This window comes from Gossypium hirsutum, chromosome A12 (assembly GCF_007990345.1).
Source record: "Gossypium hirsutum isolate 1008001.06 chromosome A12, Gossypium_hirsutum_v2.1, whole genome shotgun sequence".
NCBI lineage: Eukaryota > Viridiplantae > Streptophyta > Magnoliopsida > Malvales > Malvaceae > Gossypium > Gossypium hirsutum.
Window position 1 is genome coordinate 10,538,284 of NC_053435.1, and position 144,179 is coordinate 10,682,462.

The window sequence follows — 144,179 nt, forward strand, 5'->3', positions numbered from 1 at the left end:
CAAACATGACATGAGGACAATATACAAAGAGTATAATTAATGAATGATTTTATTAGCCAATCTGTTTGAAAAAATTACAAGTGTACATAGACGAAAATACTACACTTAGGGCAGTAGATCCAACACTTTACTCCTTGAGGGACTATAAGTTTGCTAACCTGGCCAAATGTCTTTCCTCTCTCCTACAAAGCTTAACAAGGACCTCCAATATTTCTAAGATGATTTCACCCTTACTAAGGTAGCCTATTAGGCTCATAAGACAATGATACAACCCTGCTTGCTTACAAAAAGCCCACTAGGCTTATCAAGGTCACTAGAGATCTATCAGGTCTTCCAAGGCATCCATTCGTCCAAAAAGTATGGTCCAAGAAGGTTTTCCCTTGCTAACCTCCTTATCAAGCTCATCTAAATTGTTGTCCTCACCCTTGCCACTCTGAAGACACTTGTTGAGCCACTTTAGGCGTACATAGTTTGAAGTGTTCTTATTGTTGTAGTCCAAAACACCCTCCTTTAGCCAAATTAAGGAAAAAGGGAGAAGACAATTTTTTTTCCCATTGATATTTGTTTATCACAATAGAATTTGATATTTTCTTCTAATGCACCACTTCCCCCGACACTTGTACATTGCAATTGTAGGCTTTTCTTGAACTTGGGTAGATGATTTCTGTATGTTATCTAAATAACCAAAACCCTTACCCTAGTTAAGTAAAATGAGGGGAAGGAATCATCTTTCCCTTGTTTTGATAATACTTTTTAATTAAGGGAGGGAAAGTAAAGGAAGTTAAAAATCCTTCATTTCGAGATAAAGTGAGAAAAAAGAAAATGCTATAAATATTTATAATGTATAAAATTTCATTTTTATCCTTTTATAATATATAATGTACGGTTTCAAGATTCATTTATGTTAGAAAATAATATGGATTGGTAACATGTTACGTTTGCTATATCATCTTTGGAAGTTAATTTTTATATGTTGAAATAAAATATTTTGGTTAATAAATTGATAAATTAAACTTATTTTAAACAAGAATATATTAATATATTATTGATTATTACTTTAATTGATTCTATGAAAAATATATTATATAAAATTAAATTTTTGTTTGAAATAAATCATTTCCTTTTCTTATCCAAATAAGAAACATTAAAATTCATTTCGTTTCCTTTCGTTTATTCTAAATAAAAATTAAGTATATTTTTCTTTCTTTAATCTTTTCAATAATATTTATCTGAACATGAGTTAATGCTAATGTTGTTTGAATGAACTACATTAATTGGTCGAATTAATTAGATTAGATATGGTTGGTTTGGAGAATAAATTTAAATCTGTAAATAAAAAATTGATATAGATAACTAGAACTGATTCTATAACCAATCCAATCTAGAAAAACATTGGTTAATGCGCGACCCCAAATAGGCAATCACCCCTAACCTTGTAAGATTACTATCATGCTCGATTTTAATAACTTAATCACTAAAATTGATTTTAATGAAGCCGGTTAAAAACGTAGGCAATGCATCTCATGGCAGACCCAATTAGCTACAGCAAACGAAATGCGATTTCTCTGCAACTTGTTTTATTTTTACTAAACACACACCCAATTTCAAAGAAATTGTGACACCCCAAAACTTTCTTCCACTTTGCCATTAAATTTCATTCCTCCTTATAACAAAAGCAAAAGTCATCTATTCAACTTTAAATTCCACCAAAGACCCGCTTCAAGAATTAGTAAAAGTAAAAGTTCCCGTCTCGCTCTTTACTTACCCCTTCAAACAAGCTAAAACCCAGAAAATTTTCGTACGTATAGAGGGTTTCAGGCAGATGCTATATATACAGATCTTTGATGAGTGTATGCCTTGGATGTTTTTAAGTTGTTTGTAAGATTCTTTTAAGGTTTTTGAAGATGGGTAGTGATGGAGGTGGCCAATCGTCTCATCCTCTAAAAATAACCGTCCGAGAACTTATCTGCCATGCGTGTGCTGGTGCCACTGCAGGTAAAGCCTTTTACTTTGCTGCTGTCTTTGATTTATTCTTTTAGGGTTTTCTTTTATCAGTTTTGCGAAAGAATTAGAAACTTCGTGGAGCTTTATTATTATTATTGGTGAAATGAGGGTTTGTATGTTGATTTTTTGATTATGAATGTCAGCAGGCTCAGTTGAAACTATGAGTGCCACTTTTAATTTGATTGAATTTTCAATTTATTGATGATCTTTGTTGGAAATTTTAAGGTGCAATTGCGGCCACCTTTGTGTGCCCTTTAGATGTAATCAAAACAAGGCTACAAGTACATGGACTCCCTACAGCTTCTAAAACTGGTGTTAGAGGTATTGCAGATCCTGAGCTTTTGAAACTGAGTTTTACTTTTGGGTGCATGGTTTAGCAGAAGGACTAGGATTGAAATTGTTTTAATTTTTTTGGTCAAGCATTTTCATAGGAGATCTTTGGAATGCAAAAATCTTGCTTTGTTAGGATACTCCACACCTATTATTTTGCATACATTTTGCTTTCTAGGCCATGGATCTTTTTCTATTAATGTCTGTCTACTCTGATAGATTCTGGTAATCTGAAGTGATGACCAGATTGAAAGAAAATTGTTGATAAATATAGTTTTAATAGATTTGTAACATTCTGAAGTTTGATTTTACATATTATGTGAAATTGTTTGTGCTTGTGTTAATGATGGACGGTGTTTATTGCTATCATTGATGATGGGCAACTCTTCTTCCTGCCTTTTTTCTTGTCTATACTCAGACAGTGTTATTATTACAAGTCTACAACATATAATAAAAACTGAAGGTTTGAAGGGGTTGTATCGTGGACTTTCACCAACAATAATTGCTCTTCTTCCAAACTGGGCGGTAAGTAACCTTTTCATCCCTAAAGCAATTAATTGGAAGCTACTTATCGGATTGTTGGTTTTTTTTTTTTTCGTTATGGGTTTATGACTAAAATTTCTAGTTTCCCTTTGACCTTTTGATGTGCTAATGATCTATGTCAGATGCACTGAAGATAGAGTGTTGGTGCTTTATGGTTTTGGAAATTTTTTAAATTAATTTTTAGAACAAAGTGTCATACCTGTATGAATGGTGAAGTGTCCAAGAGGTGCCAGACATGGGTATGTTGGGATAAAAAATAAACTGAGGACTCCATGTCACAAACACACACACACCCACACACACACGATTGACTGATAAATGCTACTGCCTGGCCATCTTTTTGTGTGATTCCTTAACGTGCCGGCCTGGAAGGCAAGCTTTATCCTTTTCCTCTTTGATCTCCCATGTCTATTTGAAGCTAATGTTTGAGCCAATCTTTGTAACTAAATTTCTTAATATCCCATGAAAACATGATTGTGTGAGATTTGTAGCCAGTGTCTGTAACCTATCATTATATTTGAATAAGGAAAGTGGGTAATCTGCTACCATGTTCATAAACCATTAGCTTCTTGGAAAAATATTGATTCCAACTAGAAAGAAAAATACTTATTTGATGTAATTAGTCTTCTAAGAAGTAACTCTCATTTCATATGCAGGTGTATTTTACAGTTTATGAGCAACTCAAAGGCCTACTCACTCCACATGGTTGGTTCTTGTAATTTCCTTAATAGTTCACGCTTGACGTGTGCTCTGCCAAATCCAGCTTCAGTTGTTTTAGTTTCTAGTAAAGTTATACATCGTGATTTTGCAGATAATAACAGTGCACAGCTCACAATTGGGGAAAATATGGTAGCTGCTGCCGGTGCTGGGGCTGCCACAGCCATCACAACAAATCCATTATGGGTTGTAAAGACAAGACTCCAAGTATGTACATTATTATGTATGGTGCATGATGTTTCTTCTAAATTATATCAGTGGTTTGCATCACATTTTATTTCTCTTTGCTTAAATCATGATAATTCACTTCTAAGTTCGTAATTACAATTAGTTATATGACCTTGATGTTGACGCATTCATACTCTTATAATTCAGATTTAAGTGGCTCTAGTTAGTACATAGCTTTGGTTATTGGTCTACATTCTTTTGTTACAACCAAATATGCTTCGATATGTTGTAGTCTTCTGGAGATACCCCAAACCAATGTAGTGACTAGGGTTTGGAGGATCAAACTCCTTACCAATGCTTTGACATAAGCATGGTCAAGCAGGCATTTTTTTGAACCATAAAAGTAATCCTTTTCCGGCAAGTGGATGAGAGTGATCAGTTGTTCTGATTTCATATCGGAGAATTTAACTTTCTTTCAAGTTTCAATGTTGAATAAAGCCTACTCTGATTTATTTTGCAAGTATATAGATTGTATCTGCAATAAAACCAAACTAGTAATTTATTTTCTATGATTTATGAAAAAGTGAAGACCGATCTGTTTTTGTGGTTTCTTTGTGAGTTAGGGCAATGTTATTTCACCTTTGCTTATTATACTCAGACATGTAATGCATGTTGCTTTTGCTAGCCATCTTTACATAGTTGTAATTGAAGGATATAATGAGACGAACTGTGAGAATGTTGGCTGCATTCAATCATATAGAGGTTTTTAATCCTCGTAAGGATTTTTGGGAAGTTCTGGTATAATTGTGATGTTGCCCTTTAATAGTGCATGTTGGAATAATACATAACATGCAGTAGGCCAATTTCAGCTGGCCTGGTAGTACCTTGGCCATTGGAATATACTGTAGTCATCGAGAGTTTGGAGATCCAATTGATTTTGACTGCTAATTAGTTTAATATCATATAATGTACTGACACGACATGGAAACCAAGTTTGCAAAAGGGTTTATTGTTTTATATTTTTTCGGTCTTAGGGCTTCATAATTAAACTTGGTTTCTTGTTTTTGCGTCAATCCTCTAATTATTACTTTCTAGGATATGACAACAATGTTACATTTGCTTGTTGAGCTTATGTGATATTCGTTGAAGTTTCCTCGGATGGTTTAAAAGTTACAAATTTCTGTGCAAACCTTCCTTCTTACCCAATCAAAGGTCATAAAGTGTTAAATGAGAAAGATACCACAAAAATTAGAAATGCTTGGTTTCAGAGTAATGTATATAAGTGCTGTTGGCAGATAATTAATCTGAATATCATATTTATTAGATATCATTGTGAATTTATAATTCTGGTTGTTTTGTATGCATTCATTGTTATTCTTTTTCATTTTGGTCTTTGTTTAGACGCAGGGAATGAGGACTGGTGTGGTTCCCTATACTGGTGTACTTTCTGCTTTAAGAAGAATTGTACATGAAGAAGGCTTGCGAGGGCTGTACAGGTCGGTGATTGGGTTCCACTCTGTTTGGAATAATTTTCGAGCTTTCCATCAATTGCAATCTTAAAACAAATTTACATTTTCCATTTACCATTGGTGTCATAAAATTATTTTCATTTGATTTGAAACAGTGGAGTTTTGCCTTCCTTGGCTGGGATTAGTCATGTTGCAATTCAGTTTCCAGCATATGAAAAGATCAAATCATATATGGCAAAAAAGGGTAAATGAGTTCATTTTTTTATTTCTTTTTTATATAAATTATTTCGTTGGTGGTCCTGATCATATTAATTTTTTCAAATTTCTTTATTGTCAGGAAATACAACTGTTGATCGTCTAACTCCAAGTGATGTTGCAATTGCCTCATCCATATCAAAAGTGCTTGCCTCTATTATGACTTACCCACATGAGGTGTGTTTTGGTTGGTTTTTGATATATGTTGTTTCATGGATCATGTTGTGCTTAGTTTGTGTTTTTATTATGATCAGGTAATTCGATCAAGGCTTCAAGAGCAAGGGCAGGCGAGGCACACTGAAGTCCAATATGCAGGGGTGGTTGATTGCATTAGAAAGGTTTTCCGGAAGGAAGGTGTTTCTGGCTTTTACCGTGGGTGTGCAACCAATCTCCTGAGAACAACACCATCAGCTGTCATTACATTTACCAGTTACGAGATGATACACCGATTTCTGCACCAGGTATTACCTCCTGAAAGGAAGAAATCTGAGGCTGGGCCTAGGTCTGATGGCCATGTGAACAATTCATGGCCAAATAAGAGAGCCAGTGCGGAAGAAAGTAAGATATCGCAAACTCACCCAAATAAGATTACACCTTAAAATCCCTGTTTGGTAGGGGAAGTCTTTACTGCTTTCTCCCCTGGTAGAAAATTTTTCATAAAAGAAATTGAAAGCTTGTTACTCAAATGTTAAAATTGAATAAAAGTGTTTTTTTTTAAAAAGAGTAAAATAAAAAATTGCTTTATTTGTTAGTGTAAATGCTTAATTTAAATGAGGTCAAGTTGTAATATACGTTAATGTATACAAATACCTAAATAAGCTATAAAATATTAAATTTACTTGAATACCAAGTGTTAGCTTATTGATTGGATGTTTATTTTTTTTAGAAATAATTTGAGTTCAAATCATCGTTGTACCAAAAATATATATTAAATTGACTTCTTTAGTTATATAGACTTATCTTTATTATGTAAGATAACGGTTTCAATAATTAAATTAAAATAAGTTGATTTGTTTCCATGCCATTTTTACATGCGGATAGAAATTTCTATATTACCTAATTTAGTTATTTTTGTGGTCGATAATAATAAGAAAAACTCAGGACATATATTTTGATTAGCAAAAAGGAGACATGAAAAATTTTGATTTATACAAAAACAATATAATAAAGAAGGATATAGAAGTTGATGGCTTCGAAAAAGACATAGATGAATTAAAAGTTCTATATCTTATATATGTGGGGGAAAATTGAAAAAAAGAAAGAAAGAGGATATGGTATGTGTATATAAGTGGATTGATTGAAGTAAGAATATAAATGGGATTAGAATTACCTTGGTAGGAAAATAATTGTAGCATTGATGCCTGTTAAAGGTATGCATGGGTTGGGTTTGGGCCAGGCTCAATTAAAAATTTAGACTCGTTTGTTAGGCTTGGACCCGTCCCGGCCTGAAAAATAGGCCTAAAATTTTACTCAAGCCCGATTTGGATAAAAATGTTAAAACTCGGGCCTGACCCGACCCGCCCATATTAATTTTTATATAATTTTTAAAAATATATAATACATCAAAATAAATATTTCTCAACAAATTGAAAATAAATTTTAAAAAATATGTGTACTTAAATAATACTAAGATAGATTCAACTTAACAATCAAATGCCTCTACAATAATAATAAAATTAACAAATGTCTTTAAAATAATAACAAAATTAACAATAAAATAAATTTTATACAATATCCAAACAATAATAACAAAATAGTAGCAATATAATAGTAAAATGGTAGCAAAATTGAGATAAAACAATAAGAAAATAATATTAAAAATATTTTTTTGTCCTTTATTAAATTCGGGTCAGACCGGACCGGGCTCAGGCTAAAAATGCCTTACTTGAGGCTCGGCCTATTTTTTAAATGGGCCTTATTTTTTTCTAAATCTATTTTTCTGGCCTATATTTTTACCTAAACCCTTCTACATTTAAGACAGACCTTCGAGTCGGACTGAACGACCGACCCATGAACAGGTCTAATGCCAGTAACATGAGAAAGGTCATGCCATGATCTACCACCTGAATTGAAAAGCCCTCACCATAATTATTTCCTCTCATTTCCTTCATCTAAGATGAAATTGGATATGAGATTAATAGTAATGAGATTTATCAATATTATTATACGTTTTGCTTGACCTATACTCACGAGCATAAGGATAATAACTATTTAAGTAAACTAATATCTTGAAAGAGAAAAAGGCAGTAAAAAGGCGTAAGGAAGAAAACATGTCCACTCCCTGAGCTGAGAAAGATGAATAAATAATAAAAGGAACAATTTGATATATTTACATAACCTTCAATGTTTAGTGTAACTTCAACATTTTGCTAGCTTTTTCTTTTTCCCACCATACAATAAAACCTCCCCACTAATAAGGGAGCCTTAATTTTTGGCTTTTTTATTTCAACTCTTTTGTCGTTGCCTTTTGCGTATGCGGATTTTTTTAGTAATAATTTATTTGTCTTTTTAATTAAAAATTTTATTTTAACTCTTCATTTAAATTTTTTTTAAAATAGAAAAATTAATTTTTTTAAACTTTACTGATTTTGCATACATGTACATTGCAATATGAATTACATGTCAACATTTAATTAATTTTTTAAAATTTAAAAATTTTAAAAAATATAAAAATATTTTAAAAAATTAAAAAAATTATTAAAATTATTATAAAATTATAAATTTTTTTTAATATTTTTCAAAATTTTAAAAATTAATTAAATGATGATGTGTCATTTACGCGGCAATCCATGTGTATGCCTTGTTAACAAAGTTAATAAAAATTAACTTTTTCATCTATTTTGAAGTGATTTAACAAAAAAAATTATAAATTTAAAAACGAAAAGAAACGAAAAATTATTACACCTTTTTTTTTTTTTCGTTTGTAAAGCTTGCTTCCATCTATTTTGCTGTTTAAACCCAATTCTTTTATTAACCAAGTTGATAAAATTGCAGAGGTAGCTACTACTAAATGGGAACATAGTAACACTCTACTCCAAGTTATTCATTAATAAAATTCTAAACTTTGTTGGGTTAAAACGGGTTAAATTTACTTTGCTTTTTCAGTAGCGTATTTAAAAAGTTGACAAGGACTTCAGTCCCCTTAAAATGAAAAATTATTTATTTAAACCTTTTAAAAAATTTAAAATTTAAAATCATTAAAGGTAATTTTAGTATTGGCATATAATTAATTTGAACATCATATTTATTAGATATCATTGTGAATTTATAATTCCGGTTGTTTTGCATGCATTCATTGTTATTCTTTTTCATTTTGGTCTTTGTTTAGACGCAGGGAATGAGGACCGATGCGGTTCGCTATACTGGTGTACTTTATGCTTTAAGAAGAATTGCACGTGAAGAAGGATTGCGAGGGCTATACAGGTTAGTGATTGGGTTCCACTCTGTTTGGAATAATTTTCAAGCTTCTTTCCATCAATTGCAATCTTAAAACAAGTTTACATTTTCCATTTACCATTGGTGTCATAAAATTATTTTCATTTGATTTGAAATAGTGGAGTTTTGCCTTCCTTAATTGGGATTAGTCATGTTACGGTTCAGTTTCCGATATATGAAAATATAAAAATCATATAAGTCAAAAAAAAAAAAAAGGGTAAATGAGTTCATTTTTTTATTTCTCTTTTATGTAAATTATTTTATTGGTGGTCCTGATCATATTATGTTTTCCAAATTTCTTTATTGTCAGGAAATACAACTGTTGATCGTCTAGGTCCAAGCAATGTTGCAATCGCCTCATCAATATCAAAAGTGCTTGCCTCTCTATTATGACTTACTCACATTAGGTGTGTTTTGGTTGCCCTCAGCACAATTCCTTCTTTTCATTTCCTCCATCTCAGATCAAATTGGGTATGAAATTGATAGTTAAGAGATAAAAAAAGAAAGAATTTATGATATATTATTAGACCCAGAAAAATTTAACTCCAAACTATTATCAAATACCTTAAACGAATCAGATTGTCACCTTAAGTACTTAAGTAGAAATTTCCATGTCATATTTACACATGGATAGAAATTTTTATATTACCTAATTTAGTTTTTGTTGTAGTCGATAATAACAAGAAAAACTTAGGATAGATATTTTGATAAGCAGAAAAAGAGACACAAAATATTTTGATATATACAAAAACGACATGATAAAGAAGGATATAAAAATTCATGGCTTCTGAAAGGACACTGATGAATCAAAAGTTTTATATCTTATGGGGGAAAATTGAAAAAAAAAAGATAAAAGAGAGAGGAGGATATGATATATGTATATCAGTGGATTAATTGGAATAAGAATATAAATGGGATTAGAATTACCTTTATGGGGAAATAGTTGTAACATTGATGCTAGGAACATGATAGAGGTTGTGTCATGATCTACCACCAGAACTGAAAAACTCTCACCACAATTGGTTCTTCTTGTTTCCTCCATCTCAGATGAAATTGGGTATGGGATTGATAGTTATGAGATAAAAAGAGAGAGGGGGTTTATGATACATTATTAGAACCAGAAAGATTTAACCCCAAACTATTAACAAATGCCTTAAACTAACCACATCACCACCTTAACACCATGTTTGGTTCATCTGAATAACTAAGTCATTCTGGCTGTATAGATCTAAATTAATATTAGTAGATTTGTTTCCATGCCATGGATAGAAATTTCCATATTACCTAATTTAGTTATCATCGTGGTCGATAATAACAAGAAAAACTTAGGACAAATATTTTGATAAGTAGAAAGGAGACACGAAAAATTTTGATGTATCTAGAAACAATGTAATAAAGAAGAATATAAAAGTTAATGGCTTCTAAAAAAACATTGATGAATCAAAAGTTTTAATTGTTATATATGTGGAGGAAAATTGAAAAAAAGAGGAGAGGATATGATATATGTATATGCACATGCATATAAGTGGATTGATCGAAGTAAGAATATAAATGGAATTGGAATTACCTTAGTAGGAAAATAGTTGTAGCATTGATGCTAGTAACATGAGAGAGGTTGTGTCATGATCTACCACCAGAACTGGAAAAATCTCACCACAATTACTTATTCTCAGATGAAATTGGGTATATGATTGATAGTTATAAGATAAAAAGAAAGAGGAGGTTTATGATATATTATTAGACTTAAAAAGATTTAACCCCAAACTACTAATAAATACCTTAAACTAACCACATTGTCACCTTAACACCATATTTGGTTCATTTAAATAGCTAAGCCATTTCAAGTGTATTCAACCCGTCACAGGGTCCAGATTTGTTTAAACTTTTTTAATTATTTCCCAAACTATGGTGTCTAGATTTGTTTTATTTTATATATAATATAAAAAATTTATTATAAGCTCTTTTATGGTATTCTTTTGAACAGAATTTTTTTTAAAGAAATTGAGAAAATTATTGGGAGCTTACCTTAATTAAAGAAGAACCTAGAAGCTGAAAAATAACTAAAATTCTATGTGATGTCCTACCCAAAAAAACTAGAGGGAAAATAGATATTAGTTATATGTATATATAAGTACAGAGTTTGATTCATTAATATTTATTATTTTGGTTTACTAAGTAAAATGGATTAAAATCATAAGAAAAGGGTAATGGAAGTACCCAAGCAATATAAAATCACCAAGAATGTAACTCTGGATCAAACAATAGTTTAGGTAGGAAATTAGGAAAAGTCGGCGCTCCTGGCTTTATGAAAACTAAGGATTATTATCATTTCCTTGTATGGCTTCCTTTAGCCATTCGCAGAATTGATCAACCGCATCTGGATTTGGTTGGTTGGCACAATCTCCACAAGCATCTCCCTCCTCCTCAAGATGTTTCAACAACTGAGCCAACTCCGGTGACTGTTGGTTCCACGTAACCCCACCTGCTGCATTCCTAACACCTATCTCTGCCTCTGCCACCCCTCGTGCCGCTTCAGTCCATGGCTCCCAATTATGATTCTCATACACCAAATTCCCACTAGGACTTGGATCTGGAATAATGTTCTGCTTCTCATGCATAGATTCCAAGATGTTTGGAAATTGTAGAGTCTCTTCATTGTGATATTCTGAACTAAAACGACCAGCAGTTGAATGTTGAGCCAGATATGAAAATTGACTAGTGCCTATTGGAAAACAAGAGCCAAATATTGATAAAGTCTTCATCACTAAACAGAAAATATACATATATATATATCCTGCTTGCATAATTACCTGCAACTGAGTCGTTCAAATATTTGTGAGTGTGACCTCCTAGTTGACTCAAGACTGAGTAGTACCCCTGCGGCATGTACAAGAATCCTGGTTTCCCATAAATGCTTGTAGATGCATTGGCATTCGACGCTAACTCACTGGGGCTAGCTTTGGACATTAAACGCTTCATGTGTTCCTTATGTTTCTGATTTTAGAAAAAGGAAAAACAAATGGGCATGTATATATAGTACTCGACCATCTTTAATATATATATATGTATATAGCATGCATGCATGCATGCTGCAGTATATAATAAGTGATAGTAAGGAACCTGCAGATGGCTAGCAACCTGGCGTTGTGTCAAATTAGGCTCGTCCATCATAGTTAATATTGACTTGGGGCGAGCATCTGGATCCACAGAAAGAAACAATTTAGATACAAATGAAAGAAAAATTTAGAAATAGAGTAAGCAATGAACGTTGGTTGTTAATTACTGGCATAGCCTAATGCAGTAATGGCGGCTATAAACTTTTGGTGGAGCTCCTCATTCCAAAGAAGACGAGGCTTCCTCTCCGTCGGCGGCATGATGTTCAACATCTTCTTCTGTTCATCTCTCTCACCCACATTCTTGTTGGGGTCATATGTCCTCAACTCATTGTCATGCAAATGTTTTGCTCTTTTAGCAGGCCTTCCGTACGCATATTGCCAAAGGTATTTAAGATCATGCTTGGAAATCGGCTTCTCCAGATGTAAACTTGCCCCATAAGCAACAGCTTTCTCAGCAGCTTTATGACCTTTTTCGTTGGACATCACTGCATGGATGCACATCATGTAAATTAAGATAGTGGCCAAACCAAAAATCAGAAAATTTGAAGCTAAAGCTCACAAATGAAGGGGATATTCATCTTAAGCAATTTCCGCAGAAATGAAAGACTGTTGACGTCGTCCATATTAACATCAGCCATAACAAGTTTGAATCTGTCTTTTGCTTCCTCAATCAGGGATAGTGCAACTGATTCTACTTCAGTTGTTGTCACTGCAAAATCATATATTTCAGTTAAGCTGAATATGCTAATTACAAGCTTGGAAATGAAACATTAAAACATTGGAAAAATTAAGCAAATGATTAGGAACAAAATCAAATCATCCATCATCGTTAATTGATAAATAAATCAGCTTTTATCTTCATACACCTCGATAAGCACACTCCTTGTATTAAGTAGAAAAAGAACACAAGAATAATTATGAGATATGTAAAGATTGGGTGGAGTGATGGGTTAATCACTCCAACTTTATAAAAAAATTTATTTTAATTTTCATTTAATTTAATTTATATTTTTTAACCTTTAAATTTATTTTATTTATCAAATCATTCAAAAATAAATATAAAAAAAATTATATATGTGAATATCATATCGACAAAATTAAAAAATATTATAAAATTTATCTTAAAAAATTAAAAATTGGTAAAAGTATTTAATATATATAACCTAAACGAAACTTTTGATGATATATATGTTACAATTTAATATAAGTGCTCAAATTCAACTTCAGACAATTTAGGTCAAATTTGTTAGAATTTAAAAACTTTTTGATTGTAAAAAAAAAATGAAATTGCCTAAACCCAAATAATTTAAATTTAAAACTCACATTTTTACTTCAAATCATTTTGCGAACTTGGTTTCTCAATTTTTTCTCATCTTAGAAAAAGGGAAAACAAAACTTGTTTGGATAAAATTAGGGTAAACTATTTAATCGGTGATTCTTAGGGGGATTTCATTTTGGGTTTAGTCACTCAAAATGAAATATTTACAATTTGACCACTCAATTTTTAGAGCAATTTCATTTTAGTCACTTAAGTGTTAAATATCTAACCGCGGATAACTATATATGCCACATCATGTTTACACTTTTATTTTGGTCACCAAATTTTTTTTAAGTATTGATTGGGGTAAAATAAAAAATAAAAGCGCAAAAAAAACTAAAATAATACACAAAATAAATTAAATAAATTGTTGAAAATTTTTATCCATTGATAATATTAACTGACTTGTTACTACAATATTAAAATAATTAATTTAATCTCCTTTTAAATTTTAAATATTTATTTTATATTTCCATACTATCCTTAATAAAATCAACTCAAATAACTCATATTTAATAATTGTCTACAAAACTTAAATTTATTTTTATTATATAATCTTAAACCTTTCATTCAAAGCTAAAAGTAAAGGTTAAAAAACACTTGCAATTAATTAAATTAATTGCTTATTCTTCGTTTGGGTAAAGAAATGATGAAAAGTTTATGAGTTTTGTTTGGAATGGAACATAAAATTTATTTATTTAATTAATTGTAAGGATTTTTCTTTTCTTTTAACTTAGTATAAAAGAGTCAAGGTCATATAATCAAAAAAAAATTGAGTTTGGTAAACAACTAATAAATACAATAATTTTCATTGATAGTTTTTTAAAAATAATTCCAAAACATCAAAATAAACTAACTAAATTGTTGAAATTTTTTTATCTACCGATAATGTTAATTGATTTATTACTATAACTTTAAATCTTAATATTTAAATGATTTATATTTCAAAACCCAAATAAGAATTTTCGGCAATGGGATAAACAAGCACAAATTGATAATTTTTTTTATATTGTTTTAGTTTATCTTGCTTTTTCACTTCAATCATTGCTTTATTTTTTACCCCAATCAATCTTAAAAAATTTATGTTTTAGTGACCAATATGAAAATGTAAACATTATGTGGCATGTATAATTAATCACCAATAGAGATTTAACTGTTGGTGAATAAAAAGAGAGACTAATAATCTAAACATAACATAAAACATTAATGAGTTTACTATTTTGACAGATTCCCAAAGAAATTTTGAGAAAATAAAAAAAATGATTCAAAATAAAATTTTGCATAATATAAAAATATACAAATTTTCTCTCCTTTCACTTTACCCCAAATTGGGGTATTAAAAAATAGAGGAAAGGAAAGGAAAGCGATGGATTCTCAACTCCTTTGGCTTCCCATCTCTTACTAAAAACAATTTATCCAAACAAGAGAAAGACCTTTCCTTCATTTTACTTAGCTTTCTTTACTTTTTTCCTAATCCACTCTGGCATTTTTTTAGGGATAAAATATTAAATTTACTTGAATCCCAAGTTGTAGCTTATTAATTGAAAATTTATTTTTCCTAAAAATAATTTGGGTTCAAATCATCTTTGTACCACAAATATATATTACATTAATTTCTCTAGTTATATAGACTCATCTTTACCACATAAGACAACGGTTTCAATAATTAAATTAATACCAGCTGATTTGTTTCCATGTAATACTTACACGTGGATAGAAATTTCCATATTGCCGAATTTATTTATTGTGGTGGTTGGTAATAACAAGAAAAATTTAAGACAAATATTTTGATAAGCAGAAAGGAGACGCAAAATTTTTTAATGTATACAGGAACAACATAATAAAGAAGACTATAAAAGTTGATGGCTTCTGAAAGGGCATTGATGAATCAAAAGTTTTATTTCTTATATATGTGGGAGAAATTAAAAAAAAAAAAGAAAAAAAGAAGAGAAGTTGATGGCTTCTTAAAGGACATTGATGAATCAAAAATTTTATTTTTTATATATGTGGGGGAAAATTGAAAAAAAAAAAGAAAAAAGAAGAGAAGTTGATGGCTTCTTAAAGGATATTGATGAATCAAAAATTTTATTTCTTATATATGTGGGGAAAAATTGAAAAAAGAGAAAGGAGGATATGATATATGTGTATGTATATAAGTGGATTGATTGAAGTAAGAATATAAATGAGATTGGAATTACCTTGGTAGGAAAATAGTTGTAGCATTGATGCTAGTAACATGAGAGAGGTTGTGTCATGATCTACCACCAGAACTGAAAAGCCCTCACCACAATTGCTTCTTCTCTTTTCCTCCATCTTGGATGAAATTGGGTACGAGATTGATAATTATGAAATACAAAGAGAGAGGGGTTTTATGATATATTATTAGACCCAAAAAGATTTAAACCTAAATTATTAAGAAATGCCTTAAACCAACTCCTTGGTTCCATTTTGTGGAGGCGCACCTAGTAGCCAATTTTTGAGCGCCACGTAGCCAAAGGGAATGACTGTGACAAAGCCCGGGTGTGATTTTAGCATTGCTGGTTTGTCTCCGGGGAATTAAGTCAGTAGTCTGACTCTAGATGTTGACCACTATAAATGGAAAGAAAAACTTCTTACCATTTGTAGAGGGTTATTGTTAGACCTCGAGTTTAAAAGTTGGACATTCGTATGTAAAAAAACAAGGTTTATTCTTTGCATTTGATTTTTTTTTTAAATTTGATTATCACATTAGTCTCAAAATTTGATAACTTTAATTTAGTTCCTCAGACCGTTCTACATCATCACAAAAAATTTTAATTATATTAATTTAAAAATAAAAATATTAAAAACTTATAAATAAATTTGATATATTTTTAAAAATCAAGTGATGATGTGATACAATCTCATAGTGTCACGTCATCATACATTAACAAATCTAAGTTCAAGAATTAGTGTGGACAAAAAAAAAGTTACAAAGTTCAAGTATTGTTTGCAAAAGATGAGATCCTGAGTTTTTCTTTTCTTTTTTTGATAATTGAGAAAAAAGAATGGGGTTACTTGGGATTGAATCCAGTCTCTCATGCTTACAATATAATGCTCTCATGCTTGAGATCCTAAGTTTTTTAATTATCATGTTCGAGTTCTACCATATTTGGTTATCATGTGTTGTAAGGTTATACTTGTAAACTCTTAAAAAGGGTACACTTAATATCACTATCCCACCACGAGTTTCTTCGTAGGGTCATAACTTTACACAATCAAAATCTCTAAAAATTCTCTTTTGTTTACTCACTCTACTTCTTCACTAAATAACGATGTCTTAACATTCATAAAAATCATGTAAATAATTATTCTTTTTTTTGAACAATCTTATTATAAATTCTAATTATATCTGTTTTTTTATAATCTGCCTAGGACTATCATAGCCCTCGCCAATCCTTAAATAGGAGAATAATGCGTTTCAGCATACTCAAACTATTAAATCAATGATTAAGCTTTTATCTTCTTACAACTCAGTAAGCCCACTCCTTGTACTAAGTAGAAAAAGAACGCAAGAATAATTATGAGATATGTGAAAATAGGGTGGAGTCATAGGATAATCACTTATTTGACCCTCCAATTTTATAAAAAAAATTATTTTAATCTTCTATTTAGTTTTTCATATTTTTTAACATTTGTTAACTTTACTTACATAGCATATATGTGAATGCCACGTCGAAAATTAATTAATTTTAAAATTTGAAAAATGCAAAAATATTACAAAAATTATCTTAAAAATTGTTTAAAATATTTTATATATATCCTAAACAAACATTTTGATGATATAAAATAATGATTGGATATATTTTACAATCTCATAAAATTGATATTTTTTAAAATAAAATTTCCCAAACCCAACTTCAGACCACTTAGGTCGAATCTGTTAGAATTTGTCTAAACCCAAATAACTTAAATTTAAAAGTCGCATTTTTACTTAAAATGATTTAACTCAAATCTAAATAGATCTATTATTTGCGAACTTGGTTCCTCATTTTTTTCTCATCTTACAAAAAAGGAAAACAAAAACTTGTTTGGATAAAAATTAGGGTAAACTATTTAACTGGTCATCCTACTTTTAGGGCGATTTCATTTTAAGTTTGGTTACTCAAAATGAAATACTTGTAATTTGGTCACTCAACTTTTAGAGTAATTTTATTTTAGTCACATAAGCATTAAATCTCTAACAACGGTTAACTGTATATGTCACATCATGTTTACACTTTCATTTTAGTCACCCAAATTTTTTTAAAGTATTGATTAGAGTAAAAATAATTAAATATTAAAGTGAAAAGGCAACAGAAACTAAAATAATACACAAAAATTGTAAAATTGTACTTGTTTATCCCATTGCGAAATTCTAATTTTTTTTAATATTGAAATTTTAAATTTCAAAAAATAAAATAAATTGAATAAATTGTTGAAAAATTTTATCCATTGATAATGTTACTGATTTGTTACTACAATATTAAAATTAATTAATTTAATCTCCTTTTAAATTTTAAAAATTTAGTTTATGTTTCCATATTGTCCTTAATGAAATCAACTCAAAGAACTCATATTTAATAATTGTTTACAAAACTTAAAATTTTTTTTGATTATATAATCTTAAACCTTACATGCTAAAAGTAAAGAGAAAAACATTTGCAATTAATTAAATTAATTGCTTTTTCTTCGTTTGGGTAAAGAAGAGATAAACTTTTGTTTGGAATGGAAAATAAAATTAATTAATTAAATTAATTACAATAATTTTTCTTTTCTTTTAACTTAGCATAGAAGATTCAATGTCATATAATCAAGAGAAATTTGGGTTTTGTAGGCAACTAATAAACACAACAATTTTCATTGATAATTTTTTAAAATAACTCCAAAACATCAAAATAAACTAACTAAATTGTTGAATTTTTTTATCCATTGATAATGGTGATTGTTGGGGATCAACCCGATTAAGTAACGAACAATTAAAAATAGCGAAATAAATTGAGAAATTGAACACACAAATTTAACGTGGAAAACCCCCTCCAAAGAGGATAAAAAACCACGGGCAAAGATAATTTTACTATAATGGAAAAAAAACGAATAGTACAAAAGATGGAGATAAAAACTAAACCCCAAAAACCTGAAACAAAGAACTCTGAAAATATAAACACAAAATTCTCTAAATGTGTTATGAGTTCTAATCTTTAATGGGTGTTTTTTCTAAGGTTGTAAAAGAGCCTATTTATAGGCTAAATTCATAGGTCAAATAATAATAAAATAATCTAGACTAATTAGAGTTTGACCGAAACAAATAAACAAAGAAAATTATTTCTTAAATTTGACTGAAATAGGAGTCATACTTAACAAATCTCCACCTTGACTCATATTTTCACAACGCCATATTTGCCAAAGCCCGCCACGGGCCCATCTTGAACTATGCAGGGAATTAACTGAGTCGAATTTGTGCTTAGAAACAAGAAGACTTCTAGCCTTCGACTTGTACATTGCCAAATCAAAACTAACAAGGGTTTGATTTTCACGAACGCAATGCCTTAACTTTTCAAAACCTGCATCCAAAAGAGAACCTTTCTTCAACGAAACGGTCATACCTTTTTCCCTCTTATGACCAAGTTGCCTTCGCTCCAAACGAGATGACTTTGACTCCGTAATGGACGAGGGACATCCGATTTCACCGATCACTGTAGAACCTTCTAAAATATAAAGACTATCAATTCTCTACTTAACAAATGACCCTTCACATCTTCGAACGAGAGTTTGTCTCTACCAAAAATCAGGATCTCCTTGAAAGACTTATATGAACGGGGTAAAGAACACAATAATAGCATGGCTTGATCTTCATCGTCAATCTGAACCTCAATGTTCTTTAAATCATTTAAAAGAGTAATGAATTGACTGATGTGATCTCTAAGAAACTCACATTCGTTCATGTGAAACGTAAATAGACGTTGTTTCAACACTAAACGGTTAACCAGAGACTTAGTCGCATAAAGAGTTTCTAACCTTTTCTACAAAGCGAATGAGGTCTTCTCCATCAATACCTCCTACAATAACATATTCGTGAAGCACAACTGGATTGTAGACAAGGACTTTTCATCAAGCTCTTCCCATTCTTTTTGATTTAGATTCTCAGGCTTTTTTCTGGTAATAACCATTTTCAAGCCCGTTTGAACTAGAATTGCCATCATCCAAACTTGCCACAGATTGAAATTTGTCTCACCATCCAACTTCTCAATTTCAAACCTTCTTGCTGCCATCTCTAAACGGGTTGATCTATGAAATTTGAACTAGCTCTGATATCACTTGTTGGGGATGACCCGATTAAGCAACGAACAAGTAAAAATAGCGAAAGAAATTGAGAAATTGAACACACAAATTTAACGTGGAAAGACCCCTCCAAAAAGGATAAAAAACCACAGGTAAAGATAATTTTACTATAATGATAAAAGAACGAATAGTACAAAAGATGGAGATAAAAACTAAACCCCCAAAACCTAAAAACAAAGAACCCTCAAAACATAAACACAAAATTATCTAAATGTGTTATGAGTTCTAATCTCTAATGGGTGTTTTTTCTAACGTTGTAAAAGAGCTTATTTGTAGGCTAAATTCATAGGTCAAATAATAATAAAAAATATAGACTAATCAGAGTTTGATTGAAACAAATAAATAGAGTTTAACTAGAAAATTATTTCTCAAATTTGACTGAAATAGGAGTCATACATAACAGTGATTAATCTGCTACTATAACTTTAAATCTCAATATTTAAAAGATTTATATTTCAAAACCCAAATTTAAAATTTTCAGTAATGGGATAAAGAAGTCCAAATTGATTTTTTTTGTATTATTTTTGTTTATACTGCTTTTTCAATTTAATCATTGATTTATTTTTACCCAATCAATCTTAAAAAACTTATGTTTTGGTGACCAAAATGAAAGAGTAAACATAATGTGGTGTGTATAGTTAACCACCAAAAGAGATTAACGCTTGGGTGACTAAATTGAAAGCACCCTAAAAGTTGAGTAACCAAATTATAAGGATTTCATTTTGGATGACCAAAATGAAAATGCCCTAAAAATTGGGTGACCAACTAGGTAGTTTACCCTTGTAAACTCTAAATTATATAGATTTTATATAGTTGTTTATGACACATTTTTACTTAAAAAGTTATGTTAATCCCGAATATTTGACAGTTAATTGGGTGAATTTTGTTCATATTGAGATAATGGGCATGATTTAGTAAATTATGCAATTTTATGTTTTTATGTATCAAATTTGTGCATAATTTAATTATTTCATGTTACATAATAATTTCCTTTATTTAATTGTTGTAGTGGGACAATGGAATTAATAAGTTGAGAAGCTTATTTCAATTTTAAATGGACATGAGCTCTATTCCACCTTAATTGGATGGCAAAGGCAAGCAAATTAGATCAAGAGAAAGTCATTTTTATCTAGCTAAAGTTGATTTAATTGAAGAGCAAGTCTAACAAGTAATAGGGTCACAAAACCGTCTAAGTGAAGGGAAAGAAGCCCAATTCAGCAAGGGCATATGAGTAACCAAAAATCAACTTTTGAAAGTTTTATTCAGAGGTCCTTACACTTATAAAACTATTAAAAATCAGCTCTTAACTTTTACCCAGGAAACCGTCCACCTCCTTGCATGAAATCAAACATGAATCAAGCAACCATCAACTCCTTCCTCCACAATTTATGGTCGGCTAAGGAAAGGAGAAGCCTAGGGGATATTCAAGCTATTTTTAGTAAACTCTTTAGCCATCCCTCTACTATAAATACCACTCCTTACTTCCCACTCAAGAATCATCCGATAAACCCTCAATCATCTTTTACTTTATATTCTATCCTCTTTCTTTCCTTTCCCTCTCACACATAAACCAACCAATTTCCCTTAGCTAGCAATTCTTTGAGAAAATTCTCTCTTGGCTGGCCACCTTGAGGAGCATCTTGTGAAGGAGCAATTACAAGGACTGGAAGAAGCCATCACAATCAATTTTCGAAGGATTGCTGAAATCATTTCAAAGCTTCTTCTTCCTTAATCTTTATTGTTGTTCAATATGTTTGCAATTTGCTTTGTTATTTTTTTTCCATTAACAATAATAGCTTAATTTTGTTTATCTAGAATGATTATATTAATTTGATAAAGTTTATTTGATTTATTGTAACATCCCAAATTTTGGGGTTAAAAGTTTTGAGATTTGTAGGTAGAGTTGTGGCTAGATCAGACAATTAGGTTTGTTATTGTGTTTAGTGTCAAAATGGGCCTGCTGGCTTAGTGGTTAGTTGTGTGATAATGTACCTCTGGGTTTGAATCCTCATGTGTGTTTTCAGGAATGATTTTGTATTTTAAAATTTGTTTTAAGTTTAAAACTATTTATTTATTTTTATTTTTATGTCAACATCCAATAGTTTTTACGTTTTTTTTCCTACACGTTCTTCCCCTCTTTTCCACTTTGTTCTTTGTGACTTTTTCAATTTCCTTTGATTTTCATTTTTCTTCTTTTGCCTTTTGTCTGTCAATGGAGCTTTGTTCTCGAGTGTTTTGCTTGATTGGTTCCTAATCTTTTGTTTAAATGGAGGAATTACTTCAATTTTGTTATGTTGCTTAAATTAAATTTTTATAATTAGTTGTGCTTGTAATTGAGGTCTCTGAATCGGCTTGGTTGGGTGAGTCAAACAATTTTGGGTGCTTAAATTGTAAATTCAGGTGTGGGTTCAGAAAATCTTCCTTTTCATTGTCGAAAGTGTGATTTGATTATGAGAAATTTGACATATTTGGTGTGTTTCTGAAAATTACCAATCGTAGTGTCAATTCTTACGGTTTAGCTTGAAATACTATGTGTTTTTGGTATATTATTGAGTTAACAAGGGTCAGAGGTCGTTTCGACTTCAAAGGCACGTCATGCAACCTATTTTGGTATGGATTCATGACCACAGGGGTGGCCACGCAGGTGTGTGCCGTACACAGGCAGTCCACATGCCCGTGTGGAATTGGGGATTAGGGTTTTTGGGACAAATTTGGTGCCACATTGCTTGGATACATGGCTGTGTGGTTGATTTGGGGATTTTAGTCGATTTTCACACAGGCTGTGTTCTGGACACATTGGCGTGTTAGACTTTTACACGGCCGTGTCTGCCTAGTACCTTATTTAAGCATAAATGGATAGAGAGTTACACGAGCTGTCCACACGGGCATTGTCATAGTCATACGGGCTGTCCACATGGGCATGTGCCTTCTTCATATAAGTGTGTTGACCCCACACGGCTTACCCACTTGAACACGGGCGGGGCACATGGCCGTGTGGCCCTGTTTCACAAATTTTTGTACTATGTAGGTTTATGACTTGTTGGTGTTCCTATGTGTTCTGACCCTCAGTTAGGCTTTGGTAAGGTAGGTAAAGACTTTGATTAGCTCAATTTGGGCGTCTATATGTAACTAGAGCCTCAATTTAATAGTTTAACTAAGTGTTATATGGTGTTCTAGTAAATAGTTACAAACATGATAGTTTCTGAATGTGACCGATTGAGCTTATAAGTTTCGGCTTCTGTATGAATATCTGTATGTGGTGTGCATTCTGCAATCGCATGGGAATTCTGAAATTGATTGACTGAATATGAGCTTTCATGTCTGTGTGACTAGTAGTGCTTGACGTGTATTCATTCATGAGCATAAAATTGGGGTTTTGGTTCTGAAAAGAAGGAAGTCTAATATGATTTGGCTGTTTCAACTGTAATACGTCTGTACAGCGGCTTACTGCACAGTAAGATTCATAGGTCAGCTCAGCTGCATATTGTCATTTGCATTGGCTTAGTTCCATATTTGTGGTGTGTAAGGTTGGATAGGCCTTTCGAGGTCCTATGTGATGTGCATGGTTGGTTAGGCTTCCTATAGCTCATACGTGTGTGTACGGGGATCGGGGTGGTGTTTAGCTTGATGGATGGGTTTATTCTTTATTTGATGTACACATTTTGTAATATCCCGAATTTAGGGCCTAATCGGAATAGTGGTTTCGTGACCACAAATCTGAGGTAGAAATAATTATTTTATAATTATTTTGAGATTTATGATATGATTGCATGATTGTGTGAAAATTTCGTTTTGAAATTTTATGCCTAAAGTGCTTAAATTGAAAGTAGGGACTAAATCGAATAAGTTGCAAAAATTGCATTCTAGAAGTTTTTAGTATGAAATTGTTTTGGAATATTAATGAGGAGGTCTTAGATAGCAATTTGACCAATTTTAAGTTCATGGACAAATTTAGGACATGGAAGGAATTTTTGGAAAGTTTAGTAGTAAGGGTATTTTGGTCATTTAGTTATTAAAATGAATTAAAAACAAAATTAAAAGCCAATTTTTGTCCATCTTCTTTATTAGGCCGAAATTTCAAGGGTTCTCCGTAGCTAGGGTTTGTTTCAAGCTTCCAAGCTCCATAGTAAGTGATTCCAAGCCCCGTTTTTAATGTTCTTTACGTTTTTGAGATCCCGATAACTCGATAAAACTTATGTTAGCAATAATTTAACCTAGGGTTTATATTTGGAAAAATACCCATAGGTGAAATTTGTGTATTTTGATGTTTTGTGATAGAATATGAAGTTTTAAATTATGTTAGACAACTTGTACTACTCGATTTTAAGCAAAAATGAGTAAAAGGGCTTAATCGGTAAAAATACCTAATAGTCACAAGTACATGTTAGAGTGAGAATTTGATGTTGCCATAGAAGAGAAAAGTGATCAGCATGTTGTAAAACATAAGAATAAGGAATAAAGTTTAATCCCGAGCCTAGGGGCAAAAATGTAAATATGCAAAAGTTTAGGGGTAAAATTGTAATTTTGCCAAAATTTGAGTTAAGGATTAATTTGATAATGTGAGTATTAAATAAGCTAAATGTGTTATTCTAGATGAAGAAAGACATGGAATCGACCTCAATCGAGGAAAAGAAAAGATTGTGGACTAAATTGCAAAATCTTTGTATTTTGGTACCAAGGTAAGTTCATGTGTAAATAATGTAGCATAATGGTTATTTTTAAGTTATTGATGTTAATTATATGTTATGCTGAATTTTATTATGAAATGTATGCTTTGTGGTTAATTTCAAATAATATGTAAATTATGTGAACTACTTGTTAAATATAATTGTTACCGAGTGTTGATTATCGGCAGTTAAACAAGGTGACAATCAAAAACAAGTATCCGTTGCCAAGAATTGATGATTTGTTTGATCAGCTAAAAGGAGCGACATGGTTTTCAAAGATTGATTTGAGATCTGGGTATTACCAACTGCAGGTAAAAGAGTCGAATGTGCCTAAAACTGCTTTTAGAACAAGGTATGGTCATTATGAATTTTTAGTTATGCCATTTGGGTTGACAAATGCTCCTGCTGTGTTTATGGATTTAATGAATCACATATTTCGGCCATACTTGGACAAATTTGTTGTGGTGTTTAAAAAATGTAACGCCCCCACGCCCGAGACTGTCGCCGGAGTCGAGTATGAGGTGTTACTAAGCTTAATTTAACATATTTAGAACTTTGGATTATTTATCTCTACATTCACAGCTTTTAAGCTACTTGCATCACAGTCACAAGAAAAATCATATCTCGAGTTACGAAACTCGAAATCAAGATCCGTAAATTTTCTCTGAATCTAGACTCATATACCTATCTACTAATTTTTTTCTAGAATTTTTGGTTGGGCCAATTAGTACAGTTTATTAGTTAAAGTTACCCCTGTTTCAGGACTTGACTGGTCTGACCTCTGTTTACTTCGAACCACATTTCTCTCTGTAAAAAATTAATATTACTATGAGGTTTATTTATCATAAAACTAGACTCAATAAGGATTCTGAGAATATAAAATACACCACATAATTATATCTTTACAATTTATGGTGAATTTCTAAATTTGGAACAGGGGATTCAGAAACTGCTATGACCCTGTTTCACTAAAATTCAAATATCTTCTAACATATAATTCCTTTACCTATTTCATTTGTTTCATGTGAAACTAGACATAATAAGCTTCAATTTGATATATATTCCATCCCCAATTTCAATTTCTATAATTTTTAGTAAATTTTTAAATTCGCGTCAGTGTTGCTGCAGTATTCTGTTTATGGCAAATTTCATCCCTTTTATGAGTTTTTATGCATTAAGTATCTTAACAATTTTCCTTAACATCAAACATAATCTAAACTAACCATTTTCATAATTTATCATTATCAAGCATTTCCTCAACCATTCCATCACCATACCATAAGATCATTTACACAAAAAAGGTATATTGCTATACATGCCATACTTAAATTTACAAGCCATTACCAAAAATCTTCCGGATAGTGTGACTGAGCCTTCGACCTATCCTGAGTCCTGAGCTGGCTTGTCCAAAACTACAATGAGTAAGAAGGAGGGAGTAAGCATAAATGCTTAGTAAGTTCATATGCAAACAATAAGTAACATAACGAACAGTCATACCAATCAACATTAGCATGCATCACTAAAACACATATCACATTTTTAATCATTTTTCATCATCTTATTACCTTATCGTGGTTGTATCAATACTCAACCCGAGGGTTAAATACATACTTGTCCAAAATATCCGTTTCACATCACTTACCAATATGTCTCTTTACATCTCGAATATTCCTCCATTTGAGTAGAACTTTACCCGTTGAACACATCGGAATATAATTCGGATACATGGATAACTTGCCCATAAGTGCCATATATGAAATCAAGCAATCATGTAACTCGCCCATAAGCGAACTCGGACTCAACTCAACGAGCTCGGGCATTCGCATCCATAAGTGAACTCGGACTCAACTCAACGAGTTCGGATGCCTAGTTACATCTCACGAACTCGGACTCAACTCAATGAGTTCGGACATTCGCATCCATAAGTGAACTCGGACTCAACTCAACGAGTTCGGATGCTCAACCATCCTAGTGACATGTCACTTGTATCATAATCTATTCCTAAGGTTCGAACGGGATTTTCCTCGAACACTTATCCTTGCCGTCTTCCGTAGAATGCCGAAATCAATACTCGGTAACAATTATATTTAACAAGTAGTTCACATAATTTACATATTATTTGAAATTAACCACAAAGCATACATTTCATAATAAAATTCAGCATAACATATAATTAACATCAATAACTTAAAAATAACCATTATGCTACATTATTTACACATGAACTTACCTTGGTACCAAAATACAAAGATTTTGCAATTTAGTCCACAATCTTTTCTTTTCCTCGATTGAGGTCGATTCCACGTCTTTCTTGATCTAGAATAACACATTTAGCTTATTTAATACTCACATTATCAAATTAATCCTTAAATCAAATTTTGGCAAAATTACAATTTTACCCCTAAACTTTTGCATATTTACATTTTGCCCCTAGGCTCGGGATTAAACTTTATTCCTTATTCTTATGTTTTACAACATGCTGATCACTTTTCTCTTCTATGGCAACATCAAATTCTCACTCTAACATGTACTTGTGACTATTAGGTATTTTTACCGATTAAGCCCTTTTACTCGTTTTTGCTTAAAATCGAGTAGTACAAGTTGTCTAGCATAATTTAAAACTTCATATTCTATCACAAAACATCAAAATACACAAATTTCACCTATGGGTATTTTTCCAAATATAAACCCTAGGTTAAATTATTGCTAACATAAGTTTTATCGAGTTATCGGGATCTCAAAAACGTAAAGAACATTAAAAACGGGGCTTGGAATCACTTACTATGGAGCTTGGAAGCTTGAAACAAACCCTAGCTATGGAGAACCCTTGAAATTTCGGCCTAATAAAGAAGATGGACAAAAATTGGCTTTTAATTTTGTTTTTAATTCATTTTAATAACTAAATGACCAAAATACCCTTACTACTAAACTTTCCAAAAATTCCTTCCATGTCCTAAATTTGTCCATGAACTTAAAATTGGTCAAATTGCTATCTAAGACCTCCTCATTAGTATTCCGAAACAATTTCATACTAAAAACTTCTAGAATGCAAGTTTTGCAACTTATTCGATTTAGTCCCTACTTTCAATTTAAGCACTTTAGGCATAAAATTTCATCACGAAATTTTCACACAATCATGCAATCATATCATAAATTTCAAAATAATTATAAAATAATTATTTCTATCTCGGATTTGTGGTCACGAAACCACTATTCCGATTAGGCCCTAATTCGGGATATTACACATTCTGCATTAGATTACATATTTGTTTGTCTGAACGTGGGGGTACTTACTAATTCGTTTTCGTTACACCACTTAATCTTATGTGATTAAGTAACATATGTGTTTGAGATTTTGTATTCCCATTTTGCATTATTGATGAAAAGTTTTCATGTATGATCGGTGGTTCGAGTAATGTAGTTGTGGCATTTTGGATTGTTTCTTTGTCTTTTGCTTTTTACGCTTAGTTTCGGACTCACACTAAGCTCGTGTAGCTCACCCCCTTAGTTTTCCCCTTTTTAGGTACTCACGTTTTCTGTGGCTGGATTTGGCATGCCGAAGGTCTCGGAGTAATGCGTTTAAGTCAGGCTAATAAAATGATTTTGCAAATGCTTAAATTTTTAAATTGTTTTGGACTGTAAAATTTTTTTTTAGAGGAATTGTGGTACAAACTTGGTTTTGGGTTTTTGTAACTTGCTATTAGACTAAATTTTAAAAATTTAGGGATTTTATTTCTGACTATTTTTACGTATCTTCAATACTGTTTTGTAATTTAATTAGCTAAGCTAAAACTGCTTTGGATCACTTCGGTGATCAATTTAACCTTCGGGATTCGGTCTAAACTTCTAGGCCTGGTTTTGGGGCGTTACATTTATGTTCATGATGTTCTATGCCTTAGTCGTTCATGCCTTCAATTAAAATCATGCATGTATTTCATTCATTAAAATGTGATCGAATGCAATAGAATTAGAATGTAACACTTTAAACCTGACCTAGACGTTAAGGTCAGATTATGGAGGTTACAGCGCTCGTAAAAACATTGTCAATTAAATTACACACAAAAAAAAACTTAGTTTTAATTCCAAAGTAATAAAGTTATTTAATTTATCGAAAATAAAATTTTTCAGAAGAACGCGTGCAAGTACTTGGACAGAAATCTTGTTTTATTAATTTTATAAAAACAATCCCAAATGTTTAACCAATTGAATTGTAAAAAGTCGTAATTAATTTCAAAATCTTGCAGTGGAAAAATACTTTTAAAATTCTTATATCTTAAAATCATAAGGTCCATTAGTTATGTCATCTTGGGTGTGTTTACGAGTTTTAAATAAAACGTCCATGAAAACAAATACCAAAACCAAGAATTTAATGTTCCAAAACAAATCAAAATCCAAAAGATTGTAAAGCTGGAAATTAAACAACCAAATCAACTTATACCAAATTGTGTTAATCGAGCTCTGAAGTCGCCACCATGTCCTATGTCGGAAGTACACCTGAAACGAATGAAACAAACAAGTGAGCTAGAAGCCCAGTGTGTGACTCGGCCCACAAATTAATGTACATAAATAATAGACACGTTATCAGTTACAAATTTGACATATACTCACATACAAAATCAGATATATATTTATAATCATATACAAGTACGGACACCAGTATCGAAACAGATTCTAACTCATAACGTACACATATGCAAATAACATATCAAAATGTCATAATAGATCCAGAAGCATATATCCTTTTGGATTCATAATTTTTAGAAATTTATATATATTTCGGATCATATTGTCATATAAGAATAGAACAAATCTTGCCCCCACCAGCTACACACCAACTTCGTCCAACCAATCACACCAGATAGGACTATAAGAATCCATCCATCCAGTCACAAAGGTCGTATGCCACTCATGATTAAGCAGCTGAGCTATCAGACCAAAATTGCGGTTTAACTGCCAAAATTATAGTAATACCACTAGAAAACACTTCCTCCATCATATCAAAATTCACCTCAATGTAAATGCAAAATCATAATAACTTACCTACATAACACATAGGTGATATGCCATGCATACCAAAACACATGTTTTACAGAGCACAACACAATACATAACTTATAAAGATCGTATCATATCTCAATTCTTATACTAACAATTATTCCACATAAAGATGTCATGCACAATCAAACACATAATTACGTTTTCAGAGTTACTAGAACATAAATCGTACTTATAATGCCCTGATTTGTTTAACTTTATTTTTTTAATTATGTTATAAAAATGAGTATCTACTTCAGTGGTTAAGTTTTATGGATGTGTGTTTGAGGTCTTGGGTTTAAGTTCCATATTTGGAAATTTTTGTTATTTTTTATCCTAGCTTATTCCTTGGTGGTTTGGCTTATATTTTATTGCTAGGCAAATCATATCAGAATGAGCTTGCTGGTTCGAGTGGTAAAGTGTTAGTTTGCCTAAAGTCTCGTGTTTAAGTCTCCATATAATCACGGGTGATAATTTTTGCTTCGGTTGTGTGATAAAGGTTCGGTGGAATTGAAATTTTAAGGTTGTTAGATGAGGATCAACGTGTGTGTTAGTGGGATTTAGTTGTCAGTAGGGAGTTCGGGTATTCTTCTATTTTTTTAGATTTTTATTTTAATTTTCTCTCTCTTCTTATTTTTTTGACGTCAGTTTCTTCTTTCCCCCCTCTTTTCCTCTCTGTCTTTCCTTTTGCTTTTTCATTTCTCTCTATTCTAATCGATATATCGATTGTTCTAATTGTTAGGTTCATTAATTCGATTGTTTCTCATTCATTTAGGTAAGTGTAAGTCCGTTAGTTTATTTCTTTTTCTTTTCTTTCTGCTTGAATTAGCGTAACGGTGCAAAGTTAGGGAAGTTAATGTTCTATGAATCTATTACGTAGGAGTGAAGTAGTGGTTTCTGCTCGACGGTCTAATTTGTGCGTGTGAATGGGTTTGTTAGTGGTAAGTGAATGTGCGCTGCTCAGTTTAGTATTGATGAATTCGTAAACTGATTGCTAAATTTATCATTAGAATGTTATTTCTTAGGTTTCAGAGGTCTCGAGATTACTGTAGCATCAAAATTGAACCAGGTGTGTAACAAAACGAGAAAATGTCGTTCGGTGAATGCCAAAAAATTAGCCTGTTGACGTCACATAGGCATCTGTCTGGCCCTGTGGTAGGTCGTGTGCGACACATGGTCGTGTGACGGGATAGTGTGTGTTCGTTTGGGTCACAGGGTCTGGGCCAGTTTAGGCGTGCAGGTCACATGAGCATGCCACATAGGCGTGTGGGTCGTGGGCCAAGCCATGTAGGCCACACGAGCAAGGCAAATTTGGGCATATGGGCCCAAAATTTAGAATTTTTCCCTAGGGTCACACACGTCGTTCTGATCGACTGTGGGTATTCCGTAGGGTCAGCAAGGGCAAAAAAACCCTAATACATGAAATCTCTGATAGACTAGTTTGAGTATGATGAAATGCAATATTTATGATATGACCATTATATATAGTCATATGTAATATATGTATTTGAGCATGCGGGACATGTTAATTCTAATATATCTATTTATCTATTATCTGTATATGTCTATGGGATGGGATATGTATATGATGAGGAAGTATTCTGTGAGGCAACATTTCACCAATATACTGGCAGCATAACTGCGATTTATTCTGTTAAGTGTCGTACGGACACTATGTGGTGTGTAAAGATGGGTCAGTGTTTTATACCCCATGTGGTGTGTAGGGATGTGTAGTGATCACTAGTCTGGAAATTGTCTTTTAATTAATAATTTATTTAATTTACTATGTTTTTCTTTGAGATTTTTGTAATTATGAAACTCTTTGGACTGTTTGTTTTAATTTTGGTTTTGAATGTGCTTTTTTTATTTTTATACTACAATGTTCGACAAAACCATGCTTTTACACAAACAAATATTTTTGAAAATACAAGCTCAGTTTTCAAATGTTACGACTGTCAAAATTCTGCTGCAAAGTTACGGAAAAACAGATGAGGTTCACACTAAAGAGTGTAATAAAAAATTTTCCTAAAATGTGGACTCTACTAGTAACAACTAATACGAAAAATTTAACATGTTAAGATTAGTTTCAAAACCCTTCTTTATAACATTCCCAGATTCGGCCATAACGTCTAAGCCGAGTTTAAGATGTTACATTTAGTGGTATCAAAGCTAGGTTACAAAACTCAGGTTATGAATTTTGGGTTCAAAATGGTATTTGTAATAGAACTGGTTTTCAAACAAAGATTGTTTCTTTTTTAGTAAAGTATGTGGTACACCGAGTCTCCAGCGCCGATCCTATAAGTACTTCTAAACTTAAAAATATTGTAGTTAGAATTGTTTGAAACTATACTGAGTTAGTTAGAGACTAAAACTTCTAAAAATTTTCTTAAACTTCTGGTAAGTACTTCAAGAATAATATACTTGCTAATAAACACTGAAATTGATGCATAAAATTTTGTAATGTAGATAAAATAATAATTACGATGAACACTCATAGAACGTGTAGTCGTGGGACTTGTAAGCGTGGCAGGTGCCATAGGGGGACTCGAACTGAATCTTCCTTATTAGACAGTATGCCAAACTTGGATACGAGCGAGACTCGGGCTACACCTACCGTTGAGACTGGGTCTGAAAGACATTTAGCTGGGGACGATGTACTATCCCAAGCCACGCTTAGAGCATTGGAGAGGGTCACTGGACCCCATTCTAGATTTGGGGGATATGGGTCAATAAGTGAATGACTCCGATCCAATAGTGCTGAATTATTTAGGGGTGTCACTAGAGTCGCCCCTACTATGGCTGAATATTGATTGAAGGCCACCGAGAGAATAATGAATGATATTGATTGCACACTTGAGTATAAATTGAAGGGTGCAGTTTTTTTACTTCGCGACGAGACATACCAGTGGTAATTATCGGTTGAGGAGGGTACTTAACTAGGTCGACTTAATCTAAGGGAAATATATGGGAGGGAGTTATGTGGATGCTCGCAAGCGTGAATTCATGAATCTCAAGCAAGGGGATAGGATTGTGGCTCAGTATGATGGATGATGGCTTTTGAGTACGAAAAGTGTGTTCACTTTGAAGATGGTTTGAGGGATAGTTTGAGAGTTTTGATAGCTCTACAGGGGGAACGAAAGTTTGCCATTCTGATAGACAAAGCGAAGATCACAGAAGAGGTTTAGCGCGTTAAGCGCCAGAACAGGGATCGTGAGAGAGGCAAGAATAAAAGTGATTTGGAGCGCTCTAGTTCTGCTCAGAGGCCTATGAAATAGGGCAGAACTGATGGGCCTTCTGGAGTGGGAGTTCCAGTTGCTCCTACTAGGGTTCAACCATGCAGTGACTATGATATGCGCCATCCAGGCGAGTGTTGGAGGAGACTTGGGGCCTGTTTGTGTTGTAACTCCCTGAATAATTTAAGTCTATTTTGTGAAATTCTGACAAATATGTATCTACTTCAGTGGTTATGTGTTCTGGGTGTGTGTGTGAGGTCTTGGGTTCAAGTCCTACTTTTAGCAAATCCTGTTATTTTTATTCCTAGCTTCATCCCTGCTGGGTAGGCTTATGTAACATTTCTTGTAAATTCAAATCAGAATGAGCTTTTTGGTTTGGGTGGTAAGGAGTTAGCTTGCTAGAGTTCTAGTGTTCGAATCTCGGCATGGGCATGAGTGATATTTTTGTTTCAGTTAGCTGAGAGAGAGTTTGAATGAGATTGAAAGTCTTAGTGAGTGGGTAGTTGAGATTGAGTTGTTAGTGGGGAGTTGTGACTTATCTAATTTTGTTTTTATTTTTGGTTTTTTCAAAAAAATAGTATTCTCTTTCCCCTCTCAATTCTCTCTGACGTTCTTTTCTATGTTTCCTCCCCATCAAAAGTTTTTTTCTTTCTTTTTCCTTATTCTTTCAAATCCTTTGTTCCAAATCGTTGTGATACAGACCCTTGGTCTCTTTGTGTGATTAGGTAAGCAGAGGTGGTGAGATCTTGTTCGTTTTAGAGGTAACAGTTTGTGATAATCTTTGTTGATATTACATTTCGTAGTTTGATTTTTGGGTGTTGGCAGCAATGAATAGTGAAGAACAGAGCTCTCTTCTCACTATATCGTAGTCAAAATCATTCAGGGTATTGGGTAAGTGTTGAACGCTTAATTTTTACCATTGTTGTTTTTGTTAGTTCTGTTCAATTGAGAATTAAAACAGATTGTCAGAGTATAATGTCAATTTTTAGGTTCTGGTGAGTTCGGGACTGCTCGTGTGTCAAAATCGAATGAGATGTGTACTCTTAACACAGAAAAATCAAGCTTTGGTGAAAGTCGAAAATGGAGTCTGACGACACCACACGGGCAAATGGCCAGTCGTGTGGTCGTCCGTGAGTGAGACACGACCGTGTAACTGATGAAGGTGCGGCTGTGCACATGACACGATCGTGTGTTTGTGTGAGTGTGGCCATATAGGCCACATGGGCTGGGCCAGATTGGGCGTATGGGCCCACACGAGTATGTGGGCCCAAAATTTTAAAATTTTCCTTAGGCCGCATAGGTTATTTCGATTGATTGTGGACCTACTGTAGGGTCGGTAACGGCTAACCAAACCCTAATTCATATGATCTGATAGTCTGATAGTCTGATTTGAGTAGGATATTGATACGTAAATCTAACTATTCTATTTAAGTATATATATGTTATCTGTATACAAACATGTTAACTCTGTTAATTCTACATTCTATATCTCTGTTTAGGGTGAGATTTGCATATGTGGAGGAAGTGATCTGTATGGCAACCTTTCGCCTATATTCTAGCAACTTGACTACATATTGTTTTGTTATGTGTCGTATCGACACTAAATGGTGTATTGGGATGGGTGAGTGTTTTTAACCCCACATGGTGCGATGGGATGGTCGGAGATGGTGTGTATAGGATGGGGGTAGGATTTTTTGTATATCTATTCCGTTAATCTAATTCTGGTATCTGTATTTGTTATGGACTTTGGTCTAAATCTGTATCTGACTGTATATGAAATACTGTGTATGTTGCATGATTATTTCTATTGGGTTACATACTAAGTTTACGAAAAATTACATTTGTTTTTCTATTCTATTCAGGTAATCCACAGACTTGGGCAGGTCAGTGCAACGGAAGCTCAACGATGACCACTTGACTATGATCTATTTTTATTTAGTAATAACAATTTTATTTTAAAATCTGGTTTTCTTGAAAGTTTGTAAATTTGGGACTCTCTAGACTGTATGGTTTTAAATTTTGGATTTGGATTTTGTTTTCCTTTCTTTTCCGTAATGTTGACAAAAACATAATGCAAAAAAATATTTTTTGGAAAAAAGAGAGTGATTTTGTTTTAAACGATTTCCAAACTTTCGCTGCGAAATAAACAGTTAGTTTTAAAGAACAACTAAAAATGGTTTCAGTAATGTATATGTATAAAAGAATATGTTTTATAATACCTAGATGATTTAACAAATAACTAAACATTATTTTATTGAAGTATTGTCAGTTTTAAAACCCTTTTATTGTAACACTCCCGGATTCAGCCATAATTTCTACACTGGGTTTGGGGTGTTACATATATTATGTGTCGATGGAGCATCATATTAAAGAGTGCCCATAGTGTTTTGATCAGATGCAAGCATTAGTTTCGGGATTTTTCAGCCTCAGAGGGCAGTATAGCAGCCGCCTAAGGTCTTAGTCTGGCCAAGGGTGGAAATGGTTTAGGTAGGGGACAGAAAGCACTAGGCAGAGGTCCTATTCAGATTGAGGCGAGGAAACCTACATTGGTTTATGCTGCTCGACGCCATGAGGATAGAGATGCCCTTGATGTGATTACAGATACATTCTTTATTTATGATTTTCTTTATGTTACTTTGAATACTTAGGAATTATTGTTGAGAGCGTATCGGGTAAGATTTTTGTATTGAGTCTGTTGAGTCAATTGGTTCGAGTAAATAAGGAATGTACCACTAGAAGTACAATGGGTTGTGTTATGGGCGAATCAGATGGAGTTATCTTTTGGAGAGCTCGATTTAGTTTTGGGTATGGACTAACTTATAAAGCATCGAGTCAGTTTGGATTGTGTGACTAAGAGGGTAGTTTTGAGGACCAAGGATGATGGGTGTTGTTGTGATAGCGAGCGTTGGGATTAATTGTCCAATGTAATCTCCAATCTAGTAGCCAAAAAATTGGTTCCGAAAGGGTGTGAAGCAGACTTAGCTTACGTAAGTGTTTCAACTTCTAGGGACTCTTCTGTTGGGAACATCAGAACAGTGAGGAAATTTTCGGATGTTTTTCCTGAGGAGTTACCGGGTTTACCTCCGAATTGTGAAGTTGAGTTTGACATTTAGCTTCTGTCGAGTACAGCTCTGATGTCTATTTCTCCTTATTGAATGACACCAAATGAGCTTACGGAACTACAGGCTTAGCTTCAGGAGTTTTTGGATCATGGGTTCATTCATTATAGTGTGTCTTTGTGGGGGGTACCGATTTTGTTTGTGAAGAAAAAAAAAGTATCATGAGGATATGCATCAACTACCGATAGTTGAATAAGCTAACTGTAAAGAATAAGTACCCACTTCCAAGGATTGATGATCTGTTTGATCAATTTCGTAATGCTTCACTATTCTCGAAAAAAGATCTCTGTTCTGGGTGTTATCAGCTTAGTGTTAAGGAAGCTGATGTTCATAAGATGGCTTTTAAGACTAGTTATGGGCATTACGAGTTCTTAATCATGCCCTTTGGTTTGACGAATGCTTCGACTGCAGTAATGGATCTAATGAAGCGGGTTTTCCAGTCGTATTTGGATCAGTTTATCATAGTCTTCATCGATGATATTCTATTGTACTCTAAGACCGAGGGTGAACATGATGAGCATCTTAGAGTCCTCCTCCAAATCTTTCGAGAGAAACAGCTCTACGCTATGTTGAGCAAGTGTGAATTCTAATTGCGAGAAGTAACTTTTCTGGGGCATATGGTTTCTGCTGAGAGGATCCGAGTTGATCTTTGAAAGATTGAGGTTGTACTTGATTGGAAATAGCCTAAGAATGCTTTAGAGATCCACAGTTTTCTAAGTCTTACAGGTTATTAACGGAGGCTTGTTGAGGGGTTCTCATTGATTGTAGCTCCTTTGACTAGGTTTTTACACAAGAATGTTCATTTTGTTTGGACTGACGAGCAACAATCGAGCTTTGAGAAGCTCAAGCCTGTTTTGACTCAGGCTCTTATTCTGATATAGCCTGAATCTAGAATAGAGTTTATAGTTTATAGTGATGTGCCGCATGTTGGTTTGGGATGTGTTCTGATGCAAGATGGTAAAGATGTGCTTATACGTCCCAACAACTTAAGTCACACTAGGGAAATTATCCGATGCATGATCTCGAATTGGCTACCGTAGTTTTTACCTTAAAGATTTGGAGGCACTATCTATATGGTGTGAGGTGTATCATTTACACCGATCACAAGAACCTTAAGTACCTCCTTACTCAAAAGGAGTTGAACCTAACGCAACGTAGATAAATTGAGCTACTCAAGGATTACGACTGCACGATAGAGTTTAATCCCGGTAAGGCCATTGTGGTGGTCGATGCTTTTAGTCGTAGAGCAATGTCTGATATGAGGGCAATGTTTGCTTGCCTAAGTCTATTTGAGGATGGGAGTCTGTTAATCGAGTTGCAAGTTAAGTCGACATGGATTAATCAAATTCGGGATAAACGGTTAAAGGATGATTCTCTGGTTCTGCATTTCCATCAAGTAGAGAGTTGTAGTACGTCTGATTTTAGGCTGAATAGTGATCGGGTTTTGTGTTTTCGAAGACGAGTTTGTGTACCGAATGACTCCGATTTGAGACAATTGATTTTGAAGGAAACGCATAGTAGCCCTTATGCTATGCATCGTGGAAATAAGATGTATGTGGATCTCTATGAACTGTACTGGTGGCCGAGTTTGAAGCGAAAGGTAACATATTTTGTTTCTCATTGTCTAACATACCAGCAAGTTAAGGCTGAACACCAGTTGCCTTTGGGTTTGCTCTAACCGGTTAAGATTCCCTTATGGAAATAGGAACGTATAACTATGGACTTCTTTAGTGGGTTGCCTTTAACACCTACTAAGAAGGATTCTATATGAGTCATCATGGATCGGTTAATCAAGCCTTCCCATTTCATTCCTATTTGAACACATTATTCACTGCAGAAGTTGGCCAAGCTCTATATTTCTAAAATTGTAAGACTTCATGGGGTTCCAGTTTTGATAATTTCTAATAAGGATCCTCGTTTCACTTTTCAGTTTTGGAAAAAGTTTTGTAAGGCTTTGGGTTCGAGATTGGACTTCAGCACTGTGTTCCATCCTCAGACCGATGACTAATCTGAAAGAGTGATTCAGATACTAGATGATATATTTCAGAGCTGTGTGATTGATTTTCGGGGGAGTTGGGAGGATTTTCTACTATTAGTCGAGTTCGCATATAACAATAATTTTCAGTCTAGCATCCAGATGGCACCTTACGAGGCTCTGTATGGTCGTAAGTGTCGTACTCCACTGTGTTGGATTAAGTTGGGTGAACGACGGGTTTTGGGTCTTAAACTGGTTTCTAAGATTAAAGACAAAGTTAGATTAATTCGAGATTGTCTTAAGATAGATTTTGATAGACAGAAGTCATATGTAGATCTGAAAAGGAGGGATATCGAGTACTTTCTGGGTGATTACGTATTCTTTAAGGTATCTCTGTGGAAGAAAGTTCTGCAGTTCGGACGTAAGGGCAAGTTGAGCCCTAGGTTTATTGGGCCATATTGGATTCTAAAGCGTGTGGGACCGGTTCCTTATCAGTTCGAGTTACCTCTAGAGTTAGACCATATCCATGATGTGTTTCACGTCTCTATGTTGAGACGGTATCGGTCTGACCCATCTCACGTTGTTTCTGTTGAGGAGATTGAGGTTAGACCAAATTTGACATTTAAGTAGCAGTCAGTTCATATTCTAGATCGAGATGTTAAGCTTTTGAAGAGGAATTCTATTTCGTTGGTTAGGGTTCTATGGAAGAATCATGGCATTGAGGAAGCCACGTGGGAACCTAATGACTCCATTCGTCAACAGTATCCTTATCTATTCGGATAGGTAAATTTCAAGGTTGAAATTTCTATTAAGGGGTAGAGTTGTAACACCCTGATTTATTTAACTTTTTTTTTAATTCTATCATAAAAATGAGTATTTACTTCAGTGGTTAAGTGTTCTAAGTGTGTGTTTGAGGTCTTAGGTTAACGTCCCACCTTTGGAAATTTTTGTTATTTCTGATCCTAGCCTATTCCTTGGCGGCTTGGCTTATATTCTATTGCTAGGCAAATCATATTAGAATGAGCTTGTTGTTTGAGTCCCGATGTGAGCATGGGTTATAATTTTTTCTTCAGTTGTATGATAGAGGTTCAGTGGAACTGAAACTCTGAAGTTGTTGGATGGGGATCAAGGTGTGTGTTAGTGGGATTTAGTTTTAGCGGGGAGTTAGGATATTCTTCTATTTTTTAATTTTTATTTTATTTTTCTCTCTCTTAGTTTTTTTACGCCAGTTTCTTCTTTTCCCCCTCTTTTCTTCTATGGCTTTCTTTTTGCTTTTTCGTTTCTCTCTACTCTGGTCAATATATCGATTGTTCTAATCACTAGAGTTCGTTAATTTGATTGTTTCTCATTTGCTTGGGTAAATGTAAGCCCGTTAGTTTGTTTCTTTTTCTTTTCTTTTCGCTTGAATTAGTATAATAGTGTAAAGTTAGGGAAGTTAATGTTCTATGACTCTATTGCATAGGAGAAGACGGTGAAGCTGTGATTTTCGCTCCGACGGTGTAATCTGTGCGTGTGAACGGGTTTGTTGGTGGTAAATGGGTGTGCGTTACTTGGTTTAGCATTGATGAATTCATAAATTGATTACTAAATTTGTCGTTGGAATGTTTTTTCTTAAGTTTTGGAGGTCTCGGGATTTTTGTAGCATTAAAATTAAACCAGGTGTGTAACGAAAACATGAGAAAACATTGTTTGACGAAAGCCAAAAAAGTGGTCTGTTGACTCCAGACAAGCGTATGCCCGGCCGTGTTGTAGACCATGTGCGACACATAGACATGTGAGGGGATAGTGTACAGCCATGTAGGTCACACAGTCTAGGTCTATTTGGGTATGTGGGCCACATGAGCAGGGCCAATTTGGGCATGTGGGCCCAAAATTTAGAATTTTTTCCTAGGGTGGCACACGTCATTTTGATTGATTGTCGGCATTCTGTAGGGTCGGTAAGGGCAAAAGAAACCCTAATGCATGAAATTTATTATTCTGATAGACTGGTTTGAGTATGATGAAATGTAATATGTATGATCTGACTGTTATGTATAATCATATGTAATATATGCATTTGAGATTGTGGGACATGTTAATTTTGATATATCTGGTTTATCTGTTATCTGTATCTGTGTATGGGTTGGGATATGTATATGTAGAGGAAGTATTCTGTGAGGCGACATTTCGCCAATATACTTGTAGCATGGCTGTGATTTATTTTGTTAAGTGTCATACAGACACTATGTGGTGTGTAGGGATAGGTGAGTGTTTTATACCCCACGTGGTGTGTTGGGATGGTCGAAGATGGTGTGTAGAGAATAGGGGTAGGACTTTGCATATCTGCATGATCTATGTTATAATCTGATTCTATTAAGCACTTATGTCCGTATCTTTACTGTTTTGTAAGAAATTTGAATGTATGTGCATGTATGTTTCTGTTGAGTTACACACTGAGTTTTTGAAAACTCACATTCGTTTGTCTATTCTGTCCAGGTAATCTTCAAGCTTAGGTGGATCAGTGCGACGAGGCTCAGCAATGACCACTAGTCTGGAAATTGTTTTTTAATTAATAATTTATTTAATTTAATGGGGTTTTCTTTGAGAGTTTTCTAATTTTGGGACTCTTTGGACTGTTTGTTTTAATTTTGGTTTTGGATGTGTTTTTTTTATACTACGATGTTCAACAAAACCACGGTTTTACGCAAACAAATATTTTTGAAAATACAAGCTCGGTTTTCAAATGTTACAACTTTCAAACTTCCGCTGCAAAGTTACGTTTTACTTAAAAGGATAAACAGATGAGAGTTACACTAAAGAGTGTAATAAAATGTTTTCCTAGAATGTGGACTCTTCTAGTAACAACTAATATGAAAAATTTAAGATGTCAAGATTGGTTTCAAAACCCTTCTTCATAACATTCCCAAATTCGTCTATAAAGTCTAGACCGGGTTTGAGGTGTTATAGTAATTACATTTTTGACGTACCTTAACCACATCATGTACTAACACATATTGACATCTATCATATTTCTGATTTTATTTCAGCTAAACGGACCCCACTAAAGATCTAATTACGCATTTATAAGTCAAATATAAGTGAATTTTTTTCAAATATGGTCCTACACAACCGTGTGGACCACATGGCCTAAATGACCAACGCGTGTGATCAAACATGGTTGTGTGCCCCACACAGCAGACCACACACCTGTGTGGTGCACATGGCCAACCACACAGTCATGTGATGAATAGTAGTCTCGAAACAACCTCAGTTTTCTCGAGTTTTTCGAGTTCTAAATGACGTTTTGGTTTAGAATCAAAAACCTGATGATAATTTAGATAAACCACGCAAATATCGCACTCTGAATCCTACAATCATTCATCAAACCTCACTAATTAATCATCAAAACTCATCCCATAAAATAACATCCATAAATCAAACGTTCAACACCTAATACAAAATTCAAACACTTACTTCTTAAAAGCAGCATCGAAACCGTATCTACTCTACTTGAGGGTTCTGGTTTTCATACCTTTCACCTAATCAAAATCATGAACACACTTAACACAATGTGGAATGAAAACTAAACACCAACACCTCAAATCTTATTCAAGAACAAATTAAAGCTAAAATAACAGAAAAATATCTTGATAAACTTACACCACACTTTGAACTACGATCGAAGAGTGAATTTTACACACGTACATAGATTTTATTATACATGTGGGGGAAAATTGAAAAAAGAGAGAGAGAGAGAGAGAGAGAGAGGAGGATATGATATATGTATATGTATATAAGTGGATTGATTGAAGTAAGAATATAAATGGGATTGGAATTACCTTGGTAGGAAAATAGTTGTAGCATTGATGCTAGTAACATGAAAAAGGTTGTGTCATGATTTACCACCACAACTGAAAAACTCTCACCACAATTGCTTCTTCTCATTTCCTCCATCTCAGATGAAATTGGTTATGGGATTGTTAGTTATGAGATAAAAAAAGGCAAGGAGTTTATGATATATTATTAGACCCAAAAAGAGTTAACCCCAAACTCTTAACAAATGCCTTAAACTAATCGTATTGCCACATTAAGTATTTAAGTAGAATGCATGCAATTTCCCCCCAAACCAACTACTTGGTTCCATTTTTGTGGGGGTGCACCTAGTTGCTAATTGTTGAGCGCCAATTAGTCGGAGGGAATGATTGTGACAAAGTCAGGTTGTGATTTTAGCATTGTCGGTTTGTCTCTTGGGAATTCATTTAGAAGTTTGACTCCAGTTGTTGACCACTATAAATGGAAAGAAAAACTTCTTTGTATTTTTAGAGGGTTATTGTTAGACTTTGAGTTTAAAAGTTGGACATTCGTATGAAAAAAACAATGTTTATTCTTTGCATTTGATTTTTTTTAAAAATTTGATTCTCACATTAGTCTTGAAATTTGGTAATTTTAATGTAGTTTATCAATTTAAATTTTATTTAAGAACAATGATGTGACAATGTACTACATCATCACAAAATTTTTTTAATTATATATAATTTAAAATTACAAAAAAATATTAAAAACTTATAAAGAAATTATAATTTAAAAAAAAGTGATGATGTGATACAATCTCAAAGTGTCACGTTATCATATATTAACAAATCTAAGTTCAAGGATTAATGTGGAACAAAAAAATTTACAAAGTTCAAGTATTGTTTGCAAAAGATGAGATCCTGAGTTTTATTTTTTATTTATTTAATTTTTTGATAATTGAGAAAAGAGAATAGTGTTACTTGGGATTGAATCCAGACTCTCAAGCTTACAATATACGCTCTCATGCTTGAGATACTGAGTTTTTTGAATTATAATTTTCGAGTCCTACTATATTTAGTTATCCTGTGTTGTAAGGTTATACTTGTAAACTCTCAAAAAGGGTACAGTTAATATCAACATCCCACCACGAGTTTCTTCATGAGGTCATGACTTTACACAATCAACATCTCCAAAAATTCTCTTTTGTTTGCTCACTCTACTTTTTCACTAAAAAACGTACGTCCTAACATTAATAAAAATCATATAAATAATAATTATTTTTGAACAACCTTATTATAGTTTCGATTATATATGGTCTTTTTTATACAATACCTAGAAGTATCCATAACCCTCCCCAACCCTTAAATAGGAGGATTATGCGCTTTAGCGCACTCGAACCTACGTCCTCCTATACTGGAAACAGTATCGATGTGTAACGCCCTAATTTTCTTGTGTTTAGATTGTTAAAGTATGTCAAATAATTTGTTTTGGTATGGTGGTTAAGTGCCTTAGATGTTTGCTTAGGGTTTCGAGATCAATTCTCTTGTTTTGAATTTTTCCTATTAATTTTGGCATTATGTCAAGCTTGAGCCTAAGGCTTGTTGGTTTAGTGGTAAGGTTTTAGCTTACCTTTTGGTCTTGTGTTCAAATCCTATGTTGCACAAATTTGGAATATTTTTGCTTCGGCTTTTGTTTGGGTAGTAGAGTTCAATTTAAGTTCTTAAATATCTGGTAGGTTAGGATTTGAATTAAGATAAATTTTTATTTATTTTATTTTAATTTTAATTTTATAAAAAATCCCTACTTTCACTCACCAAATAAACTGTCCACTTTTTCCCCACTTCATTCACGTCTATTTTTCTTTTCTTTTTTTCTTTTTGTTCTTTTCTCTTGAGTTTTCTTTCTTCTTGTTTTTGGTTGATTCTTGCTTGTTGCCATTAAATCATTGTGGGATTACGTTGGACCCTCTGTTTTCAATCATAATTCAATAATAATGTAAGTTTTGTCGACAATTTTTCTATTATGTTTAGCTTTAATCCGTTGTGTGCAAGGTTGAGTTTTGTATTAGTTTTCATTCTACATTTTGTTAAGTATGCTCAGGGTTTTCTTATTAGGCAAAAAGGGTGTGAATCTAATCCTCCAACAGATTAATCGTTGTTTAGGTCACTATTTTTGTGGAATAAGTGTTCGAACGCCATTTCAAGGGATTTTTTTGTGGAGTAAATGTTGTATGTAGGATTCGGAGTGCGATAGGTGTGTGGATTATCAATTTTTCCATCATGTGTGTGAAACTAGCCCAAAATCTTGATTGAAACTCGAAAAAACCCGAAAACATTGGTTGTTTTTAAAACTACTTTGCGTCACACGGCCGTGTGGGCCTTTTTGGGCCAAGTTGAAGACCTGATTAGGGGTCAATTAAGGGACTCTAAAATTGGATCCGTGAGCATTTTGTGGGCTTATAAAAATATAAAATTTGCTACGTTACAGATGAGTATGCTTAGAAAGAATGTTAATTAAATTTTATTTTGTATAAGTATGTGATATGTTATGATTTATAAAATATATATATATGTTTAGGTATGCATGCCATACAACTTATGAGATTTGCGTGTATGTTATCATGATTATGCATATGCATTGGAGTGGGTTTTGATATGTTGGAGGAAGTGTAATCTGGTAGTTTTATTGCAATTTTGGCAATTAAACCGCAATTTTTGTTTGGCAGCTCAACTGCATATTTAAGAGTGGCATTCTGCCACGTACTGGTGTGATTGGATGGATGGACTCATGTAATCCTAATTGGTGTGATTGGTTGGACGAAGATGGTGTGTAGCGGATGGGGGTAGGATCTGTTTTGATGTGCTATATGTTCTAAAATTTTGAAAAAATATATGTTCTGAAATAATAATTTGGCATTTGTATATGTGTACAGTATGAGTAAGAAAATTTTGTATATAGGCCAAGTCACACACTAGGCTTCTAGCTCACTCGTTTGTTATGTTTCGTTTCAGGTGACCCTCAGGCTTAGGGTTGGACGACAGTTCTGCAGCTCGGTTTGGACATTTGTGTTTAAGTATGTTTTGGACTAATTTATGGATTCTAAGGGCTTTTGGACTGTTAATTTTTGTTTTGGACTTTAACATTGATTTTGGTATTAATTTTCAAAAGTCGTCTTTCTAGTTGGTATTCTAATCAAGAAGACATAACTAACAATATACTATGGTTTTATAAGATCAAATTGCTAAAATGTTTTTTTGCTGCAAAGCTTTTTAAATTCGATACTATGTTTTTCCTACGCAAGTGATTAAGCAATTTGGGTTTGTTTTAATAAAGTTAATAAAACATGGTTTTCGTCAAAGCACCCACGTGATTTTCAAAATTTTTACATTTTCGATGAGTTAATCTATTTTGTTTACTTTTAAGTTAAAATGAGCTTTTCACAAAAACTAAGTAACAATGTTTTCACGCACGATATAACCTTCACAATCCAACCGTAACATCTAGGTTGAGTTTGGGGTGATACACGATGTCAATCAAACTAAGGGTTTGTTTGGTAACCTGTAAAAGCTTTTTCGTAAAAGCTTTTCAGGCTTTTCTAATGTTTGGTTGGTTGAAAATTATTTTCCAGGGTAAAATATTGTACAAAACACGGGAAAATGAGGGCTTTTTTAAGGAAAATGTCTTACCCTTTTGAAATCGGTAAGACATTTTTCAGAAATTGATGCTTCTTCTCCCCTTTCCCCTTCCCCTTACCCTTGGGTTGCAAATAAGCTTGGTCGAGGGAGAACCGAAGCCATTTTCAATGTTGAAGAAGCCATTACATGAACCTCTCCTTGTTTTAAATCCTCATCTCGAAGTTTCCGCCATGAAAGCTGCTTCCTTCAACACTCCCAATTTTTCGTCCATCATCATAAAAAGAACATCAGCACAGCCATGTCCAACTCGATTCGCAAGAACCCTTTTTCTTAAACTCCCTCAGAGCTTCCAAAACAATCCCTTTTTTAGATCGTCGGCTAATTCCTTTGCTTCTTCTTTTTCCTCCTTTTCTTCTTCTTCCAACACATTCATCGAGTCAACTACCAATGGCACGTATTTGGGTTGGAACAAAGCTCCGGAGATTAAGATCGATGGTGGTGGACAAGCTAAGGCTCTGGGGTTCAGAGAAAAAGGACGATGGTCGTGAAAGCTGCTTCATTTTCCTTCCTTTTAGCGACACTGGCTGGCTCGTGTAAGTTTCTTTTTTTTTCTGGTATAACTAAAGGTCTTTGATTTTGGAATTTTGCACATGGAAAAGTAAATTATGGCATTATTTTTTTTCCTTTGTAGTTGAAAATAGTGCTAATTAATGTTATTTGTTAGTATAATTTTGTTAGAATCTTATGAATTTTTAATGATGTACTATATCTTGATTTGTTGGACTAATGTGATAATTTCTACTTCATGTGTATTAATCCATAAAATTTATCAAAAGCGGAATTTTAAATACTTAGTTTTGGAAGTTTGAATATTAAGTTTAACCTCCTGCTTTAGATTTTGCATTTTGGTTGATTGGCTTGTGTTATGTATTTCTATGGCATCAGTCGATCTGTGGATTTGCCTCTCATGATGCACTACGATTCAAGAAACCCACTGGGCATAAGGATTTGTTCTACATTGGTGACAAAGATGTGGAGTTTAAAGAAGTAAGAACTTATCAACAATATTCGAGGTTCTGTTGTATGTTGCCTTACTAAAGAAATCTTCACTTAAATTCTTCTATGTTGCCTTATGTATGTAGGTTCTTGAGTCACCTTTGCCAAAAGCACCACTGATACATCTGTTACATCCCACTGGCTTGCGATTGAAGGCATTCAACCAGCAATTCTAGAAAATGCTTCAATTGAAGGTACCATCTTAGCTAACCTAAATATTCTCTCGAAGCTATTTGTGTTGAAGACTTTTATGGTTCATGTTCTTTTTTGGCTTTATCACTTTAATCTAATACGAATTATCTTCATTTCTACATGGAATTGGTATTTTGCTTTCCATGCAGCACCCTCTGATGGTAAAAAGGTTGAATACAAAGAAGATGGGCTTTCCGTTGATGTCAAATTACCTATTAAGCATGTATTATCTAGAGAACTTCAAGTATGTTGTACATCTTCAGCAACATTTTTATGTTAAAATACTTTTTTGCACAAAATGATATTAAAAGACTAATTTGGTTGTTATGCAGCTTTACTTTGACAAGATCGTGGACATTACCATGAATAAATCAGTCTCGATTCTCTTTAAACAAGCATTACTGAGTTTGGCAATAGACTTGGGATTACATCCTTTAGTTCCTTATTTTACATGTTTCGTTGCTGATAAGGTTGTCTTAAAGATCTTTCATACCTATATGTGTGTTGCAAAGAACTTTTGGTTGGTTATCTCAAGCTTACATTTTTACCACATTTATCTCAGGTTGCACAAAATTTGAATAATTTCCCTCTCATGTTTGCTTTGATGCTTGTTGCCCGGACTCTTCTCCAGAATGAACACTTACACATAGAACCTTACGTGAGTTTATTATTTCAATTATTTAGAAGTACACGAACTAATGAAAATATGCTAGTGGTTTATTTTCCACCTATCTGATTTTTTAAAATGTTCTTCAGTTACACTAGTTGATGCTATCTATTATTACCTGCCTCGTTGCAAAAAGGTTAGGAAATAAATTCACCGACAATCATTGGGAACTTAGAAACTTCGCAGCAAAGCTAGTGGCATCAATATGCAAAAGGTGAAGATTTCTTTTTTCTTTTTTTTGGACTTATACATGCATATTTGATTTTATGAATTTCAAGTGTCCGATTTTTTAGTTATAAACTTGGATCTATTCTTGAAGCGCATTTGCAGCTTCTTGAACCTGAAATAAAAAGACACGAGGCCTGGCGTGTTTATGGGGCCCTGCTGGTAAGTTTAACATCAAATTTGGCACCAGTTTATGAGCATCGGTTCATTTATTTGTTGTAGAATTAACAACACTGCATAAAATTTCCACTAATAGCGTGCAGCTGGACTGTGCATGTATGATTGGCTTAAAATGTTCCGCAGTCTGCTAGCACCCCTAACTCGTCCTGTCTGGAAAAGCAACAACAAAGTTGCGACAAGTATGATTTCTTCGAACCATCATATTTACACTTAATCCACAAGTCTCTTCTCCCCCTTTACAATATTCCATTTTCTGATCAATCAAGATAAACGAAAAGCAAGCACGGACACCTTGATGCAGTAGCAACCACCTGCCAAGAATATAGCAACTGAGAGTGCAATAGGTGTAACACCCCTTACCCGTATCCGTCGATGGAACAGGGTACGAGGTATTAACAAATCATAACTCGAGTTCAAAAACTTGAAATTCAAATCCATAAAATTTTCCTGAAACTAGACTCATATTACTTCTTACTAAATTTTTTCTAGAATTTTTGGTCCAGCCAATTAGTACAGTTTATTAGTTAAAGTTTCCCCTATTATACAGCTCGACTGATCTAACCTCTATTCACTACGAATTGAATTTCTCCCAGTACACAATTCAAATATCCATGAACTCTATTTCATTTAAAACTAGACTCAATAAGGAATTTAGACATATAAACTATATTTCTTAATTTGTTTTGTACAATTTTTACTGATTTTTCAAAGTTAGAACAGGGGACCACATAGTCATTCTGAGCGAGTCACATGCAAATATAAATATCTCAAAATATAGAGTTCCTTTACTTGACCTGTTTCTTTTACATGGGAATAGACTCGTTAAGCTTTAATTTCATATCTCATTCAGCCTCTAATTAAATTCCTGCTATTTTTTGTGATTTTTCAAATTCACATCACTGTGACTGTCCAAAACAGTATTATTGCTAATTCACTCTTTCACACTTTCTTTGTATTAACCTCATTTTAACATGCATATCACAATTCATTTTCACCACATTTCATACATAACAAGTATAGGTCCATGATTACAATGTCACCTTAAAACCATCCCGTTGAACAATTCGGATCAATCCTCGATACTTGATGGTTTCAGCACACAGCCCCACCATCATATTTCATATAATTCGGCTCTCTTGTATACATGGTGAACACTTAGTACCACCCATGTGACCTAGCCAATTTATCTCATAGCTCTCTTGTCTACATGGTGTCCTTCACTTGGAATCACACATGCGACCTAGCTACATTTATCTCTCTCGTAGCTCTCTTGTCTACATGGGATACATCCCGTATCACACATGTGACCTAGCTACTACATAGTATCTCGTAGCTCTCTTGTACACATGATGTGCACTCATCACCATACATGTGACCTAGCTACGCTCCATCTATATTATTCAATCTTTCCGAATGTTCAACCGGGATTTTTCTTTCTATTACTTATTTCCATTCTTCCAATAGTCGATTTATGCTTCAAAATCTGCTAAAATATATATAATAGGCTGAAATATAAAAATGTAAATGAAGTTAATGTATTATTTACATACAAACTTACCTCGGTGCAAATATGGAAATTTTGCAATTTAGTCCAAAACCTTTTCCTTCCCCCGTTCGAGGTCGATTCCATGCCTTTCTTGATCTATAATAACACATTTAGCTCATTTAATACTCATACTATTTATTTCAATCCAAAAATCACATTATGGAAAAATTACATTTTTGCCCCCTAACTTTTACAAAATTATGATTTTGACCCTAGGCTCGGAAATTTAATTTCAGCCCTTATTCTTATGTTTTATGACATGCTGATCATTTTTCTCTTCTATGACAACATCAAATTCTCACTCTAACATGCACTTACGAGCATTAGGTATTTTTACCAATTATATCGTTTTGCTCGTTTTCGCTAAAAATCGCTTAGAAAAGATCATTTTCCTAACCTCAAACATTCATATTCTACCATAAAACATCAAAATACATGCATATCATTCATGGTAAATTTTTAAACATAAACCCTAACTCAAAATAATGGTAGAAATAGGTAAATCGAGCTACGAGGATTTCAAAAATGTAAAGAACATTAAAAACGAGGCTTGAATGCACTTACTATTGAGCTTGAAAGCTTGAAACAAACCCTAGCTATGGAGAACATGCAAGTTTCGGCCAAGCTAAATGAAGATGAACACATTTTTGTGTTATTTTTCCCATTTTATTTCATTTATTATGAAAATGACCAAAATGTCCTTACTACTAAACTTTCTAAAAATTCCATCCATGTCTAAATTTTTGTCCATATAAAGTATAATGGTTTAATTGCCATTTAAAGACCTCTACTTAAAACCCCCATTTCAATCAAGTACTTTATGAACAAAAACACACACATTTTTCTCCTATTTCAATTTAGTCCTAAACGTCAAATTAAACACCCAATCGATAAAATTTCGCAACAAAATTTTCACACGATTATGCAATCATAATATTAACACTAAAACTTAATCAAAATAATTTTTTTAAACCTCAAATTCGTGGTTTCAAAACCACTGTTCCGTTTTGGCCCTAAATCGGGCTGTTACAACTCTCCCCCCTTTAGGGATTTTCATCCCTGAAAATCTTACCTGTAAAAAGGTTTGGGTACTTTTTTCTCATGGCTTCCTCCGGTTCCCATGTAGCTTCTTTTACTCCATGTCTTTGCCATAACACTTTCACTAAAGCTATACTTTTCTTTCTCAACTGTTTTACTTCTCGAGCCAAAATCTTAATCGGTTCCTCATCATGGGTCAAATCCGATCGAATCTCAATTTCTGTTGGAGAAATCACATGTGAAGGATCAGAACGATAACATCGCACCATTGATACATGAAACACGTTATGAATTCTTTCTAATTCTGCCGGTAATGCCAACCGATATGCCACTGGTCCAATCCTCTCAATAATCTCGTACGACCCAATAAAACGCGGACTCAACTTGCCTTTTCGGTAAATCTCAGAATCTTCTTCCATGGTGACACCTTCAAGAACACTTTATCACCCACTTGAAATGCAATCTCTTTTCTTTTTAAATCTGTATATGACTTTTGTCGATCTAAAGCAGCTTTCAAGCAATCACGAATTACTTTTACTTTCTCTTCAGTTTCTTTAACTAGATCAACTCCGTGAATTTGTTTCTCACTAAGTTCGGTCCAATATAAAGGAGTTCGACACTTGCGACCATACAAGGCTTCGTACGGTGCCATCTGTATACTTGACTGAAAACTGTTATTGTAGGCAAATTCAACCAAATGTAGATATTTCTTCCAACTGCCTTCAAATTCTAAAACACAGCATCTAAGCATATCTTCGAGTACTTGGATTACTCTTTCCGACTGACCATCTGTTTGTGCCTAAAGCTTCTTGTAACTTTTTCCAGAATCTCGAGGTAAACCTCGGATCTCTATCTGAGATTATAGACATAGGTACCCCGTGCAACCTCACAATTTCAGCAATATATAATTCAGCTAATTTATCAAGTGAGTAATCGGTACATACCGGTATAAAGTGAGCCGACTTTGTTAACCTATCAACAACTACCCAAACAGCATCCTTCTTTTTAGGAGTCAGAGGCAAACCGGTTACAAAATCCATGGTCATCCTATCCCATTTCCACTCAGGCACCATTACCGGTTGGAGTAATCCTGAAGGCACTTGATGCTCAGCTTTTACTTGTTGACAGATCAAACACTTGGTTACAAATTCAGAAATGTCCCTTTTCATGCCTGGCCACCAATATAACTTCTTTAAATCATTATACATTTTTGTGCTACCAGGGTGAACTGACAAGCAGCCACTATGCGCCTCATGTAATATTTTCTGAATCAATTCATCATTTTTCGGTACACATATCCTGTCTCGAAACATCAAACAGTCATCTGGTCCAACTTGAAAATCTGAGTCGTAACTCGATTCGCACTAAGTTCTCTTGGTTCGCAACTCACTATCGTTCTTTTGAGCATCACAAATCAGCTGGAGAAATAACGGTTTAGCCCTCATCTCTGCTAAGATTGACCCATCATCGGACAATGCTAACCCCGTGTTCATGGCTCTCAAAGTAAAAAGAGATTTCCTGCTCGAGGCGTCAGCAACTACATTCGCTTTTCCTGGATGATAATCAATCATTAGCTCATAATCCTTCAATAATTCAAGCCATCTTCACTGTCGCAGATTCAAATCCTTTTGATTCATTAAATACTTCAAACTTTTGTGATCAATAAAAATTTAGCATTTTTCACTATACAAATAATGTCGCCAGATCTTCAAGGCAAAGACAATAGCGGCCAATTCCAAATCATGTGTAAGATAGTTTTTCTCATGCGGTTTTAACTGTCTCGAGGCATAAGCTACCACTTTACCCTCTTGTATTAGCACACATCCAAGACCTGTCAATAATGCATCACTATAAATTACGAACTCCTTCCCCGGCTCGGGCTGTACTAAAATTGGTGCTTCAGTCAATCGTGCTTTCAGCTTTTCAAAACTTTGCTGACATTTATCAGTCCATTCAAACTAAATATTTTTTTGCAACAACTTAGTCATAGGAGAGGCAATCATCAAAAATACCTTGACAAAACGTCTATAATACCCTGCCAAGCCTAAAAAGCTTCCAACCTCAGATATATTCTTTGGCGGTTTCCAATCAACGATCGTAGAAATCTTGCTCGGATCCACCCAAATGCCATCACCTGAGACTATATGTCCCAAAAATTTGACTTCACGAAGCCAGAACTCACTTTTACTAAACTTAGCAAACAATTTCTTTTCCCTCAAGATTTGCAATATGGTTCTCAAGTGTTCGGCGTGCTCAGACTCATCCCGAGAATAAATTAGAATGTCATTTATAAACACTACTACAAACTTATCTAAATATGGCCGAAAGAGTCGGTTCATCAAGTCCATAAATATAGCTGGAGCATTTGTTAAGCCGAAAGGCATCACAAGGAACTCATAATGTCCTAAAGGCGATTTTCGGCACATCCGACTCCTTAACTCTCAACTGGTAGTAACCGGACCTCAAATCGATCTTTGAAAACACTGTGGTCCCCTTTAACTGATCGAATAAATCATCTATCCTCGGCAACGGGTACTTGTTCTTTATAGTCACCTTATTGAGCTGACGGTAATCAATGCAAAGCCTCATTGAGCCATCCTTTTTCTTTACGAACAATACAAGAGCACCCCAGGGAGAGAAACTCGGTCTCACAAATCCCTTGTCTGTTAACTCTTGCAACTGAGCCTTCAATTCTTTTAATTCAGTCAGAGCCATTCTATATGGAGCAATAGAGATCGGTGCAGTCCCCGGCAACAAATCAATGGCAAACTCTATCTCTCTGTTCGGAGGCAATCCAGGCAATTCCTCTGGAAATACATCTGGAAATTCATAGACTATCGGTGCTGATTCAAGCTTCAATTCAGACAGCTCTGTAACGCCCCTAACCCGTACCCGTCGTCGGAGGGTTAAAGAGTATTACCATACAAGCACGAAATTTCAATTAACTATTTTTGAATAACTTCCGTTAGCACACTAAAAAAAATCATCTCAAAATAATAGGTATATTGATTCATTCTTAAGTTCAATTCACCTCAAACATTGAAAACATTAATCAAATTTCAACTATACATTCACATTAACCATTTGGAACGTATATAGTAACTTATCAAGCCATTTTCACATGGCTATACATATATATATACATCATCAAAAGATAATTATTTAACAACAAAAAGTCAAGCCTATACATGCCATTATCGAAATTTAACTACTAGAGTACCAAAAGGGTTTAGATAGTGTGGACGACTTCGACTTTGAGATCCTCGAAACCGTAGCTGACGAACAAGATCTATAAAACAGAGAATTAAGGCAACAAAGTAAGCATTACTATGCTTAGTAAGTTTTAAGTATTTCAAACAATCAAAATGTGTCATACAAAACGAACATTAAATATCACAAAACTTGTATTTTAATTACAATCACTCGGCCGAATATACATAAGTATAACACCTATAAAGCCTATTGGCCGAATATAAATACACAAAGAAATTTTTTTTTCAGCACATGCTTCACTTCACTTTATGGCTTATACAACTAATTTAATTTACATATTTTCATATAATGACAGACATCGACCGAATAGGTCAATTCTCTTATTCATAGATATATTAATCATCTTCACAATTATATAGTTATTTGATACTAATGACTCACCTTGGAATCAATTCACATATAAGTACATAATACGTACCTGGTCATTACCATGTATCATAAATAGTCAATAATAGTTTGCTTGGAACATTTGAATTTGTAATCTCATTCGAATCACCGGCGTTAAGCCTGCTAGGTTTCAAAACCCGAGTCCAGTTACTAGCACAAAGCCTGCGGGACTTTAGGCCCAGATATATTTCCAGTACATAGCCTGCGGACCTCAAGTTCGGATATGTTCCATCACGTAGCCTGCGGACCTCAAGTCCGGATATGTTCCAGCACGTAGCCTGCGGACTTCAAGTCCGGATATGTTCCAAATACCATGCATACTTAGTCATTTACTACATTCAGATATAAGCTCAATATGCACATCATCATTCACATTTCGGCTCAAGAGTTAAACTTAATACCACACATTCATTTCACCATTCAAGCTTAATCCCAAAGTAACCCTTATACTATAAATCATATACATACACTATTTATTATACGGCTATAATAAAAAACATCCCAAAGATTTCAATTCACTTAATCTACTATTATAAAAGCATTATCAATTTCATACTAAAAGAAACTACTCAAAACTTACCTCGGATATTTTTGAACAGTTGCGGATAGGCTATTCGTTCACTTTCTCCTTTCCCTTATCTGGTCTAGTTCCTCTTTGCTCTTGAGCTTAATTTAAAACAAATAGATTTATTCAATTACTTATCAATTAAGCAATTTAATTTAATACGTGTATATCATATATTGAAGGTACAAATGACCTTACTAACTAGCTATTTAAACATCATACATATGCCCTACTCATACACAATCGAACATATTACTAGGCTACAACCAGCAACTACATTTGTCCCATATAATAGATTAAAACTATCAAGGAACATTTTACTAACTTTTTACCTTGCATATTCGAATTTCATAAACTAGTTTACTAACTCAATGTATAATAAATTTTAACTTATCAATTTCATAACCACGCATGATTATCATATCTATCAATTTGGCCGAATACTTATAAGATTAGCATTTTGCAAATTTTCATACCACTTCCAAAGCCAAATATCATTATAAATTAAAATATACTTTCACACATCTATACAAGCTTACCAAATTACATTTGACTTCATATACCATCATCACTTATTTAGTAGAATATGCAAGATCAAACATATCTTTACAAATATATATTTATATATATATACCTATGTGGTCGAAATTACAAGTTCAATTAGAACACTCCATAAATACTTACTGTAAGACCCAAATTTTGCCCGAGACCCAATAAAACCAAACCCGAATTAAACCTAGCCTATTATCCAGTTACAAGCCCAAACCCAATTTTGGCCCAACCTAATCCCAACCCAAACACAAAAAATAAATAAATAAATAAATAAATAAAAAACTTGGCCACCTACTCCACCACCTTTGTTGGCCACCCACCTTGGCCACCAACTCCACCACCCTTGGCCACCTAAACCACCCCAACCACTCCACTTGTAAAATTTGGCTATAAAAGCCATTCAAGACTTTGTTTTTAGGTGGTGGGTTTTTGGTTTTTTGGAGAAGGATTGTTCTTTGTTTTGGAGGAGGTTTTTTTTTTGTTTTTTGGAGGTGTTTTTTTTTTTTGGAAAGAAGGTTATTTTTGTTTCTTGGAAAGGCTAGTTTTTGGAGATTAATCAAAGATCAAAGCAAAAGAGGTTTCTTTTGTCTATTCTTATCTTTAGTTCTTTGTTTGTTTATTGTTTTCCTTTCAATTTTATTTTCTTCCTTTCAATTTTATTTTGTTTTTTTTATACGAAAGTAAAAATAAAAGTAAGAAGCTTACCCATATTTTCATTATCGAAAAAGATTTTTTTGAGGTTCGGCCGCCGTGTACAGTGGCGCCGATGGCGGCCCGTGGGGGTCCATGACCGAAGCAAAGCCAGACCAACGGCCGGGTTTAGAAAAGAGGGAGAAAGAGAGTTGAGAGCTTTGTTTTATTATTTTATTATTTTTACTATTATTTATATTATTATTATTTCTCATGTATATATTATTATTTATATTATTATATTATATATGCCCTCTCCATATTTATTTATATTATTACTATCATTATTGTTACTTTTATTATTTTTTATTTCTAACTACTATTATTATATATATATGTATTATTGTTTGTATTATTATTATTATTATTATCACCCCTATTGTTATTACTTTACTTTTGTATTCTAATATATTATTAATATTACTCATATTTTTTTTATTTTTGCTATCACTATTACTATTATATATTAGTGTATATTTTTATGTATATATATTTATATATAGTATTGTTTTTTATTACTTTAATTTAATATTTTTATTATATTTGCTTTTTGTATTTCTATATTTATTATTATTATATAGTAGTGTGTATTTCTATTATATACATATATATATATTTATATATAGTATTATTGTTTACTTTACTTTAATATTATTCTTATTATCATTATATCCAACCCAATAATAATTCTTTCATAAAAGTAATATTCCGTATTTGGTAATTCGAGACAACCGTGCCCTAACTTATTGGGTTTCGATTTTTCTCCTTTAACCTAAATAACGGAATACTCTTTTAAATCGCGACATGAGTTTTGAAAAATGCTTATTCTCGGAGATACGAGGTGTTGTGCCCTAACTTACTGGGTATGGCATTTTGTTACCTCGAAATAAGATTTTTGCAAGTAAAGGCAATATTCGGTGTTTGGGAATTCGAGGAAACGTGCCCTAACTTACGGGGTTTCGATTTTCCTCGTTCACCTTAACTAACTGAATAACCTTTTGAAATACACGAATTTTTATATAAAAGGCAAGCTCGTTCTCGAAAATTCAAGATGTCGTGCCCTAACTTACTAGATGTGACATTTTATATTGTGAGACGAGAAGGTCCTTAACATTTGAGCATTTTCTTTACAAAGAGGGATCGTATTTTAAATTCTTTCAAGTTTTCAAATTTTCGACACTAAGACACTAATTAATCAACTAGGTACCAATTTTGGGCGTATCGAGGGTGCTAATCCTTCCTCGTGCGTAACCGACTCCCGAACTCATTTTCTGATTTTCGTAGACCAAAAATTATCGTTTTAGTAAATCTTAACTTTTATTAAAATGATTAACTTAAGGTGATCTGATCACACCTAAAAAGATTGGTGGCGACTCCTGTTTTCATTTTTTTTCTCCAAGTCGATACCCGTTTTTTCAAAAAAATGGTTACGACAGCTTGGCGACTCCACTGGGGACTTTTATAAGAGAGTTAAGCCACAAGTTGATTAACTTTTGTCTTTTTTCGAAAATTGAGAATTTGGTTTTGATATACGATCACATCATTGCGTTTCACCCGCTTTTCGTATTGTTTTCATCATTTTATTCCTATTTTATTTAATTGTTTCAAGTTTTTATGCATATATCTTCTCGCATTGCATTGCATGACCGTTGTGGTCACACCCTTAAGTGGGAGTGAGAAACTACACCTTCGTAAGGTTTTCACCACCGTGCAGGATAGTGGATCACTTTCGGAATACATCCGTACCTATGGTTTCGTGAGATTTTCATCTCCGTGTAGCCATAGGGAAATGTATTCTCCTGAATTGAACTCGATTCAAATGAGCCTATAATGGGTGAGGATCGAGGAATGTGTTGGTTCAGGTACCCTTATTCTAGAACCAAACCACATATAGAGAGACCTAGGAGCCCACCCTAGGTAGAGCCACTCCGAACCCCTAGTGGTCAACCAAATTGCTTTATTTGTTATTTATTTATCCTGTACTAACGTGTTTTATTTTTGTTTTGTTTATAATTGCATTACATTACATCATCCTAGGAAGGAGGTGTTGATTCATATTTGATTGCTAAATAGAACAGTTTGTCATAAGAAAACGAATTTTTTGATAAAGTGGATTATAATACGGTTGTCTAAATATGATCCAAGTGAACACATGAAAGAAGACTGATAGCTCGTGAAGAAATACAAGACTTCGCTTCCTTGCCTGAAGACAGAAACTGACAAATATTATTCGAGAGCCGTCACATCTTGACCTTCTTAAAGGAGCTGACAAGTATCACAGTAATAAGTGAGCAACGAGTCGCAGCCTGGATCGAGCAAAAAAGGAGTTAATATAGACATCTCTTGGAGAATTCGTCAGACTCGACCACAAGATCCGGATATGAAGAGGAAGATAGGTGTCTTTACTTGGAATACAAGAGAAAAGCCGTATATGTAGTCCGTTTTATGTAAAAGAATTTGGTTTCTAGAAAAGTTGTTCTAATGAAATTAAATTTAGAATCAATGCCTTCCTTTTTTTTTTTTTGCGTTCATGCATTTGCATTACATTACATCAAAGAAAAGAATGTGTTGATTCGAAATTCAATTCCTAAATAGAATAGTTTGTCATAAGGAAACGAATTTCTTGATAAAGTAGATTATAGTGCGATCACCTAAATATAGTCCAAGTAAACACGATGAGAGAAAGCTGGTAGTTCACGGAGGAATACATGATGTAATTGCCAGAGATTCAAGCCAACAAAGGCATGACGAGAGAAAGCTGGAAGTCCACGAAGGAATACATGACTTGATTTAATTGCCAACGAAGATTATTCAAGAGCCGGCACTTTTGATGAGTATCATGGAGATAAGTGAGCAAGAGATCGAGGCTTAGATTAAGCAGCAAGGAACTAGTAAAGGCATCTTTTAGAGAATTTATAGGATTCGACCATGAAGAAAAGATCAGCGTTTACTTGGGATATGAAGGGCAATACCTCTTATGTAATCTATTTTCATGTAAAGAAATATGTTTTCTAGAAAAGTTATTCTAATGGAATTGAATTCAAGATCAACATCTTTCTTTCTTTTGCATTCATTCCATACATTTGCATTATATTGCAACATTTGCATTAAACTTTCACTAAAGAACCCTGATTAAACAAAATTATTTCAGTTAATCTGGAAACTAACGAGAATCAAGCAACCGAACACAGCCACTATACCCGCCGTAAAACCAAAGCAATGGACCAGAGATTAGAAAGGATAGAACAAATGCAAAGGGAGATGCAATAACAATTACAAGAGCAGATGCAAGAGCAACTGGCTAAGATACAGCAAGATATGAGGGACCATATGTTAGAGTCCCAGAAAAGCATGATGGATCAATTAACTCGTCCATTGGCTGGCGGATTAGAAAAGGGGAAAAGCCCTTTGATCAATGCGGGAGAAGATAATGAAGATCTTACCTACCCTCCGGGTTTTACCCCACCTGATGTGCCCCTGCAAACCGAGGCACCTCCTAGAAGGCCATCTGTCACAGTGAGGCCTCAACATGGGCCAGTGGATGCTGGAATCCCCATAAATTTCCCATCTGGGTTGTGAAATAATTTGGGTGATAGCTCGGTCAACCCTATTACTCCTGATCTAGATTTAATAGAGAAGGAAAGAATGGTCACTGAATCCTCGAAACAATTGGAAGATCGTTGCAGGTGGTTAGAGGAGAAGTTTAGGGTTTTAGAAGGCGCTGGCAATCATCAGGGGATCGATGCCAAAGACTTAAGTTTGGTTCCAGATTTGGTGCTTCCTCATAAATTTAAGATGCCAGAGTTTGAAAAGTACAACGGGACTACTTGCCCAGAGGCGCACATAACAATGTTTTGTAGAAGGATGACTGACTATGTGAACAACGATCAACTATTGATCCATTGTTTTCCGGACAGCCTAATGGGAGCAGCGGCTAGGTGGTACAATCAGTTGAGTCGTACAAAGATCGGTTCATGGAGAGATCTTGCACAGGCTTTCATGCAACAGTATAACCATGTGACTGATATGACGCCAGATAGGGTCACACTACAAAACATGGAAAAGAAGTCGAGTGAGAGTTTCAGGCAGTATGCACAACGGTGGAGGGAAATAGCGGTGCAAGTCCAGCCACCTCTTTTGGAGAAAGAATCGACCATGCTCTTCATTAATACTTTGAAGGCCCCATTCATCACCCATATGATTGGGAATACTACCAAAAGTTTTTCTGATATGGTAATGGCAGGCGAGATGATTGAGAATGCCATAAGAGGTGGCAAGATTGAAGTTGGAGAAACTACCAAGAGGTTAGTTCCAAAGAAAAAGGAGAATGAAGTGAACAGTATGAGCTCATACAATAGAGATCCCTCAAGGTCAATAACTGTCAATCAACCAAAGGTGACTACGAGGGGGCAACAAGGTTCGACAAAGCAGGAATCAAGTGTAAGGTAAAATTTTGAAAAGCTCCAATTTACGCCAATCCCAATGTCATATAAGGAGTTATATCAAAGTTTATTTGATTCACATGTGGTGTCCCCATATTATATAAAGCTGTTGCAACCCCCATACCCCAAATGGTATGATTCAAACGCTCAATGTGATTATCATGCGGGAGTATCGGGGCATTCAATAGAAAATTGTACTGCCTTCAAGAAGACGGTTGAAAGACTCCTCGAGATGGGGATTGTGAAGTTTGATGACACCCCTGGTACAAAGAGTCCGTTACCAAATCACGATGATAAGAGCAAATGATTAAAGGACTCTGTCAAAGATGGAAAAATAAGAAGAGGATTAGTAGCATCGGATCCTGAGTAGAGAAACTTGTGAGGCATTCGTCCTTACAAACCTGGAAATGTTTTGAATGATTAGCCTGTAGAGGAACCTCTTGTAGTTTTTAGAGCTAATCTAGAGTAATATTCAAAACACGCTTGTTGCTTTAAGCCTGGAAGTAATTAAACCCCATTTGTGAAATAGGCTTGTATCCTAAGTCTTTATTTCAATAAAATGCATCTTTTTGAGCAAATATTCTTTGATTTCATCTCATACGATACAAATAATTGTTCTTAGATTCTTTTGTTCTTTGGAATTTATTTGAAATATTCATTTATTCTCCATTCATGATCATACCATACAAATAATCATCATTAGAATCATTTATTTCTTTGGAATCTGCCTTCAGCGGGTCCCCAGATATCAATGATGTGAGTAACGCTGTCATTGACTCCGAGTCTCTTTTTGAGCGAAATATGGGCCTAAAGGGATCTCAACACTCTGAAGATGATAGAGATGTAGACTACTCTCTAATTTGTTAAGGATGGTAGAGTAAGATGAAAACAGATCCTCTCTTACAAAAAGACAGTAGACAGTAGGCCTATGATAAGAGAAAGATGCAAACATCGGAGTCTGCATTACCACAAAGGCAAAGCGAGACGTCATTGAGTCACTTCCTAGAATTTAAAGATTTTTTGCATGATCATATCAAGATACGCCTGGCTACTAAGACAAGAGGATGTTGCAGGGTTTTGAATGACATATGCTAATGGTTTTACGATGGCTAGGCTAATCATGAGATTTGGGTTCTACTGGCCCACCATAGAAAGGGATTGCATCAGTATGCTGTAAATGCCAAATTTATAGAGAGAAAATTCATGTGCCCCTTCATGTGGGGCATGGAGGTTATGAGCCGATCTTTTTGAAAGCTTCTAACCAATACCGATTCGCCTTTGGGGTCATCGTTTACCCCGAGAAAAGGATAAAAGTTGTTTCATATGCCAATGTCACTAGGTCGACAGTCATCAAATTTCAAAAAAAGGGTGCCAATAAAGAGTGCCAGAAAATCATGTCTACCACAGCTGTACAATGTCAAAAGGTCACAGTCTGTTTAAAGATTAGGAGTTATATGGAAAAGGCAAAGGCAAAGGCAAAGGCAAAAAAAAACACAAAAACACAAAAACACAAAAAAAACAAAAAAATTCTAAAAAAAAGAAGCGGAAAAAAGAGAGGCCAGGGCGAAACCCCGCAAATGGAGCCTTGAGACTAAAAGGGATTCGAGTTGAAAACCCGAAAATGGCAGCTCAAATTTGGATCAAAGTGGGGCATACATTAGTCTTGCTATGCTTGAAATAACAATGAAGAAGTATGCTACGTCTTGGGGCATCGAAAAAGTACTCCGGATCCCCTAAACACATATTAAACTCAGAAAGGTCCTCAAGAAGTTGGTACAGAAAAGCTCAGGCTGCGATATCTGGGGCATCTAGCTTCCATTTTGCCCATTTTGAATTTGTTATCTTTGATTCTTCTCAAGGTATGTCCAAATAAATTTTCTTCTTATTGCATTGCTATCTTTGATTAAATCATTCGTTTTGAGTTGATTTTATTCTTATTGCATTTGTAATCTTTGATTAATTTATCCATTTCGAGCTATGCTTATAATCAATTTCCTTCTTGTTCATTGTTTTGATCTTTTTCAAGCATTTTGCATTGAAATAATGATTAATGGACTAATAACACTTTCACAAAAGAAGTTTTGCATATTACTCTGGAAGTTTCTAAATAATACAAAAACCTGAAACAGGACTATTGTTTAGAACTCACCAAGCTTAAGGGTTGGAAATATTATCTCTTTGGACTCTTTATTGGTTGAACCAAAAGACAAGACATTTCATCAGTGATACAACCTCGACAAATGACGAGTGATGTCAACCTAAGTGTAAAAGAGGGTCATTCTCGAGAAAAGAAATGATACTTTGCATTCATGAACATCTGGTCATTACACCCAGGGAATAGTGTAACAGATCAAAATGATTGAAGATGATACAAATACTATGCCTTTGAGTTGCAGCGGAATGGATGGAAGAAACCAAATGTTATTCCTCTGAAATTGCAGTAGGAGGCACAAACTTTATGTCCTAAAAGGTACAGTGGAAGGGACTCTAAAATTATAGTGGGGCAAGCTTTCCGAGCAAAATGTGATTGTTTCTTTGACTTTTCTGTCAAGAATACCAGCCGAACAAGATGCCAGCGTAATACGTCAGCGATAATGTCCTAATGAACAACGCACGATGATACCTTAAGCCTTTTTAAAAAGGGCTCATGACATTTCTACATTCATATAATAACACATCTACTTAGGAGCATTTGATTCATTTCAATCATAGCATCCTAATTATTTGACACATTCATAACACATCTAGTTAGGAGCATTTGATTCATTTCGATCATAGCATCCTAATCATTTGACATAAGCATAGATATATGGAACTAATTCTACAGGTGATGTCCCTAGAATCAGTGAATTCACAAGCCTTAAGCCCCTAAGCAATAGGGTAACAGGCTGAAGATTTACAGATCTTAACCCCCTAAGTAGTAGGGAAACAGATCGAAGACGAAGGGTCTTAAACCCCTAATCGGTAGGGTAACAGACCGAATTGTAGATCTTATCTCCCTAAGCAGTAGGGAAACAGATCGAAGATGAAGATCTTAACCCCCGAAGCAGTAGGGAGACAGATCGAAGATGATGGGCTTTAATCCCCTAAGCAGTAGGGTAACAAGCCAAATTTACAAGCCTTAACCCCCTAAGCAGTAGGGTAACAGGCTGAAGATTTACAGATCTTAACCCCCTAAGCAGTAGGGAAACAGATCGAAGACGAAGGGTCTTAAACCCGTAATCGGTAGGGTAACAGACCGAATTGCAGATCTTATCTCCCTAAGCAGTAGGGAAACAGATCGAAGATGGAGATCTTAACCCCCTAAGTAGTAGGGAAACAGATCGAAGATGATGGGTTTTAACCCCCTAAGCAGTAGGGTAACAAGCCAAATTTACAAGCCTTAACCCCCTAAGCAGTAGGGTAACAGGCTGAAGACTTACAGATCTTAACCCCCTAAGCAGTAGGGAAACAGATCAAAGATAATGGGCTTTAACCCCCTAAGCAGTAGGGTAACAAGCCAAATTTACAAGCCTTAAACCCCTAAGCAGTAGGATAACTGGCTGAAGATTTACAGATCTTAGCCCCCTAAGCAGTAGGGAAACAGATAAAAAATGATGGGCTTTAACCCCCTAAGCAGTAGGGTAACAAGCCGAATTTACAAACCTTAAACCCCTAAGCAGTAGGGTAACAGGCTGAAGATTTACAAATCTTAACCCCCTAACCAGTAGGGTAACAGGTTGAATTTATAGATCTTAACCCCTTAAGCAGTTGGGAAATAGATCGAAGATGATGGGCCTTAAACCCCTAAGTAGTAGGGTAATAGGCTGGAAATTACAAATTTTTTTTCCCTGAAATGGCATTGGAGCGGCTAAAAGCCACAGCAGATCTCCTTGAAGTTTCAGAGGATCTTTTCTTCCTGAAATGGCATTGGAGCGGCTAAAAGCCACAACAGATCTCCTTGAAGTTTCAGCAAACCTCTTCTTCCAGAAATGGCATTGGAGAGGCTAAAAGCCATAGTAGATCTCCTTGAAGTTTCAGTGGAAGAAGATCAAAACAAGTCTCATCTCCCTGAAGTTGCAGAGGAGCAGACCGAAGATAGCAGATCTGACATTCCTGTGCTTACAGTGAAGCAGATCCAAGATTTCAGCATGGCATCCCTGTGCTTATAGGGAACAAGTTGAAGATTTCAGCATGGCATCCCTGTGCTTATAGGGAACAAGTTGAAAACATCAGATTTGGCATCTCTGTGCTTATAGGGAACAAGTTGAAAACATCAGATTTGGCATCCCTGTGCTTATAGGGAACGGATCGAAGATAGCAGATCTGACATTCCTGTGCTTACAGTGAAGCAGATCAAAGATTTCAGCATGGCATCCCTGTGCTTATAGGGAACAAGTTGAAAACATCAGATTTGGCATCCCTGTGCTTATAGGGAACAGGTTGAAAACAACAGATTTGGCATCCCTGTGCTTATAGGGAACGGATCGAAGATAGCAGATCTGACATTCCTGTGCTTACAGTGAAGTAGATCGAAGATTTCAGCATGACATCCCTGTGCTTATAGGGAACAAGTTGAAAACAGCAGATTTGGCATCCCTGTGCTTATAGGGAACGGATCGAAGATAGCAAATCTGACATTCCTGTGCTTACAGTGAAGCAGATCAAAGATAGCGGATATCGCCTTCCTGAGTTGCAGTGAAGCAGATTGAAGCCGTCAAGAGGCCATTTTAAAGAAGATCAAGAACTCAAGACTCGGCGAGCCCTGGCAAAATTGGTCTTTTTGTAGTCCTTGCTCCATTCTCGTTACACGATAATGAGCAAAGAGGGGCAGTTGTAAGACCCAAATTTTGCCCGGGACCCAATAAAACCAAACCCGAATTAAACCTAGCCTATTATCCAGTTACAAGCCCAAACCCAATTTTGGCCCAACCTAATCCTAACCCAAACACAAAAAATAAATAAATAAAAAACTTGGCCACCTACTCCACCACCTTTGTTGGCCACCCACCTTGGCCACCAACTCCACCACCCTTGGCCACCTAAACCACCCCAACCACTCCACTTGTAAAATTTGGCTATAAAAGCCATTCAAGACTTTGTTTTTAGGTGGTGGGTTTTTGGTTTTTTGGAGAAGGATTGTTCTTTGTTTTGGAGGAGGTTTTTTTTTTTGTTTTTTGGAGGTGTTTTTTTTTTGGAAAGAAGGTTATTTTTGTTTCTTGGAAAGGCTAGTTTTTGGAGATTAATCAAAGATCAAAGCAAAAGAGGTTTCTTTTGTCTATTCTTATCTTTAGTTCTTTGTTTGTTTATTGTTTTCCTTTCAATTTTATTTTGTTTCTTTTATACGAAAGTAAAAATAAAAGTAAGAAGCTTACCCATATTTTTATTATCGAAAAAGATTTTTTTGAGGTCCGGCCGCCGTGTACGGTGGCGCCGATGTCGGCCCGTGGGGGTCCATGACCGAAGCAAAGCCGGACTAACGGCCGGATTTAGAAAAGAGGGAGAAAGAGAGTTGAGAGCTTTGTTTTATTATTTTATTATTTTTACTATTATTTATATTATTATTATTATTTCTCATGTATATATTATTATTTATATTATTATTATATTATATATGCCCTCTCCATATTTATTTATATTATTACTATCATTATTGTTACTTTTATTATTTTTTATTTCTAACTACTATTATTATATATATATATATGTATTATTGTTTGTATTATTATTATTATTATCACCCCTATTGTTATTACTTTACTTTTGTATTCTAATATATTATTAATATTACTCATATTTTTTTTATTTTTGCTATCACTATTACTATTATATATTAGTGTATATTTTTATGTATATATATATATTTATATATAGTATTGTTTTTTATTACTTTAATTTAATATTTTTATTATATTTGCTTTTTGTATTTCTATATTTATTATTATATAGTAGTGTGTATTTCTTTTATATACATATATATAGTATTATTGTTTACTTTACTTTAATATTATTCTTATTATCATTATATCCAACCCAATAATAATTCTTTCATAAAAGTAATATTCCGTATTTGGTAATTCGAGACAATCGTGCCCTAACTTATTGGGTTTCGATTTTTCTCCTTTAACCTAAATAACGGAATACTCTTTTAAATCGCGACATGAGTTTTGAAAAATGCTTATTCTCGGAGATACGAGGTGTTGTGCCCTAACTTACTGGGTATGGCATTTTGTTACCTCGAAATAAGATTTTTGCAAGTAAAGGCAATTTTCGGTGTTTGGGAATTCGAGGAAACGTGCCCTAACTTACTGGGTTTCGATTTTCCTCGTTCACCTTAACTAACTGAATAACCTTTTGAAATACACGAATTTTTATATAAAAGGCAAGCTCGTTCTCGAAAATTCAAGATGTCGTGTCCTAACTTACTGGATGTGACATTTTATATTGTGAGACGCGAAGGTCCTTAACATTTGAGCATTTTCTTTACAAAGAGGGATCGTATTTTAAATTCTTTCAAGTTTTCAAATTTTCGACACTAAGACACTAATTAATCAACTAGGTACCAATTTTGGGCGTATCGAGGGTGCTAATCCTTCCTCGTGCGTAACCGACTCCCGAACTCATTTTCTGATTTTCGTAGACCAAAAATTATCGTTTTAGTAAATCTTAACTTTTATTAAAATGATTAACTTAAGGTGATCCGATCACACCTAAAAAGATTGGTGGCGACTCCTGTTTTCATTTTTTTTCTCCAAGTCGATACCCATTTTTTTCAAAAAAATGGTTACGACACTTACCTACATAACCGAATATACCAAATTCATTATATCATTACATAAGTACATACCTATAAGACCGAATATACAAGGCTTAATGTAATCATCACATATGGCCGAATATTACTAAACTCAGGCCACCATATTTTATCCCTTAAGTCACACCCAAAAATCACGTTCGGCATATTCAACAAACCAAAAATACTAACCTCAACTTTTAAGTAAAACAAATAACAAGCACTTAACACATCCAACATAATTATCCAAGCTAATGACATCAAAGTATCAACTAAAATTTCAAGCTTCTTAGCCGAACTTCAAACTTCCTAATAACCTAAATTTAAACCATGGAATAGGTAGAATTCAACTAATTATCTCAATTTATGCATAAATTTTTAAAAATGGCATAGTACTTACCTCAATCTAACCATCATCTAAGCCGAAAAATTAAACAAAAATCTTTTCTTCTTCCTTGCTTCAAGCTACGGCAATGGAGGGCAAAATGAACCTACTTTGGTTTCTCCTCCCACTAACCCCATAATATTATTCTTTATTCATTATTTCATTTTGTGAATTAAATTGTTATTATAAAAATTACATAATATATATTAATCATATCATGGCCGGCCACTAACTAAAAAAAATAAGTAATTGACATGCAAGTCCACCTTTTTGACATCATGCATTAATAGATCACTTTAAAATTTACCTATTATAATTCACAATTGTCTCACTTAAGTCCCTTTTTAAAATTTCACATACAAATGACAAAATTAAAGCATGAAACTTTCACACATGCATTTACACATATAATAGGCATAAAATTTAACAGTTAATTATTTTTAAGACTCGATTTTGTGGCCCCGAAACCACTTTTTGACGAGGGTCAAATTAGGGCTGTCACAAGCTTAGTATTCATTACATAGGCCAGATAAGCTTCACACCCTTTCCTCATGTATTTCTGTGCAGACATGTGCGAAATTGCCATAGGCAATTTATTTGATTCATCTGTTTCAACCCACAGAATTTCACCATTTTCACATTTCAACTCTAGTGTTTTCTGTTTACAATTTACCTTGGCATCATACAATGTCAACCAGTCCATTCCCAAAATAACGTCAAACTCATCAAATGGTAACAGCATCAGATTAGCCGGAAAACAGTGACCTTGAATCATTAATGGGCAATTCTTGCAAACCTTATTAACTAGCACATATTGGCCTAAGGGGTTCGACACTTTAATCGTAAACTCAGTAAACTCAACAGGCAACTTTTTATTAGATACTAAATTCATACAAATATAGGAATGAGTAGACCTGGGATCAATCAATGCAATAACAATAGCATCATAGAGAGAAAATGTACCAGTAATCACGTCGGGAGATGATGCATCCTCTCGGGCACGTATGGCATAAGCTCTAGCAGGCGCTCTAGCTTCTGATCTCATCGCTGAATCTTTCATTACAGTTTTACTGCTAGCTCCACTTCTAGTATTTCTCGGTGGTCTACCTCTGCTAGCGGTAGTACTCTATCTAACACTCTGAATTTTTTCTTCTTTAACTTTCTCTGGACAGTCTCTGATAAAATGCTCGCGAGAACCGCACCTAAAACAAGCTCGCTCATTTCCCCAACACTCACCATAATGTTGCCTGCCACATTGCTGACATTCAGGCTTTCTAGATCGCACATTACCCACACTTGCCACTGAAGTAGCTTGAGCTTTAGACCCTGAATATGCCCTACCACGATCTCTGTGTGAATCCCCAGCTAAAACTATCATTCGAGGGTTTGTCTCTTTGGACCTCTTTGATTGAGATTGAAATGACCTGCTTATCAGCCTCTTTCTGGCATCTCGAGCCTTAATAGTAGTTTTTCTTCTTTCTTTGTTCAATTTTTTGGCTTTAAGAGCCCGGTCAACCAATACTACAAATTCTTTCAGCTCCAAAATTCCCACAAGCACTTTAATGTCCTCATTTAGCCCATCCTCAAACCTTTGGCGCATAATGGCCTCGGTGGACACACATTCCTAGGCATACTTGCTGAGTCTTACAAATTCACGTTCATACTCTGCTATAGACATCTTGCCCTGCTTCAATTCAAGGAACTCCTTCCGTTTTTTATCAATAAAACGCTAACTTATGTATTTCTTTCTGAATTCTTCCTGGAAGAAATCCCAACCCTTTCTTTTGGCACCACTGCTACCAAAGTCTTCCACCAATGGTAGGCTGAATCTCTCAAAAGTGATACAGCACACTTTAAGCACTCCTCGGGTGTACATGAGAGCTCATCAAATACACGAGTAGAATTTTCAAGCCAGAACTCCGCTTTCTCAGGATCATCATCAATCTTTGCTCTAAACTCTTCGGCCCATTGTTTTCGAATCTTGTCTACCGGAGGCTTGTTCATTCTTACCAAATCTATGCCTTGAGCAGCTATAGGAACCGTTTGAGGTATGGGAGGGGGTAGAGGAGGTTGAGCATTTGGGTTTGCTCGAATAAACTCAGTGTACCAATTGTTCATCATTTGGAGAAAGGCATCCCGAGCCTCATCTCCCTGTCTCAATGTCTCAGGTCTACTTTCTACAAGCGCGGTCCCTTGTGCAGGAGCCGGCGCATTACTAGCAACATCATTAGCCGCAGTTCCTTCAGGATTCATTACTATATTAAAACAAAACACAGTTTAGAATAATCAGGAGTCACCACACTATCACAGTATATTTATGGCATGTATAGCTAGGCTTTTACACATACTTTATTAGTCTGAGAACCTACTAAACCATAGCTCTGATACCACTAAATGTAACACCCCTTACCCGTATCCATCGCCGGAACAGGGTACGAGATATTAACAAATCATAACTCAAGTTACAAAACTCGAAATTAAAATCCGTAAAATTTTCCTGAAACTAGACTCATATTACTTCTTACTAAAAATTTTCTCGAATTTTTGGTTCAGCCAATTAGTACAGTTTATTAGTTAAAGTTTCCCCTGTTATACAACTCAACTGATTTGACCTCTGTTCACTACGAATTGAATTTTTCCCAGTACACAATTCAAATATCCATGAAATCTGTTTCATTTAAAACTAGACTCAATAAGGAATCTAGACATATAAACTATATTTCTTAATTTGTTTTGTACAATTTTACTGATTTTTCAAAGTTAGAACAGGGGATCACATAGTCATTCTGAGTGAGTCACACGCAAATATAAATATCTCAAAATATAGAGTTCCTTTACTTGCTCTGATTCTTTTAGATGGGAATAAACTCATTAAGCTTTAATTTCATATCTCATTTAGCCTCTAACTAAATTCCTACTATTTTTTGTGATTTTTCAAATTCACATCACTGTGACTGTCCAAAACAGTATTATTGCTAATTCACTCTTTCACACTTTCTTTGTATTAACCTCATTTTAACATGCATATCACAATTCATTTTCACCACATTTCATACATCACAAGTATAGGTCCATGATTACAATGTCACCTTAAAACCATCCCGTTGAACAATTCGGATCAATCCTCGATATTTGATGGTTTCAGCATACAGCCCCACCATCATATTTCATATAATTCGGCTCTCTTGTACACATGGTGAACACTTAGTACCACCCATGTGACCTAGCCAATTTATCTCATAGCTCTCTTATCTACATGGTGTCCTTCACTTGGAATCACACATGCGACCTAGCTACATTTATCTCTCCCGTAGCTATCTTGTCTACATGAGATACATCCCATATCACACATGTGACCTAGCTACTACATAGTATCTCGTAGCTCTCTTGCATACATGATGTGCACTCAGCACCATACATGTGACCTAGCTACACTCCATCTATATTATTCAATCTTTCCGAATGTTCAACCGGGATTTTTCTCTCTATTACTTATTTCAATTCTTCCAATAGTCGATTTATGCTTCAAAATCTGCTAAAATATATATAATAGGCTGAAATATAAAAATGTAAATGAAGTTAATGTATTATTTACATACAAACTTACCTCGGTGCAAAATATGGAAATTTTGCAATTTAGTCCAAAACCTTTTCCTTCCCCCGTTCGAGGTCGATTCCATGCCTTTCTTGATCTATAACAACATATTTAGCTCATTTAATACTCATACTATTTAGTTCAATCCAAAAATCACATTATGGAAAAATTACATTTTTGCCCCCTAACTTTTACAAAATTATGATTTTGCCCCTAGGCTCAGAAATTTAATTTCAGCCCTTATTCATATGTTTTATGACATGCTGATCATTTTTCTCTTCTATGACAATATCAAATTCTCACTCTAACATGCACTTACGAGCATTAGGTATTTTTACCAATTATACCGTTTTGCTCATTTTCGCCAAAAATCGCTTAGAAAAGATCGTTCTCCTAACCTCAAACATTCATATTCTACCATCAAACATCAAAATATATGCATATCATTCATGGGTAAATTTTTAAACATAAACCCTAACTCGAAATAATGGTAGAAATAGGTAAACCGAGCTACGAGGATTTCAAAAATGTAAAGAACATTAAAAACGAGGCTTGAATGCACTTACTATTGAGCTTGAAAGCTTGAAACAAACCTTACCTATGGAGAACATGCAAGTTTCGGCCAAGCTAAATGAAGATGAACACATTTTTGTGTTATTTTTCCCATTTTATTTCATTTATTATGTAAATGACCAAAATGCCCTTACTACTAAACTTTCTAAAAATTCCATCCATGTCCAAATTTTTGTCCATATAAAGTATAATGGTCTAATTGCCATTTAAGGACCTCTACTTAAAACCCATATTTCAGTCAAGTACTCTATGAACAAGAACACACACATTTTTCACCTATTTCAATTTAGTCCTAAACGTCAAATTAAACACCCAATCGATAAAATTTTGCAACAAAATTTTCACACGATTATGCAATCATAATATAAACACTAAAAATTAATCAAAATAATTTTTTTCACCCTCAGATTCGTGGTTTTGAAACCATTGTTCTGTTTTGGCCCTAAATTGGGCTGTTACAATAGGTATGATGCTAATAAATTCCATGCAAACTGATTTACAAGGGGCAATTAGCGGCTTTTCTACCACCGTAGGAGCTTCCAATATTGGTGTATCATCAATGTCACGGCCATTATCAAACGATAACATGCTAGGAAGGGAGGTCGGGGGTCGAGTTTCAAAGACATCAACTATTCTAGCTCAGGCTTGGAAGGAAGACACAGACCTAGGGAACTTGTTAGCATCATTATTTGAATTTTTTGGTGAGAGTATGTTATCATTTACCCCCAAACCTAAGCTTTCATTCTTCCTTTGATTAAATTTTACCTTCAAAAGCTATGGTTTTTGAAGCAATGTGTAAATTATCTCCATAGTTTTTTTCAGTTTTACTGTATTTATCTTTTATAAGTCTGTATTTATCTTTTATAAGTCTTCTTTTTTTCCTTGCTCATAAATGTATTATGTAGTTATCAAAAAATATATTCTACTTTGGATTTTATTTATATTAAATTTTAGGTTAAATTCTGCAATTAGTCTCTGTACTTTACGACAATGGTGGATTTTGTCTTTATACTTTAATTTGATCAATTTTATCATTGTAATTTTTGAATTCATCAATTTTAATACTTTACGAAAATATATGCTTTGTTTTATTAGTTATAGAAAAGACTTTAGAATGCGCATTATATGCTTGGTTACTCCCATTTTCAAATGAAACTATTTTGATGATTGAAGAACAGCTGGGGAAAAAAGGGTATCATCAATTGGAATTGATCTTTTCATTGAAGTGAAAGATCCAGGAAGAAGAAAAAAAAAGAACACCCAAAAGGACATTTTTTTTTGATACCTTGGCAATGGCGTCCTAAGACACATTCGACTTTAGACTTTGTTACTTACACTGGTTGGGAAACTTGAGATGTTGAAATTGAAATTTTTTTGTCTAACAACAACGACAAAAGAAAAAAAAACAAGTTACATGTTTTGACAGCTCTTTTCTTCTTGTTCTTGGTGGTATCGAATTTTGTGGAACTCTTTCTTTCAGGTACTTGGATTTCTTCATCAGTTTTCTAATTTTTCACCCTTTTCTTTTTCATTGTAATTTAAAAGAAAATGTGATACTTGACATTGTTCAAATAAAGCAAATCAGTAGGCAAAACGGGAAAGAAAATTTTATAAAAATTAAGAGTTAAATCACAATACTGGACTATGATTTAGGTAGATAATATGTTACTTGGACTCTATTGTGAGTGTCGGATATGGCTATGTATTTGGTATATCGGATACTGGTGCTGGCTGATCTGTCAGCATAGTCTGTATTCATTTTCATGTCAAGAATTATAATTCTTTTCTGCAATTACATTGATTATGCTATAATTCACTTATGAGTCCACATAAATGTTAAATGAACACATACATGCCATGCTATTTGCTCTCTCCGAATGCAATCAAATCTTGTGTTTGTGATAAACAACTTGTGGTTCCTATTGTAGAAAGTTTAGAGCAGTGGTTGATGCAGCTTTAGAGGCCCATTTGCACTGTTCGCAGCTATATCTTTATAGTACAGCTGATAAGGTCGTTCCATATATCACTATCCCCTTTCCTCTACTGTCAAAAACCCAACAGATATGATTTGCAGCTCTTCCCTTTAGCATTGATGACTAGCTCAAGGCTCGACATTGCACGTTCTACATGGTGGCCATAGGCTATTTCAGTTACTAGCCAATGGCTGGTTTTAGTTTTAAAGTTATCTGGTGCTAGCAATGCTTGCATTGAATTACTGATGACAAACATTAGAAATAACATGCATTAAGACGCATAGACATTGAGAAAAAGGTATTGTAAATATTTCATTAAAGAGATTTGAAAGAAAAATAGATAGTTCTGTACTTATGTCAAACTTATGTATACATGCTTTTTTTCTCTTCATGTATTTGGCATTATGGATCGATTTGTCAGAATTCATAAATTAAAGCTAGTCCAAGATTGTGAATTTATGGTTTATGAAATTTTCAAAGCTCTGTCTTACAGGACACGTATCGAAGTGCAGTAATAGTTTTTGGTGCTTTGATAGCAAAGGTTTAAATATTTCACATTTTGGATTGTTCTTCTCCTTTTTATTTTCTAATGTATATTCTAGCTTAATAATTGAGTATTATTATATATTTAATTTGATTTATTTATTTATAAATAAATCATTGTAATATATGTAAAAACAATTTAAAATATAAATTTATTAATATATATAAAAATAGCTTTTCCGAAAAATATTTAGTAATCTGCCAAACAACAGAAAATATTTTACACAGATTCATCAAAACACCAGAAAAGCAAATCATTTTCCAGAAATCATTTTCCGAAAAACATTTTACTGGCAAACAAACGGAGCCTAAGGCTCAATCGGCATGTAAATACTTTTTAAAATAACAAAAAATGCAATGAGGAAACACAAAGAAACAAGCTAAATGCAAGCTAAAAGAGAGATACATATAATTATGATAAGCAAAGATAGAAGAATAAGTACATCATAAAGAAAGCAACCCAAACAACACAATTCCATAACTAGCATGCTATGAACATTGATAATCCACTCTGCCCAATCCATAGCAAGGCAATCAAAAAATTTGTAATCATGATAAGTCTCCTACTCAAATTGTTTTCAACATTTCAATTAAAATTACCATTGACCCTCCTATACCCCCTTCTGCTCTTCAGCTTAATTTAATTATAGCAAGATTTTTAATAATCAAGTAATCATCATCATTAGATTGAAGCTGTAATAGTTTTTTTTTTATTTCCCAAGCTTCTTTTACCTTGCACAAGATTAAATTATCAGGAGGGGATTTTGGACTCAATCAAATAGACACTAGAACTCCCGAAACACATTGCATCCAACTTGGTTGTTAGCAAGGACGGATTTTAGATTTTACTCTAAGGGGAGCGAAACTTCTAAATCCGAATGACCTTTTTTTTTAAGTAAAAAAGTGTCAAATCTTCTCAGATACTTTTTTTTCTTATCAAACAAATAAAATTAATATTTTTTAAAAAGTATGAACGATTTAACTGTAAAAGTTTTAAAAGAAAAAAATTATACTATATAAAATTAAATATTTCTTTCCAATATGCAAAAAATAATAATTAATACCATACTAAAATTTTCATAAACATCATTATAATTCCAAAAATTAAATTAAAAAAAACTTGGCATTAGTCTTATTTCTCAATACTAGACATCCTAAATTGCACTCTGTACTTTTTCATAAGATCGAACTCATCAATGATTGAATCTGTTGAAAATTCTCGAGCTATCTCTTTTTTGGTGCATGCCACCGAGGAAGTTGAAAAAAAATCATCCCCCATTTTGTTGTGAAGTCTTGTCTTCACAATTTTCATGGCTGAAAATCTTCGTTCGATTGTTGCAGTAGACACGGGAAGAGTTAGCACAAGACAAATAATTCTATCAAGAAGATGATAAATATTTGACTTATTTGTTTGATACAACTTGACAACTATAGAAGCTTTCTGGAACTTTGAGTTTTGATGAGCATCAAGTTGAAAATGCTCCAATTGAATATTAATGTGTAGTTGTTCTTGCTCCATAAAATCCTTTGGCTAAAAATCATTTATAGGCTTGCAAATATCTTCCACTTGAAAAGTTTTGTAATTATCACATGGATCTAAAGAGAAGCTAAGAACAACTCCACTACCTCATCATTAAAGCGAGAATTCATTTCTGTTAGCAATGAATTGATACCAACAATGAATATATCAAACAGATAGTGATGCTCAATTGTGAGGTTATCTCTTTGGATGCAAGACCGACCTCGACTAGTTTTGTATGGAGCACTTAAATTGGCAACTTCTATCTCATGATCTTCACAAAATAACTTCACTTTCTCAAACAAAGGATCTCACCCATGTTCCCTGAATATCTAGGGAAGTGTTTTAGTTTATGACACCAGCTGAATTGCGTTTAGTATATCATGCGATTTATACTGTAATGTTTGACAGTTGTGCATCTCAATCATGAAATTCAAGATGAAAATAATTTCAACAGATGTTATTGCATCATGTATTCCATAAACTTCACTCATTTGAGTAAGGTTGTCGAACTTGATGATATCTTGTAATACAACACAGACGAAATCAAACATCCTCGTCAAGGTATTGAGAAAATCTAAATGAGATCCCTATCAGGTATCGCCTGGACATTGGAGAGTATTGATTTGATTTTTCCCTTTACCAGTTTCAAGCTCACCACTATAAACCAACTCCGCGGTATGAGATGCCTTAATGTCTCTTAATTGATCATGTCGCTCGTTTAAAGAAGCAGCTAAATTGATTATACTAGTCAAATATGAAAAAAATTGACAAATAAAAATAACCTCCTTGGATGCAGCTTACATAGTTGTAATGCATGTTGCTTTTTCTAGCCATCTTTAAATAGTTGTAATTGAAGGTTATAATGAAACAAACTGTGAGAATGTTGGCTGCACTTAGTCATATAAAGGATATTGGGGAAGTTCTGGTATAATTGTGATTGGTGCCCTTTAATAGTGTATGTTGGAATAATACATAACATGTAGTAGGCCAATTTTAGCTAGCCTGGTAGTACCTCGACCATTGGATTTTACTATAGTTCTCAAGAGTTTAGAGATCCGATTGATTTTGACTGCTAATTAGTTTAAGATCATATAATGCACTGACACCACATGAAAACCAAGTTTGAAAAAGGGTTTATTGTTTTATATTTTTTCGGTCTTAGGGGTTCATAATTAAACTTGGTTTCCTGTTTTTGAGTCAATCCTCTAATTACTACTTTTTGGGATATGACAACAATGTTACATTTTCTTGTTGGGCTTATATGATATTCGTTGAAGTTCCCTCAAATGGTTTAAAAGTTACAATTTTTTGTGCAAACCTTCCTTCTTACGCAATCAAAGTTCATAAAGTGTAAAATGAGAAAGATACCACAAAAATTAGAAATGTTTGGTTTGTAACACCCCTAACCCGTATCCGTCGCCAGAGTAGGGTTACAAGGTATTACCGATCAATTCACAACATATAGCATACATTTATCAAACATAAAGCATTCATTCTCATAAACCGTTCAACACAATCACATTGTCCCTTATCTTAGAAATAGCTCGGGCCTAAACCGATAACATATGAAAATTTTGAAAACTTAGAAAAATTTCAACCATACAGGGGTCACACACCTGTGTGAATAGACCATGTGCCTCACATGGCTCCAGACGCGCCCGTGTCTCAGGCCGTGTTGAAACAGGGCATACATACTGACTAGGGTCACACGGCCGACCACACGTTCGTGTGTCTAGTCCATGCCAAATCTGTAAGGTATACTAACTTATGCAACACGGCCAAGTCACACGCCCGTGTGCTAGGCCGTGTGCCAATTAGCGGGTATACTGACTTGTACCACATGGCCAGTCATACGCCCATGTGTGAGACCATGTGGAGTATACTGACTTCAATTCAATTTCATCACCGAGGGACACACGGTCGTGTAACATGACCGTGTGTCATACACGGCTGAGACACACGCCCGTGTCTCTGCTCGTGTGGACAAAAATAGGCCATTTGTAAGGCCAATTTGCCACCCTTATTCATGCTCACCTAAACAACCAAAATGGTAGCATTTCATCACACAATTAGGCGGCCAAAATCATCAACCAAATGCACAATTCATACCATTATAATTTCATCTATTCCAAATCTCAAATCACTACCATTTACTTAACCAAATACATGTCAAAACAATATCAATCTATATAATTCATTTACCATAATTCACATACACATAACTTCCTTATAAATAACCAACACAATACCTAAAATCATACCTTATCAAGGCATTTCTCAAGCATTTATACCCTACAAATCATTTAACCATTTGAGCAACTATAAAACCATAACCACATTCATACCAAACATACCAAAATAAGCCATCACTCATGGCTATATGTACAAATAAAAAAATATACAATTTACAAGCCAAATCTCATGGCTATAATCACAACCAAAATACCACATCTAGCCTGTACATGCCATATACCATATATGTATAATCCAAAAGTACCAACTTAGATGTTTTATAGTGCGATGAAATCTCTGACGATCCGCGAATCCGAGCTAGCTTCGATATCACTATAAAACACGAGAAAATACACAAAGTAAGCTAATAAGCTTAGTAAGCTCGTATGATATAAACTTAACTAATCACAAATACAATGTTCATCAATCTAAACATATTATCATGTACTTTAAGATTACTAACAAACCTTTCAACTGCTTATTCATATGCTTATATACAAACTTTGTAACTTCTTCAATTTTAAGTTCATAACATACATGTACATACCTGTACCAATCCCTAACAAGTTCATACATACACGAAATTCCGTTCATTACTCAATGCCTTGCACACTATGTGCCATACTCAATATCTCGCACACTAAGTGCCACACTCGAAATCTCGTACACTAAGTGCCATACATAGCCGAAGCTATCTCAAATCGCACACTAAGTGCCATATATAGCCGAAGCTATGTCGAATCACACACTAAGTGTCATACATAGCCGAAGCTATCTCAAATCGCACACTAAGTGTCATATATAGCCGAAGCTATATCGAATCACACACTAAGTGCCATTTATAGCCGAAGCTATGTCGTATCGCACACTAAGTGCCATAAATAACTGATTTGTCGTCGAACATGTCTGTAGTCCTGTATATACAATTTATGAAATACCAAGGCACTAAAAACATAATCATTACAATGCTTAATACATATGAACTTACCTCGGATGCTAAAACAGCAATCGAGTCGATTAGTCGATAGCTTTATCTTTTCCCCGATCCAAGTCCGTATTCCGCTTTTCTTGATCTAATTATATTAAAAATTAACATATTTAATCATTTATTCATTTAATTTAGTTCAAAATACACTTTAAAACGCATTTACACTTTTGCCCCACAAATTACACATTTTTTACAATTTAGTCATTATTTCACAAAATCACAAATTAATGAAATTCAAGACAAACTCATGCTAGCCGAATTACAATAATGCCCCTAGTAGCCCAAAATTTTCATTTATTCACACTTTTAACGACTAACTTTACACATTTCTCAATTTAATCCCTATTTTACATTTTCACTAAAAATCACTTTACAAAACTTGCTTAACTATCAACAATCATTTATAATCTATCAAGAAACTTCAAAATACACATGTATTCAATAATGGCATCATTCAAAATCTTTAACAATTTCAAAATCTAAGGTATGAGCTAGCTAGATTGAGCTGCAACGATCTCAAAAACGTAAAAATCATTTAAAACGAGGCAAAAAACATACCTAATTGCTTGAATTTTGCCTAGCCGAATGAAGAACCCTAGTTCCTCTTGTTCTTCTTTTAATTTCGGCTAAAAAGATGATAATGAATCACAAATTTGATTTTGTTTTATTAATTAAAATATTATTTGTCATTTTACTAATTTGCCATTAAAAATAATTCATATTTACACAAATGCCATACCAAATATCATCCACTAACTCACAATTGGACTATTTACCTCATAAGGACTTAAACTTTAAGGTTCTATAGCTATTTAACACCTTTAGCTAATAGAATGGCACTTTTGCATTTTACACGATTTAGTCATTTTTCTCAAATTGAGCAATTAAACGATAAAATTAGCTCACGAAATTTTCACACATATCAAATAACATGCTGTAAATACCGAAAATAATATTAAAATAATTTTTCAACATCGATTTTGTGGTTCCGAAATTACTGTTTCGATTTAGCTAAAACCGAATTGTTACATGGTTTCAGAGTAATTTATGCAAGTGTTGTTGGCAAATAATTAATTTGAATGTCGTATTTATTAGATATCATTGTGAATTTATAATTTTGGTTGTTTTGTATGCATTCATTGTTATTCTTTTTAATTTTGGTCTTTGTTTAGACGCAGGGAATGAGGACTGGTGTGGTTCCCTATACAGGTGTACTTTCTATTTAAGAAGAATTGTGCATAAAGAAGGCTTGTGAGGGTTGTACAGGTCAGTGATTGGGTTCCACTCTGTTTGGAATCATTTTCGAGCTTCTTTCCATCATTTGCAATCTTAAAATAAATTTACATTTTCCATTTACCATTTACCATTTACCATTGGTGTCATAAAATTATTTTCATTTGATTTGAAACAGTGGAGTTTTGCCTTCCTTGGCGGGGATTAGTCATGTTGCTGTTCAGTTTCCAGCATATGAACAGATAAAATCATTTATGGAAAAAAAAAGGGTAAATAAGTTCATTTTTTTATTTCTCTTTAATGTAAATTATTTCATCTAAGTCCAAGTGATGTTGCAATTACCTCATCCATATCAAAAGTGCTTGCCTTTATTATGACTTACCCACATCAGGTGTGTTTTGGTTGGTTTTTGATATATGTTGTTTCATGGATCATGTTGGGCTTAGTTTGCGTTTGTATTATGATCAGGTAATTCGGACAAGGCTTTAAGAGCAAGGGCAGGCTAGGAACTCCGAGGTCCAATACGCAAGGTGGTTGATTGCATTATAAAGGTATTCCGGAAGGAAGGTGTTTCTGGCTTTTACCGTGGATATGCAACTAATCTCCTGAGAACAACACCATCAGCTGTCATTACATTTACCAGTTATGAGAAGATACACCGGTTTCTGTATCAGGTATTACCTCCAAAAAGGAAGAAATCAGAGGCTGGGCCTAGGCCTGATGGCCATGTGAACAAGTCATGGCCAAATAAGAGAGCCAGTGCGGAAGAAAGTAACATATCTCAAACTACTCAAATAAGATTACACCTTAGAATCCCTGTTTGGTAGAGGAAGTCTTTACTGCTTCCTCCCCTGGTAGAGAATTTTTCATATAAGAAATTGAAAGCTTGTTACTCAAATGTTAAAATTGAATAAAAGTGTTATACCTTTAGTCTTTTTTCTAAAGAATAAAATAAAATTTGCTTTATTTTCTAGTGATAGACTGGGTGATTCATTTATGCATAATTTATTTGTTAGATTAAAAAAAAGTATTATACCAATTTTATTATGTTGACACAACTTATTTTTTAAGTTTGTAAGACTTTTAAAAGTAAGAAATCAATGCTATTATACATTTTGTTTGACTTAAGGATAATAATTATTTAGATAAACTAATATTACCAAATTTAATTATCGTCGTGATCGATAATAACAAGAAAAACTTAGGACATATATTTTCATAAGTAGAAAGGAGACAGGAAAAATTTTGATGTATACAAGAACAACATAATAGAGAAGAATATAAAAGTTGATGGCTTCTAAAAGGACATTGATGAATCAAAAGTTCTATTTATTATATATGTGGGGGGAAATTGACCAAACAAAATGAGGATATGTATATATATGTATACATATATGTATATGTATATAAGTGGATTGATTGAAATAAGAACATAAATGAGATTGGAATTACCTTGGTAGGAAAATAGTTGTAGCATTGATGCTAGTAACATGAGAGAGGTTGTGTCATGATCTACCACCAGAACTGAAAAGCCCTCATCACAATTGCTTCTTTTCATTTCCTCCATCTTAGATGAAATTGGGTAGGGGATTGATAGTTACGAGATAAAAAGAGACAGGAAGTTTACAATATATTATTAGATCCAAAAAGATTTAACCCTAAACTATAAACAAATGCCTTAAACTAACCACATTGCCACCTCAACACCATGTTTGGTTCACCTGAATAGCTAAGACATACATCCTGTCAAGTTGGATGCAAGGGGTTATTCCGGTATGACCAAGAATATTAACTGTCAAGTTGTTGATCAATGGCTACCTCCTCCCACCGGCTCTCTAAAATGTGATGTTGATGCATCTGGATTAGACCATGTAAGTGCTGTCATTTTTGCGATTATTATCTGAGACCATCGTGGCTTTGTGGTGAAATGTTTATCCAGATTTGATAAGGCTTTCTTAGCCCTTTTCTAGCAGAAGCATTTGCCCTTTTGTGGCTAAAGTCAATTCATATGGATAATGTGATTCTAGAATAGGACTGCTTAATGGCTTTATTACATCCTTAAGACTGATGTTTTGGAACTCGGTATGTTGGTTTATTATTGTATAATGATGGAAAAGTGATTTCAACAATTCTCCTTCTGTTGGATAGGTAGGTGTACAAATAAGGAAGCTCATTCACTTGCTTGAGTGACTATATTATATGCAAATCACACTGACTGAGACACTCTTCTCACTACTTTTTCTGATCTCTCATGCAAATTCTACTAACCTATTATTGAATATTAGTTTTTTTTCCTATGCCCAAGTCAATTGTGTATATTAATTAAAATATATTAAATTATCTTATAATTTTTTACAAAATATAATAAAGAAATTTATAACTAATATTTCACAAATTAAATGTTTTGTTATTAATTGAATTTTTTTTAATAGCTCTAAGGGAGAGGTAAATTATAAAAGTACCAAAATGTAATTTTATCACTATACAACCACCTCTAGCTCCAGCATTGTACGTAAAGTCCTCGTGTAATGTTCTATTTTTCTAAACATCATATATTTAATTTAAAGTGGATCAATATTATAATAGTAAAATAGACTGGCTAATTTAATATAAAAAATAGCCATGTCACGGAGAAAATATTTATGCAATTTCAATCAAGTCAACCCAAATTATAAAAAATATTTCAAAATGTTTTAATATAATCCAACTCAATCCTACACAATCAATAAAGGCTTGTTGTACAAGTGTGTGATTAGTACCATGGATTGATATAAAATTTAGAATTATGAGGGCAGAAGAAATGTAAAACAACAATGTTATTTAAACAATAAAAAGATGAAGGGAAGACGATGGTTTAAAGTAAAACAGGATGTATGTGTGTAATTTCTCCAAACAAAATGCTTACAAGTTCAAAAAGCCAATCAGGAGGCAGCAGAGATGTAAATAATACAAGGGAAGAAGCCAATCCCCCCCTTGATGTTCCACATGTTAAGTTGATAGAGTCGCATCATCCTAATGAAAAGCCTCAGTTTCAGCCTGGAAGTGATTGAGTAGATCTTCTATGCTCATTCCACTGAAATCTCCACTATCCCTCACCCGCACACTCACCTGTAAAAACATTACTATTCTCAACCCACACCATACCATGCCTCTTCTACTTACATTTGATAAATTGAACAAAGGAATAGATAAAACATATTTAATGAAATATAAATTCCAGCAATGCCCAAAAAAGGTACAGAAATCTTAGGATTTGCAAACCTTCTTAGTGTTCATTTCCTCTTCACCAACAACTAATATAAAGTTGTACTGTGCCAACTGAGCTTCTCGAATCTGCACGAATGTAAACAACAGAGCAACCCGTTTAAAGATTAAAAGACGAAAAAGGATTAACAACAATGTTATATGGTGATCAATGACATGGTGGGCTCATTCTAAGTCCACAACTGTATGCAGAAGAAGAGATCACCTTTTTCTGAATCTTTCGATCTGTCATGTCAACATCTACATAATAACCAGCTTCATGAATCCAATCCCGGACCTATAAAAATGAAATACGTGATAACACTGGAAAATTAGAGTTTCAAATAACTTCCGTTTTGTGCTTCAAATGAAGGGAAGTACGACTAATAATTAACTCAGTAGCTTCTGCCCACATCTATGATCTAGAACTATGTTCTCCGAAAACTACCTCAAGCATGTAAAACCACCTATTTTGGTAAGTTCATCTAAACACTTCAAAACATGATGTAATTAAGGCCTTGAGTCTCGAAATAAATGAAGTCAAGTATCAAAAAAAAAAAAAAAAACTAGCGCAGGAGATTATATATAGGCATATTTCATGCGCAACAACAACACATCAATGCAAGAGACAATTGTAAAGTCATGATTTCAAATTGTGGAGTGAGGTAGATAAAGGATTTATTATGCAGGTTTAGATTTACATTGTCATGTACAAGTAGCATGCAGCCACACAAGAAATAAAATTCTGGTTCTTCCAGATATCATTAGAATGATCATATGGACATAATTTAGGTCAAAAAACAAGCTAACAAGCATACTGCTAGAGTAGGCTACCTGCATTGCATATTGCTGAGACTTTTCTGACACAGGGCAAACAATTGCTTGACGGGGACTAAGCCAGAAAGGCCATTTGCCCTTATAGTGCTCCAACAATATAGCAAACATTCGCTCAACGGACCCCAGGATAGCTCTATGTATCATAACAGGTTTCTCCCTCTTGGCTTCATCCTCTGCTGAGTACTCCAACTTGAAGCGCTCAGGAAGTTGGAAGTCAAGCTGCAATAAAGAGGGCATCAGCTAATAAGTGATAACTATCAAAATACACAAGTAGCAAAGAAAAAGGAGAAATGAATAACAATTGAACATCACAAACCTGCAATGTTGCGCACTGAAATTTCCTGTTCAATGCATCAGATACACTAATATCAATCTTCGGACCATAAAATGCCCCATCTCCTTCATTTATCTGTACCAAAATGACCCTTGTAATATATAAGCATCTAGAAAGAAGACCATAGAATGGATGTCAACATAGAATAGTCCCCAATAAGCAGAGCCTAAAAGCTTTAACGGTGGTTGTAAACTGAAGCAAAGTTTTCTCATTTGTCACCCACAGGCAATCCTTAAACAATCATTGTTCTGAAGAAAATGTAGAGTGAAAGATGTTAACTAGAAAACCTACCTGCCATGGCTTCCCAGACTGGTTCAAAGCCTCTGTAAGAGCAGCTTCAGCTCTGTTCCATGTTTCCAAATCACCAAGGTATTTCTCTGGCCGCTACAGTTCAAACATTTGTAACACAAAATAAAAATGGTCATTCTAGAATAAAATCCAAGCATGAGAGTACAAACACAAATCAAGATTCATGACTCTTCAAGTCCATCTAGTATTATAACATGAATATAATCATGACATGGGTAGATATATTAGGTCTCTATTACAAAACCACTTTACAAACAAACAAATAATAAAAAGGAATCATTCCTAATGATAGTAATAAAAATGGAAAATTAAAATTTCAGGAAATATTAGTGGTTTTGTAAGTTTAGTAACTCAAGATATAAACAGAAAACAAACTCATTAACATCCTAAACTCCATTATACTTAGAGATCAGTAACAGAATGCACCATGTCATCACACAAAATAAAATTCCAGTCCCTAACAATTTAAGTAAATAGAGCTTATCATACCGTAGATAATTTTAGGTCATAAGTAAACCCAAACACGGTGTAAGCATAATCAATGAACTCCAGGACACCTTTAACTTCTTCTTTTACCTGAAAAAAGAAAAAAGTGAAATGTGCAGTGTAAAGACAATGAGCTAAAATATTTCATAAAACTATTGAGTAACTAAAGCCAACCTCACCTGGGATTCCCTGCAGAAAATGTGAGCATCATCCTGAAACAATATGAAGAGTAATGTCAAAGAAAGGAGAGCTAAAGAGATTTTTAACTAGCACAACTAAGCAACCAAAATGTATAACATATGAACAGAGACTTCTTTAAACTTAAGTCCAAAAGCTACCAAGGAAATTTTCACACGGCGATAAATTATGGTACGTCAAATTTCACAGTTGATATTTAGCCAAAAGAAAGGTGAAGAAGGTTAGCAAGGAGCTCAATCTCAGAAGTTCACATCTAACAACAGGGTACCTGCTGAAACCTCCTGACACGAGTCAATCCAGTCAGTGCCCCACTAGCCTCATTTCGATGCAAGACCCCGAAATCAGCCATGCGAAGAGGTAGTTCTGCATGAATGAGAATACAACAAAGCCAGATAGGAACCTCTTTCAGAAAAACATAATTTAAATAAGCACATTGTAAGCTACAGAAGAAAAATAAATAAACTACATTGACAAAATTATATATCTTAGTAAAGACTGGGCCATATAGCAATTAGATTAGAGGCTAAAAAAAGAATCAAAGGGAAAAAAGATGCAGAATGGAATACATGAAAATGTATTCAAGCTAATATGGTTTCAGAAGATTTTATAATTAGAACAAACTCATTCACTAATATATAATGGTAACTCATTACCATGAAGTATGAAACAAAAGGGAGCAAAGAAAAGTTTATCCAACATTTTAAAGCTTGTACATGGAAAATTTTATAAAGCACAAACCAAGATTGGATGCTCATGTTCGGAGCAACAACATGATGAAATAAACAAAAGCGCATAGCCTAAGAATGCCTTTTTTAAGCTCTCCTCACAGGGCAATGAAGTTACAATGCGGTCTATGGTTGGCATGCACGCTGTCCTTCAGGTGATTTTGCTTGATCACATATAATATAGAGAGAGAAAGAAAGAATGCAAAAGGGGAGCTTCTTTTCATGTGCAGTACCAAAGGTTTTCTTGCCATATGGTAAAAAGTAGGAAAATCATAGATGCATATGAACTGACCTCTATAAGAACGAACCCTGTGCTGAAACATTAAACAGTGCCCTGGGCAATTCATAGGTTTCAGTCCAAACTCTTGTTTTTCAATCTGTGGCAGAGCGAAACATCATAAAAAGGATCATCGATAGAAGACTAAATGCAGAAATGCACTTTTCAACAAATGTTTGTTAAATTCTAGGAAGTCCACATCAATATTCACTCTACAATTAAAACAACAGACAAGTTCAATTTTTCCATAGTTGCACAAAATCTCACCTCAAACAAAAACATATTCTCCTTATAATTTGCAGCATGGCCAGATGTTTCCCAAAGATTCATATTATACATGTTGGGTGACTTAACCTGTCAAATTATGCAACTTCTTTGATTCAGTATTCAAGTAACAGAGTTTTAATTAAATCTCTAAAATAGAGCAAATGAGAAGACTTGTAACCTCTTCATAACCCCTTTTCCAATATTCATTTCGTATAAATCCCATTAGTTTGTTGTAAATTCGAGTGCCATGAGGAAGAAAGAACCAACTTCCTGGGCTGAAAGTTACCAAATATACCAACTATTAATATTGCATACATTCTTTAACATACTACTCCTGATCATATTAAGTTATATTGTACCTGAGGGGGTGGCAAAAGAAAAGTTCCTGCTTTGTACCTAATAATCTATGATCGTATTTCTTTGCTTCTTCTATCTGACGGATATATTCCTGTGGAAAAACATTACACTAATGAGAATAAAGAAGTGATTGAAGAGAAGTTAATGTACTAGGAAACAAGAGAAAAAAAAATTTCTCATTGTAAAAGAATTACCAAAGCTCTCAAATTTTTGTCTAGGTAAGTAAAATGTGAACCTAATATGAGAAAATGATTTCTTACAGTAATTTCAGCTATTATACCAGATTTTGATATTCTTTGTATCAGAATAGAAGAGATAAACATATTTCTCTATGCATCATACTCTTGTATAGTTGCTTGAACAATCAGAAATTGTGTTACTTGGAACGCGGATCGGTCTGGCAAGAGGAATAAGAACTGAAATGTAAATCGCTACTTATCTGGACAGTATTTCAATAGGGGTAGTCTTCTTCAGTTAATAGGAGTGTAATATGACTTATTAAAACCAAAAACGTTTCTTTAGAACATGTATATATATTAATTTAACTGATTTGTACAATTTGTTTTATTTTAACTCAATTTATGTTTAATTAATAAAAATTAAATCAAGGGTTAATATAATTTTTGGCCCATAAACTTAGCAACTACGTTAAGTATATTTCGCAATTAACTACTTTCAAAGTAAATCAGCTGTACATCAATAACTTTACCATTTATTAGAAAAAAATATTATAAACCTATAAAATATAAGCAGATCTGGAGTAACATTGAATGGTAATTACTTCAAGAGTCAAGATAAACTGACAATTTCAGCAGTCCACCTCACATCCACCAATAAACCCCTACTGAAATAAATACATAATCTGCAGGTCTCGTAATAGAATTCTCTACTTCTAGTAAAAGCTCTAAATTATGTTTGCTAAATGGATCACTGATCCACTGAATTGGAACTCCACCGATCCATGGCTGGAATCAGGCAATCCAATTCCGAAATAGCAGGAAGGAGAGCAATTTCAGGTAACAGAGGTCACAAATAAAGTAAATCAAATAAATATACAGCGTATGTGGTACAATAATAGAGTTGACGCCAGACAATTAACCTCACCTTCAAACGTTTCTGATCAGGAAAAGATATACCATAAACTCTTTGTAAACTCTCACGATCTTTGTTTCCCCTCCAGTATGCAGAAGAAGCCTGAAGATAGAAATTCATGAGTAGACCAGGAAATGGTGGTGAACATGAATTGAAATATCTCCAAAACATAGCTTAGATCTAATCATGTATCGTGTTACCTTCATGCATGCAAATGCCTTTGCAAAAGAAGTATTGGGAATATGAGGTCCACGACACAAATCAACCAAGGGACCACATCGGTATACTGTGATAGTTTTATCTGCAGGCAAATCGTTGATGATCTCAACCTGATTATAAAAGTTACCATTAAAGAAATTAGTGCACTGGAAAAACATAGAGGTAGAAAGGAATAGTTTCAATTGATATGGTAGAAAGGAATAATTTCAATTGATATGAAAATTTCAAAATAACACCACTCAACTTGCCTTAAAATTATTCTCAGAAAACATCTCAAGGGCTTGTTCCCTTGTCACTTCAAGGCGTTCAAAAGGTTGCTTTTCCTGCATTAAGATGCAAAAATGGAAAAATAATAATGTACCATGAAATAACAGCTTTACAACTAGCATATTCCCATTTAATAGGACCATAAGAAAATATTTAAAATTTAACCACTGTTCAACATTTCATAATATGGTTTTAAGACAGCCAATTTTTCCTTAGCACTGGTATGAGTGATTAGCAGAATATTGTTACAAATTGCACTAACTTAACACCAAACAAACATGAATGCCACTGAAGGTGATCATAAATAAACCAATCAAAACTTCAGAAGCTGGAAGTTGGACACTTAGGAAGATTACAATACCGCAACAGCTTTCAAAGCCCCTGATTCAATTTGCTTGAAGTGATCCTCATTCAAGCCCAAGTCACCATAAAATGCATCATAATAGAAACCCTGTAACACCACATTATCATCTAGTAAGAGGTAAATTCCACTTTAAAGACCTTGGTAAACCAACTTAAGGATCAAGATGAGAAGAGCGAAACATCAAACAATAACTTAAACCACATAATTATCTCTAAATGTCTTGCTTAAGTGAAACATAAAACTGGCATAGAAAGTACAAGCTACACAGCGCAGTATATTGGATAATTACAATGCATAAAACTTCATCCCTACAATATAAAACTTGAGTGCTCCTGGAAACCACATGAAATCTGGCTAAAACTTTCGCCAATTCTCCAAAACTTAATTGGGAAAGAAATTCATTTAATAAAATATACTAACATATCCTATACAACAGAAGTTACCAGAAGTGTGTACCAAGAAAAGTTAACAAAGTGAAAACTTCAATAGATATAATATTATTCCAAGATACAAAGATTATGTACAAAGAAGGTTTAGACATAACAAGAACTCAGGTAACGGACTTACCTCCCCTCTTGTGGTACAGGGCCCAATGCAAAGTTTGCAACCATATATGCTCTCAAGGGACTGCATAACCACTAACCCAAATTAATCAATTACCAAAAAAAAAAACAAACAAACAATGGAATTTTTTTTTTAAATAAATAAAAAGGAATCCCCATTTACTTGACCAAGAATGTGAGCACTAGAGTGCCAAAAAGTATCACGACCTTCATCGCTATCAAAAGTGAAAATCTTAAGCTCACAGTCACCTTCCAAAGGTCTATTCATATCCCACAAAACCCCATTGACCGATGAGATCAATGCATTGGCAGCCAAACTCTTGGAAATTCCTTGGGCAATATCCATAGGGGTCGAAACCCATTTTTTCCCTTCCTTAACTGACCCATCAGGCAAAGTGACCTTGATTGGATCGTGCGGGAGGGATAGAAGATGAGACTGCTGTTGAGACTGGAGGGACTGGAAGAGTTTGATGCGCTTCTCGATAACTTGGTTGAGATAGGCTTCGTCTTTGGGATGAGAAGAAGCCATGGTGAAGGCGGAAAAGAGGCGGAGAGGGGAGGAGAAGGAAGGCTTAGAGAGGAGAAAGAGAGCAGGATGAAAAGAATAGTAACGGCGGAGAGCAAAAGAGAGAGCGCATAACATAGAATACAACTTAAGGATTATTATTCGAGCTGTTTTTCACTTCTTGTAGAGGTTTAGGGTACAACTTCCCAAGCAACGTACTGTTGAGAGGTTTAGAATAAATGTTACAACGGTTAATGTAGATCTACTTACTAAAGTTTGACCGTATCCGCAATGTGTTATATATTAAAATTTGTGGACTATGTGAATAATGTTTTGAAGGTTTATTTGACAAGGCACAAATTAGTTCTACTCCCTCAACCCTTTTGGATTAAATTGCATCAAATGAAGAAATATGTATAGGTACCCTTAAGGCTTCGGGTTTTGATGGGTTGCATGCTCAATTCCTTCTATCTCAGTGAGATAGTGTAAGTTTTTTACTTTGTGGTATAGTTTTAATAGATTTTCGATGGAGAAAATGATTGACGCAAACTTTAACAAGACTCTATAGTCCTTCTACCATAAGTGATCAATCCAAAGGCTCACATTTCTGACCTATTAATTTATGTATGATGATTTATAAGTAGATGCCAAATTTAATAGATCCCAACCAAGTCAGTTTCACACTAAGTTGTAACATTAACAACAATATGCTCATTGCACAGAAGGTCATCCATTCCATGTAATCTTGTAGAACAAAAATAGGTTAGATTGAGATCAAGGTTCATTTGGAGAAAGTGTATGATAGGGTTCAGAGAAATTTTATAGAGAACACAATGGTTGATGTTGGGATGCCACCCATGCTTATTAGGGTCGTTATTAATTATGCTTCTAGTTCCTCGATGCAAGTCTTATGGAATGGCTCTCTTACGGAGGAATTCAAGCCTTCATGAAGTATTAGGCAAGGGGATTCATTATCCTTTTATCTATTTGTTCATGGCATGGAAAGGTTGGGTCATAGTATTCTCCTTGAAGTTACGGAAAAAAGGTGGGAGATGATCGTTTATTTAGGAAATTTCCCCATTTGTTCTTCCATCTTTCTTCCTACAAATTAAGGCTAAATCTCATCTCTCCCCCAGCTTTAGTTCTCTTACTAAAATCAAGTAGAAAACCAACTCTTAAGTGATAAATGCCAAGTAACATGTTTTAGCATCATTTTTAACGCATTTTTATATGATTATTCAATTTAAAATGGTGAATTTTATGCTCCTAATCCTTTAAATTCATGTTTCTATACTTAATAGAGCATTTAGGAGCAAAAGGAGCGAAAGACAAGTGAAAATTAGAGCAAGTTTCAAGAGCCACACGGCCGTGTGAGCCATAGGGGCTGTCACACAGCCATGTACCAAACTGTGTGGAAATCGCAAATCGCACTCCAAACTTGTGAGAAAACATGTTTTTTAGGTTTTTCGAGCATTTTAAGACCTATATATGACAAAGATAAGGAGAGGGAAGTGAGCCGTCATAGAATACTCAAGAAAACAACTCCAAAAACACCACTAAAGCTGACTCTGAAGCAGATTTCCATCAAGATTGAAGACCTCCTTTTGATTTCTTTGAAGTTTATTATGAGTTTCTTTATTTCTTGTGGTTACACTATTTTTGAGATGTTTTTATTTGCAATCATGAACTAATTTTCCAAATACCTAGAGAGATGAACCCTAGGATAGATTCTGTTATTTGATTTTTATTTTTTACACAATAAATACTTGGATCTTGTTCTCAATTATGTGTGCTTATTCTTGGTTTAATATTTCTAGACTATTAATCAATGTTTGATATGCTTAAATTAGAGGAGGAATAGACTCTGTTTAAGAGTAGATCTAGCATAATTGTGTGGAGTTGCATGCAATCCTAGAAATAGGACGACTTAAATCTATCGAATTAGAGTCAAATCTAATAGGTGGATCCATAAATCGAGTTAATGTGATAATAGGGGCTTTAATTAGAAATAAATTCAATTAATCAACCTAGAGTCAATTGCTATTAGCCTTGAAGAGAGATATTAGCATAATTTAGGGATTTCTACGAATCAACATACTAAGTGAATAAATTGCGTAATTTAGATTGATAGTGACAGATGAAGTCTAGGTGAATTCTTTCCTCGATATTGTCTCCCTTCTTGGTTGTTAATTGTTTATTTTCCTAATTTTTTTTTCGTGTTCTTTAGTTAATTAATTTAGTTAGTTTCAGTTTTAATCAATCCCTCCAATTTGTCGGTTAAATAATAGAAAGACAGTAATTATTAGTACTTTTAGTCTTCGTGGGAATGATATCTTTGTTCACCGTAGCTATACTATTAATTGATAGGTGTACTTGCCTTAGTTAGATTTTTAGTTGGTTTATGACTACATCAAAATTTTGGCCACTTACATCATCATCTTCACCATTAAGGATTTAGGGTTTATGTGGATTAGTGAGAAAAAGTTGAAGTTGAAGAGAGAAAGCTTCAATCAATATAAGAACTGGTATCTTTTTTTATCATTTCTAAAGTGTTTATTTGAGATTTTAGTTTGAGTGATTTTTATGACAATATTATGTTTATGTATGTGTGAGGAAATGGAGGGACTGATGGGAATAGAGGTTTCAAGCATGGTTTAAAAGGATCCAAGTGTTGGGAATGAAAAGAAGAGCCTTATTTTGAATTTTAGCTAATCTAAGAGATAAGTACCCTTAAGCTTTTCAATCTTTCCCTTGATAAATATGTGATTTTAAAGAAAAATTAGTATTATTAATAGTTGAAATTAATATGTGTGCATGCTCAAACTGTTAAAGCAAATAATAAACTTGAAAGAGTTGCCAATAAATATATTTTTTTATTACAAGTGATTGCGTACAAAAAAGTGACTAATTACTATTAATTAATAAAAAAATTATAATAAATTGATATAATGAAGTAAAATAGAAATAATGTGGTAAAACATGTCTCTTAATATTCTAATGTGAATATGGTAATATAAATATAAAGTTTGTGGCAAAATGATCATATATAAATTGATGAACTAGAATTTGCCAAATGTTGGCTAAGTGAAAATGATTGTTTATTATATATGTGAAACTGAATTCGTAACTTAATTCACCTATTTGATAAGTGAAAATATGAATGTTTGTGAAGTGTCAATGAATTTTTCATTAAGCATTTAAAAAGTGATTTTGTTTATGTATTTGAAATGTGAGAATTGATGTGTTATGCATATTATGGAAATAATGCCCTAATAGACTTAATATAATAGCTAGGAAATGATTAGCATGCCAATAATGGATGTTTAACGTGCGTGTGTTAGAAGACTATGACTGATGTCTTATAGTGAAGCAAGCATGTAAGCTACAAATCTATTTCTAGGGTGTACGGCTAGCAGGGCTTCTAGTGCGATATTTCAGATGTTCAGTTGGTTAGTCCCATGCGTTCAACCTTTAGTTTGCTAAGTTTTACTAAGGGTAAACTGTTAAGCTCTAAATGTGAAAATATTGAATAAGAAAACATATATGGAAACAAAGATGACAACTGTTAAAGTGATTTAGTCACAAAGTGGAATAAAAAATAATTGATTAAAAAAGTGGAGGTAAATGTGAATAAAGACACTAACAAGCCAGAGATATAAGATGAAACACTTCAAACCTAGCTTAAACGTTATGGACGGGTTATGAAGGCTACATTGATATTTAAAAATTTGACCATTTGATCTCAAAACAAATATATTTTTTTTAGGAAATTGAAGATTCGAAGTTTAAATCTAACTTTATAATTTTGTGACTCTGGTAAAAATATTTGTCACAAATAGCGTGTGAGAGCATATTAATATATTGCTTATTGTTTCAGTTTTATACCCATCACGCTTTAGTTGCATGCTTCGTAAAACACATTATTCCAATTAAAACTTAGCATCAAAAAAAATCTTAGAGTTGTTTAACTTTGAAAACCATTTGTTCGATTTGCATTATCAGAAATCATCCTAGTAAAAAAATTACCAACTAATTAAAATGTTTAACAAGTTTCAAACCAAAGTTAATGTCCAAAAAATGAAACAATTCGATAGTCCATAAAGTCCAAAATAAAAGTTTATGGTAGATTTAAAAATAGTTAACCGAACAGAGCTCCCAAGTGCTGCCAAATCCTAAGTCTGAAGATCACCTGAATAATATCAAACAAATGGAGTGAGCTAAAAAGCTCAGTGTGTGCCTTGACCCACAAGCAAAAATCACATCAGAACATACTTTAATGCATATAACAGAATAGAAAAATCAGAAATTTTACATGAATAAATGCATATGTCATAATAGAATAATCCTACCCCCATCCGCTACACACCACTCTGTCCAAACAATCATATAAAATAAGACTACAAGAGCTCGTCCATCCATCACACCAATAAATAAGCGTAATGCCACTATACAGATAAGTGCAATCAAGCTACCAGAAATAATGCGGTAAACCACTAGAATCACATAAGTGTAGTCTAACCACTAAAATTGCAGGCAAGCTACTAAAACAGATATGTGGTTAAACCACCAGAAAATATAGATCATTAAACTATCAACACATCCTCTATCACATTATCATACCCCACCCCAATGCATATGCAAAAATATACTAACATCTTATGCTACATATGATCATAGCGAAAATAGATTTATGACATGCTTACATAAGTGTCTCCAAAATAGATTATATCACATAACCTACACAGAGTTTTGCTAATCTGAGTCATGCTTTACTAACATGCATACATTTAAATTACGGATTTCGTGGTGTTACATGCTTATAGAGTATCTACAAATCTATTTTCAAAATCTCACATCCAGCCCAAATTAGGCCTAACAATCCACTCAAAATGGGCTCACATACCCTACTTGTCCACACCGTGTAGCCCACACGGTCTGCCACACGACCAACCACACGGTCGCATGACCTACACGGTTTTCCATATGGTCAACCACACGGTCGTGTATTGTAACACCCTTCGCCCGCATCCGATGCCTAGACGGGGTTCGAGGTGCTACCTGACTTTTACTAACACTTCAATACTAAACAGGGCCATGAAATCTCAAATAATTAAAAACTTTTCTTTTCACATGCAATCTGTCCTTTATGCGAGCTTACGAGGCCCAATACATGCATTCGGGGTGGTTTGGGACCCAACCGAGAACTCATGAAAAACTTAGGAAATCTCTTGTATCAAGGCTCCACACGCCCGTGTAGGTATAGAACACGCGCCCGGGTGCTAAGGACATGCCCATGTCCCGAACCCATGTCCAAAACCTGGACAAATACAAGGCTATTTTCCAAGCCGTTTTGTCACACTCACAACACATGCACGCATACTTATACAATAGCATACAACATGGCAAAACTAGGCACTTAAACCTTCCTAACATGACATGACCATGGTAATTTCACATGCAACCATTACAATAAGTTTTTCTTTCATCTTTACCATATTAATGCTATAGCTATCAACATGTAATCAAACCTCATGTCCATCACAAAGCATGCATAATCATATCCACAAACCATTCATTAAGCATTATTAACTATTTACCAATCACTTAATCCTGCATTAGTTATTAGCTCATCAATGAATCTCAATTCAATCTCTAGGCATACATGTTGCAAGCCACATCACAAGAGATAATAACATACATGCATAAGAATAATCATATGGGCCCATAACGATATTAGCCGACATAGGCCAATTTACATGACTAATACTACCTTAATAACAAGCCAATGCCTTTGGCTAAATCATAATATTACATACTCACATTAAAACCCTATACATGCCATAGACTAGAATCACTTGAGTTTACTTACGCCGATAGCGTTAACTCGACAGTGTGATAATATCTCTGACGGCCTCCAACCCGAGCTAACCTGGAAACTCTAGAAAACATGGGAAAGAAGAGGGGGGTAAGCTTTCGCTTAGTAAGTTCATATGAAAACAATAAGCAACTCATTAACTTGTTTTATCAATGTTTACAACATATTCTCAAGTTTACTACAAGCTGTCTTTCTGAGCAACGGTCACTAAATTATTTATATCTGGAGCTACGAAACTCCGAATTAAGATCCTTTAATTTTCCCTGAAACTAGACTTATTTTCCTTTCTTCCATAAAATTTCCAGAATTTTTTGGTTAAGCCAAATAATACAGTTTATTCCTCAAAGTTACCCCTGATTCACTGTCTGATAGTTCCGACCCTTCTGTACTAAAGTTCGATTATCTCATAGTACAAGACTCGAATAATGTTCTCGTCTATTTCTCTTGAAACTAGACTCATATGTCTACTTACTAATTTTTTTATAGAATTTTTGGTTGGGCCAATTAGTACAGTTTATTAGTTAAATTCTCCCCTGTTTCAGGGTATGACCACTCTGACCCCTGTGCACTACAAACCAAATTTCTCCCTGTACAAAATTCCAACGACCATGCCATTTATTTCCCATAAAAATAGACTCAATAAGGAATCCATGCATGTAAGGTATGATTCTTAATAATTTTTTTACAATTTTTGGTGAATTTCTAAAGTCAGAATAGGGGATCTCGAATTCATTCAGACCTTGTTTCACAAGAATTCAAATATCACACAATATGGAATTCTTTTTCTTCCCCTGTTTCTTTCATGTGAAAATAGACTCATTAGGCTTTAATCCCATATTTTATTATTCCTCTAACTCATTTTCCACTATTTTTACTGTATTTTCAAAGTTACACTACTGCAGTAACTCAAATCTGTCAAGGTTAAATTACTCATTCATGATCATTGTTCACAAAATTAATACAACATCGTTTGTATAATCATCACCGAGACATTCATATCACATTTTCATTTACCATCTTACCATATTGTTGTTATGTCGAGTTTTCAACCCGAGGGTTAAGTACATACTTGTTCAAAGTATCCATTTCACAACATTTACCAATACGTCCCTTTCATCTCGAGTATTCCTCCATTTGAGTAGAATTTTACCCATTGAACACATCGGAATATAATTCGGATATATGGAAAGTTCGCACATAAGTGCCACATATGTAGCCAAGCTACCATGTAACCCGCCCATAAGTGAACTCGGACTCAACTCAACGAGCTCGGGCGTTCGCATCCATAAGTGAACTCGGACTCAACTCAACGAGCTCGGATGCCTAGTTACATCTCACGAACTCGAACTCAACTCGACGAGTTCGAACATTCGCATCCATAAGTGAACTCGAACTCAACTCAACGAGTTCGGATGCTCAACCATCCTAGTGACATGTCACTTGTATCCTAATCTATTCCTAAGGTTCAAACGAGATTTTCCTCGAACACATATCCTTGCCATCTTCCGTAAAATACTGAAACCAATACTCGGTAGCACTTTATATTTAACAGATAATACACATAACTTGCATTTTATTCGAAAATAACCACAAAGCATATATTTCATGATAAAAATCAGCATATCATATATTTAACATCAATAACTTAAAAATAACAATTATGCTACATTATTTACACATGAACTTACCTCGATATCACAAAGGTGAAAAAAAAGACGTAATTATCCCTTAATCGATTTCTTTCCGTTCTATCCTTAATCGATTTCTTTCCGTTCTAGGTCCAAATCTCGATTTTCATCATCTAAAATATCACATTCAACTTATTAAAACAATGTACTGATCAAATTAGTCCATTGACACACTTGGGCAATTTTTTACAATTTTGCCCCTATATTTTGCCAAAATTACCAAATTACCCCTAGGTTTGTAAAATAATTTTTATCACATTTCTTTACTCCTTGAGTCTAGATGAACCATTTTCATAACTATAGCAACTCATAATTTCAACTATTTCACACATTTACAACTCATTTTACAACTTAGCAATCTAGCCCTTTTTAAGGTGTTTTCATGCAATTTCTTTCACAAAAGTTGTTTATTAGACAACTAGGACTCATAATCTTCCATAAAAACACAGAAAACAACACATTTACTCTCATGTCAAAACCCTAGACTCTTCATCATTACCGCAAAATAGTCCCCTCTTATGAAAGCTCATGCTTTAGGGGTTCAAAAAATGTAAAAATCATCAAGCAAAGACATTAAAATCACTTACAAGCAAGGGAAATATGTTGCTGAAATTTTCCAGCTTCAAAGCCCTTTCTTTGCTGCATATTGCGGCGAAGGAGAAGAGAAAAATGATAGCTTTTTTTTTTGATTTGTTAATAATAAAACTAGTCAAAATTGGTGACCAAATTTCACCTAATTTTGACTTTTCAACAATTTTGTCTCCCATGGCCGGCCATCACACATTCAATAGCCTAATTTCACTTTAAATACCCCCAATTCAAGATACAAGACAATTTAACACCTTTAGGTATTAAAACACAACTTTTACCTTTTACGCGATTTAGTCCTTTTTCGAAATTGGACTAGAAATTGCTAAAATTAACTTACCAAAATTTACATGCACTTATAAAATTATATTATAACACATAAAATAATACTAAAATAATTTTCTCTAGCCTCGAAATAGTGATCCCGAAACCACTATTTCGACTAGGCCCAAAATCGGGCTGTTACATGTACTCACATGGTCTACCATAAAGCCAACCACACAATCGTGTGACCCATATGGTCAACCATACGGTCGTGTGACGTAGTCTACCATCTTCGAAATTTTCACGAAATTCTATATTTTTGTAACTATTTTAAGTGTTTTCGAGTTAGAAACACACACCTTAATGCTACTCGAATGTTGACACTAACACATCAACAAGATATTGTACACGACATTCACAACTAAACTTAGTTATCGTCTAATTACGAAATCGAAACATAAATTTGGTGCTAAACACTTAAAACCAGTCCCCTAAACCAGCATCTAAGCACTTACTCCGGAAATTCAACGGTAAATTAGTAACTAGACCATCGGCGATTGGTTGTGCGTCCCTCGTTCTTCTAACAGAATAACCAAACATCAAACTAAGCACCATCATCCAAATCAATGATCACTTACCCTCCAAAAGTCCAAATTAACAAAAAGAAATACTACATTACAAATGGTAACACAAACGTTCTTACCCAAAATGAAAACACCTTAATCCCACACTTCTACCACAATAGCCAACACTAGAACAGGAAGGAATAATGGCAACTTGAAGTTGAAATGGCTAAAAAAGAAGGAACAATGAAATGATACGTCGGATAATGACAAGGATCGAAATTAAGAAAAGAAAGAAACATAGGTATAAAGTGAGAATAATTTTGGTAGTGGAGGAAAAACAAAACTCGATAGTTAAATTGGAAACAAAAAGAAAAGTAGAGAAAGGAAAAAACATTGAAAGAAGTGGAGATTTTGGATGGAAAAAAAAGAAGAAAAATTTTAGGGACTTTTTCTCTTTTTAAAACAAACAAATAAAATAATTATCTAACAAAATCCCTTTAATATCAAATTTTTTATTGCCACATCCTAAAAACTGGGTTAGAAAAAATTGGGTTAGTGAAACCATGAGTGGTCACGTCTCATTTTGAATTAAGGTTGTAAAAATTATGTCAAGTAATTTGTTCTGGTTCAACGGCTAAAAATTTTGTTTCTGTGTGAGGGGTCCTACTCTTGTGTTCAAATACTTTTTGTAACACCTTCAACCCAGCCTAGAAATTTAAACCAAATCCCAGATGTTACATTGATCACCGAAGTGATTGTAGAAGAATTTTACAACACGAATTATCTTCAATTCCATTACAAACATATCCATCTCTTTACGAACCAAAAACATTTATCCATTTAGTCTTCAATTAAAAAAATTTAAGCTAGGTTTAATTTATGAACAAATAGGATTCACGTTATAAATTTGAAAATAAAACTTGTACCACAATGTTTACAAAACCTTACAGTTAAAAAACTGAATAACCAAATAGAAACTGAAAATACAAACTGATAATTTATTTTTCACAGAAACTGTCCGAGACCTCGCATGCTGAGTCCAGCGTCAAAATTCAGAAAAGTACCTAAAAGGGGAAACACTAAGGGGGTGAGCTACTCGAGCTCAATATGAGTTCGAATCAAGACTAAAAATAGAATCATGGAATTCAATTCAATAGCGCAACAAATTTACAAATATTCACTGAGTTAGAAAGGAAAATTGGAACTAACGTCCCAACAGAACATAACATTTAAGCACACCAAATCACACACAGATAGACTGAATACAGTCAGATAGTCTAGCACCCAGAACACACAAATAGATGCGTATGAAATGCAGTCAAGTAATAAAACACACCTATCTAGCCAACACACCTCTCCGTCCCTCGAACACACCCCATAAGAGCTGATTAAGCTCATCCAACCAAAACACACCACATTGGACCTCAAAAGGCCCATCCAACCCTACACACCATGTATATGGACTAAGCCACTCAAATATTAATACGCAGCAGAGCTAGCGTGTATGAGGTACAGTGCAATGCGATAATCCACTATACAGACATGATGCAGTTTAAACTTCCAGATCAGATAATAGTACGCAGCAAAGCTGACGCATATTCAATACAGTGCGATAAATCTCTGTACGAATACGTTGCAGTAGAACTGCCAGATCAGATCGGAATCAGTCTCCATTCTCTTCTCAATCCTGCCCAAAACTTTACTTTATGCAAGTGTATGTATGCATACAATGTCACAAAACAATGACACATTATCAGCCAGTTCAATAGCATAGATATGCATACACACCCAGTTAACCGGGTTCAGAATCAGACATCTCACACACATCAGTCACAAATTACACATGAATAGAAACTCGTATCAAAGTCTTATTCACCTTCACTAAAGCCTAGCCAAGAGTCGAAACATATACAAACACGATTTCAATCCAGAACGCACACAGAACCAGTATAAGTGACTTAGCGTCACACGCCCGTATGTTCTGGCCGTGTGGAACTGCCTAGGCCGTGTGGGAGGTCAAACGCCCATGTGAAAAGGGACACACAGCTGTGTGGCAGAGGCACACACCTTTATAAAGAGAGTACCACGGCTGTGTGAAGGTCTCACAGGGGCGCGTGTCCAAAACACACGCCTGTATGGGATCCCCAAATCCCAAAATCAGCCACACAACCGTGTGGCTAGGCCATGTAGCACAAAATCACCAAACCCTAATTCCAAAACATACACGCCCGTGTGCTCAAGGAACACGGCCGTGTGGAAGTCAACAAAAATCTCCAAATCAACCACATGGCCGTGTGGCACCAAAACTTTCCAAAAAACCCTAATTTATAAATGCACACGGCCGTGTAAGCCGGCACACACCTGTATGGCCACCTATGTGGTCACAAAACCACTTCGGAACAAGCCAAAATTGTCGTTTTAGCCATCAAATCAGTCCTCAACCTTTGCAATAACAAGAGTATATCGGAATATGTAGTATTCCCCTTACCTTTTCCAACCACTAAATACCCAAAATCAACAGGTTAGAGCACATTCAAGAAATGTCAAAACATTAATTTACAAAATAGAATATATAAGGTTCGAATCCCACACTTGTTTGATAAAAGACATTCTGACACCAACTTGACGATGAGCGAACGACTCTCCACAATCCACAAAAAACATTGTTTCCAAAAAGAAATATGTAAAAGAACCCAAAAACCAAAAACAAAAGCCAAGAGAAGAAGAAAAAGAACGTCCAACAACCAAAATAGAAAATAAAAGTCAAAATAAAAATAAAAATAAATAGTTATAAATATTAACTTAAAACAAAACAAAATAAAATGTCTCTCCAAAATGCGTACACAAAGACTCGAACCTAGATCCTCAAGGTAAAGTAACTCTAACTCAACTACCAGACTAGCAGACCCATTCTAACACTTAAACACACAACTAAACATAATAGCACACCCTTCTCTCTACCCTAACCACAAACCAAAAAACTTCTAATCCAAAATTTAGGGTGTTACACTTTTTCTTAAATTTTTTTTAATTTTTGTTTCAACATTAGGCTTTGAAGACCCAAGTTATACATTTTTTTCAGTCAACTAATGTCAAGAATGAGCTACTAGTTTAATGGTAAGGCTTCAGCTTACCCCTTGGTTCTATGTTTGAATCCTTGCGTGAGCAAATAGAATTAGTGGGGTTGTTATGATTTTTATTTTTCTTAACTTTTATTATTTCATCTTTTGTTAAAAAATTAATTAACTAAATTATTATTTTGAATTAATTAGTTTTTCCCCAAAACCTTTATTCTCCATGTTCCTTTTTATTCTCACTACACCTATTTTGTCATTCCAAGTTTCATTCTCACAACATCCACCATAATTCTTTCTTTCTTTCTTTTTAATTGTGGGCATTTATCTTTATTTTCTTTTCTTTCTATTGGACTATTCTTGAGTAATTATTTTCTCCATTGTGAACCATTCTTTTTCTATTTGGTTGTCATCATCCTTGCGAATTCATTCCTTAGTCTTGTGTCAATTCGTGTGTGGGTAAAAGGGGTTTCGACGTGGTAAGTGGAGTCTTTCTTGGACATCGTTAGTTCTTTGTGAAAGTCCGTGGCTATATATGTAACATCCCTAACCCATCTCCGTCGCCGGATTAGGGTTGCGGAGCATTACCGAACAATCAAAATAACATTAACATCATAACTTTAAATAAATTAATCTCAATCAAAAACCTATCAAACATATGTATTTAGTCCCTAAATTGAGCCTTTGAAGCCCTAAAAATAACATAGAAGCAATTTGGGACTAATTTGAAACAAAACAGAAGATTTGGAAAAAAGTTGAAAATTTTGAAAATAAGGGCCACACGACCGTGTGGCCAGGCCATGTGGCATAACCCAGGCTGTGTAACAATCGAACAAGGGACACACGGTCGTGTCCTAGCCCGTGTCACCACATGTGTAACTCATTGAATTGGGTCACACGGTCGTGTCGTAGGCTATGTGCCAGACCATGTAACTCTCTGACTTGCGACATACTGCCATGTAGCAAGTTATGTGCTGCACACACGGCAGTATGATAACCCATATCTCAGGCTGTGTGATCCATAAATTGACTCTAAATTCAAGTCATTTTAATGCCAAACCATACTTAACCAACCATTCCATTTGTGCATAAATTCAAGAAACTTAAACATCATTCAAACACATCTAAACATACCATTTCAAACATCCTATTTTATTTAACCAATATGCCATTCAAAGGCACCACATTTATACCAAAACACCATTAACCAAAACAAGTCAATATTGTCATATTCCAAGCACAAAAACCTAGTTCTTTAACTACCAAATAACATCACATATAACCATTTGCATATCATCACAAACATATCAACAAATATTATGTATTTCAAATACCTAAAAATGACCAAAATAATCTAACTTGACAATGCATTGAAAGTCCATCAAACCAAACATAAACTTCAAAAGCATATACATACCAAATCAACCATTAACACATTCATGAACTACCATTACAAAAGGTCCTATACATGCCATATATAACCTTGGCCAAAATACTCAAAATTACCGAAATGGTTACTGGATAGTGCGATTGATCCCCAACAAGCTTCCAATCGATTGAGCTTCTAATAATCCATAAAACAAAAGAAAGGAACTACGTAAGGAAATAGTGATTAGTAAGCTTGTATAAACTCAAACATAACTTACCATTTCTTTAGTACAAGCCACAAAATAAGCATAACATCATTACCGAGACCATAAGTTTAGTAAAAGCCTATACAAGCACCATCAAACTTATAAGTTAGTAGACTCATCCATGATACATGTGAATTCAACCATAATATAATTAGATTTTTATATACAAATCATTTATTACATTAGCCTTTTCATAGATTATGATTCAATATCCCATTGTGTACTTACCATGCCATTCCTTTACTTACCCATTGAACCGTTTAGAATTACATTAGATACTCGAGAATGCTCACACATAGTGTGCATTTTCATATAACTGTAACCTTTCCTTTTCAGTAATGCTCACACGAGTTGTGGGTCGAAATGTTAGCTACACGATGTTGCTCACACGAACTGTGGAGAATCCGCAACAAATGCAGGACCTCAGCCATCGGTAAGACATTTAAGACCAGCACCCAAAACATGAAACCCTTAATGACATGTCATTCATATCCTAAAAATTCTTAAGGTTCAAACGGGATTCGCGATCTGTTAATTATTCATACACTGATACATATACAATTTCTAAGTCCATTTATATTAACACAACATAGTAAATAATCAATTTAACTAACATTATACAATCATAATTCATACAAACTTACCTCGATAACTAGAGTCGTAATAATAGAATTTGAAACTAATCCAAAGCTTTCGCATTCCCTTGATTTAGGTCAAATTGTGATTTATCTTGATCTAAATAGATAATCTCATTCAATTAAGTACTTCAAGTATTCAATTCAATCCAAAATTCATATTTATATAAAATTACGAAATTACCCATAATATTTTAACTATTCACAATTTAGTCCTTAACCTCATCAATTGAATATTGATAATTATAATCCTCCATACAAGCTAGCTGAATTTTCTAGGGATTCATATGAACCCACTTAAATCATCATTTCATAATTTTACTATGAAATTTACCATTTTCACAAATAAATCCCTAAATACAATTTCACCAAAAATCACTTAACAAAACATGTTTATTTAACAACCAAGATTAATAATCTATCAAATAAGTTCAAAACCTATTTAAAAACAACCATGGAAAGTCCTTCATTCTTTAAAAATTCTAAAAATTAACCCTTGGGCTAGCTAGATTAGGCTAAAACTAACTCAAAAAAATAAAAATCATTAAAAACGGATAGTCGATACATAATTGCATTGTCCTGTCTTTTTTCTTAAAAAACAGTATAGGAGCACCTCAGGGAGAAAAACTAGGCTGAAGAAATCCTGTCTGTCAATTCTTGCAACTGTGCTTTCATCTCTTTCAACTCTATAGGTGTCATTCTATACAGAGCTATCGATATCAGAGAAGTTCCCGGTACTAACTTAATAGCAAATTCAACCTCTCTAACTGGTGGTAGCCCTGGTGACTCTTCTAGAAATATATCTGAGAACTCACAAACGGTCGGGACTGACTCTAATTTCAATTCTGAAGCCCTGAGTCAAATATATAAGCTAGATATGCCTTACAAATATTTCTGACATATTTCTGAGCTGACATAGCTGAAATCATATTAGTTGTAGTTTCTAATTTATCAAATTCAGCCTGAACTATTTCACCATTCTAACATTTCAACAAAATTTGCTTTCATCTACAATTCACAATAGCTTCATGCAGAGTCAACCAATCCATACCAAGAATTTCATCAAACTTATCAAATGGTAATAGTATCAAATCAGCCAGAAAGTTGCAATCCCAAATCATCAGGGAACAGTTTCTACAAACTTTATCAACTAACATATACTGACCTAAAGGATTCGTTACTTTGATCACAAATTCAGTTGACTCATAAGGTATTTTCTTATCAATCACTAAGTTTGTGCATATATATAAATGCGTTGACCCCGAGCCAAACATTAGTATCAAAGATAAAAAAATGTACTGGTAATCACGTCGGGTGCCGAAGCTTCCTCACGAGCTCGAATTGCATAGGCCCTAGCTGGTGCTCGAACCTCAGATCTAACTGTAGAATCTTTTGTTCCACTTCGACTATTACCCGTATTTCTACTATTTTTGGATGGTCTTCCTTTCACAGCAGTGTTATTCGAATGAGTGTTTTGATCTTTCCCTCTATCAGATCTTTCAGGGCAATCTCGAAGAAAATAGTCGTATGAACATATTTAAAACACAATCCATCAAAATCTCATTTATCGCAATGTTGACATTCATGTCTATTATTTTGAACACTTTCCACACTCGCTATAGAAGTAGCATAAGGTCTCAAATTCGAATGTTGCTTCCCTTTATCTTTTCCTTAGAATCCTATTGAAGTTGAGGTATGACTGTGAAATTTCTTTACTTTTTTTGAGACGAAAATAATTTCCCCATAGGTCGTTTACTAGAGTCAATAGCCTCAAAATCTATTTTTCTTTTAGCTTTACTAAGTTCTTTGGCTTTGTGTGCTCGATCTATCAATACCACGAATTCTTTCAATTCAAGAATCCCAACTAATAGTTTGATATCTTCATTTAAACCATCTTCAAATCGATTGCACATAACAGCTTCTGTTGGTATACATTCCTGAGCATACTTGCTAAGTTGTACAAATTCTCTTTCATATTTTGCGATAGACCTACGGCCTTGCTTTAGCCTTAAGAACTATTTTCTTTTCTTATTAAGGTATCTCTAACTGATGTATTTCTTTTTAAGTTCAACTTGGAAGAAATCCCAATTTATACGATCTTTTGGTATCATCGCAATCAAAGTATTCCACCACTGATACACTAAGTCTTTTAGCAATGATATAGCACATTTCAAACTATCAGCAAGAGAGCAATACAATTCATCAAAAACTCTAATAATATTCTCTAATCAGAACTCAGCCTTTTCTAGATCATCTTCTGCAGTACCGTGAAACTCTTCAGCCCCATACTTACAAATATTATCAACTGAAGGTCTATTCATTCGTACCAATTCTAAACCTTAAGGAATAGTCAAGTTGGGTATGGGAAGGCTAGAGGTCGTTGAGCCATCAAAACAAACTCAGATAACCACTCAGACATTATTTAGAAGCACGCTTCTTTAGTCTCACTTCCCTGGCCCTTAGCTACGGGCCCACAGCTAACTTCTACATTAACAGAGACTAGCACATTACTTTCAACCTCATCGGAATCAACTCGGTTGGATGACATCTTTTATCTATATGAAAATATAATTTGATTTGAGTCAGAATATATCATACTATCACAGGTTATATAGTGGAATGTATTTCTAAACTCCATACATATTACTTTCAGTGCAAAGAACCAACTAAACCGTAGCTTTGATACTACCAAATGCAACACTCCTAACCCGTCTTCGTCAACGGATTACAGTTACGGAGCATTACCAAACAATTGGAATAACATTAACATCATAATATTAAATAAATTAATCTTAATCAAAAACCAATCAAACATAGGCATTTAGTCCTTAAATAGAGCCTTCGAGGTCCTAAAAATAACATAGAAGCAATTTGAGACTAATTTGAAACAAATTAGAAGATTTAGGAAAAAGTTAAAAATTTTGAAAACAGAGGTTACACGGCCGTGTAAAAATTGAATAAGGGACACACGGTCGTGTCCCAGCCCGTTTCCTTACTCGTGTAGCTCACTGAATTGGGTCATACAGCAGTGTTGTAGGCCATGTGTCAAACCGTATAATTCTCTAACTTGCGACACACGACCGTGTCATAGGCTGTGTGCTAGGCCATGTAACTCACTGACTTAAAACACTAAGAATTTACAAATGACACAAGGCCATTTTGCCAAGCTGTGTGATCCATAAATTGACCCTAAATTCAACCCATTTCAAGCTCAAACCATACCAAACCAACCAATCCATTTGTGCACACATTCAAGAGACTTGAACATCATTCAAACACATTTAAACAAACCATTTCAAAACCCTATTTCGTGTATTTAATATGCCATTCAAAGGAACCACATTTATACCAAAACATCATTACCAAAACAAGTCAATATTGCCATATTTCGAGCACAAAAACCTAGTTCCTTAACTACCAAATAACATCACATATAACCATTTGCATATCATCACAAACATATCAACCTAGTGGCCAAAATAACCTAACTTGACAAGGCATTAAAAGTCCTTCAAACCAAACATAAACGTCAAAATCATATACATACCAAATCAACCCTTAACACATTTATGAACTACCATTACAAAAGGTCCTATACATGCCGTATATAACCTTGGCCAAAATATTCAAAAACTACCGAAAGGGTTGCCGGATAATGTAATTGATCCCCGACAACCTTCAAATCAGAATTAGAGGTTGTTCAGTACAATCTTAACCCATCATTTGAATGGCAAAACAATTTCAGTTCAGATACAAAACAGATCAGAAATAGATACAGTTCTTCCTACCCCTATCTGCTACACACAATCTCTGACCAACCGAATACACTGTTAAGGGAATTTAGCCCTACACACCATATAGTGTCGGTCCGATACGTTCAATGTGATCCCAAACTAGTTGCCTAATCAAATAGCGATAAAACACCATATTCACATATAAATTATGGCTTAGCCACTAAAACCAAAATAGATCATTTCCTCATTTCCTCATTTACACAATCCCCATCCAATGCAAATACATATTTCAGATTTCAGATGTCAAGAACATACACACAATTATTCAGATTTAGTTCATAGTCAGGTAGTACAGATCAATGACATCAGCAGTCATCACGATCAGTATACATTTAGATAATCAACAGCTCAGTCTTAGATCATCAGATAGCAACTTATACGGTTTTATTCAGATAATATGTATATTACGGAAGACCTACGTTCGCATTAGCCACTTTATAGACGTAATCAAAAAGAAAAATAAAAGAAATTAAGAACGAAGAAAAAGAATGAAGAAAAAAAATAAATAAAAATGGAAAAAAAGGGAAAATGAGATAGAGAAACGTTAATTCTATTTTAACTACCGATAAGATTTCTAACATTCAGCAAAAATATTCCTTAACGCATACACTGGGACTCAAGCACAGGACCACTAACAGAGACAAACGCTTAACTGTAGAAGCAGCAGGCTCATTCTTGAGCCTGATTTACACAGAATTAAACTTATGTTGTTAATTCCAGGATAGTGGTTAACTTAGAATAAAATAGCAAAATTTTTCAAAGATGCAAGTCAAACTCCTGACCTCAAACACATAAGCAGATCATATAGCTATAGATACAGAGACTTAATTCTGACGGAATTCAACAGCCAGAAATTTAAATTTTTAAGACGAAACAACTCTCTTCCCTAAAAGAAATTTCGGCCTCAAAATTTACCTAACTCAAATAGATAAGGAAATTGTTGACAGATGGAATTTTTGGGTTCACAGGTGGCCTTTTTAGTGCCATGATTCCACACAACACCTTAACCAAAGGAATAGTTTTCTTTCGCAATATATTGACATCTCGATCTAGAATTTGAACAGGCTCCTTCTCGAAAGTTAGATATGATCGTAACTCACTCTCTTCAATAAGGACGATGTACAACGGATCAAACCGATATCGTCTCCACATCAAGACGTAGAACACATCATGGATCCAATCCAATTTAGTAGGTAATTCTAACTACTAAGCAAAAGGTCCGACACGTTTCAGGATACGATAAGGTCCAATGAACTTTGGGCTCAATCGAATAACCTTTTTCCATAGGGACACTTTTAGGAACACATGATCCCCTACAGAAAACTTAATATCTTTTTTTTTTAAATCGGCATAAGATTTATGTCGATTAGAAGTGGCCTTAAGACAGTCTCGGATCAACTTGACAGCATTCTTAGTTTTAGAAACTAGCTCTGGACTCAAAACTTAATGTTCACTTAATTCAGTCCAACATAGAGGAGTATGACACTTACGACCATATAGAGCCTTGTAAGGTCCCATCTGAATACTAGAATAGAAGTTGTTATTGTACGCAAACTCAGCCAATGATAAGTAATCTTCCCAACTACCCTGGAAATTTATTACACAACCCCAAAGCATATCCTCCAGGATCTAAATAACTCGCTCAGACTGTCCATCGGTTTGAGAGTGTTACGCAGTACTGAAATCAAATCGGGTGCCTAATACCTCATGAAGTTTCTTCCAAAACCACAATGTGAAACACGGATCTCTATCAAAGATAATTGAAACTCGAATCCCGTGCAGTCTCACGATTTTAGCAATATACAGCTTAGCGAGCATCTGTAGTGAGTAATCTGTTCTAATAGGAATGAAATAAGCGGATTTGGTCAATCGACCAACAATGACCCAAATTGAATCTTTCTTAGTGGGGGTTAAAGGCAACCCAGTAATAAAGTCTATCGTTATACGTTCCCACTTCCACAGAGAAATCTTAACTGGCTGAAATAGACCAGAAGGCAACTGATGTTCGGCCTTAACCTTTTGACATGTCAAACAGTGCAATACAAAGACAGTCATTTCCCATTGCAAACCAGGCCACCAATAAATTTCTCGGAGGTCCCGATACATTTTATTTCTACCATGATGCATAGCATAAGGGCTACTATGTGCCTCTTATAGAATCAATCGCCTCAACTCATTGTCGTTAGGCATACAAATCTGACCTCTGAAACACAAAACTGTCACTGTTGAAACTAAAATTTGAAATTTCACTCGAATCAATTTGTTGTATACATTAAACCAGAGACTCATTTCTCAGTTGTTTAACTCGAATCTGTTTGATCCACATTGGTTTAACCTGCAGTTCAGTTAACAGTCCCCCATCCTCAAATAAACTCAGACGAGAGAACATCGCTTTTAGTTCAATCATCGCGCTACGGCTAAGAGCATCGGCTACCACATTAGCCTTACCAGAATGACATTCTATTGCACAATCATAATTCTTAAGCAACTCAACCCACCTACGCTGCCTAAGATTTAACTCCTTTTGAGTTAATAGTTACTTGAGGCTCTTGTGATCAGTGTAAATGATACACCTCTCACTATACAGGTAATGCCTCTAAATTTTTAGAGCAAACACGACTGCAGCTAGCTCAAGATCGTGTGTAGGATAGTTGCCCTCGTGTGTCTTAAGCTTTCACGACACGTAAGCTACTACTTTACTGTCTTGCATTAAAACACATCCTCGTCCGACGTGTGACGTGTTACTGAAAACCACAAACTCCTAACCTAATTCAAGTTAAACTAGAATAGGAGCTTGCATCAGAATAGACTTGAGCTTTTCGAAGCTAGATTGTTGTTCCTCAAACCACACAAATGAAGCGTTCTTACGCAGTATCTTCGTCAGAGGTGATATAATCAGGGAAAATCCCTCGACAAATCTTTGGTAATAGCTTGTTAAACCCAGGAAACTCTAAAGCTCAGACACATTTCTCAGCTATTTCCACTCAACTAAAGCTTCTATTTTATTGGGATTTACCCAGATCACATCAGCAGTCACCATATGCCCTAGAAAAGAAACCTCTTGCAACCAAAACTCTTACTTGCTAAAATTAGCATACAATTACTTTTCTCGGAGTGTCTAGAGAACAATACGAAGGTGTTTGTCATGCTCAAACTCATTTTTGGAATAAATCAGTATGTTTTCGATAAAAACTACCACAAACTGATCCAAATATAGTTGGAACACTCGATTCATTAAACCTATGAATGTAGTCGGGGCAATCATCAACCCAAAAGGCATCATCAGAACTCGTAGTGCCCATAACGAGTCTTGAAGGCGGTCTTGTACATATTTTTTTTTAATCTTTAGTTGATGTTAACCAAAATGGAGATCAATCTTAGAGAAAACATATGCCCCGCAAACTAGTTGAATCAGTTGTCAATCATCGGTAGTGGATACTTATTCTTTACCGTCAACTTGTTCAGTTGTCGGTAATCTATACACATTCTCATCGATTCGCCATTCTTCTTAATAAACAATATTGGTGCCCCCACGGAGACATGCTCGGTCGAGTGAACCCTTTATCGATAAGTTCCTAGAGTTGAGTTTTTAGCTTCGCAAGTTCCTTCAGTGTTATGCAGTAGTATGCAATGGACACAGGAACGGTACTCGGTAAGAGATTGATGTTGAACTCAACCTTTCTATCCGGAGGTATTCTTGGCAGTTCCCTAAGAAAGACGTCCAGGAAGTCCCTCACAGTACGAATATTTCCTATAGAAAGATATCTTATTTTCATTTAACCCTTTTGACACACATTAGGAGCCCAAAACATAGTCTAAGTGTTGACAAACTTGGCTCAGATACCACTAAATGTAACACCCCAAATCTGGCCTAAGTGTTAAGACCAAGTCTGAAGAGTTACATTAACGTTATTGGGAAAAACCAACTTTTACAAGCATAACTAAAAATCGTCTGACAGATTATAACAATCTTAAAACCCAGTCGATTGTTTAACAATATTAGAAAACCATAATACGAAGAAAATACTAAAATTACTGAAAATATAAATAAAGGGCGATAAAGTAAATTAACCGAGCATCTACTACGCTGACCTGATCAGGGCTAAGAGTTACCTATAATTTAGTCAACAACAAAATGAGTTGAGAATTCAATGTGTAACTGATATAAATTCAATTAGAAGCACAATTATAATAGTAAATTCCTAAACTCAAGTTCAAATCAGAATTAGAGAATGTCTAGTACAGTCTTAACATATCAGTTGAATGGCAGAACAATTCCAATTCAAATACAGAACAGATTAGAAACATATGCAGTTATTCCTACCCCTATTGGTTACACACCATCTCCGACTAACCCAACACCCTGTTAAGGGAATTTAATACCTATCCAACCCTACACACCATATAGTGTCAGTCCGACACATTCAATGTGATTGCAGGCTAGCTGTCAGATTAAACAGAGATAAAATGCCAAATTCACATATAAATTGATGCTTAGCCACTAAACCAGAATAGATCACTTCCTCCTTTACACAATCCCCATCTAATGCAAATGATATTTCAGATGTCAGATGTCAATAACGTACACACAATCATTCAGATTCAGTTCATAGTTATGTAGTATAGATCAATATCATCAGGAGTAATCGCAATCAGTATACATTTAGATAATCAACAGCTCAGTTTCAGATCATTAGATAACAACTTATACGGTCTAATTTAGATCATATGTACACTACGGAAGGCCTACATTCGCGTTAGATAACGTTTACGACCTCAGGGATAAATATTATATTTGACTTACATGCCCGTGTGGTTTTACACGACCTAAATGACTGGCCCGTACAACCCCACATGCCCGTGTACCTGTCTGTGTGTCTCACACGACCTGATATACACCCGTGTCGTCTGCCTGTATGGTCTTAAATCACAAACAGTGAGTCATATGACCTGGACACACGCCCGTGTCTCTGGCCCATGTGGTCTTTAATAGTAGTAGTGAGTCACACGACCTGGACACACGCCTGTGTCTCTGGCCGTGTGGTCTCTAATAGCAACAGTGAGTCACACGACCTACCACATGGCCTGGCACACGGTTGTGTGGCATCGACAGTCATGGTTTTTGTATCTAAATTTCACGGAGAATTAAGCTTTTGGTACGCATCTGATGTAGATTTTGACGTAGGAGCAACGCAGTGAAACCCTGAACCCTAAAACGACCATCTAATAATCAATTCAACAACTATTCTCAACGATTCTTAGGAAATAACATACAAAACTAACTTTTATGTCAAAAAACTTCGACACAACCTGCTCACTTGGATTTTAACACTCACCTCGGACATGATCACGAAAATGGAACTAATGTATTGGTGAAACAATTCTCACAAGATCCTTGCCTAAAGAGGGAGTCAAACGTATGCTTAAAATAGGAAATTCAAGTAGTAAAACAATTTCAACCAAAGAACAAAAAAAAAAAACTCGCAGAACTAAAAAAATTTATGGCAAAACTTACACAGAGATCCTCCAACGATACAACGAACAACGTAAGACCCTCAACTAGTCCCAATAGCCACTTTATAGACGTAATCAAAAAGAAAAATAAAAGAAATTAAGAACGAAGAAAAATGAGGAAGAAAAAAAAGGAAGGAGAATGGAAAAAGGGAAAATGAGAAAGGGAAACGTTAAATTCTATTTCAACTACCGATAAGATTTCTAACATTCAACAAAAATATTCCTTAATGCATACACCGTGACTCGAGCACAGGACCACTGACACAAGCAAACGCTTAATTGTTGAACCAGCATGCTCATCCTTGAGCTCAATTCACACATAATTAAACTTATGTTGTTAATTCTAGGATAGAGGTTAACTTAGAATAAAATAGCAAAATTTTCCAAGGATGCAAGTTGAACTATTGACCTCAAACACATAAACAGAGCACATAGCCACAGATACAGAAACTTAATTACGATGGAATTCAACAGTTAGGTATTCAAATTTTTAGGGCATTACACCAAGAGGTTTACCACATCAGTGATGCATAAAAAACTAAGTCTCAGATGGCATATCCTCCTCCTCCTCATCACCTCAGATCTATAATCATTCTTTGATCTATCATCATAAGGCTCTTTAAGAATAGTTCTTAATAGATTTGGCGGCACTCTTACATACACAAATCTCATATATACGCCAAAAATATGACTAGAAACTAAAAATTAAAAATAAAACTACATTTGCTTTCAAAGAAAATGGAGTGAATAAATTCAAAATCATGAAAAATGTGAACAAAATAAAATCATGGACAAAATCATGATTATCTGGACTGGAATTAAAAACAAAATAAATATCATAAAAAATAATGTTGAAGAAGCTACAACTAGTGTTACATGCCATAAAAAAGAGCATGTGATCCATCTTGTTTACTTGGGGTTATTTGACCCGTCTAGACTGACCCATTACTTAAAGAGATTAAAGGTCCATCTACTTGAAGCCTGGTAAATATGTAAACATTCTGATAATTTGTATTTTACCAATATAAATATTTGTAATCTTAAAAGATCTTGTAAATCCCTTAGAATCTCATCTTAAATTTTTTAATTTTTTTAATTACTATGTATCTTTTTTATTTTTTATTTTTTAAAAATACCAATTAAAGACGTATGATGATTTCTTAACCCCAATTCTGGCGTAAACAAAATTTGACCGGTGTATCAAATAACTGGCCATTATATATATTAATAAATACAAATATAAAAATTAATTTTATAATGAGCCATTATAAATTAGTTATTTATATTATTCATTTGTTAATTTATAACTATTTCCAGTTTTTCTTTCTTCACAAATAAATGCAGAAAGTTAAATATTAATTCACAATATAAGTTAAATTAAATAGTAATAAAATTATATAATTTATAAAAAATAAAATGAAAATACTTTTCTGTTTTTTTCGTTGTTAATGTCATAACTACTCTATGTTACGTTAATTTTATATATATATATATAAATATTTATTTACGTTATTTTATAATCATTTTCTTTTTATCTAATTCTTTTTCTTTTTCCTTTTTATATTTGGCATATATAAAAAATAAAAACAAATAATGATTATATTATAATTTAAATTATTTTTTCAAAAAACTATATAATTTAAAATATAGAACATTTGTTTACATTGATTTTATATTATAAAAAAATTCCATTTTCTTCTTTCTTTTTATTTTCCTTGTATATAATTGGTAAATATAAATGTTTATTTGCATTAATAATTTATGTATAGTTACTTAAATCAATTGCAATGCTGAATAATGATAGTCCTATCCCTCGGAAAAAGAAGAAGAAACCCTAATGAAAAGGAAAATAAAATATAATTACAACTGAAAATAGTATTTATATTTGACAATTTATTTAATCTTTTACAAAAAATAGTAATTTAGAAAAAAAGAAAAGAAAAGAAAAGACGAGTCCAAATCCTCTAATAATTTTGTTTCACTGAAGTAAGCTCAGATTCCTCTCATAAATCTAATTATGTTTGAAAGACGAAAACTAGAGCAACAGAGTTTCTGTGTGACTCCCTATCCCAAAATTCAATTCCATAAAGATAGATAAAAAAAAGGGGGTTTATATAAAAAATATACATTTAAATAATAATAATAAATGAAAATTTTTTCTATTGTGAAAAATTAATGTGATCCACCCCTTTTGACATTGACACAACACAACCACCAAAAATCTCTTGCCCCTCCAGTACAAGTAAAGATTGCACTATCTCTACACATTGTGAGAGCTCACAAATTTCTCAAAGGATCTTTGTTTTAAAAGGTGGTAGATGAATATCTTCAACCATCGCTATGGATCAACCTCACAAATCGCGAGGGAAATTGTTGATTTGCCCTTCTTCCAATACATCTTTATCGTTCGTCTTGTAAGCTATCCTTATGCGCATCACCAACGATTTCTGAATGTGAAGTAGATAATATATAGTAACTAAATCTCTACTAATATACCCCTTCAAAAATGGTGCTCCATACCAAACATGAATATGTCTTTTTTTAAGGTTTCATGACTACCACAGCTTACTTTACACTCTTTTCCATCTTCAACCTTCCTATCTTTCCTACCAAGCTTAAACAATACTGGTGCAACCCACAAGGAAATCAATAGCTTTATTAGCAACTATGTCATTCCAAGCTCTTTCCTTGTCTTTTTGAAGAAGTACCACTAGTAAACCCTCTTATGCTATACCCCAAAATAACAAGAAACTGGATAGTCGAATTCAGGGACAACAATATTGCTTTGCTACCTTCAGGCTAGTTTTCAGATTTTTTCAACACCTCTTTTCCTAGCTTCTCTTGAATTCATCTTCTTAGGCACAAAACTAAAAACCTTAAATCTAGGGAAATAAATCATCCTTTGTCTACTCCATAAGAGTAAAATGGACATGCACTTCAACTCTTGCCTATAATGGAACTACATGCAAGCATCATCTAAAGTCAAATACTTTTAAAAATTAAATAGTATAAAAGATGTCCAAAACATTGAGAAAGAGTAGCGCAAAAAAACATGATAAGTCCAAGTAGAAACCCTATGATAAAAAGTTAAAGAACAAAAAAACTTTTTTTTATGATGAAAAATAAAATAGCATCAGAGAAAAATATTTTTTTAATATTTTTAATTATTATCAAAATTAAAAATGTTTTGGAATGGATTGATTTGGACTAAACAATTAAAACTCTTTTGGGCCATACTATTCAAGCCCAGGTCTAATTTCAAGTGTTTCGGCTTAATTCCTCATTGGTCGAGTTATGATTTTATCCCTCTACTTTATGAACTGAGAAGAGTTAGCCAAATTTTGATCCTTGTACTTTACAAAAGCTGAGAAAGTAGTCCATTTGTTGGTAAATACATCAAGTTAAACTGCTAATATTTGTTAATTTGTTACATATAAATTTTTGAACTGTTTAATTTTACTAATTCCTTGCATAAAATTGCTTAACTATAGGTTTCCAAGTCAAACAATTTAATGACAAGGTTTAGCAACATTACCTAGTTGACTAACTTCTCAGCTTTCGTAAAGTATGGGACTAAATTATGACAAAGTACACTAGAGGGACTAACTTCTGAATTTTTTTTAGAGGGATGAAATTCAGAATTAGACCTTCCTCAACTGTTTCTGATCTCATTTGCCTTTTGTCTTTGTGCTACAGCTTCTTCATCTCCTTTCTGATCTCATTTTTTAACTGCTCTCCTTTCAGTCACAGGAGGCCAAGTCCCAGGAACCCGACATAAATCCCATCCCAAGTCAGTGTCAACTTGCGTCGACACGGGTACCAAAATGGATGAGTTGGAGCAACACAGATTTTAACCAACTAAAGCCTAGCTATATGAATAATTTACTAAACCTTTTTCTTGCTAAGCCATTAGATTCAGAAAGAGTAACATAAAGATAACTCAATAAACATACCTTCCCATGTTGGGTATTAGTGACTTTCAAACATTGTGTGATGGACCCATTACCGCTTGCAGGCAAAGTATTGCTACTAGCAGGATCCAAATGCAGCTGAAGAAACTGCAGAATTTAAATGCAGCAACCGTATCAGCATCACACGCATTAAAAGAAGAATGAGAAATTCTATATGATAAGATTTACAAACTTCGATGGTTACTTTCAAGGAACAAGAAAATACTATAAATTTTGTGGAACTAATGAAGACTCAATTTTAGGAACCTACAAACAAGGCTAAAGAAAAAGAGTACTCTCGAGGCATATCGAGAACTACTAGTAAGAGCAGGCTTTAAGTTGCAAATGGCAAAGTTTTTAGTTGTTCACATTAATCCATGATAAAAAAGTAATAGAGAGAAAACCGATAATGAAATATCCACCAGTAAAAGATGGCAGTGAAGACTGTTATAAAATTTCTATCCTATAAGTACAGCAAGGTCAATAATGATAATCTCGAGTTACCTTTGGAACTGCCGCCTGGAAAAGAAAATCATTATAAACATTAGGTGACAGATTTGTAAAAGTAGCCTGGATGAACGTTGTTTGTGGGTTTCCTGGTTGCCTTGAGAAGTTGAACGTCATCCTCAAGGTGCTGCTCTCATATGCAACTAAGGATGGATAAGCTGGACCATTTTCCTCTGCTCACAGAAAAGATAACAATAACTACTTTGGCAACTACAAGGCTATAACTATCGGTCAAACAGAGTTCCAAACTTTAAAATTTACCATGCTTTTGAGTAATAGCACCCGTCCCGTCCAACAAATCCATCATTCCAGCAGAACTTGCAGGAGAAGTGGCATTTGCAGAAAGTGAGGAATGTGATGCAAGGCCGTTTAAATTGGAAACTGGTGCTTTGTTGTCATGACTTGAGGATAATATGTCAATAGCTGATGAGCTGCTTTGCACGGAAGGCGATGTTCCAATTGACAAAAGATCCAGCAGAACATCTGTACCAGTTTTTGGAGACTGACTTGTGCCTTGAAACTCAAAATAAGAAAATCAGACTTTTTTAATCAATAGGCAAGAAGCAATCAAACACTGAAAGTAGTTCACTTTCTATGAAACATTTATCTCTATGGCGATGCAAAACAAAGTTCTCTTAGGAAAAGATGGCAATAAAAACAACGAGAAAACATTTTCTTTCAACATTTTACCCTTTCACAAATGTCAACTTGAGTAATTATGCAATGGAATCATCATTACACCCATTACATTCCGAAACCAATTTGGAATTCATAATTATAATCATAGGATGTCAAATTATATGAAAATATTATTTATTTTTAATATATTTTAATATATTATTAGATATAAAATATTGTTTTCAATATATCAATAAATAATTTAATAAAATCTTAGAATATTGTTTTTAAATAGTAATTTTAGATCTTAAAACTTTTATGTATTTTTTAAATTACTATCAATATTTTATGACATAAAAAAGTTTAATTGTTATAAATGAAAATTTCCATTTTATTGAAGGGTAAAATAATACTTTGACATATTTTCCATTATTCGATTTTAAACAGCCAAATATCTTAATTATCTTAATTATATTCCCACCAAATAACTATTTCATTCTAACTTAATTTCGTTCAACCAATCAAAACTGATAAACTTGACTTTAAAACAAAACCTAACAGGAAAAAGAGAAAATTGTAAAAGATACTAAAAACTGATATAAATGTAAAATACTATATAGAACCCTAGATCTAGGCTCAACAATATGGTGGAATATTGATGTATGACATGTCAGATGCTCAAAAAATTTTGATATGCAAAGATGAAACTTGGTGATTGGCAAATATATTGTGGTCAGATGTTGAAAGAAACAATGAGATAGGCACAACCATAAATCAGCACATTGAATGAGATAAAAGTCAAATATAACCCTAGATTATAAGATATTACAATTAGCCCCATAAATAAACAAGAGTGACAAAATTAGATCTTAAGCAAAATAGTTACACAATTAGATTAGTTGTGTTCTACATCATCAAAATCTATGAAGCACAGACACAAGAAAACCCCCTCATATGGTGGCTGACATGGACCCACTAGCAACACATCAAAATATGTTTAGGGCAATGTTAGGACACGACAAAGAACATAAAAATTGTGGTATGTTTGTTTCCCAGAAAATATTTAGGGAAAATGTTTATGTATTTTCTTGTGTTTCTTTCATGGAAATACCACAGTCAACGGGAAATTACTTATAGATCAACAAAAAATAAGCCTTTTTTTGGAAATTGACTTCCACTTTTGAAAATTGTAAGTCATTTTCCACAAAAAAGCCATTTATGAGTAAATGTAAAAGGTTAAAATATGCCATTGGTCCCTGTATTCTTCATAAATTTGAAATTTAGTCCCTCTACTTTTCAAATTTCAAAATTCAAGTCTAATTATTAATATTGTTAAATTTGTTGGTGTGGCATTTTGAAAAGAAAAGAAAAACCCTCAATTGGTAACCATGTAACTAAAAAAATGACATTGTAATGAACCTGAATTTAACAAGAAAATTTTAACAGTATTAATAGTTAGACCTAAGTTTTGAAATATGAAAAAAATTTAAAAATATTAACATCTTGCTATCTAATATTCTAACTTTCAATATTATTAAAATTATAATTTTTAATATTATTAAACATACATATTTATATTTAATAATAAAATAAATTATTAATATAATTTATTATTTTAAGAAAATTACTGAATATTACAATTTTATTTTATAATAAATTTTAACATTAATAAGATATTTGAATTTTAAATAATACTCTTAATATTTTATTGAAAAATATTTAGTTTATTATTTAATAATAAACCTATACATTACAATTTATACAATTTAATAATAAATATTTTAAAGTATAAATTTAACAATATAAATATAAGTATTTGTGTAAATTATACTACGCTTATTTATTCCTTTCAACTCCAATGTGCCACTTTCCACTCACATATATGTAATATATGTAATTTCAAATTAAGTTTTAATTAGACATTAATTATTATTAAGTCTACATAAGATATTAATTATTATAACATATTATCGTACCATAAAATATTTTGTAACACATATAATTTATATTGTGTTTGTTCCATTGAAAACAAATTTCAAATAATGAATTTAAAAAAATTTGTTAAACAACGGAAAATATTTTATGTAAAATCATCCAAACACCAAAAAGAATTAACTTTTCTAGAAAATCAATTTATTTTCCAAAAATAATTTTCTGAAAACTGTTTTTAGTGAAACAAAAATAGCCTTAGATGGGATAGAGTCTTGTCATGGTAAGACATGCAAGGACATAAGAAGAGGCAGCCATAGTGACGGAAGAGATGGAAGTTAGTGGTGGAGCTTGAACTTTTGGAAGTTTTGAACTGGAGAAAGGAAGAAAAAGAGCATAGAAACATATCAAATTTTCAAGCAATTGAGAGCAGTGGAGGAAGGGTTTATTGGTGTACAAAATCTAAATATCTAGATAATAAAGACGATAAGGAAAGGAATGATTTGACAAATTTTGGTGAAGTACCGTCGGTGGAGAATGGTAGCTGGAGACGATGAGCAGCAGCAAACTGCAAGGTGTGTTGCTGGCATTAGAGTTAGAGTGAGATGGAGAAAAGTTAGAGAGAGTAGACAAAGGAAATTTTTTTTGGGGGGGGGATTTCTATCGACACCAAATGGTGTGCATGGGCAAAGAAAGTACAAGAAAGAAAAAGAAAAAGAGAAGAGACAAGATTTTAAGAAAAATGAGAAGAGACAAGATTATAAGGGCATAGTATAGCCCAATAGAGAAAATGAAAATATCCTTGGAAATTTTATATTTGTATCTTTAATTACTTAATTCATATAAGTTGATAAGTATATTGAAACCTTTAATGTTATATAAAGTATTAATATTTACGAATATACTGAATATGTTTAGATAAAAAAATGATTTTTATGTATTTTTTATCGACATATCCATGGCCTAGTTTTTTAGAAATTTCCATGTCAGTGTGTAGTGGCCATGCTTCATAGATCAAAACACAATCAGTTGCTTGAAAAAATAAATTTCACTCAAATGTTTCTAGAAGATGCACAACTATGCATCCCAACTAACCTGATGGTGCAGAAGCTGGGGATAAATCAACACCAAGGAGATCCTGAAGAAAATCACCACCAGAAGAGACAGGTGCAGGGGGGGCATCATCTGAACTTAGGTCAAGTAAGTCTCCAATAGGAGCTGCAGCTGGTTTACCAATTCCATTTGGAAGATTACACGGTATTATGGAGGAAGTTGAAACAGCTGTTGGCAAGGAGCCAGCCTTCCTTCCACTGAAAGTTTTCTCATCCAAAATTGGCATCCTTTCAACCAGGGCCGATCTGTATGGATTCATCCATCAGCTTTGTGCTTCACAACTATGTTACAGTGCTGGAAACCATCTAAAAGGTAGTAACATAAATAGTAAAACACCCAGAAAAAAATCATACCTAATGTTCTGATGCTTCTGAAGAATACAACTAAATTCAATAGAGCGTTGCTGCAACTCAAGCACAAGGCTTCGTTTATTCTGGACAATTATATCCTTGATTCTCCTGCAGATACCATTCATTAAGATTTGATTTTCTTTTTCATTACATATAAACAAATAATCAGAAATTTCTCAATAATTAGTATGGGTGAACCAATTTGCCAAGAAATAAATTCAACTTAGGTCTTGCTTAGATAGAGTTTGTAAACTTTAAAGGATTCCTGGTAACCTTTAGGCCAAGCAAAACCAGTAGAAATGTATAAGCAAGGGGAAGGAGTAGTAATGAATGATAAAATATGCACTTACTCTGAACAAGAAGGAAATCGAGAAGAGAGCTTAAACAGAGCAATCAAAGCCATAGCTTTAGTAGTGAGACCCAATCTCTGACACTTAATAGCAACCTCCATGGCATCCACAGCATCAGATTCTGTTACCTGCTCAGGAATACAGAAAAATTTCCAAACAGTATTAGAAGATGTAGAGTGATAAATCTAAGCATTCATACTGTACAAAAGAACATGATCCTGATTCTTGACATTAATGACTCTCAGGGCATCATATAGAAGGTTAAGAATCTCCTAAGTCTAGAAATCATAATTGTATTGATGTAATCCCATGAAGAAACCCTACATTTGATGACACCCATTATTTTATCTGACTGCAAGTAATCTCAAACTATGTTGTTAGAACTCAAGTGTGAGTGTCAAATGTGATTATGTGCCCAACCAAGAGTGTCAAATGTGATTATGTGCCCAACTAAATGTCAAACATGATTTTATCCTTCATTTTAGGCTTAAAAGTCATAAGTCTGTGAGCTTTTGTAGTGTTTTTAGCGTGTTTTTGTTTATTTACGTATTTTGGTGGTATAAGCATTTTTTTTATATAGTTTTTAGCTTATAAATGAAAAACATTTGATGAGGTGATGTTTTATAGTTGTGTTTTAGGTATCCTCAGGTTAAAGTAATGCCAAAAAACTGAGGAAGAACAAAGAAACAAAGCTGACCATGTTGCGAGAGTCTATGTTGCGACACACAACACCAATGGACTTTCAAGATCATGCAACTAAAGAGGTGTGAGCAGGAGTCGAGATGCCAATTTGGAATTTTAATCATTTGCATCACAAAGCCAAGATCTCTCATCAGCATGCCAAGCTCTCAAAGTTGTCATATTTTGACGATTCCATGTCTGCATTGCAGGGTGGAATTGGGTGTTGCAACACCAGATTGTGAAATGTCAAAAATAAAAAGGATGCTGAATCAAGCTTGAAGATCATTTCTAGATATTAGCTTGAAGAAATATCACTTTCTAATCCTTTCCTTTACTCTGCTTTAGATCTGATTGAGCTTTGTTGTTGCTTAGATTTAGAATCTTTTCTGTAAGATGTTTTACTAATTTTCTAGATTTGGACTTGTGATGAACTCTATTATTAAATTTTGTTTAAATAGTTAGTTGTTTCTTGCGTTCTGTCTTGCTTTGTTTGTATTCCTGCTTAATGTTAGATTAACTGCTTGACAACTAATTAATCCACTCAATAGCCTAATTGAGATCTAAGAGGGTGAAATTAGGTAGATCAAGATAAATACAAGTTAAAATCAATTTAGTTTGAGTTTAAATGATTAGGTGACAGCAATTTCATAACTAATTGGTTTGGTAATCAATGAAACCCAAGTGTCATTAATTAGGTGACCTGAGCAAGTGAGAGACAAAAAAGGTCAAAGTAGGGTCCATCACATCTTGAGAAAGTGGGTAGGAACATGAAAGCCTGAGGTCAGCAAGGTAGGTTACAAATACTCAAAGAGAACTTAATTTGTCAATTGGCTCTTTAGTGTACCTCCGTATATATCATTTATTGTCTGTTTGGCTATTGGGCTTAATCTGGATTGGTTGATTGACGCCCAATTTATCCGATTCACCTAGGAACAAGCGAGAGCTGACTTTAGGATTGATCAAATAGCTAAGCATCCTAATTGTTAATATCAAGAGAGTTAACAATGCTAGGGAACAAGAAAGAGCTAACTCTAGCAAGGAAATCTGTGAGAGCTTTGCTTAATTACCTTAAGATAGTTGGGTAAAGGTGTGAGACTTTTTTATTTATCTAGTAAGGAGCCCAGGAGTATCGAGAGAGCACTAGGTGCACTTAGAAGCTTGAGGATAACAAGACTTGATAACTAAATGCAAGGATACGATTGGAGGTTGCCAAAGTTAATTAATAAGAGGATTCACAAATTTAAGTCCGCTGGATATCTCTATATCCATGTGTTCAACACGAATGTCGAACATGAGTACTTTAAGACAAAAGAAGTGTCAAAGCAACATAGATCCAAATCATTTCAACCAAATATTTAAGTGATAAACTTATGACCTTTGTAGCAAGGGATCCTAAAAAACTCTGATCAATTAGAAGCTTGCTCTATGCAAACTCAAGTTCATATAAAACAACCCACTGCCAGCTGTTTTCCCTTTTTTTATGAAGATAAAGAAAACCAAAATGACTATAGTAAGTGCATGCAAACTAATCTTTGGATAAGGATGCACTTACTGTTATTGGTTCTTCAATGTCAAGCATCCCAACATTGTTCACCAACATGTCACCATATTCACCAACACACCAAACTGCAACTCGAACAAGGGACTCCTAATGAAAAGAACAAAGTGCATTTAATAATTAAAAAATATCAAATTCAAAAAAGAATCCAAAATAAACCTAAGAATACCTGTTCTGTCGATGCTTGGAAAACTCTGTACAATGCCCTGACTGTATATCCATGGAGGTCAGAAGCATTACTTATAACAATGATTAAAGCATGCCAGACTTCATCTTTTACAAAATTTCCAGCCTACTAAGTGAAGGATAAATATCAGTACTCTTAGAAAATAATAATTAACAGAAACATTGAAAGAGCTAAGAAGATAAATTAACAAATGTGGCAGTTCCCAAAAATGACAAAGGTTCATCCTCATTCCCTTTTTCTCTCCTAAGCAGAAATTTTCAAGTAGAAATATGAGTCAACATCCAGCAGATGAAGATTCTCACACCAAGAAAACTATAAAAGAACAAACACTGCTTGAATGTTTGTGACCAATGTTAGTTTCATGAATAAAATGTAAAAGCATTGACATATTGCAAAAAGAATGTACAGTACTCGATAAGATCAACCTTTACTAGCTATTCACCTTAGTTGCCACACTTTTTAGAAAATTACCATGCCCATTCTTCCTAATTGCTTCCTCAATTTGCACATTGAGAAAAGGTTTGGCCGAAAATCAATTCCAGGTCTCAAAACCATGGAGTCATGGACTGAACTTTTCCAGTTTGAATTGTTAGTCAATTGAGACTTGAAGTCTTATATTGGTTTCATCAATCACTCCTAAATCCTACTTGACTTAAAACTGACATCATAATCCTTCCCTGTCAAAATCCTAGATATCATCATTGGGTTCACACTTTACAATCATAAACAAATGAAAAGGATTAAGACCAAACCATACGTCATTCAAGTTGTTACATGAGCTAATACAGATTGCAATTGCCCAGCAATTTTTCAGGCCTAAGCCACCAATTATCAATTGTCAAAAGCTCAAATTCAAGTTCTGGAGTAACTTTAGGCCTTTATGGTTTCCATCAATGATATTTACTTCTATCTGATGTGGGATGGAGTATCCCATTTCAGCGTTTGATAGTTCATTCAATCAAAGGCAACAAGCAGCAAAAGTCATAGCTGAGGCAGGTTCAGCCACCAGATTTAGCTTGAAAAAATCAAGTGGGTTAGCTTGTGCAGATTGACAACAAAGTTGGCATCACTTGGGAAAAAAAATAACCAAAAAAGATTATTAATATTGCCAATTTTTTTATATAAACCACCACTTAAACAGGGCAAGAATGCTTTCGTCTTTCCTTGGCAAGAATTTACACATAACAAGGTCATACGTTCAACTAAGAAACTTGGTAATAAGAAAAAGTAGAGATTAAAACATGTTTTACATCATCATTTAATGAACTCATATGCAAGAAGATGGAGTATTGAGATAATAAGCCCATAAATGATCTGAAACAAAAACGTAATGTTCTGCAACACCTATAAGGAACAAAGACTGCAGTGGAAGCAACTCAAACAAGAGAAAAAATATAGTAGCAGAACAGAAACATGGACACTGTTGAATTCAGTAGAATATGACAAATAAAGCATCTTCAGTCCAATCATACAACAATGATATGTATGCTACATATACCTCAGAAAGAACCTTGAGCATTTGATCAATGTACCATATTTTTGCCGGGGAGAACCTGAGGCAATGAAAATGATTGTTAATTGACTAAACAATGCTGCAAAGAAATGACAAATGAATCTTTCAGCACCCTTCCCCAGCCAATGTAAAAAGGTAATCAGATAAACCAGAAGAAAATATTCCAACATAAGAGAAGGATAAAAGCAACTCCAATAAATTAAACAAAGGTAGAAATCCATTAAAATCGATCATATCAAATCAATAGTATGAAATAACTGCCTTCTCCAAGATTGATAAATGATAACCAATCCTTTTATTTTCTGAAAATGTGCTTGGAGGAAGGATCATACATAGAATATGCAGCTAGATACATCCAAAGCTCAAGCATCATACATGAAATATTGAGCCAAGAAGACAAAGCATACAAGACAACCGCAAAGAATATAACAGCATAAGGAAAGCTGAAGTGGCACTTCTTGTTTAACTAGAAAATAGCACAACTTACTTTTCAACAAGGGAACATATCTTGGCAGTAATATCTCCCTTAAATTCTTGATCGCTTACTTCCAAATATTCAATTAGCTCTTTTGTCAAAGGCTTTACATTGCTTTCATTCACTAGCAAGTATACAAGTTCAAGGGCCCTTTTCTGAATTGAAGCATCTGAATCCTGGAAAAAGAAAATGTCAAATCAAAAACTTTTTCAAATGCAGAAAACTTACAGTTTGACAATAATGGCATTTCATTCCACATCAAAAGCAACTAAGAAAAAGCTGAGAACTATTTTTTTTTTCTATTTGTAGAGTACCAAGGTTCAAATTTAGGATCTCTACCCAATTCCTACTCCACTCTACCCCTGATCCAAGCCCAAGAGACAATGCTAGAAATTATTATATCTTCAAATGAATCCCTATGAATCTATCCAAATGTCAATCAATTACGAGTAATCAACCAAAAATATCATAGGAGTAACAAGTAAGACAAACTGAGGGTTCCCAAAAAATAGCAGAAATGGATAGAAAGGAAGGAGAGATGACTACTGAATCTTTATCCTTAAAGGAAAAAAATACAAGATCAAGTGATACCTAAAGAGAGAGTTGCTCTCTGCGGCAAATAATAGGTCTTATTCTGACACACAGGTCGTTAACCAAAAGTAACAAACAAATAACATAAGCAGAGAAACAGGATAGCCAAAAGGAAAGCAAAACTCCTTACAGGTTTCTTGAGCAAGAACTAAATAAGAAACCTACTGAAATCATCAAAGATGAAATTAAATATCCTGAGGCAGCACCTTTACACATTCCAAAATTGTTGCCCTATGCCTCTGCACTGCTTTAGCATCCACCATAATAGCCTTCATAAGCATGTTTAATCCAACATATCTGAAAAAACAGCAAGGTTCAGTTTCATACTGTAATAGAGGAACCAAGAAATAGTGTAGAAAGGGATATGAGGAACCAAAATAAGATTTGAAAGGAAAATACCTTATATTATTGTCACGATTTGACAAGAATCTTCCCAAGATATTAATAGCAAGCACACGTAAGCCTCCATTATCTTCAATGCTCATGATGGTTTCAACACATTCATAAAGAATAGCATTTCCTGCATTTTTGTTTGACTCGGTTCTTGATGCCACCTATAAGAATTGTGACCATATAGAAAAACAAGTAAAACGAGAAAACCTTTACCTCATTAAGAAATGAAATATTGTTGAAAACAGGAGTCTCCAAAAATTTTAGCTTCTACTTTCATTACTATAGATCAGCTTTAGAAGCAAATATCCAATATACCCCAAATGGTATACCATCTTTCATTTAACATGCTCCAAGCAATCTCATAAATGTTTTCATCATGTCAAGGAGCAACATTTCAGTGGAATATCTGGTTTATTTTCTACCAAGGCCAGAACTTCTTTTTTTCTAGTGAGATGGTATTTGTCAGATTACAGTTTACTAATTAAGAAATATTTAAGTGTATCTGATAGGATTCTGTAAATATTTTACTGATTACTATCCCTAACTTTAAGGCTGTTTTTTTAGATAGCATCCCTAGAGTTAGGCTCCCTTTGGATGCAACTGCATCTCAGTGCGTTGGTTGTTTTAGGCTAAAAAAAAATTGCAACTGAAACGTTAGTAAATGCAAGGCTGTTTGGAAAGCATTCTTCAGTGCGTTGAGAATGCATTTCACCTCACCGGAGGCTTAATTTCAGACTGGAGCCTTTTGTTCCAGTGAAAATTGGGTAACTTCAATTGCTTTTTTTTTCCTCTTTTACCCATATATTCTTCCGTTGCATTCTTCTTCAGGCTTTTCTGATGTTTGGTTACCCTTCTTCTCCCCTTTCCCCTTCCCCTTGGGTTGCAAATCAGTGTTCTTGGATTTTCTGTGTTTCTCCTTTTTTCTAATTGAAATTTTCATTTTTTTCCTTATTTGGTTTTGCATTTTTTTTAAAATTCTGTGTTCTTGGATTGACAGGAGCAAAAGTTCTTGATCGGAAGTTCAATAATAAAACTGTCTTGCTTCATTTCCATTATTTATTGCTTGGTTAACATTCTGTAATGCCTTTGTAATTATGCTTCAATATCGTGTTTCAATTTTTTTTTGTTGATTATTTTCTAATCTTGAGTTTCCCCTGTTCTGCATCAGATATGCATGTACTATGAGTCCATAATCCATATTATTTCAGTGATAACATGGGGGGTGTACTGAGGACATTGTTATTTGATCCCTCTTTTTTCTTTTTCTCTTATTTAAGGGACTTACATTTGTTATGCTCAGGTGTAAACCTTGATGGAATCTGTTTTCACTTTTCTTTCTCAGAGAGTTTTTACATAGCTTTATGGCTCTGTAATGATGGTCATTGGAGTATATCCGTCCTGTGGATTTTTGATCTAGCATTCTCGTCTCCCAAAAATATTTTAAGTTTTACATTTTTCCTTTTATTTTCACTGGCCTTTGGGAGAGGTTGTTAAAACTTTTGCAAAACCAGTGAACTTTTGTGGTATCTACCAGATTGGTTCAATGCCATTTGCTTATTTTCTTGGCATATGGTGGAAGTCGTGACTTGTGAAAAGCATTAAAAAATAGCTCATTTTAGTATGTATAACCTAAGTTGTCGGATTTTGGATCAATTAATATCCAGAATCAAAGAATCACTGCAAACGTGATATATTGTTCTTATGGTTCCTTGCTATTCTGTAGAATCGGTGAGTTTATTTGCTATTCTATAGAATCGGAGTTGTTCTAATGATCAATGTTGCAAACTTTTGCTTCTAAAGATGCTTGCAGTGGGAATTTTTATTGTTAGACTCCTGTGACTTCTTTTATGACTCTTCAATAGTCTGATCAATAAAGTCTTTGTTTTGAATGGTTTTCTTTTGTTGCAAAGGATGGTGCGCAGGATGAATTCAGTTTTATGCTGTATTTTAAAATGCTATGCTGTCTGTATGCTGATCTGCATTTTATTCTCTTGTGTTCTTTGTCTGGTGATGTTCAAATTGTTAGGGAGCTTGTTACAAATTTGTTAACGGTTTTGTTTATTAATGTTTTCTCTGTTCATTATCTTGGCTTTTCTAATCTATTCATCCTTATTCTGCAGCATATTGAAGACTTGACTTAGGAAAAGTTTTCACTGCAACGAGCTCTTGAGGCCTCATGTACATTAGCAGAATCTTTGGCTGCTGAAAATTCATCTTTGACTGATAGTTATAACCAACAGGTTTGTTTCCAAATATTAGATTAGCAGCATTACCGGCTGTCATGGTCATGATATGTTTTTTTTATCAGTTCATCGTGCTTCTCCATTGCAGCACTTTCTGTCATTTCATTATCCTAATTTGTATTCTCAATCCTTCTTAAAAATCTCTTAATTATCTTACATTTACTTTTCTCCCCAGAGAAGCATTGTCAACCGGCTAAAATCTGACATGGAGAGCTTACAAGAAGAAATCAAGGCCCAACTGGTTAGTATTTACTATATTTAGGTACTGGTAGTCACTTCAAATTGTTAGAAATAATTGAATCTCATATAACTACATACCACTTTATGTCATATGGTTAATGCAATGGTGTTTGTATGGCATGTGTCATGTGTGCACATATGCACATTGGTTTAGACTTGTTTGTGCTTAGATAAAGTTCTATCTAAAAATTGAGATACCTACTGCTGTCTATTGCATCTCTGATGGTACCCATTAACCAAAAAATGCAGTACAAGGAACCCTCTTGAGGTTGTCCATGTCTATGCCCTTTGATCTACACTTGAAGGGGCCTTAAGTAGTGCTATCCCAAAGTTATTAAATATTGGGTTTGTTTCGGTTTTATATTCAGGTTGGGCCTCTCAACCTATTGCCTATTGGTTTTAGGTTAGATGCTTAATAACTTTTTATCTATAAAAATGATCCTAAGGCTGGAGCTTGTCCATTTTTCCTGGATTCAATCAATAAGTCTTTGTTTTGAATGGTTTTCTTTTGTTGCAAAGGATGGTGCACAGGATGTTCTTGAACTTTGGCCTGCAATGCAATAGGAAACCAGCAGCAAACCAGCGTGCAGACCGGCATCCAAGCTGAACCAGATAAGCAGCAGCATTTTGTTTATTTTGTTCATTTGTAACTTGATTTAGTTGCAATGTAATTTATACTTAAAGTTAGTAGGAGTAGTTGTTGATTTATGTTTGATGTTATAGCTGGTATGTCGGCTACATTTTGTTTGTAATTCTATCTAGGCTTTAGTCATGTATCTTATACTTGACTCGTTCAAGCTTTTGATGGTTTTTGAACCATCAACAATAAGAAATGAATCAGATATGTTGATGAAGAATTGAACATGTGGTTTCTATTGGATTTCTTCTGAAATTAAGAAATGAATCATTTTTCATTCATCATTGCATTGCTTCATCTTTAGCTCAAATGTGAATCATTTTGCATTTTCTCTTCTGATGAATATTCCAATCTATTGGACAAATACACTAGTGTGATGTTGGAAACAACATGGATCTAGATTTGAATTGTATGCCTTGGGTTTCAATATAAATGAAGCAGAAATTATATATTTAAATTTGATTTATTATATAAATAGTAAGAATGAAATGAAAAGTATAAAAATATTTTGAAAATATGAATGTTACATTTTTAAAAATATTTTATCCAATTTCTGTTGAAATAATGTTTTGATTGATTGTAGGCTAAACAGGGATTTAACAATGCTAATGTTATAAAGTCATATTTTGACGTCTTTAATCTTATATTATAACTCCAATGTTAAACTAAATCAAACTTAAAGTTTAAGTTAATTTTTATTACCCCCAATGTCTTATAATATTGTATTAGTAAAACATTTTAAAGGATTTGGTATGTAGGCAAAATTTCATACAAACATAGATAACGAAATTAGTTCAATTGAGTAACACTGTTAAACCTTCTTGTTAAACTGAGCTGTTCAGTAACTTATGTGCTAGGAATTAGTAAAAACCAGCAGTAGCATATTTATGTAATTGTAATAATTCATTTTTAATTATTTATTATTGAAAATAAATATAATTGTAATAATTTTTAATCATTTATTAATTTTATAATTGTTAAATAATTTTAAAAATTTCTATTATATATCATTTTTAATCTAATGTCCTTAAAAGTCATTTTCTATTTTCACCTCACCGCTACAGCTGCGTTTGAATCCAAACACACTCCACTGCTGTTTCTAATCTCACTGCTACAATACCCAATCTCACCGCTACAGTAACTAATCTCACCGCCACCGCTATTTTTAACCTCACCGGAGCTAAACACACCGCCCATCCAAACTAAGCCTTAGTCTGTTTCCTAGTATAGAGTTTCTGTTTCCTAGTATAGAGTTTCCTAAGTTAGGCTTACTATGTGTATAAATATTTATGTAATGTCTTATAAATAAAATGGAATAGAAAAAGCCTGTTCTTAACATGGTATCCGAGCCAGCTTTTTAGCTCAAATTCTGGGATTTTTTTTCTTTGTCTGGCAACTTCTTCTCATTCCCGATCAACCTTCAAGCCTGTAGAATTTGTTCAAAAGAAACATGGCTGAAACTGTCAAAACCAGCAACACTGGAGAAGGGAATTCTCAAGAATCATCTGTTGAGTTCAGTAAAGAAGAAATTGAGAAGTTGAAGAATCTGCTGGGATCATTAGAAAAATCTCCTTCAATAGTTACTAGTGGTTTGTTTTTTCAGGTATATCCTCTTCTCAAAATTCTAAAATCTCGGATATACCCACAAAAAGTTCTTGGGTCATTGACTCAGGAGCTACAGACCACATGACCCACTCCTCACAAAAATTTGTTTCATATACACCTTGCCCTAGTAGTAGAAAGATAACAGTAGCCGATGGTTCTGTGATCACAGTGGCTGGTCAGGGTGATATTGTTATAAACAAAACCCTTACTCTTAAAAATGTCCTTCATGTTCCAAAACTATTTACCAATCTTCTATCCATCCAAAGAATTACCAAAGACTCTAACTGTAGTGTGGTTTTCTATCACAATCGAAGTCTTTTTCAGGAACAGAATACGAGGAGGATGATTGGACATGCTAAGGAAGTAAATGGCCTATACTATCTTGAGGAATCCAGTGGAGAAGTTAGTGCTCTGAATTCCTCACCATTATCTTTCATATCCGAATCTATTAAAACCAATAAAAACCAAATTTGGCTCCATCACCTCCGCCTTGGTCATCCATCGTTTAGAGTCCTTAAAATTATGTTTCCTTCATTGTTCAAAGGATTAACTGTTGAAAAATTCCATTGTGATGTCTGTGAACTTGCAAAACATAAACGTACCTCTTTTTCGGTAAGCAATAAAAGAACATCCGCTCCTTTTACTCTTATTCATAGTGATGTTTAGGGACCATCCACTATTTCAAATATTTCTGGGGCTCGGTGGTTTGTATCCTTTATTGATGATTGTACCCGTGTGTCTTGGATATTTCTTTTAAAACAGAAATCTAATGTAAGGTCTGTCTTTCCAACCTTTTACAACATGATCAAAACACAATTTGGAGCTGAAATAAAAAGGTTTAGGTCAGACAATGCTAAGACTATTTCAATCAGTTTCTCTCACCATATTTCCAAGAAAGAGGCATTATACATGAGTCATCTTGTGTTAGCACACCCCAACAAAATGGTGTTGCCGAAAGAAAAAATGGTCACATTTTAGCTATTACAAGAGCTCTCTTGTTCCAAAAAAATGTCCCTAAACAATACTGGGGGAGGCTATTTTAACTGCTACTCATATGATAAATAGATTGCCTACAAAAGTCCTTGAATCTCAAAGTCCTATACAAGTTCTAGCAAAATTCTTTCCTGATTTTAGTACTTCAAGTAACCTTCCTCCCAAAATATTTGGTTGTGTTGCCTTTGTACATGTACATTCTCAAAATAGAGGAAAATTTGATCCACAAGCTGTCAAGTGTGTCTTTCTCGGTTATTCTTCCACTCAAAAGGGGTACAAATACTATTATCCAGCCACAAAAAAATTTTATGTATCAGCGGATGTTACTTTTGCAGAACAAGAGAATTTCTTTAATCGTCCTTATCTTCAGGGGGAGATCTTATTCACAGAAGATAAGGACAGAGAGTTCTTTCTTCTTGACATTCCAGCTGCTGTCCAGCAACCAAACACTCACATTCCAGCTCCTGTCCAGCAACCAAACACTCACATTCCAGCTCCTGTCCAGCAACCTGAAACAGAGCCTAATACATCCAAATCACAAAGAGGGATTCAGGACACTACTCGTCCTTTACTGGTTTACTTAAGGAAGAAGGCACCGGTGCAAGTTCAATCATCTTCTCCTCCTATACAACCTGAGGTAATTGCTGAACCTACTACTAAAACTACTGAAAATTTAGATGAATTTCCCATTGCTATTAGAAAAGGGATTAGAGCCTGTACAAAACATCCCTTGTACTTATTTTTGTCTTACAAAAATTTGTCCCATAACCACAAAGCCTTTCTTACTAGCCTAAATTCTATCTCCATTCCCAAAACTGTATCCGAGGCATTAGAAGATGAGAATTGGAAAAATGCCATGAAGGTTGAAATGGAAGCTCTTGAAAAAAATAAGACATGGGACTTGGTGAAATTACCGAGAGGAAAGAAACCAGTGGGATGTCGCTGGGTGTACACAGTGAAGTATAAATCAGATGGTTCTTTGGAGAGGTACAAAGCAAGATTGGTTGCTAAAGGGTACACTCAAATGTATGGAGTAGACTACCTTGAGACATTTGCCCCTGTTGCAAAGATGAACACTGTGAGAGTGTTGTTGTCACTAGCTGCCAACCGAAGCTGGAAATTACAGCAATTTGACATAAAAAAGGCCTTTTTACATGGTGATCTTGAGGAGGAAGTCTATATGGATGTTCCACCAGGATTCGGTCCAAATACAGGACAGGTAGTTTGCAGACTAAAAAAGGCTTTGTACGGACTAAAATAGTCCCCGAGGGCTTGGTTTGGAAGATTTACCAAAGTAATGCTCAAGTTGGGGTATAAACAGAGTCAAGGAGATCACACTCTGTTTGTAAAACACTCATCTTTAGGGAGAGTGACTGCTTTATTAGTCTATGTAGATGACATTATAGCGACTGGTGATGACCTGGAAGGAATGGAGAGTTTAAAGAAATGCCTAGTAAAAGAATTTGAAGTCAAGAGCTCGGAAAGTTAAAATATTTCCTTGGTATTGAAGTGGCACACTCTCGGGAAGGAATCTTTATATCTCAGCAAAAATACATAGCTGATTTGTTGACAGAGACAGGCAAGTTGGGATGTAAACCGGCAGACACACCCATAGAGATGAATCACAGACTTGGAGATGCACTAGAAGATGCAGCAGTTGATAAAAGTTCATATCAAAGACTTGTGGGGAAGCTCATTTACTTGTCTCATACCAGACCGGATATTGCCTATGCAGTCGGTGTTGTAAGTCAGTTTATGCACAACCCCAAAGAATCACATCTTAGAGCTGTGTATCAAATTCTACAGTACTTAAAGGGCACGCCAGGTAAAGGAATCCTATTTAAAAAGGGGGAGACTTTTACCCTTGAAGCCTATACTGATGCAGATTATGCAGGGTCTATGGTTGATAGAAGATCAACCTCGGGCTATTACACTTTCCTAGGAGGCAATCTTGTGACTTGGAGGAGTAAAAAACAGAATGTTGTGGCTAGATCTAGTGCAGAAGCTGAATTTAGGGCGATGGCTCTTGGAATTTGTGAGCTATTATGGCTAAAAATTATTTTGGAAGATTTGAAGATCAAGTGGGAAGGTCCAATGAAGTTGTATTGTGATAATAAGTCTGCTATCAATATTGCACATAATCCAGTTCAACATGATCGTACGAAGCACGTTGAGGTTGACAGACATTTTATAAAGGAAAAACTGGACAGTGGCTTAATTTGCACTCCATTTGTGTCCACTGATGGTCAACTAGCAGACATACTTACCAAAGGGTTGTCTGGAAAGTTGTTTCAGAAACTAGTAAGCAAGCTGAGAATGGATGATATCCACTTCCCAGCTTGAGGGGGAGTGTCAGATTACAGTTTACTAATTAAGGAATATTTAAGTGTATCAGATAGGATTCTGTAAATATTTTACTGATTACTATCCCTAACTTTAAGGCTGTTTTTTTAGACAGCATCCCTAGAGTTAGTTTGTTTCCTAGTATAGAGTTTCTGTTTCCTAGTATAGAGTTTCCTAAGTTAGGCTTACTATGTGTATAAATATTTATGTAATGTCTTATGAATAAAATGGAATAGAAAAAGCCTGTTCTTAACAGTATTTTAAATCATAAAATGAAATAACAGATCTCATTCCTCAATAAAGCAATCTTTCTTTTTCTCTTATAAAAGCTTTTTTAAGAACTTCTATGAAGAAAATCTGGTGTTCTACAGATAGTGAGAATGCATATAAAATTTACAGAAAAAGGACATAAAAGGGGGGAGGGGGAGAATGACAAATATAGACAAAACTTGTTACATCAATTGTTTATATCAAGTATATTTAGTAACATGTAGTTACAAATTGTTGAGATAAACAATATATGCAATATGCATTATACTTCATACTTCTTTCTGGACTTCAAATATATTACAAATGAAAGAGACAGGTCATCAGAAAAGCTTCATATGTTCAGAACTGACCTGGGCAAGTATGTCAGTCATACAGTCACTAGCATCGGCATCTCCCTGGCCCAATATCCGCAGAAGCTTAAGCAATCTTATATGAAGGAAAGGATCTGTAATGCCAGCAATGTCATACTCTGGTGAATAGGGACTGTTTGCGATATCCCTCAGAGTTTTGACCAAACCTTCAATACAGTTCTGCAGTGATGATAAAAGAAGCTATTATCTTTTCACAGGTATAGAAAACAATCATATAACATATGCAGGAAATAAACATTTAAAAGAAATTCAACTCATTACAGTTTATTTTCGTAGTCATATAAGTGTTTGATAAACCGTTGAAAAAGAAAATTTTCAATGTTTAATTTTTTTAAATGTGTTTCATAATGACATTAAATTTTTAATTAATACAAAATTTTCAACAAAAGATTATTGAATAGGATAACTAAGCAAATAGCTACTTATCACTTAATGTTGAAAATGTTAAGATGATTTTATTTTTTTTAAATCATAGATGAAATAAATGATATGTTTTTTCATTTTTTGTTAAAAAATAAAATATTCAAATTATTATATTTAACTTTTATCCAAACCTATCTAAAATAATTTTAAAACATTATATTTATAAGATTTAAATTACAAAATAATAATGTTCAAAAATCAAGCTTTACTTTTATCAAACAATAAAATTATATTCACTAAATTTTTAGCAATATACCCAATAATTTTATAATATAAATTCAGCACTTATAAAATTGAGCACTAAAAATTTAACATTTAATTTTTAGTTTATCAAACAACACTTTAAGTAGAGAATCACATTGAATTGAAAAAAAACGCAAATAAAGCCATTACCAATTACCTCTCTAAAATACTCCAGGGCTTCAGAACTGACTTTACAAAGATCTGTACAGAGTTGAACTCCAGTTATTAGGACTCCATGATGCTTTTCTTTAAGCAGTGAAGAAGCAGGATTCATAAAGTTTTCAGCCAGGTCAGGCACTTTCTTTATGATCCGTTTTGAGCACAATGCTGCCTACAAACAACAGATACGAGTCAAGAGGAGTCAAAGATTGCAGTCGGAATGCTATGAAATAACAGATAACCTAAAACTTATGGCATGATGAGAATTCAAAAATAGAAAGCCAACTGGCAGGGGGAAAAAGAAAAGAAAAGAAAAGCAGGAAACCTGTTTAATCAAACCAACCCACCAACAGAAAAATGAGTAATTTTAGAATAACCAATTTAGTACATATGGCTAGCAAAAGTCAATAGATGTATTACCCTCAAATCATCAACCAAGACTTTCTTGAAGACAAAAACACCTCAGAGTTTAGACTCAAGGTTTATAATATGTTGGCATTTTTCCCTTGAGTGATACAGGCAGTAAATTCTTCTCAATAACATAAATGGTCAAAAAATCCAATTTCATAAACAGGCCATACAATGGTTGAGGAACATCATTAAACAAAATATTTCACTTTCATGAAGTGGGAACAGAATTACATTTTACAGTTGAGGTCTCTGTTGTGAGGCATGCGGTGCTTGCATCAAAATACACATGGATGCTTTTAACCTTTGTATTGACAAATTACAAAGGTATTATTGGACACAAATAAAGAACAAAACCCATGACACTGGAAGAGCCCAACAATACAACGCAAAACTTTCCAATTCCAGTAGGAGAATAGAGAAGTTGATATCTTTTAAGAGGGATAATCAGCATCTTTTAAACGTAAGAAATTCCTGAATCCTAGAATAGGCTTCCCTTTCCCCCTTTACTTGGCATATAATTGAAATCAGAATCTGTAGTCAATAGCCACTTGAATAAAAATAGGACACACTTACTTTCTTCCGGATATTTGGATCTCTGAACTGCAGCAATCTTTCTACATCTGGGGCAAGATCACGGGCCATTTCTGCAGAAGAAATATTTCCCAGAGCACAAAGAGCAAGCCCTACAATATACTGGTTTGAATGATTCAGGTCTCTGCATATAAGTTAAGGTTTCCTGCAGAGTAAAGTATATCTATCCGTTTCTTATTTTTACCCTTTCTAACACCAGCCAATCAGGAGAAAAGTTATTCATCCAGAACACAAATGATACACGGAAAAGAAAATAGGAATAAATTAAGGTTGAGAAAAGTCTACATGCTGGATACTGCTTTAATGAATTTGTGACCAACATCAACACTTCTTGTCTTTCATCAAGAAGCAACATGAGACCAAGATATCCAATCCTCTTCTCTGGAAATCCAGTTGATGCAATCAACTTTAGGCATTCCATTTGGCCAAAATGAGTGGGATATCCAAGCATGTGAATGAACATAAGCTTTGCTAGGTTGCGGTGCCTATAATCTTGATCATTTTCATTAATTGCAGCACGAATAGCAGCACACTCTTTCCTTACAACAGCACGTTCTTCAGCAGCAGTTTTGCATGCACGTATAGCCCGTATCATGTCCCTGCATAGTAGTAGTGAGTTTGACCATTTTCAATTAATATCCACATAAACTACATTCAATCATTTGTTTGGATTAAATAATATTACCTAGGATTAAAGATGCACAAAATATGTTTTAGTCATGGGGTGTAAATGAATAGAACGTTCAACGAACTGTTTGTGAACTGTTCGTATAACATTCGTTTATTAAGCTAAATAAACGAGTATGAACAAAATTTTTATGTTCGTTTAATAAACGAACGAACACGAACAGGGGTGTGTTCATTTCATTCATGTTCACGAACAAGCTCGTTTATTGACTCGTTTATAAGCTTGCTTATTGACTCGTTTATGACTCATTTATTTATTAATGATATTTTCTTATAAAATTCCATTAGTATATATTAATAAAATTATCTTAAACTCGTTTATTGTTCCATTAGTATATATTAATAAAATTATCTTGGTTTGTATTTTTTTTGTTTATAATATAATTATTAATATTTATATTTGACTATTTTACATCTAAACAGTATATGTGTGTGTATGTTTTTATTGTTTGTTTGTTTGTTTATTATTTATTAACATTGTTCGTGAACATGTTCAATTATATGTTCACGAACATGTTCGATTAATTTAAATGAACATGTTCGTGAACATTAAACAAACAAACATGAACACACATAATTTGAAATTCTTAATGAACACAAACTGAAAACGAACAAGCTTAAAAATAAGCAAACAAACATTAACAAAGGTTCGTTCGTTCAAGCTCAGTTCATTTACAGCCCTAGTCATCAATTTGATTCATTTAACAAAACATGAATTCCTATCCATTGATAAATAATTTAAGAAAAAGAAAAAGCATTCTTAGAAACCAGTAGTAAGCCCTAGCAGAGAAGAAACTTTTCAAACTATCAAAGCATCCAACATAAGACCATCTGGTAGCATGTGGGGGCCCAACTGTTAATATAAAACTAATAGATGTTGGATAACACAATACAAACTATAGGATATGGGATCCCTAGTCCCTTTCTCTTTCTCCATAAAATGTTACATATATAAACAGTTATTCTGAACAATATATTGAACAAGAAATATTCACAGATGCTTAAGAGAGAGGAGACCTATATGTTCCTAGTTACCAGTTTGCTCCTAAAAAGCAGCACTTGTTACTGATGACTACTGAAGACAAGGAGATTAAGATCTTCATACTAATAAAATATGGAAAAAACTTTGTAACTAATTCAAAGAACTTACAGAGAATTCCCATAACAGGGTCTGGAGGTTACCATTTAGACCAGAATCTTTTTCTATCTTAGATTTTTTTTATCATCCTAAATCCCTATAGGGACAAATACAACTATTCGGTTCCATTGCAATAGGCACAGAAACCTTCTACGGTCACCAAGCAATCCCACCTAGGAAAACTAAAAGGAAATGGAGTTCAATTTACAATTGTTTACTAAAAGTGTGATAAATTCTACAAATCAGTTTGAACATACAGCCACAAGAATTAACGATACAATCATGTAACCAGGCTATTCAAATTGTCTCTGGTAACCATATCAAATTGGACACCTGAGCACTTGACTGCTTTGGACAGTTATTTTATATATTTAATATCACTCTCTCCATTCCCCTAGTTAATCGGAGTTTAATGGTTGGATGTAATATCTGTGTTCCAAAACATGCTGCATAACCTATATATCTATCATCCTTAAAAAAATAAAAAAATAAAAAAAATAAAAAAATCCCTATATAGCTATAATGCCTTAGTAGAGAAAGTAAGGTTTCATTACCAAACTGGTGGTACATTGGGGTTTCCTTTCTAGAAAATGGTGGAACTAATGCTATTGGGTGCATCATTTAATATTTTAAATAACGATGAAAACGCAGATCAAGCTAACATCAAACAAATTAGGGACTTCTACATTTTCATCCATAGTTGCATGCAACTGATTCAAAGCACAATCACAAAGAAAAGGCAAAAGTAAATAGAGGAACCAAAGCATGAAACCAGAAAAGCTAACAATCTCTACTTGGATCTAAATTCAGACGCAATAATCTTTTTAAGTAGCACAAACTAAAATAGAAGTCGCAAATTTCAATATTAAGAGAAAAATTAAATAAATACAACGCAGGTGTTTCAATGAAAAAAGAAAATACATTCTAATTAAAAAGAATCAAGTGTACTTGATAGGTTTTTCAAATTAAAAGGGAAAGGCAGAACTAAAACAAGAAATGGGTAACACTAGGAATTGGTGCTCACCGAAGACGAGTACCAGACGAGAAAGGATTCATTATTGCGTCCAAGGGTGAAATTGTTGTAGAGAGCTCAACTCAGATCCAATCAAATCAAAACTAAATCAAATGCTGCAATGAAATCAATCCACCCCAATAACGATTATTTGGAATGAAATGGAATTGTATTCATAAATTTAAGAACCTGAAATTTAAGATCCAAATGTTGGAATTCGGAGATCCAACAAATACAACCAAACAGATGGATTTGACAGACAACAAAACGAAAAGGGAACTGCAAAAGGAAAAACCAGAAAACGGGAGCACTCAATTTTTCATTTACAATGCTGAGTGGATCACCCACGGGTATTGGGTTAAATTTGCAAATTGGATCCACGGCTTCTTGCTGTAACGGGTCAAGGCGCGATTTCAATGGCCTGCGAGAGATTTTTAAATAACGGCGAGGAGAGGAATTTCTTGTCCACTTATTAACGGTATTACATTTTTATTTTTAACAGGTATTAGGTCTTCTCCATGGATCCGGCTCTTCGCATTCAAACCATTCTCGTTAAGGACTACTTTAAATATCATTCTTCTAAATCATCTTATATACATTTTGGTAATGTGATATTTTTTGCAATTTTAATATGTTTTCAATGTTAAAACATCTCATCTCTCCATAAATTTGGAATTTAAATTTTTATCTTTTTATTTTTACAAATCTATTCTCACTACTTTTCAAATTTTAAAATTTAGATTTAATTATTAACACAATTAATTTTTTAATTTATTGGTATAAAAATTTAAAAATAATAATAATTAATAGACATATAATTCAAAAATGACATCCTAATGAACCTAAATTTTGACAAAATAATTTTATAAATGTTAATAGTTGGACCTAAATTTTAAAATCTAAAAAGTAAAGAGATTAAATTCCTAAGAATAAAAATATAGGGACCAAATTTTTAATTTACAAAGAATATAAAAACTTATAACATATTTTAACCTGATTTTAATTATTTCAATTCATTTTACTTAAATCAAAATGAAATTCCCAATATATAATCTTCAAATAATATTTCAACTATATTTATTTATTATTATAAATTAAGAAAAATTAATATTTACTTCATTATATTACATTTTGCTATTACATTCTACCTGAAATATTATTTTTATAACGATTTATTTTTGCCAACGAGGCATTGGCTAATTGGCAAGGCTTAAAAGTTTTGAGATTTCAGGTTCTAAGTCTTTACCCTATGTAAATGTGTGAGTTTTCCTATGTAAATGGCAAGTTTGTCGTGTTGTTATTGTTGAATCGAACTCTCTAACCTCGATCTCTATGGTTATGTCAGGTGTTGGTATTAAACATTTGCTCTAATGTTTGGTGTTGGTCATCGATGAGGTGCTAAATCAAGATTGGAGGTGTATGTTAAAATTTTTTTCTTCAAGAGTGTAACTTTGTTACGAATCACTTGTCTAAGAAGAGTTTGCAGATACAAGAACTAATCATTTGTTTTTGACCACCCCCTCCTAGCATCATTCACTTGCTGAAGGTAGATATAGAAGGTGTCGCGTTCCCAAGACTTATTAATTTAGTTTGATTAGGGATTTGGCCCTCGTTTGCAACAAAAAAATTAGTTTATATATTTGAGATCAAATATATGAATTTTGTAACATCTCTCACTTGATCCGGTAATAGATCCGAGCAAAAGATGTTACCTTTAAGCACATAATCATCTTTTGAAATCACATCCATACATTTGCTTTATAACATGTCTATTATATATTTATAGTTCATATTTACACTACCAAACCTAAGACATGCCATCTCTAAAGTCCAAATTTTATATATACAAAAAAAAACTTGGTCTTGTAGCTTGGATTCGTGATGTGATCCAAGTTGAAATAACTATGTACCTTCAATCTATTTTCTTTCACCTACACGTTTAAACAAATATGTTAAACTATGTGAATAGCTTAATAAGTACTGTTAGAATTATGTGACCCAAATTCTAAGAGATTGCTTGCAAGTCAAGTTAAACAAAAATATATTTTCTTTTTAGAAGATTTAGTATTTATTAGTATAATATATTTAGCATTTATTAGTATAGTTTATTTGACTTACTAATTTAGCCTATAAATAGGCTCCTTTACAATCTTAGAATTAAAGAGACACCCATTAGATTAGAACTCATAACACATTCAGAGAATTTTGTGTTTACGTTTGAGGGTTCTTTGTTTTACGGGTTTTCGGGGTTTAGTTTTTATCTCCATCTTTTGTACTATTCATTCTTTTGCCATTATAGTAAAATTATCTTTGCCCGTGGTTTTTTATCCTCTTTTGAGGGGTTTTTCCACGTTAAATTTGTGTGTTCATCTTCTCAATTTCTTCTACTATTTTTACTTGTTCGTTGCTTAATCGGGACGATCCTAACAAGTGGTATCAGAGCTAGTTTAACTTTGATAGATCAGCCCGTTCAGAGATGGCTACAACAAGGTTTGAAATTGAGAAGTTCGATGGTGAGACAAATTTCAATCTGTGGCAAGTTCGGATGATGGCAATTCTAGTTCAAAATGGCTTGAAAAAGGTTGTTACAGGGAAAAAGCCTGAGAATCTAAATCAAACAGAATGGGAAGAGCTTGATGAAAAGGCCTTGTCTGCAATCCAGTTGTGCCTCGCGAATACAGTATTGCAGGAGGTATTGATGGAGAAGACCTCATTCGCCTTGTGGAAAAGGTTAGAAACTCTTTATGCGACTAAGTCTCTGGCTAACCGTTTAGTGTTGAAACAACGTCTATTTACGTTTCGCATGAACGAAGGTGAGTTTCTTAAAGATCACATCAGTCAATTCATTACTCTTTTAAATGATTTAAAGAACGTTGAGGTTTATATTGACGATGAAGATCAAGCTATGCTATTATTGTGCTCTTTACCCTCTTCATACAAGTCTTTCAGGGAGACCCTGATTTATGGCAGAGACAAACTCTCGTTCGAAGATGTGAAGGGTCATTTGTTGAGTAGAGACAAACTCGACAATGAGTTTGATTTGAATAGCAAAGCAGATAAACAAGCTTCCGTTTTGGTAGCATCAAAGAAACGAGACAAAAGGTGTCGCTATTGCAAAAAGTTAGGTCACATCAAAGCAGATTGTTATAAACTGCGAAATAAAAGA

The 144,179-nt window shown here is 34.0% G+C and overlaps 4 protein-coding genes, 1 long non-coding RNA gene and 2 pseudogenes across 11 annotated transcripts; 4 read left to right on the plus strand and 3 right to left on the minus strand.

Annotated features, from left to right (window-relative positions):
• Positions 1-1,406: 1,406 nt before the first annotated feature.
• On the plus strand, positions 1,407-6,330 carry LOC107927297 (nicotinamide adenine dinucleotide transporter 1, chloroplastic). Its single transcript, XM_016858364.2, has 9 exons — positions 1,407-1,995; positions 2,230-2,325; positions 2,753-2,859; positions 3,534-3,582; positions 3,689-3,801; positions 5,164-5,258; positions 5,387-5,475; positions 5,569-5,663; positions 5,741-6,330. The coding sequence occupies exons 1-9, from the start codon at positions 1,905-1,907 to the stop codon at positions 6,083-6,085; spliced, it is 1,080 nt and encodes a 359-aa protein (XP_016713853.1). The 5' UTR covers positions 1,407-1,904; the 3' UTR covers positions 6,086-6,330.
• A 4,903-nt stretch (positions 6,331-11,233) lies between these two features.
• On the minus strand, positions 11,234-15,668 carry LOC107920624 (two-component response regulator ARR14-like). The gene is made up of 6 exons (XM_016850426.1): positions 15,554-15,668; positions 12,597-12,746; positions 12,205-12,522; positions 12,042-12,118; positions 11,732-11,915; positions 11,234-11,643 (listed from the first exon to the last, which is right to left on the minus strand). The coding sequence occupies exons 1-6, from the start codon at positions 15,666-15,668 to the stop codon at positions 11,234-11,236; spliced, it is 1,254 nt and encodes a 417-aa protein (XP_016705915.1).
• A 21,328-nt stretch (positions 15,669-36,996) lies between these two features.
• LOC107920616 (transcription initiation factor TFIID subunit 6-like) lies at positions 36,997-72,234 on the plus strand (annotated as a pseudogene).
• A 726-nt stretch (positions 72,235-72,960) lies between these two features.
• On the plus strand, positions 72,961-80,584 carry LOC121211360 (nicotinamide adenine dinucleotide transporter 2, mitochondrial-like; annotated as a pseudogene).
• A 1,938-nt stretch (positions 80,585-82,522) lies between these two features.
• LOC107935514 (threonine--tRNA ligase, mitochondrial 1) lies at positions 82,523-90,068 on the minus strand. Its single transcript, XM_016868133.2, has 19 exons — positions 89,459-90,068; positions 89,300-89,359; positions 88,730-88,819; positions 88,350-88,424; positions 88,083-88,211; positions 87,895-87,984; positions 86,793-86,881; positions 86,612-86,708; positions 86,434-86,520; positions 86,182-86,266; positions 85,433-85,527; positions 85,146-85,178; positions 84,970-85,056; positions 84,463-84,555; positions 84,154-84,246; positions 83,835-84,056; positions 83,227-83,298; positions 83,019-83,090; positions 82,523-82,865 (listed from the first exon to the last, which is right to left on the minus strand). The coding sequence occupies exons 1-19, from the start codon at positions 89,936-89,938 to the stop codon at positions 82,770-82,772; spliced, it is 2,145 nt and encodes a 714-aa protein (XP_016723622.2). The 5' UTR covers positions 89,939-90,068; the 3' UTR covers positions 82,523-82,769.
• A 9,552-nt stretch (positions 90,069-99,620) lies between these two features.
• On the minus strand, positions 99,621-141,574 carry LOC107935527 (AP-1 complex subunit gamma-2). 6 transcript variants are annotated; one of them, XM_041082695.1, is made up of 19 exons: positions 141,341-141,561; positions 141,026-141,129; positions 138,473-138,775; positions 138,159-138,300; positions 137,173-137,346; positions 136,329-136,508; positions 127,654-127,808; positions 127,461-127,551; positions 126,676-126,839; positions 126,174-126,228; positions 124,658-124,780; positions 124,483-124,578; positions 122,250-122,377; positions 121,903-122,007; positions 121,532-121,794; positions 118,151-118,402; positions 117,887-118,062; positions 117,386-117,490; positions 99,621-99,845 (listed from the first exon to the last, which is right to left on the minus strand). In XM_041082695.1, exons 2-19 carry the CDS (start codon positions 141,055-141,057, stop codon positions 99,834-99,836), a joined length of 2,556 nt encoding a protein of 851 aa, XP_040938629.1. In that variant the 5' UTR covers positions 141,058-141,129; positions 141,341-141,561; the 3' UTR covers positions 99,621-99,833. The 6 variants fall into 6 exon arrangements, 5 of the variants coding, with proteins under 5 accessions (XP_040938629.1, XP_040938630.1, XP_040938627.1 ...); XM_041082693.1 differs by lacking the exon at positions 99,621-99,845 and adding an exon at positions 103,238-103,419; XM_041082694.1 differs by lacking the exon at positions 99,621-99,845 and adding an exon at positions 103,238-103,419 and having other exon boundaries at positions 141,203-141,561.
• On the plus strand, positions 127,815-131,048 carry LOC121210861 (uncharacterized). 2 transcript variants are annotated; one of them, XR_005906125.1, is made up of 5 exons: positions 127,815-128,411; positions 128,645-128,724; positions 129,768-129,887; positions 130,066-130,131; positions 130,650-131,048. It is a non-coding gene; the product is annotated as an uncharacterized lncRNA (long non-coding RNA). The 2 variants fall into 2 exon arrangements; XR_005906124.1 differs by lacking the exon at positions 128,645-128,724 and having other exon boundaries at positions 127,822-128,411.
• Positions 141,575-144,179: the final 2,605 nt, after the last annotated feature.

Coding starts and splice junctions, on each gene's coding strand:
- LOC107927297 (XM_016858364.2), top strand. CDS start 1,905: ATGGGTAGTGATGGAGGTGGCCAATCGTCTCATCCTCTAAAAATAACC. Junction 1,996..2,229: donor GTGTGCTGGTGCCACTGCAG/GTAAAGCCTTTT, acceptor GGAAATTTTAAG/GTGCAATTGCGGCCACCTTT. Junction 2,860..3,533: donor CTCTTCTTCCAAACTGGGCG/GTAAGTAACCTT, acceptor TTTCATATGCAG/GTGTATTTTACAGTTTATGA.
- LOC107920624 (XM_016850426.1), bottom strand. CDS start 15,668: ATGGAGGAAAAGAGAAGAAGCAATTGTGGTGAGGGCTTTTCAGTTCTG. Junction 11,916..12,041: donor AGGTTGCTAGCCATCTGCAG/GTTCCTTACTAT, acceptor TTCTAAAATCAG/AAACATAAGGAACACATGAA. Junction 11,644..11,731: donor TTTGAACGACTCAGTTGCAG/GTAATTATGCAA, acceptor GTTTTCCAATAG/GCACTAGTCAATTTTCATAT.
- LOC107935514 (XM_016868133.2), bottom strand. CDS start 89,938: ATGTTATGCGCTCTCTCTTTTGCTCTCCGCCGTTACTATTCTTTTCAT. Junction 84,247..84,462: donor AGTCTGGGAAGCCATGGCAG/GTAGGTTTTCTA, acceptor ATTTTGGTACAG/ATAAATGAAGGAGATGGGGC. Junction 82,866..83,018: donor AGGAAATGAACACTAAGAAG/GTTTGCAAATCC, acceptor ATGTTTTTACAG/GTGAGTGTGCGGGTGAGGGA.
- LOC107935527 (XM_041082696.1), bottom strand. CDS start 141,057: ATGAATCCTTTCTCGTCTGGTACTCGTCTTCG. Junction 138,776..141,025: donor TCGTCTGGTACTCGTCTTCG/GTGAGCACCAAT, acceptor ACTACTATGCAG/GGACATGATACGGGCTATAC. Junction 127,552..127,653: donor AATCGTGACAATAATATAAG/GTATTTTCCTTT, acceptor CTGTTTTTTCAG/ATATGTTGGATTAAACATGC.